Source organism: Polypterus senegalus, chromosome 14, assembly GCF_016835505.1.
Source record: "Polypterus senegalus isolate Bchr_013 chromosome 14, ASM1683550v1, whole genome shotgun sequence".
NCBI classification, from domain to species: domain Eukaryota; kingdom Metazoa; phylum Chordata; class Cladistia; order Polypteriformes; family Polypteridae; genus Polypterus; species Polypterus senegalus.
In genome coordinates, this window is record NC_053167.1 from 15703643 (window position 1) to 15847821 (window position 144179).

The following is a 144179-nucleotide window of genomic DNA, read 5'->3' on the forward strand; positions in this document are numbered from 1 at the left end:
TTTACAACTACTATATACAATAATAAGTGCACACAACCCACAACTCTCCCAAAGTCCAGGCCTCTCTATCCAGCCATCAAATGGAGGGAGGTGGCCCCTTTTATAGTCACCCAGATATGTTCCAGGTGCCTCCCGACAATCTTCTGCCGGGACTCCCCAGTGTGGTGAAAGTGCCGGCTGGGCACTCTGGGTGTCTCTGATCCTCTTCCCCACAGCATTTCGGGGTGTGGCGGCAGTGCTGTGGTCCAGGGCTCCAAAGGCATTGGGGCGCTCCCTGGCAGTGACCACGGGTCCCTATAGGGCTGAGCTTCAAAGCTTTGTACCCGTGGTCACCATAGCCACCAGGGCGGTCTCCCCCAAATAGTCTGGGGGCAGCATAAGCCCTTCTCCAATCCTCCTGGGCATTCCGGCAGGGTACCACCCCCAGCCACCTGTGACAGCGTAAAAGTTGTGGTCTGATTTTATGATCGATTTTTCGGGTTTCAAGACCCGACTTATACATGAGTACATATGGTAATTTAAAACATTCGATTTGCAATGTGGGAGGAACTCCGAAGTACCTGGAGCAAAAACCACACTAAACACAGGAGGACAGAGACGTACCAGCCTAGGAAACAAAGCCAGCCTCTTGGAACTACACCACCACACTGCCCTACACTGTCCACTACTGTGTCCACTGCTAGACCTGTTTCACTTCATTCTTGCATCAACAGCTGCCAGTCAATTATACTTGTCATGCATGTGCGTCAGAGGATTACCCTCATTCGAGGTATGTAATACCACTCCAGGATGAGAGGGGGCGCTATCGCTAATCATGTCCTCTTCCCTTCCCTCCACAGTACTGAGAAGACACCCAGTGAGTCTGCCAATTAAAAGTCTTGATGGTGCCTGAAGGAGGAGTCATTCTGTGATTAGAGTATCCCGCAGGAAGTAGCTCAATCCTAATGACTTTTGTTTAAAGAACGCTACTTTAAGGTCAAAGAGGCATCCTATTCCAAAGAATGCCTGTTTGCTTTGAATTTATATAAAGCCAATGAGAATTAAACAGAAACAGCCAGGTTGGTGCCTTACACATTGTAAAGATTCAATTTTAAACTTTTAAATGCTTGTGACCAATAAGGGGCTCACATCAAACTAAACCCCATAGCAATATAATAAGTACTGTATTTTAATTCAGACATGCTTTATTTTGTTTATTCTTTGGATATTTCAATCATTCTCTCTATAGACAAGAGGTAAGGTGTGCATGAAATGCCTGCCTGGCAGATAATTCAAATGTTCATTGAGTATCCCCAGTTGAGGTGGAGGCTCCTTTTTGTCCTCTTTTTTTTTTTTTTTATTTATTTATTAATTTTATTACAATCAATACATAGCAATCAAGTTTTACAAAAAAAAATTATGCTAAGAACAGATCGATCCCCACCCTTGAGAGAGAGAGCAAGCCAAGCGGTGTAAAATTTAAGGCTTTTAAAAATACCTAAATCAACAAATTCTCTGTGCTTTATAAAATCATTTCAAAATATTACTGATTAGATCCTGCCATGTTTTGAAAAAGTCTGCACAGATCCTCTAACTGAGTATTTGATTTTTCCAATTTTAAATAATATAACACATCAGTTTCCCACTGACTTAAAGAGGAGAGTTTGGGTTCTTCCAGTTTATCAGAATAAGTCTGCGTGCCAACAGTGTAGTGAATGCAATCACAATTTGTTTGTCTTTCTCCACTTTAAGACCCTCTGGAAGAACCCCAAACACAGCTGTTAATGGGTTAGGAGGGATTGTGAGTCCAAGACTGTCTGAGAGGTAATTAAAATTTTTGTCCAGAATAATGTTAATTTGGAGCAGGCCCAGAACATGTGACCTAGTGAGGCTGGGGCTTGGTTGCAACGTCGCAGGTTGGATCATGCCCTGGAAACATTTTGGAGAGTTTTAGTGAGACAGATGTGCTCGATATATAATTTTGAGTTGTATAATTGTATGCTTTGCATATGGAGCTTGAGTGAATTCTCTGCATTGCTACTTTCCACTCCTTTTCTGATATATTAATTGAGAGGTCATTTTCCCAGTGTCCTCTTGGATCTTTGAAAGGAAGGGATTGTAAAAGGATTTTATATATTGTAGAGATGGAGTCTAACTCCTTGAAATTGAGCAATAATTTTTCCAGCGTGGATGAGGGTGCAAGATGAGGAAAATCTGGAAGGTTCTGTTTAACAAAGTTCCTGATTTGAAGATAGTGAAAGAAATTTGTAGCTGGAATGTTAAATTTGGAATGTAATTGTTCATAGGATGCAAAGGCGTTGTCTATATAAAGATCTCTAAGCAAGTTAATTCCAAATTTTTCCAGATATTAAAAACTGCATATGTTTGTGAGGGTTGAAAGAGGTGGTTCTTTTGCAGGGTGCCACAGAAAGAAGCTTCTCCGTCTTAAAATGCTTTCTACATTGGTTCCAGATTCTAAGTGAGTGGAGCACAATTGGGTTATTAGTGTATTGCCGATAGCGTGTGTTTATTGGAGCACAAGCAAGGAATACAAAGAAGTACTGCAGGATTTTACTTCTATTGCGGTCCATGCCTGTGTATGTTCTTCTATTTGTGTCCAGGTTCTTATCGCTGTATATTTGCGCCAGTAATAAAACTGGAAGTTAGGTAGAGCCATGCCACCTTCTGCCTTTTGTCTTTGTAGGGTCGCTCTTTTGATGCGTGGATGTTTAGAATTCCAAATAAATGAGGTTATTGTTGAATCTAATTGCTTAAAGAACGATTTATTAATGTATATTGGTATGTTTTGAAATAAAAAGGAGCTTAGGAAGAATATTCATCTTAACAGTGTTAATTCTTCCAGCTAGTGTGAGATGAAGGGTTGACCATCTATGCAAGTCTTGTTTAATTTTTTCCATACAGGCGACGAAATTTTGTTGATAAAGAGCTTTATGTTTACTTGTGATGTTTACGAGGTATTTAAACTGTTCTGCAATGATAAAAGGAAGGGTGTCTAATCTAATATTATATGCTTGAATTCACGGAAAGAGTACACTTTTATTCAGATTAATTCTGAGACCAGAGAGCTTTTGAAATTCTGTGAGTGCTGCTAAGACTGCAGGCACAGAATTTTCTGATCCGATATATACAGTACCATGTCATCTGCATATAATGAGATTTTCTGTTCCAGTCCTTCTCTGCTAATCCCCTTTATCTGATCAGTATTTCGACAATGTATTGCCAGTGGTTCAATGGCAATTGCAAACAGCAGTGGTGACAAAGGGCATCCTTGTCTTGTGCCACGTTCTAGTTTAAAGTAGTCTGAGCAAATGTTATTGATGCAAACTGAAGCTTCTGGGTTAGTATACAGTAATTTAATCCATGCACAAATGTTGGGCCAAACCCAAACTTCTCCAAAATAGTAAAAGGTATTTCCATTCAATCATGTCGAATGCTTTTCTGCATCCAATGATAATAATATTTCTGGGGTGTTTGATTTAGTTGGTGAGTATATTACATTAAACAGGCGTCGAAGATTTGAAGATAAGTGTGTCGGCCCCTAATAAATCCAGTTTGGTCTTGTGATATTACTGAGGGAGCACTTTCTCCATCCTTCTAGCTATGATTTTAGAGAGTATTTTAACGTCGTTATTCAGAAGTGAAATTGGTCTGTATGATGCACATTGTAATAAGTCCTTATTTTGTTTTGGAAAGACAGTGATTAGTGCTTGGCGAAAGGTTTGTGGAAGAGATTGGTTATCTCTGGCTTCTGTAAATGTTGCTAATAGGAGGGAGCTAGCTGCGGAGAATTTCTTGTAAAACTCTGCAGGGTAGCCGTCAGGGCCTGCTGCTTTTCCACCTTGGAGTGACTTTATAGCATCCAGTAATTCTGATAATGACAGAGGTTTATCGAGCTCCTCCACACTAATAGCGTCAATTTGTGGTATCTGTAATTTATCCAGAAATGCATTAGATTGTATATTGTCTTCTTTAAACTCAGTAGTATATAGGGATTTATAGTAGTCTCTAAAAGTGTACATTATATTTTTGTGTTCGATGATTTTATCTCCGTTAGTGTTAGTAATTACGAGATTGCGTTGCACATCTTGCTTGTGAATTTGTTGCGCTAAAAGCTTATTAGCTTTCTCTCCATGTTCATAATAATGATGTCTGGATTTGTAAATTAGTTGTTCGGTTTCTTTAGTTGTCAAGAGGTTTAATTCTGAATGTAGAGCCTGCCTCCTCTTATGTAGAGTCTCGCTTGGTAGTCTGGCATGTTCTTCATCTATTTTAGTAATTTCGCTTTTTATCTCTGCTACTTTCTTAGCGGATTTATTTCTGTGGGAAAGATATGAGATAATCTGTCCTCTTAAGAAGGCCTTAAGAGTTTCCCAGAGTATTCCTGCAGAGATCTCAGGGGATGTATTTGTCTCTAGAAAGAATTCAATTTGTTTGGATATAAATTCAGTACAATTCTCGTCAGCTAATAGAAGCGGATTGAGGCGCCATCTGGGGTGAGTGTATGGGGCTTAGTAATTTCAGCTCCAAGATCATCGGAGCATGGTCTGAAATAACAATAGCATCGTATTTACAAGATTTAATCTTAGGCAAGAAGTTATTATCTATAAAAAGTAATCAATCCTTGAGTAGCAATGATGTACTGGTGAGTAGAAAGAATATGTTCTTGAATTTGGGTTTAAAACCTCCAGGGATCTGATAAGTTGTGATCAGTTATAAACTTTGTAATTATCTTTGCGGTGTTAGTTGCGTTCCCCTGTGGAGGAAGTCTTATCTAAAAGTGGATTTAGAACACAATTAAAGTCCCCAGCCATTATAAGTTTATGAGTGTTCAGATTGGGAATGGATGCAAATAAATTTTGTATAAATTCCTTATCATCAACATTAGGTGCATAAACATTTATCAAAATCATTTTACAGTTAGATAAGTCTCCCATGACCATCACATATCTCCCTTCAGGATCCAATACTACATCTGATGCTACAAATGGTACTGTTCTATGTATGAGAATTCCCACCCCTCTAGTTTTCTTTGTAAAACTAGAATGGAACATTTGGCCAGTCCAGTCTTTTGCAGCGGAACTGATCCTTACTTAGTAAGTGGGTTTCCTGTAAAAATACTATTTTAGCATTTAGACCTGTTAGGTGAGAAAGTACTTTCTTTCTCTTTAATTCGTGATTCAGGCCTTTAACATTCCAGCTTACGAAGTTAACTGTCCCATCATGGAGACACTGATTCTGAGTTTTTGGTGTCATATTATAGTCTTAACTGGAAGTGAAATAGTTTAGGTCTTAATTTCCTATTCCCCAAGAGTTGTTGCCATGCAGCTTATTATTACGTTGATAGTTATAATTATATAATAAGTACTGTATTTTAATTCAGACATGCTTTATTTTGTTTATTCTTTGGATATTTCAATCATTCTCTCTATAGACAAGAGGTAAGGTGTGCATGAAATGCCTGCCTGGCAGATAATTCAAATGTTCATTGAGTATCCCCAGTTGAGGTGGAGGCTCCTTTTTGTCCTCTTAATATAATGTCTTGAGTTTTTTTTAAGTTCGTGTTCTACTCTGTGTGGCAAAAACTGTATTTTATCATGGTCATTCGACAAGAAGACACTCTTTGTATACATATTTCTTGACGTTCTTGGGCTGATGTGACTCCTGGAGGTATTCGGACTTCCATCTGGGTTGTGTCGGGTACCACACACTACAAGTGTAGGCTTTTGGAGTTTTAACCCTTCTGTTAGTAAGAAACACCTCACACAAGCACACCTCATCACGCAGAGTGATCTGTGACTCCTTCATATTCTGGTCAGCATTGGAAATGGAGCTTTAGCCTCCTCAGGAAACAATGTCATTGGGACTTTGAGAACTGAGAACTGAAAAACTAAACCAAACTAACGGTATAGGAGGCAGCTGGCATTACGACTCATTTATAGCATATCAAGGTTAGGATTACCTACGTTTGCCACTTAGGCACTCCTGAAAATGCCTCTGAAAGAATCATCATATCTTCTGGGAGGATCAACTTTTCATTTCCATCAACTTCACTGTGGCAGACAATTAATTCATAATCCTTCATAATCAGAACCAACTGCCCTGAATGGCACCCTGCCACCCAACTCCCTTTTCCACAGTCAACACATTCATAAGCATTGGTTAAGCAAATGGATGGATGGATGGATGCATGGGGTTAAAAAATAGAGAAGAATGGAGGATGCTTTTATGCCAGGCAACGTTCACTGTGTATTAAGAAACTACATATTAGAGCACAGTCAAGTTTTATGACTTCTTTAGGGTCAAAGAGCAAGTCAAAAAACAGGATTGAATACTCACTTCGCCACATTATCTGCAAAGCCACTCAAAGGGTATGGCTTTAGTTTGTGGAAAGAAACCAGAGACCCCAGGAGAAACACTACAAAAACACAGGCTGCCACTAAAGAAGACAACAGAACCAGTGTGGTTGGTGTTAAGGTGGTAAGTTAAGTTTGGTGTCAAGGCTAAGAAAAAACTTTCTATTAGTATTCATGCCTCCTTTAACCTCAGCTCTCCATCACAATAGGGAATATGAGAGTGCTGGTAAGTAGACACAATATAGGGATATAGGGTCTTCATGTGGCTGCTGATTTTATTGAGGTTGAAGAGCTAAGATGGAGATCAACAATTAATGCAATATATTTATCTCAAGTGTGGGTCCCATACCATACTTAATACATTAATGTCATAATTAATTAATTATTATCATTCATCTATTTTCAGTTAATCCACATTTGAGTTTCTGGACATATAATCATAATGTATTTAAGGGGTCTGTAATGCAACCATTTTTCTAAACCTGCTCGATCCAATTGAGTGTGATAGATAGCATCATGGACAGCAGACGGGGGCTGACATTCCAACCGGGATGACTCAAAGTTTCTTACCCGGTGTAATAAAAGGTGCTATATTGCACTCGACCCGACACAGATTCACAATGGAGGCACGTATAAAATAAACAAGACCTTTATTTTTTTTCACCTGTGGGGCACGTCTTCCCCGTAATTCCCACAGGCACAAAACAGTCCCAAATCACAAGCACCAGTACCAAAATCACTCTCTTCTTCTCCTACTCTTCCTCCACCACTCCTCCAAGCTTTGTCCTCCTCCTTCCAACTCTGGCCACTGAGTGGTGGTTGCTGGCCCCTCTTATAGCCCACCTGGAAGTGCTCCAATTGCTTGATCACCTGTTTCCAGTTACCCCTTCTGGCGGGGCTGAAGATTTGTCCAGCCAGGCTCAGGGACCCGTAAAGCACCCCTGGCGGCCACCCCAGATCCCAAAAGTGCAGAGGATAACTCCATCTCCCATGAAGCCCTGTGGGAAACTGAGGCCCCTTTTCAGCCAGGGAGGCTACCACCAAGCATCCCGGGGGAGGTACTGAGTAGCCCATGTTTGCTCCTCCGGAACATACATTGAAGAGGTGTCCCGGCCGAGCATGGACTATAGTGCTTGTATGGATACCCACAGGGCAGGCTGGGAATTGCAGTCCCATGTGACAGTCCTGTTGGGTCCTGCAAAAGGGAAGCTGCAAGAACAGACTTTCCCCACTTTAAAGAACTTCTGCCTGAACCGGAAGCGTTTCTTGGTTCCTGGGTCCGACATAAAAGAAGCAGAGTTTCATGTATATGTAGCAAGTCTGGAGGAAAGCAGATGAAAATATGCAAAAGATGTGGAAGGAGACAAGATGATTTGTATTAGTGGTGATACAAAGATTGTGTATTGTACTATAGTTGAAAAGATTTGGAGGTACTGTAATATAAACAAACAGAAGAATTATCTTCTGTTTGAATCCAGGATTGTGTTGTGGAGATGTCTTTGGTAGTTTGTGGTGTTACATTCTCCCTATCGGTCACAAAAGCTATGGCCAATCCTGACCAAAGCAGGTACAAGGCAGGAAGCAACTCTGGATGGAACGCCTGAGCGTTGCAGGACACTTTGACTTTAGGGGTAATGTCTGTCAGTATATACAGTGTCTATAAAGGGTATTCAATCCTATGGAAGAATTAACATTTTATTGTTGTGCAGCTTGTGCTGAGTCAGTATGGTGGCCTAACCAATAGACCGAAGACAAAAGAACACTACACACAACAATAGATGAAAAGGTGAACAAAAAAACAAAGTCAGGAGATGGAGACAAGAAAATATCCAAGACACTAAACATCCATTCGAGTTCATTTAAATCAACCAAAACCAAAATGGAAAGAGAAAGAAGAGCTATAAATCTTCCTGGAGCAAGCCCTCCACAAAAACTGAGTGATCTTACAAGAAGAAGAGTAGTGAAGGAGGCCACCAGGATACCTATAAAAGCTCTGAAAGAGTTACATGCTACAGTGATTAACAAAGGAGAGACTGTGCAGACAACATCTGTTGCCCATGTGCATAATCAGTCCTAGCTTTATGGGAAAGCAGCAAAGACAAAGCTACTGTTAAAGAAAACATGCATGACATCTCAGCTAGAGATTCCCAGAAGACACACTTGGGAGACTCCAAAGTCAGCTGAAAGAAAGTTCTACAGTCTGATGAGACTACTAGCAGTCCAAGCACAAAAGCACACCATCTCCACTGTGAAGCATGGTGGTGGTAGGCTAATGCTGTAGGGATGCTTTTCAGCAGCAGGCCCTGGAAGGCATGTGAGAGTAAATTAAATGGCGACATGCATGCTGATGAAGTGTGCGCCTTTGGAAAGTGACCTTAAAACAGCCATGTTAGTGGCCTGATCTCAGTCCAATTGAGAATCTGTGAGTGGACCTGAAAAAGGCTTTTTAATGATGATCTCCATGCAGCCTGACAGAGCTGGAACAGTTTTGCAAAGAAGAATAGGGAAAACTATCAGTATCCAGATGTACAGATCTAATAGAGACCTGTCCACATAGACACAAGGCTGTCATGGCTGCCAAAGGTGCATCTACTAAACACTGACTTAATACTTATGCAATCAATTATTTTGTGCTCCATAACTGTAATTATTTTAGCTTGCTTTATAGTGATCTGTTTTGACATTAAATGGCCTGTTTTTGTTGGTCAGTCTCAGAAAATGCCTAATTATATCCTGTCAATCAGTGATATAAAACAATAAAACTTCTAAGGGAGTGAATACTTTTTATAGATGGTATACTATAAATGCATTTTAATTAAATGTTTGCAAAAAAAGATTACTTCCCTCTTGATAGACACCCTTATGTTATATATTTTTTTTTTTTAATGGATGGGGTGGCAGTCAATCAGACCAATTCAGTCAATCACATTTTATTTGCGTACAACATCCTCATCATCATAAGATGATTTACGAAACAGACCAGAATATATTCCAGATCATCCCTCCAGCTATGCTTAATCTAGTTTTTCAACTTGAAACATCAGGCACAAAAACCACCCCTGGACTGGGTGCCAATTCATAGCCAGACACTCAGTCCACATTGGAAGAGTACGCAGCACACAGTCATTTAGTACATGAAGAATGACAAGAAAAAGGTCTTTAGAGAGAAACAAATGATTTGATAGTACATGGAGGAACCATGATGAGACCAAGTAAAGAACTGAACATGCAGTGAGAGAGTCGAAGACATTTAAAAGGCAGTAAGAAATTGGATTTCATGATTTGCATGTGCTCACTGATATCACTTCACAAACTGATCCATTACTATCGATACTCTTTCTAAATCTTTATTTTATCCTAGCACTTTTTAAAAACCCGCAGTCTTGGGCCACTCTGTTTGATCTTGGTGTCTTCACGTAACATCTACACTCTGTCTTTCCAAAGCTTGTGCATGGAGTGCAATCATGAATGTCTTTCTTGAACAAATGGGTTCACCACAGTAAATGAGAATAACACTCAAGTCCATTAGAGGGTACTGCACTACTAGCTTCTTACTGCAGATCCCTGTGATATCACGCCAGCCTGATAGTTACTCCTAGTTTTGGGTCTGTGACCCTCTAACACAGTACAAGATGTCCAAACGCTGAAAGCTGCTTCACAGGAAGTGTGGCAGGCAGCAGCTGAGCTCCACCCCAGAAGAGCCAAGCAGTGCACATCTGCCTTAGTCTACGACAGAGTAACCTGAGCTCCAAGTGTGCAAGGACACAGAAAAGGCAAGGCTCCCGCCCCAATCTGTCATCACTCTGAGATATGCTGGACGGCTGAGGAGAAGGAGCGTTCATAAGGTAATAAATCGGGTCTTTAATGTTTCTACCTTTAAAGCCATGCAGCCCCCCTGTGCTTGTTGGTGGACTTGATAACAGGTGTGCAGAATCTTTAGGCTGCCCACCAGGTAGACCTTTGATGGAGAGAACCTTGCACTGCTGTAGCTTGCAGATTATTTTCCTTTAATTCTTAGTGTGTCAGTTTTCTTATACTTTTAACTTTAAAAGGTGGATAGTGTGTGGATGTGTGCAGTGCTCAGTCGGCTCTTAGCTTCAATGCTGGGAGACACATTACCAGATTTGAGGGCCGGCAATCTCTGGAATATTTAAAACATTTCATCCTCGGGGCACTTTTTGTGGTTACTCTTTTTCAGGTTGCTGCAGTATTTTACTTTTGTCAATTATTATTCCTTGCAGAGCTTTGACAAGCAATAGGAAAAAAAATGAGAGTCATTGAGACATTCCCATATTTACAAAAGGGTGTGTGCATTGGGAATGGCAAAGGCAGGATTTCATTTTAAAAATCAGTTGAATTCCTCATAAGACTGAATAGTAAATCAGCAAGGCATAAAAAAAGAGCTGACCAACTGTTTGGCAGTATTCAGAAATAAAGAAGAGCTACAGGTGGCCTGAAGGATGGAGACTTATCGTGTTCCAAAGTTCAGACCGCAGAAAGGGAAAATAATGCGAGTGCTCCAGGATCTAAGAGGTGTTTTGGTCTCAGTGGACCACTGCAAAGATTTCAGAGGGGGAGCAGCAGCTTAAAATTATGCATAAATCATCCGCATTTACATTTAAGAAAAACAATAAGGTTTCCTATTTTTTTTTTTTTTTTGTTTTGCAATTACTTGAATGAGTTTATTTTTAAAAAAACAGGTGTGACACATGGTAAGTATCACTGTCCAGGGAGCTACACTGTCAGTTTGGAGTTTGTCTGTCCTCCCATTCACCTTGGGGCTTTCCAACGTTATGCAGATTTCACTCACTTTTGCCTCTAGTTTTATTTTATGGATAATCATATTCATCAGTGTGCTCTGTAATAGTAGACTGCTTGGTTTCCACCTCATGCTTAATGCTGCAGGGAGAACGTTAGACCCTCCCCACCATGATGCTATTGAACTATAGGAGAAAATGTTTAAATTCAAACTCTATGCATGGACGATCCAGGATGCAAACCCCGGTCTCCTTATTGCAAGGCAGCAGCACTACCACTGTGCCACTGTACTGCCCATCTTTTCAACATGATACCCCAAAAAAAATATTTTCAGGAGTCTTTCTAATTTGAATATTATTTTTTTATTTATTAATAATGGTGTAATTAATGAAATATTTAGAAAATGCAAACAGCTATCAACATTGTATGACTAAATTAAAATGTGATATTTACTTTTTGGTATTGCCACTGTAGAGAAATGAAAAGGCATGAATGACACCTACATTTCTTGAAGGGCACAGAGGACCAGAGCTACTCTTCTTCTTCTTCTTCTTCTGGCTGCTCCCGTTAGAGGCGGCCACAGTGGATCATCTTCTTCCTTATCTTTCTGTCCTCTGCATCTTGTTCTGTTACACCCATCACCTGCATGTCCTCTCTCACCACATCCATAAACCTTTGCTTAGGCCTTCCTCTTTTCCTCTTCCCTGGCAGTTCTATCCTTAGCATCCTTCTCCCAATATACCCAGCATCTCTCCTCTGCACATGTCCAAACTAATGCAATCTTGCCTCTCTGTCTTCCAACCGGCCAACTTGGGCTGACCCTCTAATGCAGTGTTTCCCAAACTCGGTCCTGGGGGCCCACTGTGGCTGCAGGTTTTTGTTCCAACCAACTTCTGTTTTTAATTGAACTTCTGGGCTAATTAAATGAACGGTTATTTCCCAAGTTCTGCGTTTTGGGGACAATAAAGGAATTAGAAAACTAGTTTCTAAATTGTTTGCTAAAAAAAAATATATTAAAATGCACCAAGCAGTTATATAGGAATAATGTATTTTTTTCTTTTTAACAGTATTTTCATCTTGATTTTCATTCTACTTTTCAATGTGTTCTAATTGTTTAATTAATCGATTATTTACTAATTAGTGGGTCTGACGCTAAAGTAGTTTCAGCCTTTGATTATTCTGTGCTGTTTGCCTGTGTATCTGCTCATTTTTAATTGTCATAAATAAAATACAACAAAGGGAGAAGACTGTACAGAGAAAGGGAGAAATATAATGAAATCAACAAAAGAGAGTTAAGCATTTAAATTTATACAAAAAGCAGAAGTATTTGTAAATGTCTTAAAAATGTAAAATTCATGCTGCCATGCTTTTTTCTGAATGTCGAATGAGAGAAAAAATACCAGCTAATTAAATGAGCGCAACGTTATCAAGTGTTGTCACTGATTAGGAATCTGGTTGGAACAAAAACCTGCAGCCACAGTGGGTCCCAAGGACTGAGTTTGGGAAACACTGCTCTAATGTACTCATTTCTAATCCTAGTCTAAGCAACATAAATAGATTTCAGCACTGGACGGAGTCTCAGTTGGTTGCAAGATGAGCTTTATTTACCCTTTAGATAGACAAACAGAGCTTTATTTGCCCTCAAGGGCAAATTTTGCTTTTCACAGAAGCTCTTTAAATAAATCAATACATTGATTGATTAGATCAATACATTTATGTAACATAAACACTATGGTCTGAATAAATACCAGAATAACTAAAAAGGAAGAATTTGAAAACAAAAGAAAACCTTTGACTTGGCAGTCTCGTCACAGTGAGGCATTATGCAGGTTGTGGCAGAAGCGGTTGTTTGGCACCAACCCGACACTAACTGAAACTGGAAATACAGATGATAACGAGAATAAAGAGATTTTACAACTCTGGCACCCTGAGTAGTGGCCGCAGGCTCCATTTATAGCCCACCCGGAAGTGATATAGGTGATAATTGACCTCATTAGGATGCACCTCCGCATACGGGCTCAGGAAGCCATGCAGCTCCCCCCGGTGGTGGCCATGGAGCCCAACAGGGATGAGCTTCGGTGTTCCACAACAGTGGCCCTAATGCAACCCAGGGGGGCTGCCACCAAGTGTTCTGGGGGACGTAGTGTGCATCCCATGGCTGCATCCCCCGGATCCAGTGCCAAAGGGGTGTCTCGGCCGTCTGTCACAAGGTATAGTCACCAACCAACTGAATATGCACATCTTTATGGGGTACTGGAGTACCCATAGAAAAACCTTCACTGACCCAGTGTGAACATGAAGATTCCACACAGGAAATGACCACATACAGGGTTTGAACAAGAATGCTGGATTTGTGAGGCAGGAAGCAGTGCCAAGCACTATGCCACCCAACACCTATTCCAGCATTTGACTTTGAAGAGTTGGAAGTCTCTGATGTTTTGACTGATAAGGAGTCTAATAATGTGCATCAGATTGTTACAGACTGCTTGTTAGCAGGTGGGGCAGCTCAGTCAGTACAGGTTTTGCCAGACAGTTGGGTGAGGCGTGTAAGAAGGGATTGGATTGCCAAGACATTTGGAAAAGATCCCTAGCACCAAAACTAGAATTAATGTAAATGCTTGAGATGGGATCTTTGATTTTCTGTATAGATCACAAGGTAAAAGGAGAAACGCTCAATAATCAATAATCAAGTTTCTGGCTTTTGGTTAAAATGATGTCTAATGAGAACTACTGACTTTCACACCTTTTCGTGATAACTGTGCTTGAAGTCACATAGATGTTTGTCTTCACACTGAAATCAACCTAGTCCTCACAGACAGAACACATGCCTCCTAGTGGACTGAATGAGAATGGGCAGACTTTAATTAAACAAAATAATGGAAAGGGGAGAAGGTGCCCAGCTACTGTACTACCAGCAGGGTTAAAGCACATTAGTATGTCTCCTAATGTCATTTTGTTTTTTCCTTGGGTGTTCAAATCTTAAAAGACAAGCAGAAATTTCAAAAAGCAAATAGCAATAAAAAACAATACTAAGAGAGTAGACTATCAGGCATTTCTTCGTTACTTGTTTATGAGAAAAAAAAGTTTAGGTGTCACATATGTCCAATATATATACACCAATTAGCCACAATATTAAAACCCATGAAAGCTGAAGTAAGTAACATGATTATCTTGTTACAATGACGCCGTTCATGGGGTGGAACATATTAGGCAGCGAGTGAACAGTCAATTCTTGAAGGTGATGTGTTAAAAATGGACAAGTGTAAGGATATGAGTGGCTTTGATTGCAGCCAAATTATGATTGCTAGACAACCAGGTCAGATCATCTCCAAAACAGCAAGCGTTGTGAGGTGTTCCTGGTATGCAGTGGTTAGTACCTACCAAAAGTGGTCCAATGAAGGACAGCTGATAAACCGGAGACAGGTTCGTGGTGCCTAATGCTGATTGATGGGCACAGGGACCAGAGGCTAACCTGACTGATACGTTTCCACAATAGAGCTACTGTAGCACAAATTTCTGAAAAACATTTTACTGAACATGAGAGAAAGGTGTCAAAACACACAGTGCATTGCAGCTTGCTGTATATGAGGCTGTGTGGCCACAGACCAGTCAGAGTGCCCTTGTGGTGCCTTTCCAATGGAATAAGTGCCTACAATGGGCTGTGCCATTACTGGATGATGGAGCAATGGAAAAAGGTGACCTGGTCTGATGATTCATGTTGCCTTTTAGATGGCCACCATGTATGGATTGTTTACCTCGGAAAGAGATGACTGCAGAATGCCCTCTGACAAGAAGGCAAGCTGGCCAAGGCAGCATGATGCTTTTCGAAATGTTCTTTTTGGAAATTTTGAGTAATGGCTTTCATACAGATGTTAGTTTGACATGTACTGGACCACCTAACTAAAAATTGTTACAGGCCACATTCACCGCTTCATGGCAATGGTATTCCCTGATGACAGTGACCTCTTCCAGCTGGATAACGCACCATACACACCTCACAAATTACTAAGGAAAGGTTTCAGGAACATGACAGAAACTTCAATGTGTTGGCTTAGCCTCCAACATTTATCCCCTCACATTTCTTCCTTACCACATTTCGCCTTCCACAATTTACCCCCTGTAGATAATGAGTAGGCTACAGAAATGTAAATAATGCACCTAATTTTTTTATAACTTGCAATTTATTTTGGTTTAATAAATGCACATGTTAAAATTGCCAAAACATTAAACATGCTCTTTGCAAGTGGAACGTTTTTCACAAACCCAGATTCCATTTTGTTCATTTACCGTTATGTTTGAAAACACATAAATGTGGTTGTCATCATCTACAAATTTTCTTTAGCCTCTTATTGACAAAACTCTCTTTGCCATAGTAAATTTTTATAATATTATATGGTGCGGTGTGTATATATTGATATTGCACTGTCTGCGCTACTTGTTCTTCAGCACCATGATGCACTGCAGATAGTCATGCATCAAAAACTGCAAACTGTAACAATAGTGTGTTTGGATGCATTGAATTGTGTTACAGTGCTGATGAAAAAACTCAGCGAAATTTTGACATTTAAAATAAAATTTAAATAAAAAAAGCAATAAATTAAAGGTAATAATAATTTTAAATAAAGTTTAAATGACCAGGTAGGTGATAGGTAAAATATCTGGGGCGAAGTGTGAGGAGTAAAATGTGGGGAGCGAAAATGTATTAGGGTGAAATGTGGGGGGCAACTTTTCCAGATTCCCTCAATCTGATCTAGCATCTGTGGAATGTGCTGGAAAAAAAAGTCTGATCCATTGAGGTCCCCTCTCACAACTTGCACGACTTAAAGGACCTGCTGCTAATGTCTTGGAGTCCACTACCACAGGACACATTTATTGGTCTTGTGCAGTTCATGCCTTGAAGAAGCAGAGCTGTTTTGGTGGCACGAGGTGGGACTTACACAATATGCTTTCAATTAGGGTCAGAGGTAGCCCATGCCTATCTCAGTAGCTCTGAGAGCTAGGATTGAAAATCCATTAATTGGGTGCCATGCCAACGTAGGGTACAAACATTCACTCAAATCAGTCCCCAGGTAGCCAAACACATTTTAAAGGAACACTGCAGAACACAAATAAAAACCAGGACAGACAGAGAGAAAACATGCACACTCCACATAGTCAATGACCACACATGGAATGAACTAACTAATCACATACACTATGTGGGCCCAATTTTACTTTAAACATTGTGGTATGATAGAGAATGTCCTGCACACCCTGAAAACAACTGTTGAGACTGCTAAGGTTCCAATGAAACTTTGTTAGTCCCATTGTCTGCTTGAAAAGGGGCTTTTGCTTTCACATTATTGTTATTCCCCATTCTCCTTCTCCTTCACACTAGGGTAAATGTTATGGATAAATCAGGGAAAAAGAAAAGACATCTTATAAACGTGTAGGTTTTTTTACACTCACTAAAGGCACGTTAGATTGTCAGTTAAGATTTGTCCTTATTCTGCTGCTGGCTTCAAATCTCCTGACTGAAATGTTGAGGCTTTGTTCAAAGCTGGATCAAGGGGGACTTACTGAACATCAAAAGTGCACTCCAGAAGTACTTCCAGATAAGATGGATGAAGGTTATGAAGCCACAACCCCAGAACTCTCTCAAACAGCTCTAGAGTGCTCTGACAAGGCTGTCCCTTCTATCTCCCTCCCGGGTTCTCATAGTATTAGGGAAGGTGAGTTTATTGCGAGGTTCTTTAGCCTAATTACAGGAATGTGAATCTCCAGTTTGAGACATAAATGCTTCTGTATCATTTTAAACATTATGTGGTTTTCCTAAAAAACAGAACATGACTGCCAAACCCATAACAAAGTTCAGAAAATTCAGATTTAGTTTTCGGGCAGCAAACCTGGATGGGTCAGAAGTTCATTAGGCCACATTGTCCCTCAGAGCATGCTGCATCAGTCTTTGCCAGTTTAGCATCAATGATTAGTGTATTGTGCATATTATAAAACCACGCAAACACAGGGAGATGGTTCAGCACAACACAGACACTGACCGGGTGGGATACTGTACATGACACAAAATCAGTGAACACACCTATGCACACACTCACACATATCAGCTGAAATGGAGACCTAAAAGCGAAACTTCTGTTCATTTGAAATATATTAATGAATAAGCCCACAGCCTTACCACCCACACAGTACCAAACAATCTCAGCTTCTTTATTGTGCTACTCACTTTCTGTCTGATGGGCACACGCAATGCCTGACTGCCTGCAGGCCTTGGCAGGTCAGCATGCTCTTTTAACTCAAAACACACAAGCGTGTAGATCTAAATCAGTCTTGTAAAGGTGAAAGACCTGGACTTATTGTACAACCTCACCTAACAGAAATAAAATCAGTTCACCTACTGAAAGTCATGACTAACATAACGGGCATAACAGCTTAACCAATGGGCAGTGCAACTCCAATACAATACTATAGTAATAATGACATCTGTGATAATATTTATGTATGTGCTGCAACAGATATTATGTAAAATAATATTAAATCTTGGAAAGTATGTGACTATTGTTGCCATCTTGCAATCTATGCAATGTTTTTTTTCTGTATTGTATTTGCTTTTGTGTTTTCCTACAGTCAAAAACATGCTTTTACACAAACTAGTGACTCTAAATGAGACCACTGTGAGGCAGCATGGGTGTCTAAGGGAACCAATTCTGTGATTTGGTGGTGAATCATTAAGCACTGATTTTTAAATTGTCCTGTTGATCCCAGCTAGTCTTTTACTTCCACTTTGCACTGTAAATATCAAGTTATGAAAATACCTAGAAGGACTACTAAATCACCTTCCAAAAAGAATATTATTTTTAAGCATTGATGAACTTGGTAATAACTCAGAGATAAGTACAATCATTCACTGATTTCCATATGACTGAGTTAAGGCGATTCATACAGCTGAGAACCATAGGAAAAGAACAGGGTAATAATGATCTAGAAATTGCCAAAACCTGCAATTTCCATTATTATTATTATTATTATTATTATTATTATTATTATTATTATTATTATTATTATTATATTCACATTGTCACATCAATTTTCTGACTATTATAGGGCCCTTTAAGGTTTGTTTTGATTGGCCTTACCTTCCTTAACACCAGTGTTTCTCAACCTTTTTGGCTGCCAGTTTTGCCTTTTTAAAATTCATTGACAACCCACTAGCAGCAATTGAAAACTACCCTTTTGGTGTAACAAGCATGATTAAGGGTCATCCTTGATGAAGCAAGCTCATTTAAGAACATGGAAACAATAGCTTAGGTGACCCACTCACTATCTAACAACGTCAACCCAAGAAACACTGGCTTAGGCAACCCACTGTGATCTAATTGCAAACTAATGACAGCAACCCACAACCCACTGATAGCACAACCCAGCAGTTAAGAAACAGTTCCTCACATGGACCAGAGCATGCAGCTGGCAAAAAATGAAGATTGTTTTGTAAAGTAAACATACCGGTGACACTCACCAGACCCACAGAGCCTCAGTTGAATGATCTGTACACTTTGTGACTGACATACGGTCCTTTTGGCATTTGGTCAAATGGCTGGTTCCAAATGACGCTGTTTATCAGTGCGTGACTGTACAGAAAAGGTGTTTAAGGGAAATGTGCTGATGCAGCCTTTAGTGCTGCCTCCCCACACTTCCAATGTCATGGATTCACCTGGTCACTCTCTGTTGGGAGTTTACATTGTGAACAACACATGTATCACCTTGTCCCCTTCATATGGAGGGGCTAAACAGTGTAGCACACACACACCTCTGCCATCCCTAGCAGTCTAGCTAATGCCTCTCAAACTACCTCAGTATCTTATGCAAGACCAGAGCTACCTGTAAACCCATCCAAGAAAGTGAAATTTCCAATATTATAAAAGTTTAAAATTGGTCCACTTCCTCATAAAATGGATCTTACTTTGTGCACGAATACATATCTCTACAGAAGGTCAATATGTAACTGACAGAGCTAAATTCAACGGCCTTCACCTAACCTGATGGAATGTTAGAATGAATGGATTCTTTTGACTTTTGCTCTGTCATTATGTTTTATTTGCAATACCCGAAGTTGCCAAAGTTTGATTGTAACTGTGGAAGTTAAAATAAAGCCATAGAGTGTATTAGATAAACTAAGGTCAGTACAAAGTGTTTTAGAACCACAAGACTCACTTTACTAATGGGTCATTCTGCCTTTTTCTTTGTTTGTGTCTTTGCTGTGTTTTCTAGTTTACATCCCTCAATATAAATATATTATGGTATGTGAGTTTAAACTGGCTGTGAGGGTGAGATTATTTGTTTCTATGAGCTCTCACATTAATTGTTTCCGCTTTGTGCAGGGATGTTGTCTGGGCCGACTCTGTTCTCCATTTCTTTGAAATGAACTGACCAGCTTTCATAATGGAATGATAATTTCTTAACAAAGCAATCATTATTCTAAAATATTGCCAATTAATTTTAACAACTGCTCTAAACTTGCATTAATAGCAGCTAGCCAGTTCTCCTACCGGTTTCCTATTCAACCTCTCAGTCTTTGCAGTCCTCCCATTTGTCTCCACTGCCATTCACACTTATCTCCTCTGATCTCTCTTCCGCTTACAATTAGTGGAACTGCATAGTGCCCGACACTTAGATAGAAAAAGGTAAGGGTAGAATTTTTACCAGTCTCCACTTTACTGCTATATTTTTCTGTCCTGTTCTTTGCAGAACAATCCCTGCAGTTTCTTGGTATTCATTTCAATTAAATAAATGTTACAATTAAATATAATTATTTGAGTATCTGCATGGGATTCCTTGGATATCCCAAAGACATACAGTATGCGTCAGATTAATTGCCATTTCTAAACTGGACCTGTATGGGTTACGAGTGTGGATGTGTGGTACCTGATAGTGATGGGACGCATGTGAGACTCCCTAGGCTCCTCACTTGGATATACAGTAGCAGATTTTGGAATATTACATTCATTTGAATGAGCACAACGTTTTACTATTTTATCATTATCCTCACACATGATACAATGTGTTGGTGAGTTGTGCAGGGTGGGATATAAGTTTGAACAGGCTGGCAGCACTCAGACAACAAGTGCAAGGCAAAGGAAATGGGCAAGACCTCACAGACAAGCTAAGGCTAAGCACTTTGCCTAATGAAGCAATTAATAAAGTGAAATGCCAGACAAGAGTTCAAGTCAACATTCTTTCAGATGCTTGTATTTAATTTTTTTGCCTTTGGCACTCCTGTGCAGAATAGGCCTGCACAAAGCTACTCTGCACTTAATTCTTGTAGGTCTCTGTGCCTGAGTACAACATTCATGCAGAGGTTGCTAAGAAGATGTTAAAAGCCGTACAGTAATATGATCAGAAATCATTTATTATTGTAATTTGGCATTTTTTTATTTTATTGATTTTATTAAAATCAAATAACATTCCATACAAATAAGTCAAGCTTTACAAGATTTTATTCGAAACAAATCAACCTCCACCCATGAGAAAGAGAGCTAGGCCAGCAGAGTAAATCTTTAAGCTAGTAAAATTAGTAAGTAGAAAAAGTAATAAATGAACAAAAAATAAATTGAGTAAAAAAAAAATTGAGGAGAAAATCTGCTTCCTCAATTAAAATGGTTATTCTAATATGTTATTGATTAGATCCAGGTTTTGAAAAAGCTTTGTGAGAATCTGATTTTTTTAAATTTTAAATAATACGCGCCAGCCTCTTTGCATCTCTGCCTCTCGCATTATGAAGAGGGGGGCTGAACGCACTCCAAGGAAATGCAGTCGCTCCTCCAGAACAACCTCTTAATCGGCGATACAATGGGAAACAAATACAATTTTTTTTTACCTCCTCTATGCTCGATTAGCTGCTTGTGCCGTGCTGCGTGATCTGCATGTCGCGCTGCGCTTCGAACATTTAAAAGCCTGTACAGCAGCTGTCCTCCTTGTCTTGTGGGACGTTAATGTGTCTCTGAGAAAATCACGTCTCAACCCAAGATTTTTTTTAGATAAAAGAGAGATATAACATCAGTTACCTACTGACTTAAAAGAGGTGGGCTAGAATTCTTCCAGTTGAACATAATAAGTCTACATGCTAATAGTGAAGTAAAGGCAATTACAGTTTGTTTGTCCCTCTCCACTTTAAGCCCATCTGGAAGTACACCAAACACAGCTGTTAATGGATTAATAGAGATTGTGACACCAAGGCTGTTTGATAGGCATTTAAAACTTTTTGTCCAGAAAGATGTTAATTTGGTGCACACCCAAAACATGTGGCTCGGTGAGGCTGGAACTTGACCAACATTTTGGACAATTTTAAACTAATTTTAAGTTGAATAATTGTATGCTTTGGGCATATGGACCTCGAGTGAATTGTTGCCTTCCACTCCTTTTCTGAGATGTTGAGTGACAGATCCTTTTCCCACTGTACTCTTGGATCTTTGAAAAGGAGGGACTGTAAAATGGTTTTAAATATTAAGGAGATGCTGTCTGAATGGTCAAGACAGATCAATATTTTTTTCGGCATCGAGGTAGGTGGAAGGTGAGGAAAAGTGGGCAGGTTTTGCTTAATAAAGTTTCTAATTTGAAGGTAGTGAAAGAAATACCATCCATCCCTCCATTTTCCATCCATTTTCCAACCCGCTGAATCCAAACACAGAGTCACTGGGGTCTGCTGGAGCCAATCCCAGCCAACACAGGGCACAAGGCAGGAACCAATTCCGGGCAGGGTGCTAACCCACCACAGGACACACACAAACACACCCACACACCAAACACACACTAGGGCCAATTTACAATCGCCAATCCACCTAACCTGCATGTCTTTGGACTGTGGGAGGAAACTTGAGCGCCCAGAGAAAACCCACACAGACACGGGGAGAACATGCAAACTCCACGCAGGGAGGACCCAGGAAGCGAACCCGGGTCTCCTAACTGCGAGGAAACAGCGCTACCACTGCGCCACCGTGCCGGCCCTGTGAAAGAAATGCGTTGCAGGAAAGTTAAATTTGGAGTGTAATTGTTTGTAGGCTGTCAACACGTTGTTTATGTACAGATCTCTAAGTGATTTAATCCCAAATGTTTTCCAGACATTAAAAACTGCGTACGTTTGAGAGGGTGGAAAAAGGTGGTTCTCGTGCAGAGGTGCCACAGATAAAAGCTTCTTTATCTTAAAATGCTTCCTACATTGGTTCCATATTCTGAGCGAGTGAAGCACAATTGGGTTCTTAGTATATTGGGAATAACTTGTACTTATTGGGGTAAAAGACAAGGAATATAAAGAAGTACTGCAGGATTTTATTTCTGTTGCAGACCAAGCCTGCGTATGTTCATCTATTTGTGTCAATGTCCAGGTTTTTATAGTTTGTATGTTTGCTGCCCAGTAATAAAATTGAAAATTAGGTAGAGCCATGTCTCCTTCTGCCTTAGGTCTTTGTAGGGTCGCTGTTTGGATACGTGGATGAATTGAATTCCAAATAAATGAGGTTATTGTTGAATCTAATTCTTAAAAGATAATTTATTGATGTATATTGGAATGCTTTGAAATAGAAAAGAAGTTTCAAAGGATATCCATCTTAACAGTGTTAATTCTTCCAGCTAAAGTGAGATGAAGGGTAGACCATCTATGCAAGTCTTGCTTCATTTTTTCCATACAGACGGCAAAATTTTGTTGATAAAGAGCTTTATGTTTACTTGTGATGTTGACCCCTTGGTATTTAAACTGATCAAATTTGGCTTTTTATTTACTAAACATGCCATCTTAGCCTTAAAAACGTAGGCTAGATCTCTGTTGTGTGTTAGGGTTTGCACATTTCCTTTGGTTGTGAGTAGGCTTTCCTGGGTACTCCATTTCCTTCATTATCCTAAATAGATGCATGTTTGGGTTTTTGGTGACTTTAATGAATGAATGTGCTTGAATATAGACTGACATCTTGCTCATCTTGTATGACACATTTAGGACCTGCTCTGGCTCCCATTTAACTTGTCTCAACAAAGTGGGTTCAGCAGAGGAGTAGGTTTATAGGGTCATTACTGACCTGATTGTAGAATATAACAACATTACCTTAAAATGTCTGTCTTACTTACCTGAAAACTCATTTATCTTTGGGAAATAAACTCAAAAAGGCTTCAAAACATCTACATAAAACACAGTTTAGAACAGATATAATATCTGGGAATTTAACATTTTCACTCAGTGCGTAATTAAAGTTCTTAGTATTTCTCTGTTCTTATAGGCACTATATTATCTACTCTATATGTATAAAAATCCTAAGCCTAAAAGTGCAACGATTTTGTGCAACAATTTTATGTCACGTTTTTTGTCACACTTTAAATCAGGCTTATTTTAAAACCTACATATATATGTTTGGTATCATTCTTTTCAGAATCTATTGAACTTTAATGTGATGTTGTTAGATTTTCAGATTCTTATTCAGTTTTTAAATTATAAACTACAATATCAATAAAGTTGTGGTTTTTGTCAGTTAAAACAAATGGATTGTTTATTCAGTCTCTTATAAATACTCATCGAACATAGCGGACCTCAATTTAACAGGAATACTCCAATCGGTAAGAGAGTAAATATTTTATTCTTATTTCATGATTTTTACTTTGTTAAATAATAAATAAAGCCGTTAAATAATTATAGAATTTCATACTTCAATAAACAATCATTTTTGTTTTGTTTTGTACATTTACAGATTTTACTAATATTCTGACCACACTGGGGGTTGGGTGCCCCTAGTATGCACTATATCACATAATGTATATGCTGTCATGTTTCATACTTACTGAAATAGCATTTCAGAACTCTTCTTTCAGTTCCAAATGTTTCCTTTTTCTTTTTACTCACATACAAAGTGTTCATACCTTTCAAATCTCTCTTTTTATAAACCGTGGATAATTATTATTAACAAATTCTGAAGACTAGAAAATACTTTGCAAGACATGAAAAACCTTTATTTAGTGTGTCCCTGCACCATGTCTCCATGGTTTGAGTCCTGAAGATCATATCTCTTTAATGCGAGGTCCAGAAAAGCATGCCCTGGGTCTCCTTGTCACCACACCCATTCTGAGTAAGCACTTCTCACACAGGTCCACTATCAAACTAACATTTCTAGTTGTTTCCAGTGTCACTTCTCTACCCCAAAGCATGAGAACTAAATCAAAGATGGTGGCAAAGGCCATCACCTTGAGAGGTTAACAACCTTCAAAACCTGTCTAAAAGATATTTCCTGGGAACATTACTGAAATTGTTCTACATATCTTGCTAAGGGATTGACTGCTGAACCCAATGTATTCAGGTTTTACCAGATAAGTGGTTAGGGTGGGTAAAAATGGTTCAACATACTGAAAGTCCCTCAAGTAAGTGCATAATTTTAAGGGGAACCTGAAGAAAATGCGACAGGACAGAGGTCACACAATTTCAAAGAAAGTACTGGAATATGTTGCATTAACAAATCTGAGGAGGCTTGGCTTACCAAAAGTGTAAATCAAAACTGGTAAAGTTAGAAGAAAGATGAGCCACCCAATCCTGTTCAATCCTTGAGTTTGTAGTAATTCCATAAAATATTAGTGAAGATTCTGGAATGCTTTAATGAAAATTTCTATTATACTTTTGCCAACAGTTTTTATCACCAGTTTATTGCTTTAACATTATCAAAACAGCAATATAATTCTTATGCTTCCCCAAAATAACAATACAGCGCTTTTATTCATCACTTGTAAGTTTACACATTTTACTGCTATATAATATTCAATCACAGTGGTTTTAATTTGACTTTTTAAACACTGACTAGCAGAAAATGACTCTTTAATGTCTAACTGAAAACAGATCCCTAAGTTAATTACAAATATACAGTATAGCACAAAGCCATCAATCGCATAATTATTGCCCCCTTTAATTTGACTCACCTAAATCAACACAGGTGTGTGCAGACAATTTAATTTAGAAGTCATATAAAATCACCTTCATGTAGTCAGGGGGTTTCACTTGAATGATATAAGAGTTAATATGGTGGCCCAACCCACACAATGAAGACAAAAAGAAAACTTAGAGCAACTCTGTGAGAAGACTATTGGAAGGATACACAAACACATTCAAGTCACTACAAAATCCTTTACAATTCTGTTAAATCGGTCATTAAGAAATGGAAAATATATGGCACAGCTGTAAATCTGCCAAAAGCAGGCCATCCATAAAGATTGAGTGATTGTGCAAGAAGAGTAGCAACATAGGAGACCAAGAGACATACAAGAACTTTGAAGCTACACTGGATGAGATTGAAATCACTGTGCATACAACTGTTAGCTGGGTGCTTCACCAGTGGCAGCTTTATGGGAGACAGGCAAAGAGAAAGCCACTGTTAAAAAACACACATGACATCTCAGCAAGACTTTGCCAGAAGTCACATGGGAGACTCTGAGGTAAGAAAGAAGAATATTCTATGGTCTAATGAGACCAAAATCGAGCTTTTTAGCCATCAGACTAATTGGCTTGTTTGGTGTAAGCCAAAACACCTCACTTAATCAAAAACATCCCATCCCCACCATGATGATTGCAGCATTATGCTGTGGGGATGCTTCTCTGCAGCAGGCCCTGCAAGTTTTGTGAGTGTAAAGGTTAAAATGAATTCAGCAAAATATTGGGAGGAATACCTGATGTAGACTGAAAGACACCTGGACCATGGTAGAAGATTTGTTTTCCAGAAAGACAATGAGCCCAATCAAATAGGCAAAACTACAGAGGAATGGCCTAAAAACAACAATGTTGATGACCTGGACTGGATGAGTCAAAGTCCACTGCATTTATCAAGCTTCTCAAAATTACTCCTGGGAATTGTACCAAAAGTCTAACTAGGATCAGAATCTGTCCAACCCCAGATTCTACATAAGCTGTATCTACAAAGCATTTTACACCTGCTCCTGCTTAGAAGTATGAGTTTATGTTTGAGAAGAATGACGTCATGATATCATATCACATCAAATTGTGAAATGGCACTTATGAATGTGTTTTGTAGTTTTCTTTGGAATCATGATAATGCTTTCTAGTTTTCTGACACTAACTCCAAGACTTCACCACAAAGATAATAATAGTGATTACAATATTCAGAGTAATAGGAGGAGAAGAAGAAGAGGAAGCAGGAAAACATAATAAGCTAGGATACTGCACATAATTCTTGCCGCTTCGCAAAAAAACATCAAGAATAATACTGTAGCAAACACCAAAATGGAAAGACCAAGTTACACACACCAAATGAGAGTTACTCCCTATAACAGGCTTGTTTGCTTAGAAGATTTTCAAAAGGTAACTGTGAACCTCTTGTTTATTGGGGCAACCTACTTAAATTATGTTTATAAATAACAATGCATTCAGGAAAAGAACAAAATTAGACAAAATGCAAGATTAAAAGATGAAAAGGTGGGGTCCAGACTTACGGGGGCAGGTTAAATGGGGGGGAATAAAGAGGGTAGAGAAAGAGAGCAAGCTATATCTAATCTATCCTTTTAATCCTTATAATTATAACTACCAATGTAACAATAGGCTGCAGGGCAATAACTCGTGGGAAAATTGGAAATTAAAGCTGTCTCATTTTCAGTTCAGACTACAAAATTACATCAAAAATTCAGAATCAATGTCTCCATGATGGGACAGTTAACTTTGTGAGCTGGAATGTTAAAGGCCTGAATCATGAATTAAAGAGAAAGAAAGTATTCTCTCACCTAACAGGTTTAAACACTAAAATAGTATTTTTACAGGAGACACACTTATTAAACAAGGATCAGTTCCGGCTGCAAAAAGACTGGACTGGCCAAATGTTCCATTCTAGCTTTACAAAGAAAACTAGAGGAGTGGGAATTCTCATACATAGAACAGTCTCATTTGTGGTATCAGATGTAGTATCTGATCCTGAAGAGAGATACATGATTGTCATGGGCAATTTATTTAACTGTAAAGTGATTTTGATAAATTTATATGCACCCAATGTGGATGATAAGGAATTCATGCAAAATGTATTTGCATCCATTCCCAAAGTGAACACTCATAAATTTAAATTTAATAAAATTATAATGGCTGGGGACATTAATTGTGTTTTAAATCCACTCCTAGATTGGTCTCCTGTCATAGGGGAATGACATCTAACACTGCAAAGACAATTATACAGTTTTTAACTTACCACAACCTATCAGACCCCTGGAGGTTTCCTAACCCAAACTCAAGAACATATTCCTTCTACTCACCAGTGCATCATTGCTACTCAAGAATTGATTATTTCTTTATAGATAATAATTTCTTGCCTACGATTAAATCTTGCAAGTACAACACTATTGTTATTTCTCACCATGCCCCTCTGATCTTGGAGCTAAAGTCACTATGCCCCACACACCCATCTCGCAGATGGCATCTTAACCCACTTCTATAAGCAGATGAGAACTGTACAGAATTTATATCCAAACATATCAGTTTCTTCCTTGAGACAAATGCATCCTCAGATGTCTCTGCAGGAATACTCTGGGAAACTCTAAAGGCCTTCTTAAGAGGACAGATTATTTCATATCTTTCCCACAGAAATAAATTAGAAACCAAGAAGGTATCAAAGCTAAAAGATGAAAAGGATTTGCCTAAAATGTCAGTCCAAAGCAAGACACAATCAAGAAACTGGAGTCCAAAAGCAAAGACAAAAATCCATAAAATGCAAAGGTAATCAAATGTTTACAAAATCTCCCCACAATACTCAATGGTCCACTTCTGGAACCCTCTGTCTGACCTCAGCAAAATGGCAGTGGGAGGAGCCAGTAGCAATGACATCATGGTGGCCCCTTATAAAAAAAACAGATTACAAAAAAAGATGAGCCCGCCTCCTATGGTTCCACTCACAAAACACAAGGAGCACTTAAAGAAAACAGGACATGCAGTAAATACTAAACAATTAACACACTGTCAAAGATACATAAAAGCATAAAACTACTTTAAACAGAACAATAAACAGGAATATAAACCCAAGCCAGTGATTAAATACAAATTGTGACACAATACTGAAGTGTTGACTGAAGGGACAGACAAGATGAACTCCTTATTCCTTGGATATCCAGCAAAACAGAAATAAAACCAAAGACAACCATGAACTTTTTAAGCATTTTCCAAAACAAAAATACAAATATTTGAGTTTCTTTTACTTGTATCCTAATTTATTTTTTATGGTGCTAATCTCATTCTCAGGAGTAAATTTTCCATTATCCTTCACCTCAAAAAATTTGCTAATGGTATCCATGATGTCACATGTCAACATGTGACCAAGCTGGTGGCCAATGACCTTGTTTTCACAAGTCCTTGCCAACAGTTGCTTACCCACCATGAATGTTATTTCATAATGGCATTGAAAATGAGCCAACCTGTTTAATAGCTTAGGTAACCTAATGCCATTCAAGCATCAATCCTCCATCTCATCATTTAGTATCTGTCCCACGTGCCACTATTCCACAGCACTATATAGCAATTGTTGTCTGTAGCTATAATCAAGCCAGTGGATCCATCTCCAATGACGTTAGACATGGTTAGTGGTAAAACTGGATTAATTCAGGTAATCTATGAATCAGAGAAAAGGAATGATTGTAGACCTTTTTCATTTCCGAGCAACAAAAGAAGTAACTGTCCACTTAAGAATTTTCTCAAAGGTCACAGAGTTGCCTCTGTAGGCACAGACAACAGAAATCTAATTTCATTTATAACACATGCTCGTGTTTTCTTATATATAAGGATGCAGTTAGGATATGGCTCTACACAGAGACTTTTGCAAACATCCTTGTCAGGATATCAGGAGTTTCTGTTTACATGGATGACATTTGACTCTGTTATTTAAACACCATTGTTCCTGATGAAAGCCTGCAGGCTACATTTCTAAGTCACACTTGGGAGTCTCGGTGTAAATGTAAGCAAATGTCTGTCTGGTCTACCTTGAATCTACTTGAAAGCAGAGCCCACTCGTTGTGATCCTGCACCAACCAGACTCATTTCTTAGGATTGCAGCACATTCCCATTCCATAACTTTTAGCCATCATATGTCTGTTTTGTTATCCTCTTAAAGAAAAAAAATCTGGGTTTGAACTTCTGCAAAGTCAAAGAGCTACTGACTAGTTTCTATGTTTTGGACCATTTCTACCTGTGAAGGTTTTACGAGCTGATGAAGAAAAGACATTTACTTTTCATACAATGCGTCCCACTGATCAGAAGTTTTTAGTTGGAGAGTCAGAGACTCTGCATTGTATCTGAGCTTATAAAAAGTCACATACTCAGTTTTACTGTTAACTCCATAACTTTGTACATTGTCTACCAAGCGCTTAGAATTTTTGATTGTGCTTCTCAGGATCTAGCTGTCATTTGCTATACATATCCCTCTATGCCTTTAATATCCTGCGGCAGTTCATTCCAGAACATGACAATTTTTTTAATGGTTGATGTCACCAGAGCCCCAGCCTTATGCTAGGCTTAAAGATGACTTTTCATGCTTCAAAATGGTAAGCACTGCGCCCTCAGAGGGTGTAAACCAGTGACCCGACATTTGCGCGATAGACATATGAGCGGCGACAAAATAGCGCCCATTAAAATGCGGCGTCAAAATGGTGCCGACAAAATCGCGCCGAAAAAATCGCGAAAGTTTAATTAAATATGAATTACTAGTTTAAAGCATATAAAATAATGTTTATTATAGAAATCAATATTATGAGACACGGCACGCAGATAGTCCTTAGGATCACATCCTGCATATGTAGGAAGAATTGCAGCAAGACGTCTTGATAGTTGAGCGTATTTAGACTTGCTGGCTGCCTGACTGCTGGTAATTCCGCTTTGTATACAATTGCCTCTCAATCGGCCAACGTAATTGTCCTCCCAGTAATCATAAACATTCTAGAGATTGTCGGGTCTACTCTCGCTCAGTTCATCGAAAGAGGACCCAACATCTTCCGGAGGAACGAAACTCTGCAATTAGCATCTTTGAATACAGTTATAACCTAGCACATAATGTGTACATAATGCGCACGTACGCGTCCCACTCTCTTGGCCTTTCTCGCGATTTTGTCGCGCTCATTTGTCCGTTGAGGTTTTGTCGGGGCTCATATGTCTATCACGCTTTTGTCGGTGGACCGTGTAAACCATGATTGGGCACTATAAAAGGAAAGCAAAGCTGCACAGAACATGTTTAGTGGACTGAAACTGACTGCAGGATGGAGGAGCGTTATCTACTTACTGTAATTCATTCCAAGGTCTTAGGAACCTATCCCTGCAACATTGCATGAAAGGCTGGAATCCTACTTAGTTGGGGTGCTAATCAACTTAGGCCTGTTCACGCAGAGAAACAACAATGAATATTCACATCATGTGGATGTCAGAGAAAACAGTAGCACCCAAATAAAGCCATCAAATAATATAGGAAGAATGTGCAAATACCAAACATGCAGAGTCCAAGCTAGGAATCAGTCTCAGGCCTGTAGAGCTGCAAGTCAGAAGTACTAACCACTGTGCCACCCACTGCAAAAATAAAAAAAAAAAACATTAAGAAAATTATCAGCACTGTAAAGCACATGTTAGGTTCTTGATCACGCTGGTATCCATTCCGGTGCTAAAGCCTTACTTTCATGTGTGCTGTTTAAATAAAAGGAGAGTCTATTTACTCTGTATCAGCTGAATGTTATAAAGACAAAGAAATGCTGATAAAAATAAGTGGGCTGTGCATTTATTTTGCTTTGCTGCTGGTGATCACAGTTACGCTGAATTGAAGAAGCTTTTTATGGCTGCTTTAACTGCCACTGGTTTCCTAAAGCAACAGGATTAGTGAAGGAAAAGCTGGGTTGCTAAGTACAGAGGTCTTCATCTTTATAATGGAGAGCAGAATCTGACAAGTCAGCACTGTTTTATTGCCAAGATTAATTACACCACCCATCAATTCAGAGTATGAACTTTGCATTAATATTTACCTTTCTTTTTCAGTTTACTGATCTCTGCCAATCCTTTTTTTTAACAAAAAAAAAATTTCCTACAATTCTGAATTTGATGAATATACAGTATGAATGAAATGCACATCTCACAGCATCACAGATTACACAAACCGAATGAAAGTGCTTTCTGTTTACAAAAGTAAATTTATTCTGTAATGGAGCCTGAATTACAGCATGTGTGCAGTCAATCACGCCAATGACTTTAGGAACATCAGCTTATTGCTGAAAATTGTCTTTGGATCTTATCTTGCACACCCTGACCGTATGGAAACTGGATGTACCTAGGTAACATCTTAATTATGCTCAGAGCCTGAAGTGGGCTAGAACACCCTACTGGCATTTCATTAGTTTTGTGTGTAGAGACACATTACACCCTAACCTTGCATGTATTTAAGCAAAATTAAGCCACCCAAGGGAGACAGTTTCCATCACCCAGCCCAAGTCCACTCTTACTGTTCAAAGACAGGAGTCCCCGTGGACTATGATGTTTGCTGATGACATTGTGATCTGTAGTGAGAGTAGGGAGCAGGTTTTTTTTCTCAGATCGCTTTTCAGAAGAAAGTCAGTTTCGTAGTTTTTATGAACAGTTTGAAAGTGCCTTTCCACATTTTCCTTCTTTGGAATAGCAATGATAGATTAACAGATCAGACAAGCGCACTTTGATTGTGACATTGTGAGAGAAAAAATCCTCTTCCAATTCCACATCCAGCCCATACCCTCCCCAAACAATTTTTTTTTTAAATCACTTCTTTAGTCGATAGAAATTGGAAGGCAATCTATTTCACAGCTGGAGTTTTGCAGTAGCTCGTGCGTTTGATCGTATGTGTGGGATGACCAGTGTGTTACAGGGAAAGAAATAGACTGGCCGCCCTGTATGTCAATCAAGTGGCAAATGCCATAGGGAGGATATATGATAGACTAACGTTTAAAAATATTTTTTTTGAATGCAACGCAATCTACCTGCACTACCTTTGCGATCGACGTCTTGGGCACCCCTGGTCTACAGGATGGTAGTGAAACCAGCTTTGTTATATGGGTTAGAGACGTTGACAATGACCAGAAAGCAGGAGACAGAGCTGGAGGTGGCAGAGTTAAAGATGCTAAGATTTGGATTGGTTGTGATGAGGATGGATAGGATTAGAAATGAGTACATCAGGGTCAGCTCAAGTTTGACAGTTGGGAGAAAAAGTCATTATGGTGTGTTGTGTGTAGAATTCTGAGGAAAAAAATGAATTTAATCCATTTTGGAATAAGGCTGTAACATAACAAAATGTGGAAAAAGTGATGCGCTGTGAATACTTTCAGGATGTACTGTATTATAAGGCCATTTCTTATTAACTAAATGCTGCAGATTATATTAAAGACAAATATTAGATTATCACCACACAAACAGTACATGTACAGTATGACAATATGAGCACCATGGCAGGTGTGGGACATACACACAAAAAGCAAAGCACAATGGGAAACATGCAAACATAATAACTCACCTTACAATGGAGCACCCTCAGTAAAGCTGAGTAAAACATTTTTTTTAAGATGAACCTTAAAAACATCTATCCATAACTTCTTATGGCGTTTTTTCATTTTAATATCAGAAAAAAGGGCAGAGTCTATTCCAGTCTCATCTGATTTTCAGGTATCTAACCATTTTCTGTCTGTTCCTTCATTAACAACTTTGGACATACACACACCTAATTTAACAAGTGAATCAAAAATCACCTATTTAATTATTTGTGAATTAATAAGTACTTTTATCCAAAACAGGACTTTGTGTATTTGAAAAATGATTAATGGACAGACCTAGCAGTGTGATTGGGTGGGCATTGCCCCTGGATGCCTTCCCACATCAACAGGTCTAACTCATTAAGTGCACACATCTTTCATAAAAGAGGCCATGATGGCGCTCAGATTTAACCAACCACATTCCACATCTTGCATAGGAGTTATCTTCATTAATGAAACCTCATTGTTCAAATGACCTGATCGACTCCTTGAAGTTTTGATTTCCTTGAAGTTGTGATTACATCTTGCCTGAAGAAGGGCCCTGAGTTGCCTCGAATGCTCAAATATTGTAATCTATTTAATTAGCCAATAAAAGGTGTCATTTTGTTTGAGTTCTTACTACATTCACAATGGCTAACATGGTACAGCACACAGTGTACAGAGAACCATGGTCTACAAAGTGCTACCAAAAGATGATTAGTATTTATTGTTGAAAGGTACAGACCAGAATGGGATGCAAAAAAAAGTCACTGCTTTATATGTGTCATGGAAAACTGTGAAGACCATCATTAAAGGAATACTCCACCCAAAATCAATATTATTTTAAATGTTACTTCTTCCATGTGATTCATAGTGACGACCAAGAAACATTTTTAATCTTATGTTTGCATACAGAATGGAGGTAACGCACTTTATGATTCAAACAAACCTATGCAGGACAAAAGCAAACAATAGCAAAACATCCATGACAAAATATTTCAAATCCAAATTCTTTCTTGAAGCACAAGTCAAAAGATTTTAAAACAGTGCATTATTATTACTATACCTGACTTTAATATAGAAGATTATTTAACAAGAATTGACATAAACCAAAAAGTACAATAGAACTAAGAATGATTTAATGCAACTGCCTAACCATGTAAGTCACAAATGCCATTTCAAAGAGTGTGTAAGGCATTGTATCACCCTTAGTCAATTGACTTCCTAATTTCTACAGTACTTGAAGGGAAACAGGTCAGGTCAGCTTAGGAAGCATGCACCGGTACAGTGAGTTGCTGCACCCATTTCACGATGAAACAGCTCAGGATCCCGGTTGGCAACCCCCCAGACAGACATGGGGTCCAGTCCCACTACCCAGAATGACCATCTATCTACCCCAGCCAGGTGTTACGTGGGCATCCTCTTGGCCTGGTCCAGTCACCTGGGTCCTCAACAATGACTCTTGGGGAATTGCGCCAAATGGCCATAGTGTTGTAACTGACGGCCCTCACAAAGCAGGTAATGTGCTGCATTTGGGACTCCGTGAGCATCCACTCATTCGACACAAAGTCAAACCAGCAGTACCCAAGGATTATCTGAAGAGACACAGTACCGAAGGAGTCCAGTCTCACAACCATAAAGTCAAACAGAAAACACCAGGACGTGAAAGACTTGGACCGTCGTCCTTTTGCAATAATATCAGGAGTGCCAAACACCCCTTTCCAGCGACCTCATGACTCCCCATGCTCTCCCAATCTATCTGCTGACTTCACAGGAAGAGTCACCAGAGACATGAATGTTGTTGCCAAGGTAAGTAAACCTTTTGACAAGGTCAACATTCTCTCCGCAGAGAGACACTCTGCTGATGGCTGTGACCAAGAAGTCAGTAAAGGTCTGGATCTTAGTTTTTATCCAGGACACACGTAAGCCCAGACACTCAGACTCCTCGCTCAGTCTCTTGAGAGCCAAGCCCAACACCCAGTCCTTGCAAGCACTGAACAGAGTAGGAGCCACGGAACGCCCCTGCATTTGGCTCTGCCAGCGGTCCTCCAACTTGCAGGGAAAACATGAGGGTTGGTGCAAAGATTGGCACTCCAGCTGTAGTAAAAACTTCACACAGCTCCAAAATGACAGGCAGGACTTCTTTCTGCTCTCTGCGGGAGTAGCTCTGCTGCAGCCGCCCATAGGAAAGCTGCTCGTATTATGAAGCGGATTGGGGAAATCTGTTCAGAGCCACAGCCCTGGAAGAGATGAAACCCTTTGAGAGCAAATGGTGTCATGCCTGGTGGAACTGGTGTGGTGCTTAGGTGTCATTCGCTGCACAGCAGCACTCGGATACCAATTTGAGCCGGCCTTTCCCGGTAGACGTGTAGGATGTCTTGTTTCTTCATTTTAGGAAAACAGCTTAAAGAAATACTCCACCCAAAATTTAATTTTCTTTTAAAATGTGTTACCCTATGCAGTTTGTAGTTATAGCCCAGAAATAAATTTAATGTCATATTCTCATACAGAACAGAGATAACATAGTTTATGATAGAATAAGCATCTATGCTACCCACCACTGGACAACAGCAAACAATATTAAAAATTGGCAATGAAAACATCTTGCATTACTCATGTCACATAAGCCACATGCTTAGTCGTCCAGTCATATGCTCACAATGTCCTAAACACATGTATTTTTAATAAAATGTTGTTAAATAATCTACTTCTGGGAATGAAAATGGAATGTACTCAAGCCACCAATCAGAACTTGAATAGGAGACAAGTCTTCCCCTCATTCATCGATGAGGTGTCCAGCTCAGGAACAGATAATTCATTGGCTAACATTTTGCTTCATGTGTCACCGAGAGATGAATAAAACTAAATACTAAAAGTTAAAGAAAAGCAAGTGAAAACATCAAGTCGAAAATATGCCCTTGTCTTGTGCATTTTTGAGATGTTCAGCTCTGGGTCATGGGAGCATTATTTTACAGAGGTGGTTTATTTAAAAATATTTTAGTAAAAATACATCTGTTGGGATATTGGGAGCATATGGCAGAATGACTTGACATGTGTTATGCAACACAAGTAACGTGATATTTTTTTCCATGTATTTTTTAATATTGTTTGCTGTTGTCCAGTGTTGGTCACCATAGAGCCGATTATGTCTGAAGCTTTGTCACAAGATTCAAGCCATATTTAAAAGAAACATAATTTTGGGTGGGGTTTTCCTTTAAGTAGATGCTCAATCCCCTTAACCTCTAGCATTACAATTTTTCTCAAAAAAACAGTAACAAGTGTTGGTTTTATTGACTTGAAAAATGACATTTTTATTAAATTTCATCTTTCTACTGTAAAATGTATAAATGCTAAAAGTACAAAGTCAGAAGTGTAGAAAGTATAATAATCATAAAAATAATAATGATGATGATGACTAATAATACTATGAACAGCACATTGCACATATCTGAGTGACGTGAGTGTCACTTTTAGATTTCAGAATGACTTTTGGCTTCACGGACCATTTCAATTTCACTGCCTGAAGACAAATTCATTTTGTCTTCACTGCTGATGAGAGGCATTTCTTAGATGCCATTATGAGGCTAGGAGAAGATGTGCCTACACCGTTGGCCAGGTAATGCTCAGGCGTGACGCTCATACAAGACACACCAATACCGTTGCACGAGTAATGCACAGCACTAGCATTGTTGGCACTTTTACAGCCAGAATAATCCTCTTAAGTGAGATGTGTCGATTCTGCTGGCCGAGTGACACTTGGCAGTAACGCTTTTAGCACTTTTTTCACAGCCCAAGTGATGCTCGAGTCTAACAATAAGAAGGTTATTGATTAAACCAAATATGTGAAACAATTAAAGAATTTAATAAAGGGCAAACAAGAATGGGAAACTGGTGGGAGTAGAGGATAGGACAGTAGCAAGCTACAATTAGTTCAGATAGTGGTGTTTTTCTGAGTAAAAACCTACCTATATTTTTGTGATTCATTGTGTGTTATGTTGTTTATCATTTATTTTATACATGCAGTTTCTGGCATATAGTTATAAATTAATCTATCAGTATTTGATTCAGCACCATTATTGACTCAGTTGATCGAGCTGCCCTGTGGGACATACTAAGGGTTTGTGGGATCCGCTCGAGGTTTCTGGATACCATGGCCGGCCTATACACTGGTAACTGTGAGTGCTGTGCAGAGTGGAGGCAGAAGCTCTGTGTTTTTTCCAGTTGATTTTGGGGGGCATCAGGGGTGTGTTCTTGCTCCTACTCTGTTCAATGATTGTATGGACAGGGTGTTGGGCAAGGTCGTGGGGTCCAGCAGCTGTGAGGCATCTGTTAGTGAAGAAAGATTCATGGATCTTGACTTTGTTGACGATGTTGTGATCTTCGTGGAGTCAATGGAGGATCTGATCGGGGCGCTCAAGAGACTAAGCAAGGAGCCTGAGTGTCTGGGCTAGCAAGGAGTCTGAGTGTCTGGGCTTGCAAGTGTCCTCGAAAAAACCAAGATCCAGGCCTTAATGAGTTTTTGGGCACAGCCATCAGCAGAGTGTCTTTCTGCGGAGAGAATGTCGACCTTGTCAAGAGGTTTACTTAACTTGGCAGTGACATTCATGTCTCTGGTGACTCTTTCTATGATGTTAGTAGATGGATTGGGAGAGCATGGTGGGTCATGAGGTCGATGGAAAGGTGTGTGTGGCGCTACTGATACCTATGCAAAAGTGCGAAGGTCCAAGTTTTTAGAGTCCTGGTGCTTCCTGTCTTGCTATATGGTTGCGAGATATGGACACTATCCAATGACTTGAGATGAAGATTGGACTCTTTTGGTACTGTGTCTCTCCGGAAAATCCTTAGGTACCATTGGTTTGACTTTGTGTCGAATGACCGGTTGCTCATGGAGTCCCGAATGAGGCACATTACCTGCATTGTGAGGGAGCATCAGTTACGGCACTATAGCCATGTGGCGCGTTTCTCAGAGGGTAATCTGGCTCTTAAGATCCTCATTGTTGGGGACCTGAGTGGCTGGACCAGGCCAAGGGGTCGCCCACGTAACATCTGGCTGTGGCAGATAGAGGATCATTTCCGGAGGGTGGGACTGGACCGCTCCAGGTAGAAAGCACTATCATGGTATCAAAGACATGACTCATCAACAAATGGAATGAAAATGAAAATGTCTCCCAATCTTGGAGGATTGCCTGACAGAATTTAAAGGCAGAACTTGACACATCAAACAACTACAAACAATACTGCAGAGCTAAAGTAATATTAATAAGAGTTAATAATAGTATTAATAGGGATTAATAGTTAATTTTTTTTCTCAAGGTTTTCAAGAAACTGGAACACTATTGGGTTAACTATTAAAGAAAATTAGTGGTGTTTGCTTACTTAAATTTATTAGGATTTTAACTTACTGGGCTCCCTGGTTGATAGAGTTCATGACAACCCCTAGGTTGAGGTAGTCAAGGCTGAAGACATTTGAGGGCTTAGACTCACTCCAACACACACATTTTTTTTTTCTTTTTGCCTTTTTGCTACTGGATCTTGCATGGTTCTCAAAAGCTGCATGACAGTTTCGACTTCCTATTATTTGAAAGCCAAATTGTAATATATTTTTCCAATATCTAATTTTACTGCACAAACTTAAATTAATTTTTATTTCTATTTCTCTTTTTTGTGCATGAATTAGTTCAAAAATCATACACTTCATTGCTATGGTCTTCACTCTTCAATTATGTGAAGAAAAAACCTTACTAGGGTGGATTGGGAACAATGACAGGTTTTTAGATCTGAACACCTTTACGCTGCCAAAATCAATTTCACTTGCTGCAGCTCAGTTCAAGACAGCTTTGCTTGACTTACTTGGGTCAATGGGTGGACTTCTCTGAGATTCCCTGGTGTCATGCAATGCAAATAAAACTTTCCTATGTTGCAGAATCATCTTGAAGATGGGTAATGAAACATCATCTCCAGAAACCTCAGAAGCCAGCGATGCTGAAGATAATTCTTATGATGGCGAGGTACTAATTTACTTTATTTTTATTTCTCCAGGTTGAAATGAAAAATTTCATGTTTTCACTTTGTTGGGTTCAAATGTTGACCAAGGTGTCATCACGTCATGTATAGCGCAAGATTTATTTCTAAGCATATTCAAACAATACAAAATAGTTTTGGAGAAGGAATTCTGAAATAAACTGTCTCCCAAAAGACAAATTCTGCCTGAAATCTTCAGAACAGAATAATTGTGATGGAAGAAAAGTAAACCCTGAATGATCAAATACAGTTTAACAAACCACAAATTATACATCATATAGTATCCTCTCTGCGATGGGCTGGCACCCTGCCCGGGGTTTCTTTCCTGCCTTGCGCCCTGTGTTGGCTGGGATTGGCTCCAACAGACCCCCGTGACCCTGTGTTAGGATATAGCGGGTTGAATAATGGATGGATGGATGGATAGTATCCTCTTAATGACTTAAAAATGTTTGTTGTTATGCCTTAAGATAGTACATGTCCAGCACACAACAAGCCCATAATAAGATGTTACGACAAGTTTGTAATCAGCAGTAGTCTGTAGCAAATTTCATAATCATACATTTAAGGGGATGGGAGAATGTGAGGTTGTAAATGTAATAATTCCAAGGTCAAAATTATATTTGTGATTTTTTTAGCTGATCACTAACCTCGAGGTTGCTGGATATCATGGCTGGCCTGTACACTACTACTGTGAGTTTTGTGCAGAATGGCGGCAGGACCACTGCATTTTTCCCAGTTGATTCTGGTGTTTGTCAGAGGTGTGTTCTTGCTCCTACTCTGTTCAATGCTTGTATGGACTGGGTGTTGGGCAAGGTTGTGGGGTCCAGCAGCTCTGGGGCATCTGTTGGTGAAGAAAGATTCATGGATCTTGACTTTGCTTATGATGCTATGATCTTCATGGAGTCAATGGAGGCTCTAATCGGGGTGCTCGAGAGACTGAGCGAGGAGTCCGAGTGTCCTGGATAAAAACCAAGATCCAGGCCTTTAATGACCTCTTGGGCACAGCCATCAGCAGTGTGCCTGTTTGCGGAGAGAGTGTTGAACTTATCGAGAGGTTTACTTACCTTGGCAATGACATTCATGTCTCTGGTGACTCTTCCTGTGAAGTCAGTAGACGGATTGGGAGAGCATGGGGGGTCATGAGGTTGATGGAAAGGAGTGTGTGGCGCTCCTGATATCTATGTAAAAGGACGAAGGTCCAAGTCTTTAGAGTCCTGACACTTTCTGTCTTGCTATATGGTTGCGAGACATGGACGCTATCCAGTGACCTAAGATGAAGACTAGACTCCTTTGGTACTGTCTCTCTGGAAAATCCTTGGGTACCGTTGGTTTGACTTTGTGTCGAATGAGTGGTTGCTCATTGAGTCCCGAATGAGGCACATTACCTGCAATGTGAAAGAGCGTCAGTTACGGCACTACGGCCATGTGGCGCTTTTCCGCAAGGGTGATCCGGCTCATAAGATCCTCATTGTTGGGGACCCAAGTGGCTGGACCAGGCCAAGGGGTTGCCCACGTAACACCTGGCTGCGGCAGATAGAGGGTCATTTCCGGAGTGTAGGACTGGACCGCATGTCTGCCTGCGGGGGTTGCCAACTGGGATCCTGAGCAGTTTCGACATGTAGTGTGTGCGGCAACGCACTGTACCAGTGCATGCTCCCCAACTTGACTTGACTTGACTTGATCACTAAAGCTTTCTTTTGTTTTTCCAGTAGTTAGATTTATTATGAATTTTTCTCCTTCTTTCTTTAAAACACTTCATTTTCACTCTTTTTCTAAACTCTGGGCTATTTTTTGATTCAGAGAGGAATTTCCTAAATGGAATAATTTTATTTTATTTAGTCTTTAAGTTTTTTGACTGATAGGCAGATTAGAAGTTCTGTTTGACATCATTTTACATTTAAAGTGGTTCTTATGACATCACACTCAAAAAAGTGGACGTGGAGATGTCCTTATATCTCTGTGCTTATAGCTAAATGTGCACTGCTGCATTAGAAAAAATCTGATTAGTTAATTGTTTTAAAAAACCTGCTGAAACCCATTACTTTTTTAATACTAAAAGCTGTGGGGAACAGCCCGGACACAGACAGGTAGACATGTTTTAAAGTCACCCATCACGCGTTTATTTACAAATATATTTACAGTGAACACACACACAACCCAGTACCCCGTACCAATCAACTCTTAAGTCCTGGCCTCTCACAATGCCTTTCTCTTCTCCTGACCTCCTGACCTCCTCCACTCCTCTCCTCCGAGCTCTGTCCTCTTCCACCCGACTGCAGCCATCGAATGGAGGGAGGCGGCCCCTTATGTGCTCCAGGTGCCTCCCGACAATCTTCCGCCGGCACTCCCCAGTGTGGCAGAAGTGCTGGCTGTGCACCCGGAAGCACTCCGGGTTTCCCTGATCCTCTTCCCCCCAGCACTTCCGGTAAGCTTCCAAGCTCTGTTCCCTTGGTTCCCAAAGCCACCAGGGCGGTCGCCCCCATGTGGTCTGGGGGAGGTGTAAGCCCTCCTCTGGTCATCCTGGGCGTCCCAGCTGCATACCACCCCCAGCCACATGTGACAAAGCATTAAACAGTTTTTCCTTTTTATTAAGATGGATCTCATTTTCTGAGTTTAAAACATGGTCCCTGACATGGACCAAGCATAGGAGTAGACTGAACGCCTGTTTCCTTCATTTTTGTTATATACAGGATCCATTTATTTTCACTACTGCAAAACCTTCATTGTCCTTCAGTAACTCAGCCTAGCTGTTAAATTTTCACCTTTACTGATTGAGTACTGTGTGAAAGCAGTACTCATTTTGATTTTCTTTTTTCCTTTATATTTATTACTAGTAATGCTTTCTTATACTGTAGCCTTGGGGAGCACAATTCTGGTCCTCCAATGCCAAAAATATTGAAGATACAAAAAGAAAGTTGAAGGAAATAAAAATGGCAACAGGACTATGGAAGCAAAAACACAACAAATGAGGCTCTAAAGCAGAACACCTCCCTCTGTCTACTCATCCTCCCCTTTCTGCCATCTTGAACCTCTCTTCTCCTTTCCCCTTCCCAATGAACTGTCATTCACTTGCAACCTGATGCTCAGTTCACAGCAGCCATGGCCACTGGCCTCTTTTCTTTATACCATTTACCCGGACTATTTCAGAGGTCACTTCCAGTCTCCTCAGACACAGCCTTACAAAACTCTGGCTATCGGCCCAGGTATTCATGCCAGACTGCTGGCTCATATTTTGACAAAATGGCTAGTCAAAACTGTCGGGGCCTGAATAGCAGCTTCCCAATGGCGGCAGCAGTAACATGGCTGGGAAGTGCACTCTTTTCTTGTACATTCCTAATATCCTTCCACTACTTTTACATTCATTGAAAAATTCAAGATACGCTTTTCCTATGTCTCCATCTGGATTCCTTCCTTGGACAGGTTACTATTGACCTCCAACTGGGATGCATTCCAGCGCTTGGTGATACAGGCCCTGACCACAATCACCTTTACAATGCACTTTGCAGATTATTCTTGAGCTGTTTTTGCATTCCTTTTTCCAGCACACAATACACATTTATGGTCAATTGACAACATTATTGCATTATTATTGCCGTTTTTCTCCATTGTTCTTTTGTTTTATTTTTTGGCAATCTCCCCTATTTTGGGAATCCAAGATGGAGATCATAATGTCACTGAAAGGACATTGTCACATCGGTCAGCTTGTTAAGTCACAGTGGCTGTTTTCTCTCGGGAACTGACCTTGAAGTTATTTCTGAAAAACAGGGTTTAATAAGTTTGGCATTTTTAGGTATCTTAATTGTACTTTATTTGTGTTGTTATCCACTGGCATGATAACACATGAAAAATGTTGTTTATATGGTAATGCATGTTAGTGTCCTTTGTGCTCTTTTGGAGCTAGTTTATTTAGGCAGTTATGTCTGTTAGCTTTGTAGAACCAGATGACTAAAGCAATTCCTTGTATACTAACTAAAAAGGCCTCTATACAAATCCAACTTTTATATAAAATGTAGGTCTATTATTGAACTTTTGTACCACATGCTTGTTTGTTTCTAAGTGTTACAATCATTTTACCAACCAAGGCAACTTAGTGCTACATGAGTTCCCCTTGGAAATTCTTAATTTTTATAGTTGACAGTTGACACTAATATTTGATTATATAAAGTCAGGCAGGCAAGTGAAACAAGTTGTTGTGAGCTCTCTTGTAACACCATTGTTACTTGCTTCTCCCTCAAGCAAGTGTTTGGGCCTTTAGGCATTAATTACAATCTCAATTTAACTCTGAATTAGTCTCCTTTGTGTTGGCAATGCATGCATAGCATTATTTGTGCATCCACAATAGATATATATTTTTTATTTTGTGTACTAACTTTCTGCCTTGTGGTACATTTGTTGGGAGATATTCAATTGAAGGTTGTCAGAAGTGGTGGGAGTATAAAAGATTTAGTGGTGTAAAGGGTAATTTGCAAGTGTTGAGTACAAGCATTTTTATGTAGAATGTGTGTGAATGTTGTGCTGACTTCTGATGTAGTATGTGTCAGTTTAGATATTAACAACAGATGTGTTTTGGAGAAAGTTGTTAGAAGTTTGTTCTTTTGTTCCTATTTTTTATTGGTTTGTTAGACGTTTGCTCCTATTTTTTCAAAGTTATCTTGTACCAAATCTTGCAGTCTTACTGTTATTTTTTATGTCACTGAAGTTAATTTTTTAATGTCCAAATTTTTCTATTCCTTTTCATTATCATCATGAAACAGTTGTAGTGATTTGTATACTATTCTGTGTTTCTCAAAGCATTGTTAGGACTAACACACTGAAGTCATGACCACTGAATGCAACACAATGGGATAAAAAGTTATCCATGAAAACACATCTTTATCCAAGCTGTAAATTCATTACTCAAAACTCTAAGTGCTATACTAATTCTTCTAACTTTGTTTTTCTGGTAGTTTGACTTGACCATGAATTTGTGTCTTATTTTTGTGTTACATTTTTGCTTAAGTGGGCATTACTCAGTTTTAACCCTTTTTCTAGCTTTTGATCATGTCCTAGCTCACTCTCAAACCTTGTCAGTTCACAGACATAACAGAAATAAGGAAATTCTGTTTTCTACAATAGGTGACATGTAGATAGATATATAGGCATAGGAATGATACTTGTTGTGATATAAGATTTTGTATATAACTTGATAAATGTTTTGTATGTCTTTATTTATAATTTAGGCAAATCAATGTAATTTAGTGTTACTTTGGTGAGAGGCATTCGTGTTTTCCACCCTTTTTCAACTGAGTCTATTTGTAATTTTACGACAGGATTTGGGGGATGTGTCTTTAACCAGTTTAGCAAGTGTTTCTTTGCTAAAGACTTTCTCTCATCCCCACACAAAGCCAGGTTAGTTTAACATACAGTGTTGGGGGGTTTGCAAGTGTTAAGATGTACTATTTCCCCCCATTGGTCTGAGATATGGCTGTTTGGAATTGGCTTGTCTCAGAAGCCTTTAAGTACCATGACGTCCTATTGGCTGTAGGGGTTGGACAGAAAACCCATAAATTTGCTTGCTCAACCACATTCTCTCTCTCTAACCAACATATGATGTAGACGTATCTTTCTCTTGCTAACCTGTGATGATGTAGAAGTAACTTTCTCTTGTTAACAACTGATGAAGACCATCACACCATGAACTGACAAGAATAGCACAATGAAGAGCACAACTTCAGCCATATTGAGACAGGCTTGAGGCCTGTTCTGAAGAAAGCTGAGCACCAATAATGCCTTAACTAGAGACATTTTAAGTAACTACAAGTCTGTGTGCCACCTGAGTTACACATCACCATTTAATCAGGTTGTATGGTTGCCAATATTCAAATGTACTTTGCATTTTGTTATTATTCATGATGTGAACCTCGCCCCGGACACAGACAGGCAGACACGTTAATGTCACCCACAAACACATCTTTATTCATCTTTTTTCTCTTTTATAATTCCGCTCACCAACCCCAACTCCTTAGTCCAGGCCAATCCAATGCCTTCTCTTTTCTCCTTTTCCTTTTCTCTCTCTCTCTCTCTCTCTTTTCTTCCCACCGCCTCCTTCCTCCTCCAGACGTTGCCACTCTTCCACCCGACTCTTGTCAATGACTGGAGGGAGGCGGCCCCTTTTATAGGAACCCGGATGGGCTCCAGCTGCTTCCCGGCAATCTCCTGTGGACAAACCCCCGTGTGGCGGAAATGCCGGCTGCGCACCCGGAAGCCGTCCGGGTGTCCCCTGTCGTCTTCCCCGGCACTTCCTGGTGTGGCGGAAGTGCCGGGCCCCTGGAATAATGAGGCACTGGGGCGCCGCCTGGCGGTGGCCACGGGTCCCTACAGGGCTGGGCTTCCAAGCCCTTTACCCGAGGCCTCCTGAATAACCAGGACGGACGCCCCCTCTCGGTCTGGAGGAGGCACAAGCCCTCCTCACATCCTCCTAGGTGTCCCGGCCGGGCTCCAGCCCCGGCCGGGGACCACAATGAATATTATCAGTAATACATTATTTTATGTGTAACTTAACTCCTGCTTGTCTTTTTACTACATCTAATTGCCTGAGGTTATAGATATACGAGGGGAAGGTGGGGATAATTTATATACAGTGGTAAGTCTGTGAGATTATGCATTCTAAGCCTACATATTAATAATACAATAGGGGAAAGTAGAGCAATATATATATTACTCTACCAAGATAAAACAATACTAAAGGTAAGACATGCAAAGAATAGTTCTGTAAGCTGTCCCCATTGACTGACATCATAGGAAAATGCTTAACAAAGCTGTGTGAGGAGTGGTATATTGTACGGGAATGAGATGTGGCCGAATTGATCAGGAGAATCGGTGCAACAGTATGGGGATGGAGTAAATGAGGCCCAAAGAAGATGTGGTTTTAAAGTAGTGTTCACCAGTACGAAAAGAATGGCTCTCACCCTCTGAAGGGTACATGAAACCACCGAGAGTGTAAAAAAATTCTTGAGGGCAACCAGCTACAGTAGAAAATGTCTGTTAAACACCCATGGTTTAGACGGTGATGATAACAATGCATGTGCCAGCTGAGCTTTGACATTGAGCAGCTTAGTTATAGAAAATTAAGTTAAATGAGTTCAAGTCCAACTGTAAATAAATGATTAGTCTATAAAAGCAAACATATTTCTACATGTAGAACCTCGAGCTTTCAGGCAGCAGGAATAACCACCACCCTTTACATAGTCATATCATTCTTAATTTAAAAGGGAAAAGAGACAAACATAGTTAGTGGGCTGACAGACAGATCAATTTAAAATCTGAAGTATAATTTTTGCATGGCAATTATTCAAAATTTAAGTCAGTATTTCAAAATCTCTAGAAAGATAACATTTGAAACGTGTGGAAAAATTGTAAAAAGTATAACAATTACAAAACAAAATCATATACATAAGTTCTTATCACTTCTATGTTAGAATGTAAGACCTTTCATAAATAACAGAGGACTTACCTTAGGCACCTTAGGCAAATTGTGCAGTGCCATTCTGTTGTGTTGATTATCTAGCAGGTTACTCTTGGCATTCAAAAGAAAACAATAAAGCAGGCCATAAGGAGCATTTAAAAGGAAGGGACAGACAAGGCTGTCTTTCATTCATGATTGTGGCTGCACAGGCTATTTTCATGGGAGCTGAGATAAGTCCTGGGCTGAGCAAAACCATATACTAACAGAAAACTGGCCCAGACTGCACTAGTGCTTTGAATAAACAGTTGTCATGTACTGAGATGAACTCTCTTGTTAATCTACTAGTTTATGGCTTGCCATTCATAATGATATAGGAGGTTAATTATGTGATATGTAAATTAATAGCTCAGAACAATTCTGTCTCTTTAAAGGGTTCATCATATAATGCTGTGTGTCTTGTGACAATGACTGTGGTCTTTGCACTTTTAATAATTTGAATCAAAACATGTTCATTTTTGCAGAATTGAAGTTTAAAGGGGAAACTGCTTATTTGAGCTAATATTGAGTTAATTTCCAAGTTCATATTTTAACCCATTGTTTTATCAAAGTGGCATACTTTTGAATATGATAAATTGTGTGCTGCTAAAAACAAATCAGTTTAATATAATTCCCAGGTGATGTACCTCATAAATACATGTTTACCTGCACATATGGCAGATACTTAAAAAAAATGTATTATTGACATTACATATATTGCTTGTAGCATGGATAAAGAAAGCAAATCAAAAATAAGCAGTTTGAATGAAAAACATAAATTATGTAAAGTCCAGACACAAAAATGGTTTGGTGTGCTGACACCATTAAGTATTATAATAACCTTGTATGTCAAAATGGGAGGACTATATCTTTAAACTGGAATGTTCCTCATCTAGTAAAAACAGAAAATTGTGGACTGGTTTTAGCACCTTAACAGCTGAACTTGTAATCACATCGCAGGAGATATAAAAGAGTCTCAATCTCAGTTAATAAGTAAAAACTCTCTGTCTCTTTATGTTTTAGCTGATGCCTGAAAATTTTCAGAATGATGGTCCAGATGTCCAGCCTGTGCATGTCACTGATGGCAACTGTGGTACGTAAGGAATAAAAGAGGCTCTCAATGTTTTGGCTCTGTCAAGTCTAATAACTTTTAGAATTTATTTCTTTCCAGTCTGTTGTTATTATCATTGTTAATAAAGTAGCAAGGCAGTGATAGTGGTTAGTGTGGTTGCCTAATAGATCTAGCACATACATTTTGAAACCCAAGCCCAGTCATTGCTAGTGCAGACTTCATAAGTGGATGTTTGTCCAGATACTTTGTTTTTCCACCTGCATCCCCAAAGATGTGTGTTAGGCTATCTGGAAATTCAAAATTGACCTTGTGTGTGTGTGTGTGTGTGTGTGTGAGTGGGCATTGTCATGAATAAAATTCCACAAAAGAAGTACAGTTTCCCACACATTCAACATGAGTTCTCATATTTCACTTGTAGTGCAGGAGGTATTTTCCTTTTACAATTTTGGTCCACCAATATCCCAACAGGACAAGGCATATGCTGATAAACAGAAAGCATTTTTAAAACTCTGTGATTTTTATAGTCAAACATTTTTGTCGTAATGTTAGGGGACTCTTCCAGGGCAACAGTGCTACTTTTGATGCATTCACTTTTGGAGCATCTTGTAGCTTATGAACAGAGATGGACCAGTGGCAAGTGACGAGACATGAACAACTGCTTACAGTCCAGACTTAATTTTTTATTAAAGTGTAATGTAACAAATACTCAAGTTATTCTGAAATCATAAATATTTAAATTTTCATTAGATAACAATCATAATGACAGTATCACCAAGAGTCACCACCTGGGGACTTTTCATTTAAAAATCAGTGCATTATAGAGGGTTAAACCAGACAATGGTTATACCCATAACATCCACACACACATTTATCTATTCGGCCCTGTGCTCCATGGGATAGTGGGCAAATACCCCAACAGCTTCTGCACACAGCTCTGTTGTACGGCATTACTTTCATATCACATTCCTTCCCAACAAAGTCTTTCTTTCCAGCTATCCATCCTTCACTGCTTCTCAGAAACAAGCCCTTGCTGTATACATCAGGACACCAGCTCTGTCTCTTGTGCTCACACTCAACCTTTCACCCTCTGTGCTCTCCTAATGATTACCGCTCAACCCGTTCCTCCCCTCTGCGAGTATTCAGCCTAACATTTAAACCTAACAGCTAATTAGCACTTACCTCTCCATCAATTGCTCAGACGCACAAGGTTGTGCACTAACTAGCCCTAGTGAAACAGGTGCAGCTGAATAACCTTAATTAGCCCCAAGCATTGGGGTATCACATCAAGGAGCACCTTTGGTCATGAATGACTAGAGGAGTATTACAATAATGTGACATGGCTGCTCCATTTATAAGATCTCAACATAGCTGAGCATGAGTGTTTATGCTGCGTCTTGGACTGTGTTTCCCCCCCATTTTTCTCAAAATAATCAGACTTAGACTGGATCCTTTAAGGAAAGTTCTTGATACTTGTTGAATCCATGCTAAGGCTAACTATATTGGTTATGGTGGCTTGTGGTAGCCCAAGGCCATAATATTTTATCTCATAAATTTGTGTTGCCCTTTGTATGCTGCATCATATTTTTGTATTTTACCTTTTTATACTTCGTTTTTTTGGATCCTGTGCTGTTATTTTTTGTTGCATCAATACAAATGCAACAAAATACAGATTTCTACCACACGTAAGTGTACTTGGTTTAATAAAATTAATTCAGTTTTTTATTCTAAGAAAATGTATGTAGGTGCTGCTCTTATTTTGTCACTTACCTGTGGAATGGATACCCATAATCATTCTAGTCAAATATTGCTTGTTCACCAACCATCTAAGTGTTTGCTTTAGAGTGTATATCCACCATTATTTGTAATGTTTGCACTCCATCTTGGTCAGCGGAAAGTAAGGTAAACTTAGCCAGCCATATCTATGAATGAGCGTTAAGACAGTTGGGACGTCAAGCTGGAACTGTTTACTGTTGAGGTTTACTGGCTATTTCTCACAGAGGTATTCTACTACTGTCTAATAATATTATCAAAACACCCTGTTTAATACCATCTGGGGAATAAGACATTTTTTATGATTTTTTTTTTTTTTATCTATAAAGGAACTAATGGCATGGAATGCTATTGAGTTAAAATATGGCCTTTGAAGTAATGTTGAGGTCTGTAAATACAATTTCATTGCCAAAAGTGCTTCATAGATACCTTCATGAGTGTATGATTTTTTTATATGGAATAACAATTGATATTTTACATAAATCCTGTAGAATGTTCTTTTGTTAATAAACATAATGTTAACCACAGTGTTCATTCAATATCTGAGAAAACAAGAGCATCAGTGGCTAACTGAACAGTAAAAAATGTGGTTAGATGGGTCTTATTTAAGCTGCTTTCAGTCAATGGCATGTTCTCTTCAAGCATGTTCAAAAGAAAAGGTTATACTTTAAAGTTTTGGCTAAAAAAATAAAACAGTTGTGGACAGGTACAAGAAACTGACTCTACACGGAGGGAGCTTGGACCGCCCATTACAGCTATCTCAAAGCTCTTAAAAACTGAGTCACTAGCCATTTGACTATATACTGTAGTCTTGAAGCAAAAGAAACAACATCCCTACCATAGCTCCAATTTTCTATTGAAGACTGAATCCCTTTCAACCATTTTTGCCATCCTAGAGAGACACAAGCCTATGCCAGGCCTCATAGAACACAAGGTAGGAATTACCCTAGGATGAGTTACCAGACCATCACCCTGCACATAAGCTCATGCTATGCCAGTTAAGTTAACTCTGAAATATTTGGGATATGAGGAAAACCAGATGACTGGAGCATCTAAACAGACATTCTTCACACAGACAGTGACCAGGCCAAGATTTGGAGACAGTCTCCTGCAGCTGTGAGGAAACATCATTTATCTAAGTTCAGAGCTTGCTCAAATGTAAGTAACTATGCAATCAGCAAATTGTCAGATGGCGTTAAACATAAATAAATCGTCAGAGACTCTACAGTCAACCTCCCCTCTACATATTCCACTCAAGCACAAACCAGATAAAGGTTCAACATCCAAATTAAAAATTAAACGTACCATGTTTTCATTATGTAAAGAAGCTGCTTCTACTTTTATCTTGCACCATGCTGGTGTCTATAGTGAATTAAAATATGGAAAAAGAGCTTCCTCGGGCAGGCTGTAGTAATGTTTGCTTTATACTGTATGTAGTACTAGGGTGTTGTACCGTATTAGCCATTATGAATGTAGAGAAAAGCCAAGCAAAATAACACCTTTTATTGGTTAACTAAAAAGATTACAATATGCAATATGACTTGCCTGAAGAAGGGGCCTGAGTTGCCTCGAAAGCTTGCATATTGTAATCTTTTTAGTTAGCCAAAAAAAGGTGTAATTTTGCTTGGCTTTTCTCTTTATACTTTATGTACATCCCCACCAGTATAAACTGAAGTTAAAAAGTTAATGATTATCACACACACAAACAGATACACACACAAATATACTGTTCAAAAAATTAAAGGAACACTTTTTAATCCGAGTATAGCATCAAGTCAATGAAACTTATGGGATATTAATCTGGCCAGTTAAGTAGCACAGGGGGTTGTTAATCAGTTTCAGCTTCTTTGGTGTTAATGAAATTAACAACAGGTGCACTAGAGGGGCAACAATGAGACGACCCCCAAAACAGGAATGGTTTAACAGGTGGAGGCCACTGACATTTTTCCCTCCTCATCTTTGACTGTTTTTTCACTAGTTTTGCATTTGGCTACAGTCAGTGTCGCTACTGGTGATACCTGAACCCTACAGAGGATGCACAGGTAGTCCAACTTCTCCAGGATGGCACATCAATATGTACCACTGCCAGAAGGTTTGCTGTGTCTCCCAGTGCAGTCTCAAGGGCATGGAGGAGATTCCAGGAGACAGGCAGTTACTCTAGGAGATCTAGACAGGGTTGTAGAAGGTCCTTACCCCATCAGCAGGACTGGTATCTGCTCCTCTGGGCAAGGAAGAACAGGATGATCACTGCCAGAGCCCTACAAAGTGACCTCCAGTAGGCCACTGGTGTGAATGTCTCTGACAAAAAAAATCAGAAACAGACTTCATGAGGGTGGCCTGAGGGCCTGAGGGCCTGACGTCCTCTAGTGGGCCCTGTGCTCACTGCCTGGCACCATGGAGCTCCATAGGCGTTTGCCATAGAATACGTGAATTGGCAAGTCCACCACTGGCACCTGGTGCTTTTCAGAGATGAGAGAAGGTTCAACCTGAGCACATGTGACAGACATGAAATAGTCTGGAGAAGCTGTGTAGAATGCTATGCTGCCTGTAACATTGTTCAGCATGACTGGTTTGGTGGTGGGTCAGTGATGGCCTGGGGAGGCATATCCATGGAGGGACGCACAGACCTCTACAGGCTAGACAACGGCACCTTGACTGCCATTAGGTATCATAATGAAATCCTTGGACTCATTGTCAGACCCTATGCTGGTGCAGTGGGTCCTGGGTTCCTCCTGGTGCACAACAATGCCCAGCCTCATGTGGCAAGAGTATGCAGACAGTTCCTGGAAGATGAAGGAATTGATACCACTGACCACTGGCCATCACACTCACTCGCTTTACCTCAATCCAATAGAACACCTCTGGGACATTATGTTTGGGTCTGTCTGACACTGCCAGGTTGCACCTCAAGACTGTCCAGGAGCTCAGTGATGCCCTGGTCCAGATCTAGGAGGAGATTTCCCAGGTCACCATCTGTTGTCTCATTAGGAGCATCCCCACTCCTTACCCCCCGATGTTGTCAGGCATGCATTCAAGCAGGTGGAGGCCTTACAAACTACTGAGTGTGATTTGGAGTTGCTGCAATGAAATTTCGGCAAAATAGACTAACCTGCCGCTTCATTTTTTCACTTTGATTTTCAGGGTGTCTTTGAATTTAGACCCCTGTAGGTTGATAATTTTCATTTCCATCAAACGATGTGGCATCCTTTCATTTCTAACACATTACCCAGTCCATATCAGTATAGATATCTAGCATGATATTTTTTCCCTTTGAAATCTGAAGTGTTTTCAAAGTGTTCCTTTAATTTTTTTGAGCATTTTATATATCTATGCAATATAGATAGATAGATAGATAGATAGATAGATAGATAGATAGATAGATAGATAGATAGATAGATAGATAGATAGATAGATAGAAACCGGGTTAGAGGCTGTGTTAGAGTTCTTCCCTTATATTGGTTACCGTAAGGCACTCACCAAGCTCAGGTGTTTGTCTATATAAAAACTTTTATTTTTTTATAATCCAGGTACTAATGTAGTTTTTGTTTGTCTTTTGAACCTTTTAATTACCAGTCTCTACTGGTTTCTACTATGATTGGTTCTTCAAGACCAATCTGTTGGAAGACAAATCTCTACTTTTGAGCACATTTTACTTTTTCAACAAAGAGCCTTAGGCATGAATTCTAAAAATAACCCTCTCCTTGAAAGGGGACAAAAGGCAAATAAAATAATACTATTTAAGTAAGTTCTCTGGAAAGTATTCTGTTTGAGGTGCCACCAAATGAGCAAAACCAGCCCCTCCCTTTTCAGTCCTGGTATTTTAACAATTTTGTTTCTGAGATAAGCAAAATGCTTAGCATCCTGTTCAAGATCAAGATTTCTGAGGGGAGGTATAGTGGTGCAGTGGTTACAACTGCTGTTGCCTAACAGCACCAGAGTACTGGCTATCTCAGTATCTGTGTGCTGTTTGTATGGATTTTTTTCTGAGTAGTTCATTGTTCATTTCTCATGCCATAAATAAACATGTTAGATCAACTGATAATTCTATTTTGATATATCTTGAGTCAGTACGGGGGCTTCTGTAAGTAGAATCCTGCAATGGGCTGATGCTGTGCCCTTAATACTGACAGTGAAAGCTCCAGTCTCTTGATCCTATGCTTCAACAGGCAAGATGAACATTTAAATTTTCTTCTTTCGGCTTCTCCCGTTAGGGGTTGCCACAGCAGATCATCTTCTTCCAGATCTTTCTGTCCTCTGTATCTTGTTCTGTTACACCCATTGCCTGCATATCCTCTCTCACCACATCCATAAACCTTCTCTCAGGCCTTCCTCTTTTCCTCTTCCCTGGCAGCTCTATCCTTAGCATCCTTCTCCCAATACAGTATACCCAAATTCTCTCCTCTGCACGTGTCCAAACCAATGCAATCTCACCTCTCTGACTTTGTCTCCTACCCGTCCAACTTGAGCTGACCCTCTAATGTACTCTTTTCTAATCCTGTCCATCCTCGTCACACCCAATGCAAATCTTAGCATCTTTAACTCTGCTACCTCCACCTCTGTCTCCTGCTTTCTGGTCAGTGCCACCGTCTTCAACCCATATAACATAGCTGGTCTCACTACCGTCCTGTAGACTTTCCCTTTCACTCCTGCTGATACCCGTCTGCCCTGCGGTGGGTTGGCACCCTGCCCGGGGTTTGTTTCCTGCCTTGCACCCTGTGTTGGCTGGGATTGACTCTGTTAGACCCCCATGACCCTATAGTTAGGATAAAGCGGGTTGGATAATGGATCGATGGATGGATAATACCTGTCTGTCACAAATTACTCCTGACACTCTTCTCCACCCATTCCACCCTTCAAGCACTCTCTTCTACTCCTCTCTTCCACAATCTCCATTACTCTGTACTGTTGATCCCAAGTATTTAAACTCATCCACCTTCGCCAACTCTACTCCTTGCATCCTCACCATTCCACTGACCTCCCTCTCATTTACACGCATGTATTTTGTCTTGTTCCTACTGACCTTCATAACTCTCCTCTCTAGAGCATATCTTCACCTCTCCAGAGTCTCCTCAACCTGCTCCCTACTATCGTTACAGATCACAATGTAAACATCATAGTCCACGGGGACTCCTGTCTAATTTCATCTGTCAACCTGTCCATCACCATTGCAAATAAGAAAGGGCTGAGAGCTGATCCCTGATGTAATCCCACCTCCAAGTTGAATGCATCCATCACTCCTACCGCAGACCTCACCACGGTCACACTTCCCTCGTACATATCCTGTACAACTCTTATATACTTCTCTGCCACTCCCGACTTCCTCATACAATACCACAGCTCCTCTTGAGGCACCCTGTCATATGCTTTCTCCAGGTCCACAAAGACGCAATGCAACTATTTCTGGCTTTCTCTAAACTTCTCCATCAACATCCTCAGAGCAAACGTTGCATCTGCTCACCCTCCCCATTTTTCCGGGCTTGGGACCGGCATCAAGAAAAACACTGGTTTGTGCATCCCCTGTGGCTTGGTTCTAGATGAACATTTCAAATGAAATGATGAAAACATTGTGCTAACATTGAACCACGGTTGTCAGCTACCTGACCTGAGAAAGGGAACATGTACTGTTGTCTCAGTTGCTCTTGATGTTTTCATTTAATAAACCTATCCAAGTTATATCTCTTGTTACCAGAGCTGAAATGGAAATGCTTATCCATGTTTTCATCTCATAACGTATGGATTATTGCAATTCTCTTTTTACCTGTCTGAGTAAAGCTGGTTTGTCTCATCTTCAGGCTATTCAAAATGCAGCTACTAGACTTTTAACACTATCGCAAAGATGAACCCACATCTCAAATGGAATTTTGGATCTATTTCAAAATTCTGGTATTCACTTACGGTCAAGTCAAACTTCCGAATATATCACGAACATCCTTCAGCACCATACCTCGGGCCGTGCTCTGAGATCTGCTCAGATAGATCTCTTTTTGGCTCCTCATACTGGACTAAAGAAATGGAATCATACATTCCCGTCCATTCCTCCAAGGTTATGTAACAGTTTTCTTCTGATGTTGAGATCAGCAGAAATTATTGAACTGTTTAAGTGGCAACTTTAGACGCATCTGTTCAGGCAGGCATTTCGGTAGCTTTGATGTCTGTGGGTGACTGTTATATTGTTGTTGTATATTATGTTGTTTTGATATTTCTTTTTATTTTGTGTTATGTTGTTCAGTACTTTGAGACTTTTGTCTATGATAGGTATTTTATAAATAGACTTTCACATACTTTCTTTACCTTTTTACTTACTTTTTTGAACTCCTGTTCTAAATAATTGAAAAGCTCTCCTAAAGCTTATTAGTCCATGTTCCGGCTTGCATGCTGAACCCTAGTTAAGGGTGAACCCAGTCTTCATTACAAGAGTGGGATAAGTGGGATTCATTTCTCAGAGCCAATGAATTTTTCACCATACAAGTCTGGAACAATGCAGGCCCACCACTGTCCCACAACGTAATAGAAATTCTTGTCTAGTTCTACAGTTGAGCTGTAAACACGAGCTACCAGGGTTCAATGCAAGGTGATGGTCAAGTCAGAACAGGCACAAACTTTTTGTTAAATACTTTTTAACAGTAATACTTGATTTTTTGTAACAAATTCTGACCATATATCTATTATTGCAAAACTATCCTTATGGTGATATAATAGTTCAGTCTGCTCTGTTTTGTCTGTTCTTCACCTCGTGCTTTAGAAACTGTGAAAGCACTCTAATAAGTAAACAAAGTTAAGTTTGGAATTTTGGCTAAATGATTAAACAAAATGTTTTGTTGTTCTCCTTGTAAAACCTGTTTAGAAAGTTATTCCTTTGCACAGTGTCTGTTGATTTACAGCTAAACGTGATTAATATTTTTAAAAAGCTGTGCATTCGCAATCTATTGTTCTGTCACGTCAGCTCTTCCACTCCTCAGACAGGTTCTCGAAAATTCCTGCAGAGCAACAGCAACATAAGGAAGAATTGTTTTACTTTTATTTACAAAGAGTTGGGAGCAAATGCAGCTTAATCACCGAGTAAGCTGCATCCTGCATTCAGACACCAAAACAGCACTGCCTTGTCGACACACCCCATCACAGAATGTTGAATGACTCACGCCAGATTTTTAAAGTAAGGACTAAGCACCTGCGGCACCATAAATGTCACATGCCTTTGCTCACTTGGGGGTCAAAGGACACCTTTAATTATTTAGACTGGTGGATTTCAAAACAGCAGAATTGGATAAGAATTTGTCTCATTCTGTCAGTCTTTTCATAGCAAGCACAAATACAAGGTGCTTAAAAAGCAATCCAGAATATAATATGCATTCATTAGAGTTCTATTGATGCTCATTCAAACTCACAACTGAAGTTTATAAAATGTTCCTTTTTTGCTTGCCTCTGCTTTGTCTTTCAGCAAACTCTTGTGTTTTATTGTGGCCTAACAAAGCAGTGATCCATTGATATCACCCATACAGTAAAATTACTATGAAGAAGTTTAATGAGGTACCAAACAGGGCCTCAGTATTTTCTCCCAGTCATGATGAACCTCTTCTCTGTTGCAGTTCAAAGCAAAGCAGATGTTCAGCTAAACACTGAGGCTCCCTCATCTCGCCAGACAATGGAGATCAGCACCAGCACTGGGCTGCAGGAGGACAAAGCAGGGAAGGATGCCAATAATGCCCCTCCAGCTGCCAAGTCCCTTTTTTCCATGTCCTTTTCCCGGTCAGTGCCATCCCGTACTGAGCCCTCATCTGTTGTTGATTCATCATCAGTCGCCTCAATAAGCAGCCCAGAAAACCACACAGCAAACCGTTACACAGCTGAAAAGACTGTTACTTTTCAGACATCCAGCCCTGGACAGCAATCAGCACCGAAGGAGGAGCGACGTGCCGGTGAAGCCACACGGAGTGAAGAAAGATCAGAAGCACCTCAGACAGGCCCACGTGTGGAACCCAAACCCAATCAAAAGGAAAAAAGCTTTTTTGATAATTTTTTTAAATCTTCAGTTTCAGAAACAGAAACTGATAAACCCAATGATAAGATTAATTTAGAGCAGAATCAAGTCAACCATACTTGTTTGCCTGCCCAGGAAGAGCTCCTGGCCCAAGTGAGCAATGTGCAGCATGTGGTAAGTGCAGTGGTTTTCACTGGCAAGTCTACTAATGCTACCTACCTGCTGGCCTTTTTGCCTTTTTATTTTAGAAATTATTCCCTATGGGCACTGTGATTATGTGATTTTGCATGTGTGTAATGCTATGTACTGGTATCCTGTGCAGAGATGGCTCATACTTGCTCTTGATGCTGCTAGAATAGGCTCTAGTCTAATGAATTACTTTAGCTGATTGGAAAATGGATTGGTTGGATGGAATATATATTGATAGGAAGTGCCTCATCTAATGATTTCTGATTTCTAGTGGAAATCTTCAAATTAATTTAGTACAAATCAATTGAAAGGGCAACTATAATCTGTTCTTATAAACTGAAATCCATATTGTTATTTCTTTTCTAGTACGCCCATGTCAGGTGCAGTCTTCCAATGCCTGGTGATAACCATGCATGTTATACTCATGAAAGGTCCTTTAAACTTATTATAACTGTAATCCCACTTGTATTTATCCCTTCATTTTTAACTTGCTTATCTGCTTCTTATTTTTCAGTCAGTCTGGCATTTTTGTGCTACTTTTCCCTGATCTTAATGTTATGATTCATTTTAATGCTGTCATTTGCTATGACATTTCACCTGTTTGACGTCTCTGTTTTCAGATCTTTTTTAACCATAAAGCAATTGTCCAACCTATTGGTCATTTCTGTAATTCAGTGCATTCTCAGAGTGTCTTATTAGATGAAGTGAAGATGAAATGCAAGACTTAACAGGCACTAAACTAGCCTTCATTGCAGCCATGTCAATGCAATTAGGATTGGTCACTTCTTACAATAAGTCTGGTGATGTCAGCACAATACATTACAATACATTTACTAACCCTCAAAGAAACATACAGAAGCTTAAAAAATATTTTTTCTCCATTATTTCTCAAAAGTGCAGGATTGCTTTGCAAAATTATTGTATTGTTTCACGAACAGAATTGTATTATTTTCCTATAATTACTGTTATTTCTCAAAAGTATTGCATCATTTCACAACGATATTGCCTACTGCAGTTGGTAGCATTGTGCACACACATGCTTCAGTCATCTAGTCACAGCTAGTGAGAAAGAGGTTAAGCATGTGTATAGTCTGCAATTAGGTGACAGGAACTGAGCAGACATTACAGGTATATACTTAAACTGTACATGAACTAAAAGGGTATATTTAATCCACTCAGTTTAGGGTCACAGAGAGCCAGTGATTATTGCAGCAGCACAGATATGTAGAACAAACATTTTGTTATTTTGCAAACTGATCATGCTGTTTTACAATAATTATTGCATTATTTTGCAAAAGTGTTTGCATTATTTCACAAATATATTGCCAGCTGCTGTTGCTGGTGACAACATACACGTGATAGCTATTTAGGGAACATGTAGCCTGCAATCAAGTGATAAGAACTGAACAAATGTTGTTATGGGCGTACATTTAGTTTTAATCAAATTAATGTTTAGAAAGTTTAATACAGGCATTTTAAAACAGGTAGCGCAGAGCTAGCATTCCCATTTCACAGTGCCAGGGCTTGCATGACTTTTCCATGTTATCTCCATGCATTTGTGGATTGAATGGTACTAGTGAGTGACATCAACAACTGATGATTGCCAGTGTTAACAGTGAATACTGAAAATGTGTCAATAATACTTCTCAAATAACAAAATATGGCTAGTCCTTCATGTCCTGTCAAGTAAACAACATTAATCTCCTCTTTCCATCCCCAAAAAAGAGCAAAAGAAGATTCAAGTTATAAACAGTGGTTCTGCCACCAGATCACACTGTTTCAAAATATCAATAGTAAATAACTGTTAAAATGAAAAGATACTTTATTTATAGGTTTCTGTTAATGAATTGCTTACTATTTTCTCATTGGTTGTGTAACCGTGCCCTGAAAAGCACCAGCAGAGTGTTCCCCACTCTTGCTTCTTCCCTTACACCAATCCTAGTCTGATAATCACTGACTCTCTTTATCCCTATACTGGGTATATTAAACATACTGCTCAGCATATGCACATTAAATGTACACCTCAATCATGTTATCAGTTCTTATCACTTAATTGTACAGTATGCACATGCTTAACCTCTTTCTAGCTAACTGTCATAAGACAATCAAATCACATCCTTGCATGTTGTTCCACCGACAACAGGCAATATCTTTATGAAATTACACAACACTTTTGCAAAGGTCAGGTCAGATTGGGGAGCAAGCACTGGTACAGTGTGTTGACGCACCCACCACACGCTGAAACAGCTCGGGATCCTGGTTGACAACCCTCCAGGAAGACGTGCGGTCCATTCTCACTCTCCAGAAAAGACCATCTACAGTATCTGCCACAGCCAGGTGTTTAAGCGGGCATCCCCTTGGCCTCCTCCAGCCATTCGGGTCCTCAACAGTGAGGATTGTGCAAGGTGGATCACCCTCAGGGAAACACGCTACATGGTCATAGTGCTGTAACTGACACTCCCTCACAATGTATGTAATGTGCCTCATTCAGGACTCCTTGAGCAACTGCTCATTCAACACAAAATCAAACCAAAGCTACCCAAGGATTCTCCAAAGAGACACACTACCAAAGGAGTCCAGTTTTCGTCTCAGGTCACTAAACAGTGTCTATGTCTGATAACTATATAGCAAAACAGGAAGCACTGGGACTCTAACAACTTGGACCTTTGTCCTTTTGCAAAGTTTTCGGGAGTGCAACTCACTCCTTTCCAGCGACTTTGTCACCCCCATGCTCTTCCAATCTGTCTGCTGACTTCATAAGAAGAGTCACCAGAAACATGAATGTTGCTGCCGAGGTACGTAAACCTCTCGACAAGTTCGACACTCTCTCCACAAACAGACACACTACTGATGGCTGTGCCCAAGAGCTCATTAAACAAGGTCATCTTGGTTTTTATCCAGGACATTCCCAAGCCCAGATGCTCAGACTCCTCACCCAGTCTCTCAAGAGCCCTGATCCGAGCCTCCATTGACTCCGCAAAGATCACAGCATCATAGGCAAAGTCAAGATCTGACAATTTCTCTTCACCAACAGATGCCCCATAGCCGCTGGACCCCACAACCCTCCCTAACACCAAGTCCATGCAAAGCTTTGAACAATGTAGGAGCAAGACACAATCCTGACAAACCCCAGAATCAACTGGGAAAAACACAGAGGTTCTGCCTCCATGCTGCACAGCACTCACAGTACCAGTGTATCCAGTAACTTTGATGACATCCCACGAAGCCTCAGGATGTCCCATAGGGCAACTCGATCAACTGAGTGGAACGCTATATGAAAATCAATAAAGGCTGCAAAGAAACTCTGCCGATATTCGCCTTTGCAAACTTTTTAAAAAAAAATGCAATAACTGTAAAAAAAAGAGAACAGTTTTGCAAAATAACACAATTATTTTGTAGAATAACACTTTTTTTTTGAAAGTCAGGAATGTTTCCGTACAAACATGCAACTTATATTTGAAATATGTAAAGAAATTAACTTACTAAACTGAAAAAAGCAAACATTACACAAAGGAATTTGCCCATTTTAACATTAGGTAAGTAACAGAGACAGTGACTGCGTGAATGCAATCATAGGCTGACTTTGCAATGAAACCCTTGACTGCTTTAAAATATTTTGTGGAGTTCTTTCTGACGCTGACATTTCTGGAAAGTACCTTATAATGTAAGTTAACTGAAGGGCATTTAATAAGTACCTGAGGTTCCCACTGATTAATTGCATGGCATACTTTTGGCACTTTTCTGATACAATCTGGGAGGAATCGCAATTATTATAGTAAGGATGGTTGGCCTAATGTACTAATTTGCATTATTATAATGAACATACCAATAGCAAAATGTTGCATTTAACTTTAGTTAAAGCCACTGACCTTAAAAAAGGACCACATTTCTTCTCACCCCACTGTAACTAAGGTCAGACATTTCTTCAACACCCTTCATGAAGACAGTGCTTAAAGTGTTGCCTTTGACTTGACATGACAGATGCTTCATCAGGCATAAGGACTTATGTAGCCCAGAAGAACAGAAGCAGGGGGTAATATTGCAGTCAACTAACTAGTCAGCTACTATGGGGATATTACAAGATATGAAGACCACATACTGTATGTGATAACTGAAAATATATTCAGCGGCCATATCATTAGGAACGGCTATCTATTTTTTTTTTTATTTTGATTGGAATCAAACAACAATCTATACAAGTAAGTCAAGGTTAACAAAAGTAGGTTCAAAACGAATCAACAAATTAATAGGGATGCTAATGTAGAACAGTGTAGGAGCCATGTTGTCTCCAGAATAGCCAGTCCTGTTTGAAACTGGTCTTCCTAAAAGTTCCTGAAAACATTCCTTAAGAAAGTTTGCTCACGCTGCCTTAATAACATCATATTGTTGCAGAAAATTTTATCGGACACGCACTCATGCTGTGAACCTTATATTTTACCTCAGTCAAATGTGCTATAGTTAAAAAAAATAAACAAATAAATTAATAATAATAATGCATTTTATTTATATAGTGCCTTTGACAGAGACAAGGAGTTTGTGAGGACCATTATAGTAAGATGAAGTTATGCCTATGCTTATGGAATGAGGATGTGATGATTGATGCTTTGTGACATGACACATTACCCTCCTGGAAATATCCATTACAGAAAGGAGTATTTGTGTCTTTTCTGTCAGCTTGAATGAGTCTGGCTATTTACCTCTGCCCTTTCTTTTATTAGCAAGGTAATTTTTTCCCACAAAACTGCCACTCATATTTTGTTTATCACATCATTCTCTGTGGACTTTGGAGACAAATGATGCTGCAAAACTTCTCTAACACCTCCACCAAAAGTGATCTACTGGACTGAAATAAATGGATTACCTTGGGTCATTTTAATAAAGTAATGATGTTTAGGTGTACTATATACAGTACTTAAAACAAGGATCATCATATAATAAGAGCCTTAATTGTGAGCCAATACAACATTTCTAACATCATTACACTACCATCTCCAGCCTACACTGTTGACAAAAGTGTGGGTCCATGGTTTTATCCTGTTTATGCCCAACTCTGATCTTCCCAGTTAAAATCTGAAGCATAAACTAAGATTTGTTACACAAGGCAACATTTTTCAATTCTTCAGGTGTTCAGTTTAGCGGATCTCAAAATGGTATTTGGCCACTGTAGCCCTTCTGCTTTAATTTCAAAGACAATGTGTGTTCATAGATGCCTTTCGTTGCACACACACACACACACACTGCTGTAATGGGCAATAATTTGACTATTCCTAGCCTATCTTTTAACTTGAATGAGTCTAGCTATTTCCCTCTAATTTCTTGTATTAAAAAGGTGTTTTCTGTCACAGAATTGTTAACTCTTTAAGTTACATAAATAACCTGTGTTGTCCATTCTGTAGCAGAACAACAACTAAACCTTCTGGGTCTGTCTGTATGCTAAGTATATTGAGTTGTGGCCTCCTGATTGGATCGTTGGGGTCACAGGTTAATTGCATTAAGGTGTAGGTCTCCCTAATAAAGTGTAAATGTCCACACTTCTATTTTAGTTTGCAAACAAAAAAAAAACAAAATAGCCATGCTTGTCCAAACTTGGAAGCCAAAAATAAAAATTATAGATCTGAACAATTAATTTGTGTTTAATTGATATTTTAAATGCCTTAAATGAAGAAAGTCTGATGACATAATATAAGTATGTTCAGAATATGTTGCATGTTTTCGTTAGGTAACTTCTGTATATAATAAAGTGAAAGCAAGGGCACAGTTTTTTACAGTACTGCCTCTACTAACAGTCGATGAGCCTCTCTTGTTACATCTCATATCAGGAAAAAAAATCCTAAAAAAATGCATTTCTCTATGAATTATATGACATCTGACATATTTTTACACAAAACAAAAATGAATAGAAGTAAATTATCCAGGGACATTTAGTTAATAAGTTGGAAATATAAAGCAAAAATGGAACATTTTTCCATTTCCAAACAATCATTTTCCTGGGTTTTCATAGAGTTTGTTTTAGGAGTACACTCAACTAAAGGATTACTAGGAACACCATACTAATACGGTGTTTGACCCCCTTTCGCCTTCAGAACTGCCTTAATTCTACGTGGCATTGATTCAACAAGGTGCTGAAAGCATTCTTTAGAAATGTTGGCCTATATTGATAGGATAGCATCTTGCAGTTGATGGAGATTTGTGGGATGCACATCCAGGGCACGAAGCTCCCGTTCCACCACATCCCAAAGATGCTCTATTGGGTTGAGATCTGGTGACTGTGGGGGCCATTTTAGTACAGTGAACTCATTGTCATGTTCAAGAAACCAATTTGAAATGATTCGAGCTTTGTGACATGGTGCATTATCCTGCTGGAAGTCGCCATCAGAGGATGGGTACATGGTGGTCATGAAGGGATGGACATGGTCAGAAACAATGCTCAGGTAGCCCGAGGCATTTAAATGATGCCCAATTGGCACTAAGGGGCCTAAAGAGTGCCAAGAAAACATCCCCCACACCATTACACCACCACCACCAGCCTGCACAGTGGTAACAAGGCATGATGGATCCATGTTCTCATTCTGTTTACGCCAAATTCTGACTCTACCATTTGAATGTCTCAACAGAAATCGAGACTCATCAGACCAGGCAACATTTTTCCAGTCTTCAACTGTCCAATTTTGGTGAGCTCGTGCAAATTGTAGCCTCTTTTTCCTATTTGTAGTGGAGATGAGTGGTACCCGGTGGGGTCTTCTGCTGTTGTAGCCCATCCGCCTCAAGGTTGTGCGTGTTGTGGCTTCACAAATGCTTTGCTGCATACCTCGGTTGTAACGAGTGGTTATTTCAGTCAAAGTTGCTCTTCTATCAGCTTGAATCAGTCGGCCCATTCTCCTCTGACCTTTAGCATCAACAAGGCATTTTCGCCCACAGGACGGCCGCATACTGGATGTTTTTCCCTTTTCACACCATTCTGTGTAAACCCTAGAAATGGTTGTGTGTGAAAATCCCAGTAACTGAGCAGATTGTGAAATACTCAGACCGGTCCGTCTGGCACCAACAACCATGCCACTCTCAAAATTGCTTAAATCACCTTTCTTTCCCATTCTGACATTCAGTTTGGAGTTCAGGAGATTGTCTTGACCAGGACCACACCCCTAAATGCATTGAAGCAACTGCCATGTGATTGGTTGATTAGATAATTGCATTAATGAGAAATTGAACAGGTGTTCCTAATAATCCTTTAGGTGAGTGTATAAATATATGTGTTGCCAAACCCATAAAATGGTTGCATTATGAAATCCTAAAAAGTCTGAAGCATCAAATAATTGCATTTGTTCATTTACTAATTCATTCTAGGTGTCCATTGGCCAATCAGCTAACAACTGGAAAAAGCAACTGGCATTCTTACACGTCACCATTCTTGTTGGTATACCATGATTTGCAATTTTAACTGAATAGAACATTCTGAGAAGTTGATGTCATTTACTTTAAATATCTTGGCCCACCTTAGTGTAGAGTGTTTTTAAGGCTCCATTTCTATCAGCCAGCTGCTTCACCAGTATTTTCATATTAATTAATGTTTGCAATTACATGTAATCTCTTTTTAATAAGGGAATTTAAGCAAAAAGTTTAACCATTCATAGGTGAGCACTCAGACAAAAGTAAAGAGTAGCATTTGGGTGCAGGACAGCAGCTGCTAAAAATAAATTACTTCAGGGAATCTGAAAGTACAAAACATGGAGAAAAGACAGAAAACAGACTATGGAGGGAGAGACACAGGAATGAAACAGCTGACATTAAATAAGATGCCCAATTGAAAAGGAGCAGTTCAGAGCTCCAATGCGTAAGCTACTATGCAAAATCAAATAGATAGATAGATAGATAGATAGATAGATAGATAGATAGATAGATAGATAGATAGATAGATAGATAGATAACTTCATTTGTCCCCAAAGGGAAATTAAACCTTCACAGAAGCTCAAGAAAACTAGAAATATTGTAAAAAACCACAACTCTCCTAACAAACACAAGAACGCCTGTTTATGATCACAAGAGAGTACAGGCTTGTAAGGTGGCGGGAATATGTGATCAGATCTGGCCAGTTATGCCACAGGTTTACATTTAAAGGCAGGTCCTGCTTGCTGAGTCCACACATAGAACATGCTGATCGACGTTTGCTCCTTTCACAGATCTCCTGGTTGAAGTCACCAGATTTCGAGGGTCAGAATGATTCCTCATTAGATTGTTGGTTACAGAGTGAATGATTTCTGTGGCCAAGGTTAATAAACATTAACAAGGATGATATAACTTATCTCCCTAGGCAGTAACATGAATTCAGTCAATATTTCAATGACTGGATTATACATTTTAGTTCTAATTGCAATGGGTTTGCTTTTTAGAATAGCTCATTCAAATAGATGTCCAGTCCCCCTCCTGCCTTTTCTAATCTCTTTGATCGCATCAGATAAACTCAGTCCAGCATTAAAAGAGCTCCTGAAATTAAATGTTTAAACTGGTTCTCTGCAGTACCATAAATGCCACGACACCTGAACTGGCCATGACTCAGGTGTAACAGTTCCTTCAACTTATTTAAAAGCAATCAGACATTCCACATCATATGTAGGTAGGTCAAATTTGAAACCTTTTCACCTTACTTTTACTCCCTCTCCAACTATGGCAGTACATTGGCTACCACAGCTGTATTTGAACTTTACGTCTGCACATTTTCTGTGCAAGTGTGTTTGAGTTTTCCTCTGGGTGTTCTGGTTTTCTCCCTGACATCCACAAAGATATGAAAGTCAGGTGAATTGGCCCAAGAGTGGTAACTGTGACAGTCAGATGTCCTTTCCAGGGCTTTTTTTCTGCCAGAATTCAATATGGCATATATAAAAATGTATTTCACAAAAATTTCACAGAATTTTTCAAAAAAACTGAGAACTGAAACTAGAAAATTCATAAGACGTCAATGCAGTTAACATTTTCTGCAAGTGCTGCAGAGGTAAGTCCACAACACTGATCCCAAAGGACACGTGGATTAGGCTGATTGTGTAGACAGTATGCCTTATAGTAGGCAAGCACCCTATTAAAGATTGACTCCTTCTTGTCACTTACTATCACTGTTGTTAAGAAACTGTAAGCATGATCAGAAAAAAAAAATCTAATTCCAATCCATAATAAATGTATGCAGAATAACATTAGTAACAAGCACTTTTATTAAAACTACTGTAGTTTACTGGATATCATTTACTAAACATAGTTTCGTTCAGCTTAGATGTTATTGGATATAAACTTAATGTGTAAATTGTCTCTTACTTTTTAAATATTATTAAGCTTTTTGAGCACTTTGAGCTACTGTTTGTATGAAAATGTGCTATATAAATAAATGTTGTTGTTGTTTAAATCAATTTTTTTAAATTATATTTAAAAGGCTTAAAATATAATGAAGAATGTAAATCTTTCATATTTTGCTGCCGTTTACAGATGTCGTCAATGTGGTTACCATTATAGAACCTGCATGTTCCCTGTAGACCCCATTTCTGTGTATGCTTTCTTCCCACATTTCCTAAAACATATAAGTCAGGCTTATTCCATTCACCTGACTTCTAGTCTGTTTATCCAGTTCAGAGTCATAGGACGCTGGTGTCTATTTCAGCGATGGCCGATCTGAGAGTGAGTATTGGCTTGTGTGTGAGTGTGCACAGAGTGTGCACAGGGATGCATTGCTGTCCTACAGTATCTATTCCTGATTCCTGTCTTGTGGCATATTCTACTGGGGCCAGCTTCGGCTTTCAAGACTCTGATTTGGATTAGGCAAGTTTAATAGTGGGTCTATGTAAGAAGTGTTCAAGTGGACTAAGCTTCTGAATGTATTGTATTTTCTTTGATGGTGAGATGACAGAGAGGTCTGTTCTAGCATTTTCGCCAGCAATCTGTAGATAATAAATTTCTCAGTATATTCCGGAGAAAGAAGAAGTTAAAAAAATTCTAATTAACATAATTATGGTCATTCAAAAACACAAAACAGCTGAAGAAAAATAAGGTCTGTAAAATGCAGAGTTATAGTAGGGATATAATGCATTTACAGACCTTCTTTGTCAGCCAAATGGTTCACCTACCACAGGTGGGCCAGTATCAATCAGAAAAAAAATCAGAAAGCTGATTTATATGCAGAATCAAAAAAGTCATTTTAAATGCATTGAAGTTACAAAGAAGTCTCTTAGCTGAAAGCAACTTGAATAATAAACACGAGGGTGAAAAAGAGACTATCCAGTACAACAGAACAGAAGGCCCTTTAACAGTCCATTATTCAGTTAATAAAATAATTATTCCAGTACATTAACAGAAAGCTGCCAAAGAAAAGAGAACATTATATGGACTGTGATAATGACATGTTTGTTTGCACACGTACCCACAGAAGAAAGGCAGCAAACTGCGTTTATTGCCATAAATGCTTATTTTATTAGGCGAGCTGGTAAATGTGTCTCGAATAAGAGCAGGAAGGCTCTTGGACACACCAAAATGACAAATGAGCTGAGTTTTGCTAACTGAAACATATCCAACTGAATAAGCTAATCACAAGACCTATTTTTTATTTTATGCATTTTACTTAGTATTTACTAATCACTGAAAATTCAAGTTGGTTTATCTCCCTAGCATTATTGCCTTTTCTTTGCTTTATAACTAAATGTGACAAATCTCTAAGAAGAGTAACTAAGGAAAAAATGAGTTTTTGAATCAGTTCATGTGAGCATGCTGTATATTACGTCTTATAATAATTTGCTCTTTCCCACACTTGAACGATTTGTGTGAAAATAAGGGGCCAAAGCTTTCTCCAGAATTTCCCAATACCTCCCTTTCTTTAATGAAATGTACTGCATAATGAAACAAATAGCTGACATACCACACGTGCCAGGCCAGTGAGTTTCATATTCAATGTAAACCCTCAAATTAATGGGGTATATCTTTCCGTGGACACATGGTAATTGAATGACCCCAGATTAATAAGGAGTAGTGCACTAAAGAAACTAAATGTGCACAGAAAGAAATTGATTACATTTGATTTGAAGTCTTGGATGTACACAAATGAAACTCAAGATAAGAACTATATTAACCTCTGCTGAATACCCAATTGACAGAGCCTGACCCAAGTAGCTGTAAATGGACGATTGTTGGGACATTTGTGTAGGCTGCAGTATGAATGCAGTTTCTGAGCATTGAATTCTACTCTTGAAGTCTCAGACGAGTAGCTGGCTGCCTGCCTTTCCAGCTACTTAGCTATTTTGTTGTTTTTCTCCTGCTACCTTGTAGAGTTCTGCAGACAACAACAACCTTTCCGTAAAACTGGGGAACTCAACGAACAAAGCTGCCAGGAGTGCCGCAGTGCCTCCAATCAATGCTGAATTAAGGAGTGGTGCCGAGGGAAACATCAAAGAGGAAGCTCCAGCCGAGGACAGTTCAGTCATGAACTTCTTTAAAACCTTTGTAAGTATTTGTTCTTTTTGACTGCTTTTTGACAAAATTGTTTCATTATAAAAATGTGAAGTGATAATGGAAAAAACCTTGTGTGGAGTCTATATATCTTGACACAGCAAGAATGAGTACAGCACTCAAGATGTCAAAATGCGTAATAGAAAAGAATAAGCAGACCAGTATTATTTTGCATCTTGCAATAGCACCACCATATGCATGATTTGAGCTACAACTTACTGATTCATTTTGGATGTGGTATAGAATGATCCACGAACATGGTTTAATGTCTATAATAATTCAGTGTACAATTATAAATAGAAACACATAGATTCCAAGTGCACATTTAGACAGCTTTTTAGCCTTCACTGTGATTTCAAGAGTGAACAGAACAATTAATACTGTAACTATGCATTTGCACTTTCTGAATCTCATTTGCTCCCACGTGCACCAGTCAATCTGACTACATTCTCTTTGTAGAATAGCTTATGATGCTTTTTTAATTCAGGGAAATTCTTTTTAGTAAAAGCATATAATTGGGACTCAGTGAAATAAGCTTTAAAAGAATCTGAAAAATTCCATTATCTTCTCATGAAGCATTTTCATTGTTAAAAGAACTGAGATGAATTCTACAAAATGAAATGTAGGTAAAAGTTGTGAAGGTTCTTATACATTAATCATTGTAGCAACTGGTTTGATTGATTTTTGCATTCTTTTTTTTTGTTTTATAATTTTGTAATGTTTCTAGCATTTCACATTATATCTGTCTACCATGTTGGGTTTAAGGGATGTCACCATGTTGTTTTGGCTACTAAGAACCATTCGCATCTTGTGCACTTCCAGTATCCCTTTGTGGATTAAAGAACAATTTAAACACAATGTTAATGCTAGTGAGGCAGAATAAATTTAATTAGAAAAGGCTCTTTGTAGTTTGATGTTCATACAGGTTTACAAGGTAATTTCAGAGTACAGTGAAATTCTTACTACATGTTCGAATTAGCATGCACGTTGTAAGGTTCTGGTGCAATGATTACTAAGTACAACTACCTTACCATAAAACTTCTGTCTTCCTTATCTGAAAAGCCTAAGAACACATTGATCATTTCTGTAATGGATTTTGACGTAGATTTTATTTATTAATTAATTTTTTCTTGTTATTTTAAATTGTATTCTGATCTTTATCTCATGACCATGAAACTTGCCAATTAGTCAAAGGAAGGCTACTGAAATGATAAAAAAAATGTTTTTCAGTATAAAACATTTATTACAATAGCAACTAATGACTGTCAAGTCACTGTAGGCCAAAATGCATCTCAATTAGATTATGTTGATCTGGGATATCAGTAATTTTATTATAAGGGTCTATGGAATCGCTGAGCTTTTAAGCCTATAATAAAGAGTGACCTTCTCAGTTCTGCTGATGATCCAGGTTTTTTCAATTTGTTTATGACATCTCATTCTTTTGACCATTACGGAACATTATATATATACAGAGAGAGAGTCACAGGCTCACACCGGAGGCATATTTTTTTCACCTGTGGGGCATGTCTTCCCGGTGACCCCTACAGAGCAGGCACAACACAGTCCCAAGTACACAAAACACCTAAATGAAAGTCACCACAACACACTCCTTTGCACCACCACTCCTCCCGGCAAGCGTAGTCCTCTTCCTCCTGATTTAGGCTCCTTGAGTGGTGGCTGCTGGCCCCTTTTATAGTCCACCTGGAAATGCTCCAGGCGGTTGACTGCACTTCCGGGTGTGGCGATACACTGGCCATAAGGGATCAGGAGTCCCAGCTGCCTCTATTGCCTCTGGTCTCAGCGTGGCTTTTATGCCTTTACTTCACCTCATGCGTCTCACACTCACACTTCATCTTTTCATCATGTCCCCAAAGCATACTGACCAATCAGCTTTCTCCAAGGGACCAGACACACAGAAAAATGTTAGCATTTTATTACATAGCAGACATATATACATTATATATATTATATTTATGTATGTATGTTCTAACCTCAAGTTTGTGCATTTTATTAAATAGTAGATATATAGTATATACAGTATAGTAGATATATATATATATATATATATTGTAGAAAGAAAAGACTTGGTTTGGGGCAGCCACCCATTTAATCCGGTTTCCTGGCTGCGAACGTAATTGATTCATTCAGAGTCAAGTTTACTCAACAGAGTCCAAAACAGAACTGCCTGCCAGAGCAAAGGCAGGAGGCTTTATAGGACGGAGGGCGGAAGTGATGTCGTCCTCTGTGCCAGAACCGGAAGTGAGGTCGTCTTCGGGGCCGGGACCGAAAGTGATGTGTCCCGCTTTGAGGTGTCGGCTCCTGGTGGGATTTCCCAGGAAAGACCTGTAGAGAACTCAGAAATAGCGTTAGCGTACCCCGTCCCCCCCTGGGCAGATGTATCATCAGTCCTCTTTAAGCCCTTTAGCTGCCTCCTGATGTTATTATATATATATATATGATACAGTATCTGACAAATAATAAAAGGAATTTTTCACCCTTATTTGACTTCAGCAGGTGCATGCATTTGTGCATCCCCTTACTGTGATCAAACCTTGGACGTCAGCTCCCAGTAAGGGCGAAACACTGCTCACATTCGCACTTTATCCTTTGATCAGATCTCCAAAGGTATACTGACAAATCAGATTGCTCTGAGAGACCAGAAACACACAGAGATGTTAGTGTTTTATTATATAGCACATATATATATAGATTATATACAGTATATATATTATATTTATGTATATTATAACCTCAAGTTTGTGCATTTAATTATATAGTAGATAAATAGTATATTGAGTATAGTAGATATATGTGCAGCACCGTTGTTCCAACCTGGCACAGACAGATGCAGAGGCACAACTCTAAAGCATACAGGGCTTTTTATTTTCTCTTTCCCTTGTGGAAAACACCTTCTCCATTCCCCATAAGTATAACACAGTCTCAAGCACAGCAAAATATACAATTCTTTTCCTTTTCACTCTTTTTTCTAATTCACTCCTCCAGTTAAGCTTTGTCTCCCACCTTCCAACTACTCTATGAGTAGTGTCTGCTGGCTCCTTTTATAAGGCACACAGAAGTGCTCCAGGTTCTTGTTGACATACTTCTGGCAGCACTGCCGGGTGTGGTGGAAGAACTGTTCCCCAGGGCTCAGCAGCAGCCCTGGCACCCCCTTGGGAGCGGCCATGGATCCCCACAGGGCTGTATCCAACTCTAACTCCAATGGAGCCATGCGGGAGTCCGAGGCACTGCTGTAACCCAGGGGGACTACCACCTCGCGCTCCAGGATAGGTAAAGCTTTGGCCATGCTTCCTCCCCTGGTCCTTCAAGTGTGGAGGCACCCAGCCAGGCAAGGGCCCTGGCCATCTGCCACTATATATGTATATTTATTGTCACAAGAATGAGTCAAAGACATCATGAAGGTATGAAGGTTTGGGGCAGTTACCCATATATTGTTCCATGGCTGCAAAATAGGTTAGAATTTGAACAGAGATGTTCACAGATCTGAGTCCAAAACAGAACTGCCAGTAAGGAGATAAGATGGCACTTTTAAAGGCCAGTAAAGGAAATGACATTATCGGGACCAGCACCATAAGTGACGTCATCGGTGGCGTAGAAAACGTGTAGGATTTCCTGTGAACGGTCTGCAAGAGATTGAGAGATACAGTCAGTGCTCCCCGTCACCCCCTGGTCTGATGTGGAATTACTATCATTTAGTCCCTTCAGCTGTCTCCCAATTGCATTTCCTCATAAACAACTTGTGATTGGATTTATGTTTTGTTTATTGCCAGTTTCATAAAGAATTTGACCTTGCTAAGAAAGAAAGAAAAAGTAAGTCTTACTTCCTTCTCTCTCAGTGTTTCCCTCAGTCTCCTTACTTTTTTATTCATTAACGTCACAGGTTATATTACTTTAAAATGATTTAAGAGTTGTGTTAATAATGTACATTATCAGGAGCTCAGAATGTTCTATTATTTTACAAAAGCAATGTGAATATACTATTGTGACACTTCACATTACACATTATTATAAAAAAAATAATAAGAAGAAAGTATTTCCCTATGATATTTTGACAGTGGGCCAAAATTGTTTCATTAGTGATTTAGGATCAATCCTGTAATTAATGAGTAAAAGTAAATTAAACTGGAAAAATATGCATAATTTAGACATTTAGGTCAAATTCCATGAAAGACTTGTCAACTTGTAGAATGGACAGGAACTCAGATCAAATGTTGCGTTGCTAACCTGGCCACACTATTTACTCAAAAAGGGTTTTAATGAAAAGAACAAACCCTCAATGGTACCGAAACATATCTAGTCTTATCTAGCCATTGGCTCAAATCAAGGATGCTTGTATATAGCAGTCAGGATTGTGATTCAGAGCTCCATCTTGTTGGCTGCTCATTTCTGAAATGAGACGCCTTTTTCCAGGATCCCATTGTTTTTATAGCTCATGAATGGAGGGGCAGAGTCAGTAATCCTCATTAGTAATCACCACCCTGGTGTCCTGGGGTGGTAGTGCTTACCGTTGACAAGCCCAATATGATAATTCATTTCAGTTTGGTTTATACTTTTACATCATCCCTTATTTAATACAATCTCACAGTACTTGAGCTTATTTACAGATATAATACAAACTCAGTAAATTATTAATCCATATAACATTTAAACTATACTAACAAAAGAACATTTTCTGATTGGATTTGTTTAATAGTAAGAAATGTGATTTTAGAAAGACACACATTCAACACAAAAAAAAAACAGAGAATTGATTAAACTTTTCATCATATGTGTCAACTTAAAACTTATTGCCAAAAAATCACATCAATTAAAACTTTTGACTGATAAACAGATCAGAGATCTGATGGTATGTACTGCCATTCAATATGATGAGATGTGTGCACATGCTTGTACAGAGAGAAGGACTTGACACTGGAATCAACTTAACTATTTAAATGTTGCAAGAGAAATTTGAAGGGGTGCAACAAAGAACAAAAAAAGGAGGCAGAGGTCTGTGCATTGCAGTATTCTGTGTATTTTAACAACTGCATTATCCATTGTCATGAAGTAACTGGCTGGCTTTAAATTAACATTGCATTATACTGTATGTGGAGAGAGGAATCACATCTCCAAGTGCTGCAGACTAAAATCACCCATTTCAAACAAACAAAACATTGGCCCTTAACTCCTGTTTATGCAAGGATGGATTAATCTACAGCCTAAATGAAACTGAGAAGAATACTCTGTTGCAACAGATAATTAACACCAGAAGCATCTAATATTTAAAATTTATTCTGGGATCAGGTGTAATGTACTGGCGTATGGTCGTTAGGCCAGGTGGACCCCAATACTATAACTGACCACTTTGATGTAGTCAACCTTTTGTGAAGCCATAGTTGGTCTTTCCTTAAGGTATTAGATCATCCCTGGTTTATCTTGGATCTGAATTTCATGTCATTCCTCAAGGAGATCATAGCTCTGTGATCACAAAGACTTCATTGACTTCAACCCACTGCCTATAGTATACCACAATTGCAACCCACTTACAATATGCACACCCCTATGAGAAGCACAAGCATTTTCTGAAGCTGATTGGACTGATTCCATCATTCAGGTTTTAGCTAGGTTTTGCAGCTGGATGCCTTCCTGACACTTACAATGTCTATATTTTTGCCCTTGGGACCTGCAAAAAGTTGGGCTGGTTTGACACCCTGGTTGCTAGATTAAGGTTAGGTTAAGCGTAAGGTTTTTAAATCAGTGGTAAGACCAGCAATGATATTTGAAACCGAGACATGGGCAGTGAAGGGAGTGCAGGAGAAGAAGGTGTAGCAGAAATGAGAAGGTTGAAATGGATGTGTGTAGTTACAAAAATTAACAGAATAAGAAATGAGAGAATCAGAGGTACAACACAAGTAGGAGAGATATCTAAAAAAGTACAGGAAAGTAGCTTGAATTATTACTGACATGTAATGAGAACAGACAATGAATATGTGGACAAAAAAGTGATGGGAATGGAAGTACAGGAGAAAAGACGGTGAGAGAGGTCAAAGCGGAGGCAGCTGGACAAAGTAAAAAAAATCTGAAGAAAAAGGGCTTCACTGAGGAGAAGGTGCAGGACCGAGATGTATGGAAAAGGGAGATCAAGCACATTGACCCCATATAGAAGTAGGAAATGACGAAGAGGAATAAATTTGAATGCAAGAAGAATTATGCTTACAATTCAATTCATTTTAGCAGTAGTTGGGGTTAGTTAAGACTAGTAAATTACTTCAATGAATTAGGCTTTCTACATTTGAAGGAAAATGGTCTGTTTAGGGAGGTGGTGCGGGACCAAGCTGTACGGACAAGGTTGATTAACACTAGAATTCCTGAAGCCTATGAAAAAACTTGCAATCCCGGCCCACCTTAAATCCCTTCGCACCTCTCCATCAGCGTCTTTTGTTTTGTAAAAGCATGAATCAGCACAAGCAGCAAGCAGCCTGCTGTCCAATCCCCCAACTTGACGGAACTCAGCTTGCGGGCAAAATGCTTTGCCAGCTCAAGCCAAGGCTCCTTATCTGCATGTAAGGTGCTTGGAGTTGTACAGGGTAAATAATACAGTATCGTTATTTGGGATACATATATTTCACATGTGTCTACAAAGATCTTGGTAAGTGTAGGATGTGAACACTTTAGTCCAAATATCAAACAAACATGTGCACTTTTAATCAAGAATATAACCAAAGAAAAAAACAAGGCAAGCATTTCTTGTTGCTGTCAACGAGTTAAAAACCCAAGCTCAAATGTCAATCAACAGGAAGTTTATATGTCTTCTTGAATGGTGTAGAAGTAAAAACAGCTGACTTATAACCCGGAGGTCCTGTGTTCTTGACCAGGTGCTCCACATTTTGAGTAATGAGCTGTTATTATTACTATAATATAATAAAAACACATTTGATTTGAGTCTGTAACATCTGGTATAAATTTTGGCTACTTGTAAAAGTTAGCGCTTGTTTTATTATTGTTCAGGTTTATTCTCTCAGTGACGTTCACGTGGTATATCGAACTTTCCTCTCCCTCTTTGAGTTGATGGCATTTATCTCCATTCTTTTCACAAGAGCAGGGCTGTGGCCTTCTCAGAACTATTTGTTGTACTGGCAATCAAAGATACAATGACCCGTGACTGCTGTCAGACTGGACAAAGGCATGACCGTAGCAACAGACAGCTTCTTCACAGTGCTTTTCACTGGCTAATAGACTGCTGCACTCTGCTTGGCACCACAGAGGGACCTCCTGCAGCTAAAGTCACTTCAGTGCCCAAGCAATTTGCCACGCTGCTGTGTAGATCTGGCAGTGTCATGATGACGGTGTATGCACCCAAAAAGAAGTCTGTCTGCATTAAGCACATTGAGCTCACACAAAAGTGAAAGAAGATGAAGAAAAAGAATATGAGAAGAAGAAGCAATTATCAAGAACTGAGCTAAATGACCCATTGAAGAGAACACAAAGTGGGTGTAAGCAATAGTTGTTGCACAAAAGAAAGATGCAAGTGCCACATATTGTCGTGTAGTGGTTAACTTCAAACCCTGTGGTATGGGGTTCATATTCCACTACTGACGCTGTATGGCCACGAACAAGTCACTCCATCTGCCTGTGCGCAAATTGGAAAAAATAAAAGAAATGTAATCAATTCTATTTCAAATGTTGCAAGTCACTTTGGATAAAGGTAATGGCCAAACAGTAAAAAATAATAAATAATCTGATAAATCTTAAAAATGCACTCCATAGGTCCCACCATCATTCAAAACAATTGAGCAAATAACTGCTGTCATGCCATTTTAGATCCAAACCATGAATTCTGGCAAATCCCACTTGATAAAGAATACTTTCATCACTACAGTTGGAGGATATGCCTTTTTTAACATTCCTGATTGATATATATTTGGATTAGCTTTTTGTAGGACAGCTCGGTAAAATTATTGCAGATGATACTGAATATGGACAGAACACATGATCTGTGCTTATGCCAAAAAATGGACAGAATCAGGGTCACCGATTTTTAGATGAAATTAGAAATGTTATATACTGTATAGTACACTTAATATTGCTTCAAAGTATCTGATCATGTCATATATATGCCAGTTACTCATAGATCATGGTGTCAAATTAAAGTCAGGAGCAGTACCAGAAGACAAACATAGATCAGATTAGATTAGATTAGATTAGATTAAGTGACAGCAGTTCCCTCGAATGACAAACTACTTCATGGTCGGTTATGGTAACATAACAGCATCTCTGTGCCAACTTATATACTAGGATGAGGAATGGATTTGGCAGAAACATCACTCTGCAGCACAGGGAAGACTTTCTGAGAAACTTAATGCTTGAGTAAACTTATTTAGTTCAGAATCTGGTGTTGTATTACTTTGAATTTTTTTTTTTTTATCTTTAGTTGGCAGCCACAGCTTATTGTATTAAAGACTGTTTCTCCAATTATACCATGATATGTCATAAAAAACAAATAGAATCTCGTTCACTTTCCTTAAAAGCAATCTGTAAGGTCTTCTATGGGCAGCTTCCTTTGGTCATATTTCATCTTATCTGAAGAAAATGATGATCATACTTCCTGGTCAGAGCTTGAATGTGATCTATAAGTAAGGCAGAAAGCTATGTATTACAGAAATTCTCCTTCTCTAGTGCACACCTGCCTACCAATGAATAGCAAGACACCACTGATGGATATGATATGATAAGAGGAGAGTTGTTCTCATCTCAAAGATTGAAGAGGTGAGAAAGGAGACAACTTCAGAACCCACATGCAAGAGATCATGATGTCCTCACCATGAGGGATGAGCTCATCACTGATGATGGTCTATTGCTTAGTGTTCAATGAGTCATCAGTGCACACTTACTATATGACATAATTTTATTAGGACCTCCATAACACTGAGTACAACTGAAGAGACAGATAAACCATGCACTGATCAGCTATTTACTCTGATACTGAAAACAAGTTCTCTAGATATACTGTACATTATTTCTTTCACTTAAGCAATACTAAACTAAAGAATCTGTCTGCCTTCATGGAATTCTAGACTTGCCCTAGTCTTCCACTGCATCAGAGTGGCATGCAGAATAGAATAACTGGTCCTGAGTGACACATGTTCTGACTGGCATGATACCGACTCTCTCCCTGCCATGACAAGCAATACAGTAATTACAAAGCTTAGATGTCACTTTGCCAATCATAGTGTCCCTCAGCAACCTTCAGTCCTGACTATTCAGAGTCAAATGGACTGTGTGTTCAGCTAAACACCTGTTGGAAAAATGTGCATGAAACAGCATAGATGTACAGGCAGTTCTATTCAATTCAAGAGATGAATAACCATCCTTGGCCAGATGCCTGCCCTCAGGTGTAATAAAAAATAAAAAAAAAAGCTCTAAAAGTGGAAAACATTATTTAATTGCTGTTGGATAAGAAGGAAATTGAAAAATTCTGGATGGCATTGGTGTTTTGTCAATGTGTTGGTTCTTCAAATGATGACTGCTTTCTGTTCTTCTAAATATTGAGAAAGTCTAAGAGTTTCAGAAGAAGCAAAGAATGTTCTTCTGCAATGTTTTCTTTTACTTGGCAGGTGGAAGTGATCAGTAACTGGGCAGCATCAATTCCCCTCCCCAATTCTCCCATTAATTGTTCCCCTTAAGGGTCTCACTAAGCCCATACATTTCACACAAACTGTACAAAACATTCTTTAACATGGTCATATTAGAGATCCATGCAAAATTGACAAAATCTAGAGAGAACAAGAGAAGAATATAATGACTGGTTTGCCAAGAAACCTCCATTCCAAAGGGACCTGTCAATTAAACTGCAAACACCACACCACAAAAAAACCTCACAATGTTCCAGTGTGGTGCTGAGGTCTTACCAGTGGCATTCCGCTCCCAACCCAGGAAGTGCTATCAGCGCTTGTTTCCTCTCTCTCTTTTTCTGTGGTTGTTGTAAAATGGCTGCAATGATTGTGATACCCCGTGTCTGTGTGGGTTTCCTCCGGGTGCTCCAGGATCCTCCCACAGTCCAAAGACATGCAGGTTAGGTGGATTGGTGATCCTAAATTGTCCCTAGTGTGTGCTTGGTATGTGGGTGTGTGTGCCCCATGGTGGCTGGGACTGGTTCCTGCCTTGCGCCCTGTGTTGACTGGGATTGGTTCCAGCAGACCCCCCGTGACCCTGTGTTCGGATTCAGCGGTTTGGAAAATGGGTGGATGGATGGATGATTGTGATAGTTCAACAGCTATGAATTCTTGACAGGGGATGCAAGGAAGGCGGCATGATGGCGCAGTGGAAGCGCTGCTGCCTTGCAGTTAGGAGACCCTGGTTTGCTTCCCTAGTCCTCCTTGCGTGGAGTTTGCATGTTCTCCCCGTGTCTGCGTGGGTTTCCTCTGGGTGCTTCAGTTTCCTCCCACAGTCCAAAGACATGCAGGTTAGGTGTATTGGCGATCCTAAATTGTCCCTAGTGTGTGCTTGATGTGTGGGTGGGTGTGTGTACCCTGCAGTGGACTGGCACCCTGCCCGGGGTTTGTTTCCTGCCTTGAACTCTGTGTTGGCTGTGATTGGCTCCAGCATAACCCCGTGACCCTGTAGTTAGGATATAATGGATGGATGGACACAAGGAAGCTTTATTGCTATGCAGCCTCAACCCCAGCATTAATACAGATAGATGGCAAGCAGTCCTGTAGTTCCACATTCTTTGAACTGCCAATGACAGACACTCCACATGTAGAAACAATAGTTGCAATAAACTCGAAACAGCAGACTCAGGGGCATCCACTTAAAGTAACCTACTCTGGGAGGATTTCCAAGCCAAAGTAATGATACAATGATTTGATTTGAATTTTTGATTTAATGTATCTTCCTTTGGTGGTAAAGTTTCATAAACATTTAGCTAAGCAATTATGCTTTTTCTCTTTTAAAAATCTGCCTGCAAGCATTCCCAAAAGCACAGACCAAATTAACCTCTACTACCATAAAAAATACATGAATTCTTCATTTGAAATGCTGTATAGTCATTTTATAATATCTCTGTCAATTAACTCCTTGGCACTCCCACAAAAATCCTTAAATGTTTGGCACTAGTGAGGCATTTCAAGAGTAGCTAATTAAGCTATTGTGCTTTACATTTAATATACTATATGTGATGATATTTCTGTCCCCATGTTTATCGGTAACATGTTGCAAAAATACAACATTTAATTTAAGGCTGCGAGCTACTTCAACAGATATAATGTGTACACACCTACACATACATGTAAAGTCGATGGTTGACCTTTCTTTATGTGTTTTCAAACCTAGGGTGACAGCATTGTTTGCACATGTTTGCTTCTGTATAAGTGGCATGTGAATCTGTTTCACAAATATTTCAATTTGCTTTGTCTCTCGGGCAGGCACGGTGACGCAATGGTAGTGCTGCTGCCTTGCAGTTTGGAGACCCCGTGTTCTCCCCGTGTCTTTGTGAATTTCCTCCGGGTCCTCTGGTTTCCTCCCACAGTCCAAAGACATGCAGGTTAGGTGCATTGGTGATTGTCCCTAGTGTGGGTGTGTATGCGTCCTGCGGTGGGCTGCCCAGGGTTTGTTTCCTGTCTTGCGCCCTGGGTTGGCTGGGATTGGCTCCAGTAGACCCCCGTGACCCTGTAGTTAGGATATAGCGGGTTGGATAATGGATGGATGCTTTGTCTCTCAGATTCCTCTCTACAATGTTTCTGCACTTTCTTCTTCAACAAATTATTCGACAAGTAAGCATCTTTATAATCTTTACAAACAGAACTGTGAAGATGCCAATAACGAAAAACGTACTTTCACGACTGCTCCTAAAATACATCCATGTTTGTATGTATGCACAGACATTTGGAGAAACATGAAAAGCTCTCCGGATAATGGCATTCATCTGGACTGATGTACTCAGAAAGTATGAATTGGTCTTTATACGGCAACATCTACAGACACAAAGTGACATTCAGAGATGCTTACAAACAACAAACAATTAAAGGCAACATCACATTACACAACCTCTGCTCATAGGGTATGTCTGTTTTGCCAACAGCAGTTGCTGATCTTGTTGCTGGACCATGTCAGTTTAAGTGACTGAAAACTGCTGAGCATGACTAATTTCCTGGCTAACTGTCGACCTTCTGGAGAAGTCTTCCTCACCTCTTGTTGTAACAGTCAATAACGTGCTCCCTGACAGAGACAACAGTATGACAAATTCAACCACAGACTCAGCGCTTTTTCTGTTTCCAGATGACCCTCTCTCGTGTTGAATTCTTTATTCCTCAACACTGCATTCAATTCATTGTACTTCTGGATGAGCATTCATTGGATCTCAACTTGTGAGCCCTTTCAACTAAAGATAAAATAAAACAGATTTTTTTAACGGAGTCATGGACTAATTGGAGTGAGTCACTGGCAACATTACAGCAGGCGACTGATTTCCTCCAACTCACTGAGATTATGTTAATGGACGGTTAATGGTGTTAATTTAAAGAAAAAATCAGAACCTGCTTAATTGTCCTGCCAGATTTCACTCATTTTAACAGAGTGACCCTTGTAGATAGAGAATTGTACAGAGCTTTCTTTGTCTACATATAAAGCAGCTTAACACAATTTTTTGTTAGCTAATTTTAATTAAATAAAACTCTTCTTTGTTCTTTGTGCAACACTGTCCATCATAGCTAATCTGTCATATCCATTTTGTTTTGATGCATTGTCTGGCCCTGGGCCATCCATATTTTGGACACAATCTTTCTATTATGTTTTTTGTCAGGTCTGTCAGCAAGCATTGTGGTGCTTGAAGCAATTAAACAGAAATATATTTTTTATTTTACCAGTGGAATTTGTTAGTTTTTGAAGACTGATTGATTGATTATAAAAAGTGTTTGTGTTACCCTGCAAAATTAATGAATCACTTTGTAAATACAACATCATGCAGGCTAATGTTGTCTTCTCTGTATTCTAGGTTTCTCCAAGTAAAACATCTAAATCAGACAATGAAGCCCTGGACACTTCAAAGGAAAAGGTTAGTTTTTTTTGTTTGTTTTGATCCCGGAGCGTAATTGCTAGGACATTTTGAAGAAGTTCTTCATTGGCAAATTAAAGTGACTAAAAGATTCTGTTATCATAGGTCATGGTTTCTATGCAAATATGTCTTGTCACACTTCTTTGCTCACCATGCTCATATCTAAGTATGTCAACAGAGTAATAGAAAGGGGACTAAAGCTTACAATAATTGTGTGCCATTTGACAAATAAACAAAAGGGAGATGTAAATGTAAAGCATGGTCTCTCTGGGTCTTCTCTTTTCTGGGTTCAAGAACTTCCTCTGGAATTTCTGAGGTCCTTTTCCCAGAGCTACCTTTGATGGTAATGGGTTTCTCTTCAATCCCAAGCTTCAGTTTCCACTTATGCAACGTGGTCCAAATATAATTTATAGCAACCGCCCTATGTCACCTGGCTACCTGGGGGTCTTCTTTTAAAATGCCTTCCGTTCCCTAATGTTTTACTTCCATGCTGATAGAATAATTATTTCTGAGGTACTTCCTCCCCAGGCATAGACTTTAAAAGCAAATGTTAATCATCATATGCACAAACTGCACTTGTCACAAGCATATCTTCAGGGTCAATAAAATTCTATTTAATTAATTTCCAGAATGTCAGTTCCAGGCATTAAACAGGTTGAAATCTAAGTAATCAACATAGACCTCAGCGTTAACATTTACAGTGCACCATGCAATGCATATGTTTCTGTTATATGCCATTTGTTATGGGAATCGTAAAAGCAGTGTTAAGTGTTGTTGATGGACCATCTATTGGCATGACAGACACTCAGACACAGGCATTTATCCTTTTATTAAAGTGGATAACACAGTGAAAGTAGTTTGGTTAAGTGGATTTTGAATGTTCTCATATATAACTCGAATAAGATAACCACATTTTATTTTATTTGTCCTTACTTAAAAATTATTACTTAAAATAGTTGATGTAGCCTCCTTAGCATTACATTTTTTCTCAAAACACATAATGAAAGCATTGTATTTTTTGGTTTGAAAAATCTTTGTACCATAAAACGTGCAAAACACGAAGTCAGAAGTGTAGAAAGTATAATAATGATACAAATAATAGTAATATCCATCCATTATCCAACCTGCTATATCCTAACTACAGGGTCACAGGAGTCTGCTGGAGCCAATCCCAGCCAACACAGGGAGCAAGGCAGGAAACAAACCCTGGGCAGGGCGCCAGCCCACCGCATATAATAGTAATAATGATGAGCAATTATAATAAAGGGAAGAACAACACACTGCATATGTTTCGAGTGAGGCAAGTGTCACATATGAATTCCCAGAATCACATTCGGTTTCACTGGATTTCACTGCATGAAAACAGATTCACTTTGTCTTCGCTGCTGATGAGAGGCATTTCTTACGAGATGCCATTAGGCTAGGAGAAGATGCGTCTACACCATTGCCCAGGTAACACTTAGGCCTGACACGTACACAAGATATGCCTATATCATTGCCTGAGTAACACTTGGCACTAATGCTGTTGGCACTTTTACAGTCCAAGTAAACTTTGGGTCTTACGTGAGATGTGTCTATACCGCTGACCTGTTTTTACAGCCCAAGTGATGCTCGGGTATAACACTAAGGAGGTTAAGCAGAACCAGATTACTCTTTTTAGTCGTCTTGGTAAAAGTAACCACTACAATTGGTCCTGACTTAATATGCAATGCCTATAAAAAGTAATTCACCTCTTGGAACTTTTCACATTTTATTGTTATACAATATTTAGTCCACTTTGGATTTAAATGATTTTTTTCCACATTGACCAGCTGAAAAAGACACTTTAATGTCAAAATGAAAATAGATCTCTCCAAAGTGAACTAAAATATTTATACATGTAAAATATAAACACTACATAAGTGTTTTCCATTTTTAATATGACATACCTAAATCATCACTGGGGCAGCTAATTGGTTTTGGAAGTTACAGAATTAGTTCAATGGAGATCATCTGTCTGTAGTCAAAGGGGTTTCAATTGGCTGGAGTTTAAGTGCACCTCTATGTGGAAGGTCGAGTTTGTGGTGAGACAGTATGGTGGCATAACCTACACAATAAAGACAGAAGAACACTCAGAGCAGCTCCGTGAATAGGTAATTGAAAAGAACACATCAGGGGATGGAGACATGAAAATGTTCAAGTCATTAAATATCCCTTAGGGTCCAGAAAAATCAGTTATTTAAGAAATGTAAAGGGTATGGCACAGCAGTATGTCTGCTACAGCAGGCCAGCCTCAAAAACGGAATGATAGTGCAAGAGGAAGGCTAGTAAGGGAGGACACCAAAAGACCTCTGAGAAGGAGTTACAAGCTCTAGTACATATGACTGGAGAGACTGTTCACATGACCATGTACTTCACCAGTCACAGTGTTATGGGAAAGTATGCCCAAGAAAGACATTTCAGCTATGTTTGTCAAAGGCACATTGGGGACTCCAACGTCAGCTGGAAGAAAGTTCTGTGGTCTGATTAGAAAAAAATTAAACGTTTTGGCCATCAGACCAAACACCATGTTTGAACAGTGCAGATTATCAAAAACACGCCATCCCCACCATTGAATTATGGAGGTGGCAGCATTATGCTGCAGGCTCTGGAAGGCTTGTGAGGTTAGAGAATAAAATAAATGCAACAAGATATAGGGAAATACCTAATGTAGTTTGCAAGAAACCTGTGCCTTGGAAGAAGATTTATTTTACAGCAAGACCATGAGCCCAAGCAAATAGGCAAAGCTACACAGGACTGACTTATAAACAACAATGTTAGTCTTGGAGTTCAACTGAAAATTGTGGGCAGACTTGAAGAAAGGTGTTCTCTTATGTTTCCTGTGCAACCTGACAGAGCTTGAGCAGTTTTGAAAAGAAGAATAAGGAAAAAAGGAAATGTGCAGATGTGCAAAGTTTATGATGACCTGTATACAAAGACTCGAGATTGTCATGGCTGTCAAAGGAGCATCTACTAAATACTGACTTGAAGATGGTGAATACTTAAGTGATCAATCAGTTGGTGCTTTGTGTTAGTAATGAATTTAGACCAATTAGCAGAAATCTGGTTTAGAGTTCTGTTCTGTCAATCAGTGTCAAAATATCAGATTAGAGAGAGAGAGAGATTCAGAGTGACACCCAGTTTTGTTTGATTGAGACATGATTCTGGCTCTTTATTTTATAAGGTGACTATCCTGATATTACACACCATACTCACAGAAATGATAAAAAAATAAAACCATCATGTAGTATGAACACATCAAAATAAAGCAAAAATACTAACACTTCCTTACTGGTACACCACACCTTAAAGGTAATTATAAATTAACACATAAGTTGAAATGTATGTCAGAATTAGCATTTTAAAATACTTTTCATCAATATGTGACATCCTTAACCATTTCATGAACTACATTAGCTTGACCTCTTATCTATAATCAAACCTCATCTAAAAATCACATGCTTATGGTGCTACTGGAAAACCATACATGGTGTGCTATAACAGGTGTAAAAACATCCAGAGGGCTCCAAAACGTAGTCCTGTCTGATTATAGCCATTTAATTGTAAATATGACAACTAATGGTTGCTGTGAATGTAGCATGCCAGAAAATCTAATTAACTCAATAGATAGCCATGTTGATTCTTATTCAGGCTGGCCGCATTGCATATGGGTGCAGACTCTTCTTTATCACAAAGAATACATTGTACATTTGGAGGAGTAGCTCACCGAGGTAGACAAGCCGATTCAGTCCTCCCGGTAAAGAGCAGAGGTGCGATGTTCGAGCACCGTCCACTCCAGCCGTGATAAGAGGCCAAACCATTTCTTAGGGCAGAGTTTTGGCTCTGAGGCTAAGGATCTATGCTGGTATCCAGAAGGTTGCTGGTTCAAATCCCCGTCACTGCCAAAGAGATCCTACTCTGCTGGGCCCTTGAGCAAGACCCTTAACCTGTAATTGTTCCGGGGTGCTGTACAATGGCTGACCCTGTGCTCTGACCCCAAGGTGTATGCAAAAAACTAGTAAATTCCTAATACAAGAAATTGTGTAAGGCGAAATAAAAAACAAAAACCTTTCTTCCATTGTTTTCAGCTTCTGTGTTTTGTGTTTTTGTTCTATAGCTATCCTTTCCATGTTGAGTAATTGTGTTTTATCTTACCATTATAGTTAGGTAAAAAAATATAACATTTGTTATTGAAGAGGTTTTTTGTAAATCTTATCAGTGGAATCCATCAGTTTATACTGGGGAGACAACACACTCAGATCAGTTCTCTCTTTTGACTGTGTTATAAAACATTAATGAAGTCTGAAGTGGCTTGCAATGTCACTCTGTCTTGTTTGTCACCTTTATACTCTCCAAGGGAATTTATTTCTGTATTGATAGATATGGCATGTATGGAACACAATTTCAGGAAAGTCAGGAAGCAAAATAATGTAATATAGTTTAATCCATGAAATGTCGAAATGATACAAAATCAGTGAATTCTAGACATTTTCAAATGAAAAGTTATAAAATGTTTCTATGTATTCAGCCACTGCATTCACTCTCTCTTTCTCTTTATTTATATATTGTATATGTACTGTAAATACTGTATACAGATACTAGCCAGGTATATTTGTAGAATGGGTTAAGGAAAGAAAGGAAGAGTGCATGTGTTTTTTAAATGGTGATGTAGTTTTTGGTCATCCACACTATCTCTCTATCATTGTCTCTGCTCTCATGACAGAAGCAGCATGCCACATTGCCTGGGTAAGCAATATTAGGCTGATACCCCAAGGGTCAAAATTTTGGGTTCCAAAGTAGTCTGTTTGTCCATGTGGCACTAAAGAACAACTATGCAAAATTTTGTCTAAATTTGTGAAATGGTGTAGGGCTCTAGCACTTGCTGTAAACCAGAAGATGGCACTGGTGTGCAAACTGAAGCACACAGGAAAAAAAAATCCATTGGGACCACCAGGGTCAATTTTTTGGGTTCCAATGTAGTTTAATTTGTTGTATGATCCTAGAGAGCACCTATGGAAAATTTGGTCCAGAATGGACAAAGGATGTAGAGTTGTATAGGGAGTATACCGATGAACAGACAAACTATTTTTTACATTTACTAGGGGGCTCTGCCTCCTGCTCGCTTCGCTTGCTAAACCCCTGGGCCGGCACTACACGCACGCAACTTTGAGGTTTAGCCGCTTGCATAATTTAAAAAAGTTGTTATTTTCATGGGAATTGTTACATATGCAAAATAAAACAAGCTATTTTACATTACAGCAATTAATTAACCATATTAAAAAATAGTAAAATGTAATAATTTGAAAGTAAATTATGTTTCATGTTGCATTTGAGTTTTTCGTTGCGTCATACAATTTTGTTCTGTTTGGCTTTAAAATTAACACACAAATATTTTTTAAACTACACTTTTTCAGTAAAAAAATGTTTTTATTAAATTTTCGTCAATATCGCATTGAATTTTAATTCTGTGGTTGGACTTACATTGTGACAACGCAACATATAACTGCCTGTGAGAGAATTTTGTTTCTTTTTCTCTAATAAATAAACCGACTTTTTCGAATGTTTGTCTCTGTGATTTGTTAATTGTCTTTGCAAAATCTTTTCTAATGGGAAACAGTTAACATTTTTAATAGGAATGACATATCAAGATCTCCTTTGTTGTCTAATCTTATCCGGGGAAGATGTACTACATTACCTTTCTTGGATACATCCTTCTTTCAACAGTAATTCCGGCATGGAAGTTGTAGTTATTCTTCAAAATATTGTAAGTTGATGCCTTCCGCACGATCACCACCAACTGTTTCAGCATAGTCTATTGATACGCATTTAACCAATTTGCCATGTAACCGATTGACAATTTTTGTGTTAATTCATTTGACTTCATTTTTTCTCAGTGCTAAGATTGCCTATGTACTCATTTCTTCTGTTGATATCAGAATATAATTCATCAATAAGATTTGGGCATAATAAGCCTTCTTTAATTGAAAACTTAAAGTGAGGAAAATGTAAAAATGTATAAGAGCTCATGTCAAAAATCTTATTACAGGATTTTTTTATATAATAGAGAAATTTATATAAATATATAAATGAAATGTTATATATATAGCTCAGTGCATTGCAGGGTCTGTTAATGCACAGACACAAACCCTTGGAATTGTTAGTTATCCCAAGATGCAGATATTTCAGAATTTTAAAGAAAAAAAATAGGAGAATCCACACAGACACAAAGAAGAAGGTGAAAACAGCAACCAAATGTAGAATTTGGAGCAGCACTATTATTATTTTTTGGCTGATGTGTTTATCCAAAGATGCTCACAACATCTGAAATACATTTGGTTACATTTCTTGTTTGGTTTGCCAACTAACTACTGCCTGTGATAAGAAAAAATGTCTCTAAGCTTTTAAACCCATGTCATAAATCCAATGTAGAGCTGCAAAACAATACAATGCATGCAAATATTGATAAAAAGTGAGAAACTCTTAATTGAACACATGTTATTAATTTTATTTTTTTCTTGGGAGAAAAAATCAAGAGCATTCTTCTTTCGTTTCAATGAAGCAAAAATAATTCAGAGATAAGCACTTGCAATTTCTTCTTCCTCAATGAGTATCGGAGGAGCAATTAATTATTTAATGCAACCACAAATCATACACTAGAAGAACTAGCAGTAATGAAAGCAGTAGAAAAGATAGTGTTGATTGTGCATATGAAAAAAACAAAACAAAAGAAAAACAAATGAACTCTTTATTTTTCAAGTCATAAATGGCCACATTCAGCACACTGCAGGATTAAAGACAATGCTTAATTAAACATTCAGACAGCACAATTTTCTCTTTTTGCCTGTCAAGACAAGTAAGGGAATGGTGTGGTCAACATAGTCATCCTCCATTACATTTCACAGCAGTAAAGAAGCATCTGAGGCAGAGCAGCCACTTGTTCCTGGACTGCAATTTTTATATTTCTGGTCTTCCACAAATTGATTAAATGTAAAGGTAACTAAAATGCCTTATTTTTTGTATAACATTTTGCAATCTTAAAAGAACACACCACAAAGTGCTCAGAACAAAAACAAACAGGACCTAATTTATTAAATAATAGTAGTATTGTCAGTCTAATGTCTTCACTGGCAAGTAGCAGGTGTAGTTTCAAAGATCAGCCTGCTCGCTGTCTATATAGAGTCTGAGATCTTCTGGTGAGGACAATTGATGACTCTAAAGTGTTCTGGTGGTGTGGATTGTGCAGGCATGTTTTGGCCCACCATTTAATGTTGACTCGTAACTTCAGCCAATTCTGTTGGAATAAATTCTAGCCCTGCATAGTCATAACTTGGGGAAGAAAATTAAATTAACAAATTCCAAAATAAGAAGTCACATTATAGAACCCACTATGCAGAAATCTAAAATTTGTAAGGCCTTCATTTATCTGTCTTTTTAAAATTCTGACACATGTGCAATACCAACGTAGCATTACAGCAGCATCATCAGATTTGTGGATGATACCACCGTGGTGTTTCTCATCTCTTGGGGTAATAAGTCTGCTTATTGGGACAAAATGGAATGATTGTCTTGGTGGTGCAGTGACGACAATCTGGTTCTCAACACCACCAAAACCAAGGAGCTGATCATCGACTTTAAGAGGAAGAAAACAAATATTCAGCCACTTTTCAATGGGCATTGTGTTGAGAGGGTCTCAAACTTCCGGTTTCTGGGTGTGCACATAGAGGAGGACCTGAATTGGAACACTAACACCACAGATCTGGTAAAGAAATGACAGCAGAGAGTTTATTCCCTGAGGATCCTCAGGAAGAACCATTTTACCTAAAAACTGTGCAAGTCCTTCTACTGTTGCTCCATAGAGAGATGCGTGGTTTGCCAGCTGCACAGCATCAGAGAAGAAAGTGCTCCAGACGGTCATCACCTCAGAGGGTCACCCTGAAGATCTTTGGATGATCTCTCCCATTCTTGGAAGATCTTTGCAGTTCCTGCTGCCTGAAAAAGGCCCAGAGCATAATTAAAGATCCATCATTAGCCAATGAATGTGAATGTCTAGAATGTGAAAGATATATTGTTATGTAGCATAATGTTTGTTTTGCTTTTCCACCTTTTGAATCCCTTCTATAAATTTTCATATTTATGTTTCTGTAGTTTTATCATTTCTTGTTGTTTTACATTAATATGATGGCATCCAATTTTGTTGTACTTGTGCAATGACAATAAAGATATTCATTCATTCATCCATTCATTCAATGCATTCTTAGATGTGTGATACTAAAAGAGAAAGACTTCATAAATCATGGATGAAAACAATAGGAAAATTATTATCAAAAATTAAATTAATTACAGTGTGTGTTTACTAAAGCCAATCAAACAGCAGGTCAAATAAAACATGGAGTTTCAACACACCTTAAAATTTACAGTGTCCCCTTATGAAATGCCTGACATGTTGTCACATGCAGTGCTAAATTATGGAAAAATATTAGGTGAACAGAAACTGTTTAAAGAAGAACAGCAGCTAAAACAAATAGGAAAGATTTGTTATATTTGCATATCCTGCAGGATGCTTCCTTTAAAAGAATATTTACTTTATTTGGTCTACAAAGTCTTAGTCACTTTTGTGTGTCAAAATCCACTCCCAAAATCAGTCTGCACATTGAGCGCCTCAGACAGAGTTCAGCTTTGAATTCTCTCATTCCTTGTTATATCAGTAAAAGTGACTTATCTGGAACGTCTTCCTTTTTCTTCAGAAACGAGTGGAGGTATCAGCTGAGGCAACAACCAAACCTGAGAAGGAGCAAAAGCCAACAAAAATTGAAAAAGCTCAAGGAAGTCAGCCAAGTACTCAGAAATCAGGTAAACCTGAAGCCATGTCTGAAAGTGCTGCAGTAAAGGAACCTGATGTCCTGGCAAAGCAGAAAGGGGACAAGGAGCCCACCTCTAGTCCATTCATCAAGCTCTTCAGACAAAAGGTATTCAAATTTATCTATCTATCTATCTATCTATCTATCTATCTATCTATCTATCTATCTATCTATCTATCTATCTATCTATCTATCTATCTATCTATCTATCTATCTACTCCTTTAGTATTGATCCACATTTAACTTGGTTTATTCATCCATCAATTTGTCCATCCATTTATTAAAACTTTTTTTTCAGGGCAGGGTCACGAGGCAGCTGGAGCCTATTGTTATTATTATATTATATGATTATTTTTTTAGAAGTAGTAGTATTGTCACATGTACAAAATACAAATACAAAATACATACAATACACATTGCTACATTCTGGTGCCTTGATAATAATGAAGGTATTAAAATACTTTATAATTAGTATTATGATTTATTAGAATAAAGTAATAGCAATAAAAACAATGATGGTGATAAACAAATTAAGAAAATGGATGGCTGTTTGGTTGATTGATCTCTGGGATTACACACACACCTGTATTTGTTAGTGTTTTGCAGTGATCTTCTATCTTTATAAGTTCTGTACTTTGCATCTTATGCATCTTAGATTGCTCAATCATCCTAATCATCTTATTGTGGAAAATGCACTACATTACTAATAAAATAATGAATTTAAAAATAAAAAGGTACTAGATGTGTACCTGTGTAGATGTGTGCATGTACAACAGCACTATCAATGTGAGCTCAGGCAGTGCAGCAAAGTGTGCAGGTTCAACCGCTCTGACTCACTTTATGAAATCTAACCAAATTGATTAGCTTTCCTCAGCTCCATTGGTAGAACGATACTGCATATAAACAATTAAAGCTGTTTTCGTGCTGTAAGGTTCCTTTGGGTGATAGTTGTCTTAGAAAGCTAAAATATACAGTAAATTAATGTTGTATTATTTGACAAGAGCTGATTTTTTTCCTGACAAACAAAATTAAAGTAAACATATACTGAACCTGACTAAAATAAAGAAAAACAAACAAGGTGCTTTATCTTCTTCAAAATATTTGCAAAGTAGGAAATACTACAGTGACTTCAATAAACTCTACATGACTTGGACAAAAAAGTTATCCAGAGCCTGGCTCAGAACAAAGCTTATCCATCATGGCGAGCCCAGGCAATGAAGCTCCTGACAGGACATGAGAATTTCAAAAGAAAGAAAGAAGGAAGGAAGGAAGGAAAGAAAGAAAATTAATATCCATATGCTTTCATCATCTCTTTTATTGTCTCTACATCATCTGTCTCTCTTCTAACTTCTAACGTCATATGGCAACTTAAACAAATGCATGATGAAGACTGTAAAATTTAAAAAACATTGTGTCACATGTACTTTATTGGTATTTCATCATGCTTGCATCTTGTGTGCAGTTTAAAGAAATATTTGAGAAGATAAACTGAACTTAAGTTGTGATCTCCATCCTTTATAAAAATTGCAAAGCACACCAGGTTGTCATTTTGAGTTGCCCAGCTGCCTCTCTTTGTCCTACAACATTGATTAAACTCAAAAACCCTATATTTATCACTGTTTTTGGTTCCTCCTATGCTTTCTAATGTTGCAGAAGTCTGCAAAGTTCTATGTAAAAATACCAATACAGATGTACTTGATAGCCATTTTTAGCATATTCTAAAATTTTCTAAGATTAGCTTGTACCACAGTTGCTCGTGTTGATCAGGAGACAGGAAAATGGAGAAAAGATGGTGCGAGGCAGTCAAAAGACCTTCATAGTCTTGTCCAGAAGTGGGTCACCTCATGTCAGCAAGACCTACAGCTGATACCTGAAGTCTGTGGCCTACACAGGCCTAAAAAATGTGGAAGTGCCTTTATAAGTTCACAATATATAATAAAGTCCCAAACTTAACAAAAACGCCTTACAAAAGAGAGAAAATGTAAAAACTCAGGCTTGTATGCAAAATTCATATTGGGATCTTTATTAAGGATGGATTTATATAAAAAATAAGAAAACAGGGAAAATATAAGGCAAACATGGATTTGCCTAAAACGCAGTTTGTAGAAGAAGTCCTAATATACTTAACAGGATCAGAATCTACTAAAAACAAGCACAAAAAGATCCATGTGAACAAAATCAAGAAACAACAATAATTCCTTTAAATTCTAAACACAAAGCCAGTGCTTCACTGCTGGGCCTCTCTTCTGAATATAAAGGCAAAGGAAGAACCCAGTAGTAGTGACATCAGGATGGTCCCACCTACTGTGGCTCCACCCACAACTCACATGAAATGGCATACATTTAACGATGCAGAACATAAATAACAAATAAATCTAACAGAAGAGACATTAAAATATGAAAAATGATCCAAAATTAATAAAAACAATCATATAAAACATAATTATACATGGGGAAAGAAACCGTAGCTGTAGCACAGCCGTTCAGTTTTATTCACCCAGTTACAGAACCACTTTGTAATATCATCAAGAATCCTGTTACGTATGTGACAGTTGTCTGGTCACACTTGCAGGTAATCTACAACAACGACAACATTTATTTATATAGCACATTTTCATACAAAAAGTAGCTCAAAGTGCTTTACATAATAAAGAATAGAAAAATAAAAGACACAATAAGAAAACAAAATAAGTCAACATTAATTAACATTGAATAAGAGTAAGGTCCAATGGCAAGGGGGGACAGAAAAAACAAAAAAAAAACTCCAGACGGCTGGACAAAAAAATAAAATCTGCAGGGATTCCAGACCATGAGACCACCCAGTCCCCTCTGGGCATTCTACCTAACATAAGTGAAACAGTCCTCTTTGGATTTGAAGGACTTGATGATGCAGACACCAGTAAAATATCTGACTATGCCACCCAATTTTATTAAGAGACTGGGAACTTTTGAAATTTACCGATAATAGCACAAAGGTTTCTTTAAATTGGGCAGTGAGTGAACACACAATGAAACACACAGCAGCAATTTCAGGAAAAGAAACAGTAACGTCTATTACACAAGACAATATAAAGTACATTAAAAAGATAAACATAAAAATCTAACAATATCAGGGTAAAAACCCTTTTTTCAAAAAGCAAAGCACACAGTCTACACTCTAAAAGTCTCTAAATTAAAAACATGAAGTGGAGGATACAACCTTTAGTGGTGCAGAGTACAGTTTGTGCACTCTGTTACCTCAAACAAGTAATCGTCCAACTGTCCACCAGGCACTTGTTTCCCAACAGACGTTTTGTCATATCATTGAATCCCTGTCAGCATCTCTTCATTGTTCTCTTTTTCCGACTTTGGGCTCCTTGTATTGACCTATCCAAAGCCAGCCTTGATCGGTCCTTCCATGTGGTTTCCCTCTCTCACTGAACCCACAACCGGAGTCTTCTTGTGGAACTGTCTCTTCCGTCCTGGAGGTAAATGTTGCCGTCCTTGTGCCTCACGTCATACCAGCCACGTACCCTTGTCTGCCAGTGAGCCCCTGTGCTCTAGTGAGTGGTCTTGACAGCGTTCTCAGCAGACCGTCCCACATTCCAGTGCCTTCTCCTGCCCAGAAGTTTAAATCTGCTTCAGTCCCTGCCTAGATCAACAATGGCACATACCAAATTCCTGGGCTTAACAAATAATGTAAACACAGGTTAACAAAAAGTATTGTTGCCAACTATCAATGAGTACACATGCGCTGATTAGAAACCAATATCCCCAGCCATGTTAATTTCCAAGTCAGGTAAATACAAACATTTGCCAAGGATGGAACAGATCTGTTATTACAATTTTTTATCGTTTGTATGTTTAAGCAGTTCAAACTTCAAAGTGGGCGACTGTTTTGCAAAACAGCAAATACCAAATATCCTGTAGACAACCATCAGAATAATCAGTAACAGGATTATTCAAGAAATTTGCCTTTCAACTTATCACCCCAGTCCCAACAATGGGTGCCTATTGCCGCTTCATCTACTGATTTTTACATTTAATATTTACATGTTTCCTTGCCTAAGGGGGAAAAAAATCACCCAGTGTACAGAAAAAAATGTTCCCCTCTGAAACTTCAAATTCTGACACTTCTAATTTTCTTCAAAAGTTACTGAATTAAAATTTGTTTGAAAATTCATACAAAATTATACATAGGACTAGATTGTTACCTAGGAATCATAAGAATATGAAAATTTTTTTGCAAAAGGGAGAAGGCCTTGGCTAATAGCTTATCCTAATATCTTCTAATATCCCACCCAACTACTTTTTTAAAAGGTCTCATGGTCTCCATTTTAATATATGACTCATTAGTTTGATCCAGATTCCCATTAACCTTTATGTAAAGACGTGATTCCTGGTTTCTACCTTTAATGCACTTCTCTTTAATTTCCTCTGGTGTCCTTTAGATTCACTACAGCATATAACAACAAGTAATCTTTTTGATCTGTATTGATATCAAATTATAATACTGAAGACCTAGATCAAGTCCTAATTCACTCTTCTCTGTTCAAAACTACACAGGTTAACATATTATTAATGTAGAACAAGCAACTCAGACCCAGGATACTCTTGATTGCTCTTATCTGTTCAGTGTCTAGTTCTGCCAAGTCTGTTGTATCCAGAACTGCACATAATACTTCCTTTCTGATGTGGTCTAACAAGCCCATTGTATACTATGAGCATAATGTCCTGTAATTAATATTCAGACATTTTTGAAATATAAGTGAACATTTTACTTGCCCTTTATTTGCTTCTACACACTGACCGCAAGCTTGAAATATTGCATTCAAAGTCATATGACTTTCTTTTGTCTAGCACACTAGTTGATTGTTCAAAAATGTCTAGGCAATATTTTCCTAATTTTTAATATTGTTACGTATGATAGTTTGCATAATCTTATACAGGATGAAGTTGATCAGAAAGTTGTTATATTTGCCTTCTGATATAAGATTCTCAAACACACTTAACCCAGTTTAGGATTGTAGGGGGGCCAGAGCCTCACCAGCTACAGCAACATTGGAAAAAACGGAGGAATTGGCCTAGAATGGAAGGCAATCTAACACAAGACACACTCACACATTTACTTACACTTGCACAATGTATAGTTATTAATTTTCCCAAGCAAAACCCAAATTCACTTAGAATGAGTCCATGCAGATATTGACTAGGTAAAGGACTTAACTCTAAAAAACTAAAAATAACGATAATCACTGAACCTATCTGACATATTTGACATAGGCTTATTGCTCTGCAATTGCTAGGATATCATAGCTTTCTTTTCTTTTATTCATCTCATCTCGCAGATAATGGCTGCATCCATATTACTATGTTTTAATTTTTTTTTAGTTTTTAAACTAAAATAGCAATTTCAAATCGCTTTTGAAGTATCTTCATCCATACTAAAACAGCTAAAAACATATATGATGTAGAAGGTCACATGTACTATGTGTGCCGGTAGAAAATTCATTGAAAGGGATGGCAACACTGCCAACCAGGGGATAAGTGAAAAACTGCAGCGACCATTAGATGATTTACCTTTTGTGCATGTATGCAATATAATGCAGCATTCAAGCTGAACAAAACATCATTTTGATGTATACATATAAGCAACACAACCATGAAAGTGCCATGCAATGCAACACTTCTCTGTCTGCTTTAATGAAACATGTTTTTCTTCCATGAAGGGTGACTAATCAAGGAATGAGACGTTGTCATGAGCAGGATCTAATCATGGAAGGACTACATAATAAGTTTGATAAGAGTGTGCATTTTCAAAAGTCTACATTTTCACCAGTCTACATTGCAACGTTAAGCTGGCATTTTCAGAAGTATATGGCTCTGGAGTGTGTTTTGAAAAGTCTCCATTTCTGGGTTTTAAAAATGTCATGGTAGTGTGAACAAAGCCAGAATGTCTTAACCGTGTCTTTTCACTTCTGCCTTAGGTGTTCCATTTATTTATATATTTAATTGAAAACCATTTTTAGAAATATGTATTTAATTCCTGACAGTTTTTATCGAGGATGTTTAAATTGTCATTTAATGCTTATATACGGCAGGAGTATAGATTTTTATTTTATAACTATTTATTGATTTAGCCTCCACTACTATTTTTTTCTCACTTTCTCTCATCGAATTCTTCCTCCTTACGCCACACTCAATGACCCAATCGCCAGAAGTGACTTTTAAGCTCAGCCAGGAAGTACTTGCACAAGAAACCCCAGGAATCAGTTCTGGGGTCAGGAAAGGCATACGGATCTCCCAAGGCTATGCCTTTAGGACTCCCCCACATGGCTTAATTTAAACCAATAATTCTAGGTTATAGTCGTCTGATTATATGTCAATTGTCCACTTTCACTGGCATTAAGCTGCCATAAAAGTAACATAATGGGTTTCCCCTCTGTCACCTACTGCATTGGGGTACATTTGCCTCTCTGTATTTTCATGATATACCTTCCCTAATCTAGCACTTTACAGACGGCTGATTGAGTGGAACCAATGCATGCAAGTTTTTAGCCCTGTTTTCAAAGATTCTCAGTTAGTACACCACATCAAGATCAGAGTGAACCCTGCATCACTGTGCCCTCATGCGGCTAGAATATACTGTGTATCATGTTTATTATATTACTTAGTCTAGCAGGAGGAAGCATTCACTACATAGATAAGCAGGAAAAGTCTCCTTCCTTCTGCATGTGTATGGCTAATTGAAAAGATAAGCTTCACTATCACAATAATATTCTTCTTCCATATACATTAGTCACTGTAACTTGAAACAAAGCCCCTATTCTTGCTACTGAGGGGCTTGTATTACATTCAATTATTCATTCATCTGTTTACTAAGTTTGCTTATTCAAGAAGTGAGTCAAAGTAGATCAAAGTCAGTAGTGTCAGTACTGGGTGCAAACCTGAATTTGAAGTTGAACTTAAATGGTGTTGTCGACTGTGGGAACTCACTGTCCACAAAGAAATGATGGGATACCAACTGGGCCGCCCCTTTAAATATTTTCAGAGTGCCAAAATAAACAGGTGCTCGGATTAAGTGTAAAACTACAACAAAATATAAAAAGCTGGTCAAAATAAGGCAAAACTCAGGATGGTGCAATGCTCTGTAGAAGGTCGTAATTAGGATATGAGAGTCATTCTGTTGTCTGCTCTCTCTGGAATAAGACGACTCCTGCCGGGAGTTCCTCGACTTAATGTTGGAGGAGGCAGAGTTAGTTGCCAGTTAATTAGGCAGTTAGTCAGTTGCTCTCCTTGGGTAGTGTCTCCATACTGTGGGAGAAAGAAGAGATGACCCTGTCAGCGACATCGCTCCCTCGTGTCCCAGTGTAGAATTGTTTACTACTGATGAGTTCGGAAAGGCAAGCCTTATGTGCTCACACGTGACAACAGGTTACATTCCAGTACAGCACACTCAGCCATCATAATGCACATTACAAGATAGAAACACAATATAAAACATTTAAAAAAAAAATTCATTTGTTAATTTCTTACTCTGGGTATCTATTTGTAAAGGAAAGTATTTCTCCCTATTCTGTATATTTTTAATAATTTCATTCCTATTCCTTTTCCCAAAATATTGTAGGCCAATAAAAGGTCATGGGTAGAAAAGAAACCAGCCAGGCAACATTAAGAACAAACTTGTGTGGGATGTCGTGTCATCACATAGTCAACTCAAACATACGCCCCCACACTAAAGTCTATCAGGCAATTGTACAGAAACCAGTCAGTTAAGGAGGTATACTTGCCATGCCAGGTACCAATAGGTCATATAGGCTATATGCATACCGTACAGCTGACGTACTTCCAATCAAATCTCAGCCAGCTCAGTCACTTTCATTGTCCATACTGCAGTCGTGATTTTTGTTCAGTGGTGAAAATGTCAAAGAAAAAGAAGTGTAAGTTACAGCATACAGATAGTTCTACAGATGAACATTGTTGTGTCCCTTTTCAGGTTTCAGTAAGGACAACAAGATACTTAGTTTTCATATATTTCCCTCTGAAGCGAAAACCTGATATAATTGTATTGTTGCTATCTGCAGAGAGATTTACATTTTAGTCCCCATTCTCAAGTTTGTGGCTGGCATTTTAAAAAAGAGAATTTTCGTTAGCCAAGGTCTGAGATGGGGCAGCAACTGTTGAAAAAGGGAGCAACTCCTGCATTGTTTTTGTAGACGAATTGCTCCATTCCACTTTCAACCCCAGGGGTTTAGGAGAGTAGAAAGCAACTGATAGAGGATGACACACTAGGCGAGGAAGAGGATGGTAAAATCCACAAGGTCCATGACTATGCTTTGGCTCCTGCAGTTGTCCACCTAATGCTTGATGAAAATATGTCCCTCAAAGAGGAGATTCTCCAGCTGAGCAAACAAAGCAGTGTTTTGGAATTCACCGTTTTGTTTTCTCAGACAGAGACATTTGCTTTTTTACGAGGTAAGATGTCCAGAACACTCATGTTAATACACCCTGACAAAAGTCTTGTCGCTTCTCTATTTTGTAGAAACTCCTGCTATTAACCTGACTTTTAATTAATCAACTGGTGTTAGAAATAGCTCATATGAAAATCTAAAGCCCTCCCAAATGATGTTTAATGCACTGAAATAAATTAGTTTCACTGAAAAAAGATTTATCATTTAATGAAGACAGAAAGGTCAAATTTGGGCAAGACAAAAGTTTTGTCGCCTATACAGAAAATGAACAACTTTACTGCAAATCCAAAAATATGTCAGCAAATTAAGTAGTGGTGCTGTGAGATCCAAATTTATATATATTGAATGACTTCCATGCGCTTTAAGGACAGCATCCATGCGGTTTGGCTAGGATTCATACAATTTATTGATGAAGTCATCAGGAATAGCAAAGTCTTGCATGCCTCCTAGAGTTCATCAATATTCTTAGGTTTCGTCTTCCATGCTTTCTCTTTCATCCTACCCCACATATGCTTAATGATGTTCATGTCTGGTGACTGGGCTGGCCAATCCTGGAGTATCTTGATCTTCTTCGCTTTAAGGAACTTTGATGTGGAGATGGAAGTATGCGATGGAGCACCATCCTGCTGCAGAATTTGGCCTTTTTTATGGTTGGGAATATAAGAGGTAGCTAAGATTTCTTGGTATTTTAGACTATTAATGTTGCCTTCCACCCGGCAGATCCCTCGCATACCCCCATACTGGATGTAACCCCAGACCATGATTTTGCCTCCACCAAACTTCACTGTTTTCTGGGTAAATCTCCGCTCCATGCGGGTTCCGGTAGGTCTCCAGCAATATTTGCGGTGACTGTGGTGTAATTCAACAGAAGATTCATCTGAAAAATCCACCTTCTGCCACTTTTCCAGCGTCCATCCTTTTAGCAGGCCGTGCACCTTGGCAAATGCCACACGGTTTTTCAATTGTCTTTTGTTTAGTGCTGGCTTACGGGCACTGATTCGACCATGGAGGCCATTTCGAGACAGAATCTGACAAACTGTTCTGGTTGACACAGGGACTTCAGGTGACCAGGTCTCGTGGAACTCTGCTGCAGTGGAAAATGGGCTGGCCTTGAATTTTTGAGCCAAAAAACAGTCCTCTCGAGCAGTTGTCTTGCGGGGTCTTCCTGACCTGGGCTTGTCAAAAATGTTTCCAGTCTCTTCAAATCTTTTTTTATCCTCTGAACTTGACGTTGAGACACACTGAAGGTGTTTGCCACATCAGCAGTGGATTTGGTCTTCAGCCTCTTGATAATCAACATTTTAGTCTCAGGGTGAATCTTACGCATGTTTGCAGAGGTCTAGTTGCAGTTGATGTGAAGGTCTAGTGTACTGGGGTTCTTTTTATACACACCTGAGACCTAATTGATCCATTATTAGTCACAGGTGAAGCTCATATGACAAGGCGACAACACTTATGTCTTGCCAAAAACTGACTCAATGGGCTTTACCAAGCTGTGAATATTAGAATACTTTTTGTCAGTTTCGTTTTGCACTGAAACATTATTACAAAAGCTGAAGGGATTAAAATGACCCATTTCTTGTAACAAAATCTTGATTAGAAATATATTTTAGTGGCACTTCAGGTCAATTTTTACACAAACGACAAGACTTTTGTCAGGGACTGTATAGCATCGGCACCCCAATTGATAGATTCTCTGCTCTTTACATGGTTCTTTTCCTTAAAAAGACAAGTTACCTTTTGCTGCACTGCTTGGAAAAGCATGTGCGACTGTGCAGAACTGCCATTTTTATTAGTGCTCCTGTAATTGAAGATGTAATGCCAGCTCATTCTTTTGGTGATTCATTCCTGGCTAATATTACATGTCTTGTGCCATTGCAGTATTAAGCTTACATACATATTCACCTGTCACTGAATAAAGTATAATAACTAATACCTGAAATTATGTTTTTTTTAAAGAAGCTTAATGTAATAACATATCTATCCCATGTCAGTTCATAGTAAACACAAGCTTTTAATACATCCGGATCTTACCTTCATAATTGGGATGTAGCTTGAGACATGTAGCTTGAAGCCCTTCTCCTTTTTAGTTCCTGACGTTTGGCACAATGTTGAAATAATGTGACTAACATCATTTACTGTTAACTCTTGGCACGTCCTGAAGCGATTGGGTGAAACATGCTACATCTAGATCATTTTGATATCAGCACCTGAAGTCATGAAGCTCCAGAAGAGGTTGTGTATATAGCCTATTGTAGCCCATGAAAAGGGTCATTTCTGAAATGCTGGTAATATTTTAAAGACGGACACTGCACGTGTTTGCTGTAATCCTAGGCCTTTAACTAGTTTATCTTTGTATTTTCTGATACCAAGAATTAAAAAATAATGACAGTCTTCTATCATGTTTTACAGTCATCAAAGGATGGGTCACAAGCAGATGATACAAGATCAAATGTAAGTAAAATTGTTTTTCAGATCAGCCATCTTCTGGTTGTGAGTGTGTGTATGGCTTTCCTAAAAATGCTCCAAAACAGAACTGAACTAATATGCATTAAAAAGATTCAAAATACAGTGTACACATACAGTGTGTGATATAAAGAAAACAAAAACGTAGAATGCTTTATACAAAACTCCACTCTAGCCTGGAGTAGTTCTACTTGCTATTCATCACAATTTCTCACTAATAATTAAGTGTGGAATAACATATCAAGTTGAAAATGTAATAGATACATCAGGACAATCTCACCCGAATCTCATCTGTGGGGATGAAGTTCGCATTATCTGATATGACAAACTGTGTGATTCTCTTGGACTGGAGTCAAGAACACTTGCTTCCTTTTACTTTTCTACCGAGAATATGTCTCCTTTAAGGCTCTTGCTTTGTGCACACTGCTGCAGGAAACTACTTTGGTGAGCAAAGACTCTTTTGGAAGAATGAGTATATTAACCAGTAGATCTATTTTCTGACTTCTCTTCAGGATTTAATAGAAGTGGAGCCTATGTAATACCAGTCTATCGTAGTGTCTATGAATGGTCACACTGCCTCTTATAGTTGCACAACCTAATATGCACATCTTAGGGATGTGGGTGGAAAGATACAGCACCCATCTTTATATATAATACGCTACAGTGGATGTCCGTTTATCTGTTCAGGATTTTAAATCACCTGTAGTTTGCAAACCGTTTGAACTATTGACCTGAAATTTGGTACAAATATACCACGTGATGTCTACTATCTACTTTTGAGGTGATAATTGACCTCCAAATTTATTTTTATTTTATTTTATTGTAGAATGAACTTTAGGCAGCGGGCATCAGGGCGGCCATGTGCCACATGCATACGAGCGCCATTCTCATCCCTACCACCTTCGCCACCACTTCCCTACCTCTTCATATCTTAAATCATTCTTGAGGTAGATTGAAGGCTTAAGTGCCAGCTTAAGTGAAAAATTAAACAAAACATACTAAGTAATTGCACCACAAAAACTGACTTAATCAGTTTTAACCTGAAAAAATGCCAATGAAAGAAGAGTAGAAGTGGGCCGCTAGGTTGGAGAAAAGAAGAGCTGCTCAGGAAGCAACAAGCGCATCAACCTCTGACCAGACGAATGCTAAATGTACAGAGAAAGAGTCTGAAAACTAGGAATGCTCAAGTCAAGTGTATTCACTGCACGTTATTCAAACATAATACAGTCATGCAAACAGCATACAGGCAGTGACTGTGATAGACTTTGAATGTGTCCATCACTTCCTAAACCCTTCGATTTTTGTCCTTGAAGCATCAAGCAAATCACAAAACACAAAGCTCTAGACACGCTTGAAAACTGTCAATACACATAGTCATGCTTAATTCAGAATCATCAATTTAATTTATCTATCTTTCCTAATGTGGAAGTTATCTGATTACTTGTAAAAAAAAATAAAATGAACACAAGGAGAACCTACAGAATTCTTGCAGATAGGGATTAGGCAGCAACCTGGATCTATGGGCAGTTTTAAAATTGAACTATTTAGTATTGTCATGGGCCTCACAAGAATTAGCTTTGTAGAGCAAATAACAGATATTAGTAGAGGTAAAAATTAAACAGAATATTTTTAGTATTACTATTTTCAGTGACATCCACTCTTTGCTGTTTCTGTAATTTATCTCTCATTTTGGTGTACACTGCAAATTAGTGTGGTGTGGATGATAAATCTAAGTCCATCCATTTTCTAACCCGCTGAATCCGAATAGGGTCACGGGGGTCTGCTGGAGCCAATCCCAGCCAACACAGGGCACAAGGCAGGAACCAAATTTGGGGAGGGTGCCAACCAACCGCAGGACACACACCAACACACCCACACACCAAACACACACTAGGGCCAATTCAGAATCGCCAATCCACCTAACCTGCATGTCTTTGGATCGTGGGAGGAAACCCATGCAGACACGGGGAGAACATGCAAACTCCACGCAGGGAGGACCCGGGAAGCAAACCCGGGTCTCCTAACTGCGAGGCAGCAGCGCTACCACTGCGCCACCATGCCGCCTTAAATCTAAGTCAGAATAGCATAATTCAAAGTTCAGTTCTGTTCCCTTATGTTAAGTATAAGTGTGAGCTTGAGTTCCTCCATGATGTTTCTTTACATTTGTACGACTCAGTCGCTTTAAATTAATTACAGTGTCTTTTTTGGACTAAAATGTTTATTCCCCAGTGAACATCTTTATTATGAAACAATAAAAATGTGCGTATTGACTTTACATGTTTTTATCCAGAATAGAATTGCTCACTAAGAAAACTGCCCTGGCCTGTAATACTCCTTAATGTTTTTGTCAAATCAATATTGCTGTAAAATTCACTGGAGTTTCCAACAGGGGACTCAAGAAGTTGATGCAGCTCCCACATCTGTGCAAGAAGCCAGTAAGGTGGAAAACAAAAATGTTGAAGTCCAACCCAAACAGAAAGGTACCCTAGTGGACCCACAGAAGGAGACACCCAATGAGCTGGAAAGCCAGGTGAAGCAGAAGCCAGCTAAAGAGAGCTCTCCAAATCCCTTCAGTAAACTCTTCAAACAAAAGGTTTGTCTCATCCTTAGTAAAGTGCAAGCATTTTATATTAAGTACACAACAAATAATCATGAGGAACAGCCCGTCTAACTAAAGAGGAACACAAGATGGCTTATTAATGACTGCCACTTAAATTCTCCCAAGGTGAACAAACAAATAATAATCATTTTTCTGGTTCACCATGAATTAGAAAGCTTCTGTGCTCATAAAAGTGCTTTAAAATGGTGACAGTTTTTCATATTCATTTGTTGCTGAACTGCTGATTAACATTTTTCATTGCTTTTAGCTGAGAACAGCACTGCCACATTATTGATTACAAACCATGATGGTAAACAGGAGAGAAGGATGCTGTGTGTGTGGTTATGTTTGGAGTCTGGTGTATTAAGTGTTGCATGATGGTTAATAGAATCTAATTTTATAATAGATTAAATTTAAGCAAATTAAAGATTGAATGAAAAAAACTTTGGGCTATAATTATTAAACACATTTTATTTAAACACATTAATATATAAATATCCTTGGCTTTACTCATTTGTTGTATTGCTTAATAATGTGTTTCTCCTGACATGATGGTACACCCTGGGTGATTCTGAGCACTGAATGACATATGCATATGATTATTAGAACCCACAGAGCCAAAATATTATTGGGAAAGTTTAGTTTTCAAAAAAATAAATAAATAAATAACAGAGAAGTAATGTGCCTTTACTGGATTTTCAAGCAAAGCAATCCATTCAAATGCTTTTGTTGTCTGCTTCTCTCCAGACAGAAGTATCAGAGACTCAAGATGCAAAGGTACAAGAAAGTCCAGAACGTCTCTGAGCTTGCTTTGGGAGTGGTGTGCTTTGCATGGGTGACTCTTGGGGTGTAGCTGTGACTTAAGGTGGAAACGCCAAAGCATTTTTGGATCAGGAGGATGACTTTTAAAAGTTGTTTAGCTAGTCTCATGGAGCTTTGGGAGAGTCTAGGTTTGTCTTAATTGAAGCAAATCAAACTGGAAGGTCTCAAGTGCCTGCTACTCATTCTACTCATTCAATCCTGAATGGTACATTAGTGAAGTGTAGTGGCTAAGAGACTGAACCGGAAACTACCAGCTCAAAAGCTAACCGATAATTACTTACTGACCCTGAGTAATTCATGTAATCTGCCATGTAATTCCATTTGTGTAAAAAATATCTCTCTATTATATAAAAAAAAATCTTTCGACGCAACTTGTCTTTTTAGGAGACGAGACTTTTTAGAAAAGATTTTTTCAAGTCCCACAAGATGAGAATATTGCCATGAGATTCTTTCAAGTCACACCCTCCTATCAACCATTTTCTAATAAGACCACAGTCCTCTCACCTCTCTGTCTTCTAAATGCTTTTGTCAGACACACTTCCTGCTCTCTCAGCTCTTATAAATTTTAACATTTTCCTCACTATAAGTTCTTAATTAAAGAAGACATATTATGTCTAAATCTTATTGAAGAATTTCATTATGAAGGGTTATCAGCAGAAAAAATGAGTACACGGACAATCCTAGCACCTAGAAATGAGGAAGTCAAATGAATTTACGCCAAAAATGTCAATCGGTAACATGGAAAAATGGTTAAATGAGTATCAATAGACTATGCTGGAACAGTTGGTGGTGATGGTGTGGAAGATAAAAACAACAACTTTCAATATCACAAAGAATATCTACAACCGTTAACACCGTCCAGTCTTCCAGCGCACAAATTACTGTAGAAAGAAAGATGTATCCAAGTAAGGTAATGTAGTACGCCTTTAGGGGATAACATTATACAACAAAAGAGATCTTGATATGCCATTCACATTAAAACTTTAGTTTTACATTACAGTTACTATTAACTATTACAGTTTCCTAATAGAATAGCTTTTGCAAAGACAATTAACAAATCTCAGAGCCTAACATTTGAAAAAGTAGTTTTATTTAATAGAGAGAGAGGAACAAAATTCAGTCATGGGCAGTTATACAGCACATTGATGCAAAGTGTTCTTCAAATGAAAATTAAAATATGTTTAAATTGTACATCCGCATCCCCATACATAAGCGGCAGGACTGTAAAGAGGCTAGCACGTACAGTTGGACCAGAGGTAAGCTATGGCAATGTATCCTAATCTTGAATCCTTTGATAAAGGCATCAGACAAAAATGTAACAATGATCTCCATTAGTTTTTCTGAAATTAAGTTTTATCCTAATTTCTACATCATCTGCTCACAACCACTCACCTTCACTGTTAGAGTACAGTAGTCTAGTTGATATACTGAAGAGAATCAGAGTGTGGTGAGTTTTGGACAGTCCTCTTTTTAAAGTCAAGGGAATACTAAATTGTGTCAGGCCAGCTCATGCATTGTAGCTTTGGATAGATAGGTAGGTACATGCATACATATATGCATGCATATAGTACTTACTTACTTATTTACTTTATTGATCTCAAGGGTAGTTTTCAGGTTATAGGTGTTCTTGTACTTGACATATTTTAATTCATGTTTGCATTGCTATGAGTCACACATGCCCAGGCTTAAGACAGGCTTAGTACACAGAATTATATGTGAAGAATAATTTAAAAGGCATTTAAATAAGTAACTGAATAATGTAGTGATGCCTAACTTCCCATTGCTACTGATTAGCTAATCAGGAGTCATCATGGCAAATGATCAAAAGAGCACTCTACATGCTCACAAATCCAAAGACAGTATTTGTAACTCTTATGCCTAACAGCTGGTAGTCATTGTGAGCTCAGCTTTTATCTACTTGTTTCTGTGTTACTGATGCATTTACCAAAAAAGCTGCTTATCACTGGAAAAAGCAAATTCAGTGCTGGGTGTTGTGTAACCATTTCAATGGTTATATGTGTGTCTCCTGTGTTATCAATACATATTTTCAGTGTTAGGAGAATTGACTGCAATCACTGTAACACCTTACACAAATAAGGCAGTATAGCCTAGCAGTGAAGACCTGGGGCCTCATGTATAAACAGTTGCGTACTCCTGTTTCCACGCTCAAATCGCGATGTATAAAACATAAACTTGACGTAAAGCCATGCACATTTTCACGGTAGCTCAAACCGTGGCATACGCTCAGTTTTGCAAACTGGTGGCACTCAGAGTCAAAGCAGTGCTTTTGTTTCAGTGTGGTTTCCTTTTCTTTTTTAGATACACCATCACTGATGCGGCTTTATCATATCCACTGAAATTAATCACATATTATTTATTAGTTTAAGGCATCTGATTGTAATTAACCTCTAACAATATAATGGTCCACGGAATAGCCAAACTATTCCAAATACCATAGCTGCTTTAGCATTGTTACTCTTACTGCATCTTCTTCTTTTAGCTGCTCCTGTTAAGGGTTGCCACAGTGGATCATCTTTTTCCATATTACTCTCACTGCACCACTCAGAGTATTTATATCACTGTATCTGAGTGTGAATCACAGCTGTACAGCAGCTGATTGGAAAGAGAATTATCGTTATACAGCATCGAGCACACACTGCTTCAGCCATGCTGTCTATTGAACTGCTCTCATATGACAAACGCTTCAGAGCCTTTCCTGTATGGACCTCGCAGTTCAGAAACAGTTTCATCCCAAGAACTATAAACACACTCAATCAGTCCATCAAGAGCTCCTTGTAGAATTGTTTGTACTTATTAGTACCATTACCTCACTGTAAACTTGTGATAGAGTTATAATATTGCACAACCTGAGCCACTTTATAAATCACGTATTTACATATAATGACAATATCATTTTTTAGATGAAATGCAGCAAAATATGTTTATTATATTATACTGATAAAACTTTAACTTCATTTAAATATAATCAATATTTTTAATAATTAACATGTGAGGACACGGTGTCGCTGCGCTAGCAAGGATCTGGCACTCCGTTCAAGGATTGTTCCTGCCTCGAACTGTATTCTTGCTGGGGCTAGCGTGACACTGGAAGGATAGATGGATTGAATAATTAAACATGTACTACAAAGATATTTCAATGTTCCTTAAAAGTTTCAAAGAATCGGCATTCTCAGCTTACAGATGGCTTAACGTCTATTACAGAGCTGATTGTGTGGCGATTGGGTATTTGGGGAAAGAAAAGGAAGGACAGGAATTGGGGGTTAGTATGTTTGAAAGAGACAGTACTGCTGCAATAAATTATTTCATCAAAGGTAGCGCACAGCGCAGCAAGCATCTTGCGGGAGGCAGGAACAATCTCTGGACAGGTCGCTGGCTTGTCACTATCACTGTGCCACCGTGTTCCCATGTTTAATACATGCTTTAATTCCTATCATCATGAAAATGATATCAAGTATACATCTCAGTATTTTAATTATTTAGAGAGCTGTAATATCACGAATGTAATGGATTCTGTGTCCAGTCGGCGGAAGAGGATTCACCCACAAAGAGTACATAGAAGAACAAATACAAAACAAAGCATTTAACGTGCTACTTTAGTTACGATGGGATTTCAGAAACTAATAAATTAAATGATTTTAAGATGAAGTTTATGATGTTCTACTTTAATGACAAAATAAACTATGTGATTAAAGTGGAAATTTCGAGATTAAAGTTGGCATTTCAAGCTTTTTTCTTACTGTGTCCCTATTTTTTTTTTCTTTTCTCTGTGCCCTGATAAGCTTTCATATGACAACTTCTTTATTATTTCGGGCACTATGCAACTTTGTGAACTTGAGCTTTCGAGTTTCTCCGACACTCTATGTCACTCGATCAACTTCCTTTTGTTGTTTATACCACTGTTTAAACCAACAAATAGTACGTTTTTCCTTGCCTCCACTTGGTATTCGCTGAAATTCTTCTATTTCCCCCGTGCTTTTGCCATTGCCTTTTCACAGAACGCTGAGCTTAAGGGCTATTTATATTGATTTGCATATTTAAAGAGGCGTGATTCTGGGAGGAGTTTGGGAGTGGCAGCAGGTGCGTGCACATGCGTTACTTTCATGTCGATCGGGATTTATGGAGCGGAAGAACATGGAAGTTGGTGTTCGCACAGATTTATGCATCTGGATTTTTTTATGCATATAAACATTTCCGCTTTTGTCTGTATGCCATGTTTTAGTGTGAATTCTACACATGGCGTTATCTATGAGGCTCCTGGTCTATAAGCCACAAGGATGTCAGTTCAGTCTTTAACATTAACTCTTTAATGACCCTGAGCAAATCATTTAACCTGTCTGTAGAAAAAGGGTTGTTTGTTACAATCCCCGGTTTCTACTTCTTGGTAATACATCCATAATGTGTGCACTGCCTAGCATGTCATGGGTTCTATACCCACATAATGTCAGGTTGAAAAACTAAATATGTCATTACCAGCAAAAGGAATAGGATGGGATCAAAACATCTTAAGTTCATATAATGCATATGTTTCCGAAATGTAACACTTTAAGCCACATTTGAGCATTGCAAGCTCTTTATTCATGACGATCAAAAATTATTTCATCAAATTAAATTTGCAGTGAAATCTAGTATTTTGCTTCATAAAGAAATTATGATAGAAGTTGTGTTTCACTTACATTCACACAAAAAGAAAATCATTTACAAGTAGTGCTGTCTGGAAATGTTTTCATGCACTAATTCTTCATGCAGCTGCTTGTCATTTAGTATTTAAATTAAGATAACCAGTGAAACCACAGTCACCAGAAGTGGGCATATACTCAACTATATTAGGGAAATTACTAGATAATGGCATGGGGGAAGGTGATTTATACTGGCAACTTTCTGTGTGGTGAAAGCACAGTAATGTACTCTAAAAAAGGAAAATGTATTATTATTATTATTATTATTATTATTATTATTATTATTATTATTATGTGAATGATAGGCCTAAGTAGAATTGATTTTACAAGGCTCTACGCAGCAGGAGAAAAGAACACAGATAAACATGGGAGTGTAAATGAGGCTTTAGGGAGAAGTTCCTACTGAAAAAATACAAAACTTTAAAACTCCAAAAAAAGTCTTTAGTGAGCCTTTTGTTTTGCAATTACAATATCTCCTGCAAAAAGAGTTTTAGTGTCAGTTTCACAACACTTGCCTGTTTCTATCATTACTACTCTTTATCTAACAGTTTCAATGTAAATATGAAGAATAGTCCTAATGAGCAATATCGATATTTGAAAATTTCTGTGAAAGACTATTTCTACTTTGGATATAGGATGATATCATTTTAAGTTAACAACTACTATACTCTCATATTCTTACACAAAATACATATTTACACTTTGTACAGTTACATCAAGAGAGGCTGCCTCTGTTTATCAAATTGTAGCATATGAAATAATTGGTGGAAAAAAAGCTTTTGTCTTCAAGAAGATAGAGAAGTTGTATTTTAGAAACACCTTTGCTCAAGTTTTCAAAAAATGGAGCTCATGCAGATTATGTGTCTTTCTCAATGTCAGTGACTGGGCTGGCAACCTTGTGGTTTAATGTTCAGTCCCTGCAACACAATATCTACTGCAATTGCTTGATTGACTAATTGATTGACTTTGGCTAGCCGACATCTATCAAGTTGTGTTATGTTTCCTTGTCGATTATAACATTGTATTATGCTTGGAAAAATGTTACAAAAATATCGCATAAAATGAAGATGCTGTGAAAATATTGATTGATTAAATAAAAATGAAAACAAAAATATTTTCATATGTGTGGAGTTTTAGTACTTTGTGAAAAATTCCAGAGCACTCCTTTATCAGTGATTCCATATGCCATGTGTTTCTTTTTACTTTTCCGGCAGGACCAAGTTGACAGTCCACAGGTAGGAACAATTCAAAAAGATTTGTAGCTTGAAATGGACATGTGCCCTATCTAGCCTGCCATTTCATATTCAACTCTGTGGTGGTGGAATAGGTTAATACTGCCTCTTCATACTTCTTCTTATGACTTTCAATGTGGGGGACCTCTTTCATAATGTCCACACTGGTGTGAGATTTCTAAAGAGTTTCTCTTGAGATTTTGTGTGTAAACTTTTCTGGGGTCTGCGTTCAGTGTTGTCACACCTATAATGATAATTGTGCTGCACAAGTGGTTTTTGGAGATTTTTGAGGGAAAAGGGCATGATGGACATTCACTGAGAATACCAGTCATGAATTTGGGTACACTTTAACAGTTTTTCTCCAAGGAATGTTAAGTAACTACATCATTATTGCATGTGTGAGAAGATAACTCCTAAGTTAGCAGGGTAGCATCATCAGACACCTTTTTGCAACAACAATGGAATTGCTCATCATCAGGTTTAGAGCTTTGGTGCGGAATGATGTAAAGTGCTACTATAATGATAAAGGGTGGAAACCTATTTTTTGTGGAGAAATCAAATTGTAGATGAGATATCTTTAAACAATCATGAACAGTTTGAAGAAGGCCATCTTAATTTTACTTTCGGTAGCCAATATACAGCCATGCTCTGCTGACAAGTGATCCAGTACCATCAAAACCCCCGGTACTCACATACTGTTACTTTTGTCTTGGTGTTTGCAGCTTGCATCACTATTCTCATTTACATCATGTGTTATGACAAGGTTTTTCAAATGACAAATGGTATATGTTTATTGGTGTTGACGTTCCATACCCCCAGCACAGGTTGATCTTTGGAGAAAATCTTGCATTAACATGCTTTGTGGAAAGAGTAATGCCATGTTTTAAGTTAAGAATATTTATTTCCTTTCTTTGAGTCATAGGATGTTTCTCTATTATACTACTGAAGAACAAATCTATATTAAATCAGAAATTCTGTGGGCTCAGTTCTGTGTGCTTTCCCCTTTTACAGCAGTAACAGCCATAGGATGGAATTGTTGCTACACTTGAGTTTTAATCTATTTTTATATACTCTTTTATTCTTTCCAGGTTGAGGTACAGATCCCGTCTATCTTGAGCCAGCCTATAGAATCTAAACCCCCAGAAGCAAAACCAGCAGAAGAGACCAAACCTGCAAAGTCAACATTTGTGTCCTTCTTCAAACAACTGGTGAGTTACTGTCAGATACTTCATTGTCATTAAGGTCCTGTTGTCCTTTTCAAATCAGACGTACAAACTCTTCCCTGTGAATGAAATGGTAAAACACGTCTTACTGTAATGTGAATAAGGCAAGAGGAGCACTGGAAATAATTTTAAACATTTTGGGTAGTCTTCTACAACCACAGACCAAAGAAAATGCACCTCCATGACTTAATGTGTGTGTTAGTTCTCTGTGGCCTATTTAGGAGACCAGGAGGCATTGTCCTTGCCAAAAGAAACAGGATTTCTTTTTTAATCCATCAGCTGAAGTTTAAGTTGCACAGGATTAATTTAACATTAAAAATATTCAATATTTAATATGTTTAGAGTTTATTTTAGAAATGCCTTAAACAAAAAAGAAGACATTTTTAAAAGATATCTGAGTATTAATTCCTAGTAAATTCATCTTATCTTACGACTTATAAGGCTTGTAAACAGAAAGGAAAGTTGTGGCACAAACAGGATTATCCCCTTTTATTATAGAAGGTGTAGGTTGAAAGTCTGGAATGGTACATGAGCACGATACCAGTGATGACAATTTCCCAACACGTCAAATGGAGGAGTCATTTCCATCCAATCATACTGGTAAAATGAACCTGGAGGTCCAGGTCTGGATCATTTATCTTTAGCCAGGCTCGCGAATTCCAGACTGGGAGGGAACAGAAACATATGTCACTCTACCAGTATTTGCTACAAACTCATGAATGTGTCTCCCTTAATTTAGTTTTCTCAAGGTTCACCTCAATGGCCCTGTTTACAACACAGTCCAGCCATAGATTAACTGTATGCAGGTTTTGCCATTTCATGATTTACCATGGGGTCACCAGTTACAGCCAATGAATGAGGAGTTCTTGATATTTTTTTTAATATATTAGACTGTCAAAGAGGAAGAACCAGTTGCAAATTCTTTGCAAGCAAATGGGAAAGATTCACCTGTGACCGTAAGTGTGTTTTCCTGATAATGTAGAGGTGTTGGTTCCCACCTTCATTTTATTACAGTGGAAATTCAAGAATCTGTCACTGGTTCTATTAATATAAACCTTCCTTTAATCTCTCTTGGTTTCTGGGTCCAGTGGCTGGGACTTTCAGTTGCTTTCTTAGCTTTTGTTTTCTTAGCTTTTCTTATGCAACTTTATGCTTGTACTGAAAAGATGGCAAGAATTCTTCAGAAAACTCTGCTATGAGCCAAAGGCTGATATATACATTTATTATAAATTCTGCAATGTGGTGTGTATGCAGTATTTCTAGTATGTAGCTGTTTGAAGTGAATAGTCACAAAGAAAGCTGAATGGCGCAAACTCTGCTGACAAAAATCAGAAGTGCTACATATTTCCAAAAGATGAATGATACAAGGAGTTAAACAAGAACACAAAGTGAGCAGATGAAATTGGCAAGGGCAGCATATGTATTGGAATTTGGAAAAAGAAGGGGAAAGATTTCTGCATAGGATAACAAATAGCAGAAAACAACAAACACAAGATATGGAAAATGTCAGCGAAATGGGAAATATCCTACATATAAAATAAGATAGAGAGGGATATTAAAAGAAGATAGAGGGAGTTCTAGAGGCAACTGTTAAATGTAGAAAATGATACGGGCATCTTGAAATAGTGGGGGAGATTGAAGGAACATTGGTGAAAATACAAGAATTTTAAATTAAGAAGGCATTAAGTAACATGAAGGCAGGAAAAATCATTTGGATCTTCATGGGTACAGACCAAAATGTCAAAAGCACCGGGTAGTGAGGAAGAACTGACTGCTGGAACTGATGAAACTGGTGAAGAATGAAGAATAGATCCCAGATGATGGGAGTATAAGTGAATTGGTCCATTTGTTTCAAACAAAGCAGATGTGGTAACTATCGTGGGGTAAACTTAATGACAGACAGAGTAAGAGAACACATAAGGATAGGTGATAAACAGCATGGATTTATTAAAAGATGTTGACTGGTAGATGTGATGGTAACCCTAGGTGAGAAGTTTAGATGAAATAAAAATCTGTATTATGTATTTGCACATCTGGAAAAGACCAAAGGGATGCAGTGCTTTGAGATCTAAGAAGAGTTAAGCTCTGAAAATTTATAAAGTCTGGTAAAGGTCTATTTAGCATTTATAAGGGCAGTGATGATGTATGGAGGCAGGCCATTAAAGAAAGAGACGGAGGAGAAGAAGAGAAACTTGAAAGAACTGCAGTGAGAATGCTGAAGTGGTCACAGTTTTTATGCATCTCACTGAAGGAGAAATTGGTTAATAAAGAGGATAGAGGGGTCAGTAAATGTGATAAAAACCAGCGAGAAAATTAGAGAAGCTAGATTTAGATGGTGTGGGCAGAGGGTAGGAGAAATAACAGAGAGTTAAATGAGATAATCTGGAGAAGGCCTGTAACAAGTAGAAAATGATGAAGAGGGGGCAGAGGCTCAGATGATGGGGGATGTGTGGGGAGAAATATGAGGGAAAGAGGGATGAGGAAGTGGGAAGTATAGTAGAGGAAAAGATAGAGGAGAGTCATCAAAGCAGCCAACCTCTAACAGAAGGACAGTGTTAGAGAAGAAGAAGATAAATGAGCTAAACATACCTGAAAGATCCTTTGATCAATCATCTTTAGCTCCTGTTGAATCAATTTCTGCAATCATTGTCCTCAGTAATGGTGGAAAATAGGGAGTAATCTCAACTCAGGTACATATCAACTACACATCGCAGCAGAGACATGGAGGCAATAGAATTTGAAGTTAACCCGAACAATATAGTTAGATGGTGTAGGCCAACAAGTTTATTCAAGATGCTAATGAAAGAGAAATTATATTACATGACTGGCTAGATAAAAGACAGTATGAAGGAAAAGAAGGGTCAACTGACTGGGTAAAGCAGGCAGAGAACACACAAAGGAGACAGCTCTAAAACTTTGCTCAGGCAGAACAAAAAGGCTAAATGCCACGAAGAATGTAAGGAATAATGAAAATCATCAGGCAAGGCAGGTCAAGCATGGTGAAAAACAAGAACATCTCAAAATCATTCTTTAAGCATGCCGTGAAGGTCAAATAAAGTGAAAAATTTACTAGTTGCATGGCAAACTAACTGATCTGATAGAGTATAATGAGGAAAAGAAGATGGAATTACCTCCCAAATGAACCTTAAGCAGACCAAATAGTTTAAACTCCATGAAGTATCAGAGAGAGCGCCTCCAGATGAACATCAGTCAGCGTAATGGCAATAAATAATAGAAAGAATATCTTCAAGTCACACCTCAAGCATTGCAGACAGGTGAACTAAAGAGAATCAGTTAAAGGTGCAATCCTGTTGGAGACAGTAGAAATTAGAGGAGAAAAGCTCTGTAGCTGCACACACTCAGTGCTGAAAAAGGGCAGAGACGTCCAGAATAGAGAGGAGGGGTAAGAACGACAGGTGTTTGAGTTCCTTTGGTGCAAAGGACAAGGGTGGAAGTGGGTTTAACTTCTCTTTAAATCATGCTGCAGACTTTAGATCCCAAAAATAAAAGTGAAGCAAAAGAAACGCCTGTTCCACTATCTACTGTAAAAGAAGATGACAAGTCTCTGCAAGAAATGAAGAAGAAGAATGGCAGAAAAGAGGATGTCTTTGAGGCTCCCTCACCAACTGAAGAGGTCATGAAGGAATCACCAAAAAGACTAGAGAAGAGACCCTCGATTGGAGGCTTCTTCAAAGGCCTGGTATGTGCCTTCAAAAGCAAAAATTATATGATATGCAGTACATGGTAATATTGCAACAACTGTTTGATATATGTGATATGGCTGAGTTTGATACAAAATGTCAGAAAGTGGTGAATCTAATCAATCTTTTTCTGAATTTAGTTATATCAACATTAGGGAGAAGGTGGGCCATGAACTGGACACGCACAAGCACACCTCCACACTCACTTACGTCAGGCAAGTTTAGCACCACTAGTCAACCTTAAATATACATAATAATTACAAAGGAACTGGAAAATCCAGGGAAGAACACACTTAGATGATGGAGACTGGAAAACTACACACAGGCAGTGCTTGTAATATTTGAATTCAGGGCTCTGGAGGTGTGAGGCTGAAAGTGGCCTAAATTAACTGCAAATATGAAATATAAAATAACTGATTGCATATGTATTTCACTCCTTTTAATATAACACTTCTAAATCATCACTTGGTCCAGCCAGTTGGTTTTAGAAGTTACAGCAGTAATTTCATTGAGATAATCTGTCTGAGGTCTCAAATGATTGTGGTATAAATGCACCTTATCTGGAAGATCCAACTTGTGACAAGTCAGTATGGCTGCCTAACCTACACAATAAAGACAAAAGAATATTGTAAGCAACTCTGTGAAAAGCTGATTTAAAAGAACACGTCAGAGGATGGAGACATGAAAACATTCAACTCAGCAAATATCCTTTAGAGTTCAGTTATTAAGACATGAAAAGAGTATGGAATAGCTTTGAATCTGCCTAGAGCAGGTGGTCCACAAAAAACAGTCAACTTGTAAGAACAAGACTAGTGACAGGGGCTACCAAGAGACCTATAAGAGCTCTGAAGGAGTTACAAGCTACAGTGAGAAACATTGTCTGTGTGTTTCACTAGTCACAGCTTTATGGAAGAGTGGCAAAGAGAAAGCCACTGTTAAACAAAATTACACATGACTTCTCAGAGTTTACCAGAAGGCACATGGGAGACCAAAGTCAGCTGGATGAGTGTCCTGTGATCAGGTGAAATCAAAATTGAGCTTTTTGGCAATCAAATTAAACACCACGTATGTCCACTGCACATTATCAAAGACACACACTGTGAATCATGGTGGAGGAAGCATCATGCTGTTGGAGATGCTCCTCTGCAACAGACCTTGGAAGGCTTGTGAGGATGGAGAGTAATATGAATACAGAAAAAACACTGGAAGGAAAAACTGATGGAGTCTGCAAAAAAACTGTACCTTGGGAGAAGGTTTGTTTTCCAGAAAGACAACAAACCCAAGCACAACGCAGGAATGGCGTCAAAACAATGTTAATGTCCTGGAGTGGATGGGTCAGAGTGCAAATCTCAATCCAATTGATCATTTGTGGATGGAATTGAAAAAGACTGTTCACTCATGTGCAACCTGACAGTTCATAAGCAGAAATGCAAAGCTGATAGATAGAGAGCGAGGGAGAGAGAGACCTGTGTAAAAAAACTCAGGATTGTTATGGCCGTCAAAGGTGCATCCAGTATATACTGACATAAAGGGGGGAATCCTTACACGATCAGTTATTTTGCTTTTAATATCTGTAAGACATTTAGACCACTTGGCAGACACCTATTTTCACTTTGACATTAAACAGTCTTTTTCTGTCGCTCAATGTCAAAAACGCCGGATTACTTTCAATTTGATTCAAAGTTGCTTATCCATATGAGGTGAATACTTTTTTCAGTCAATGTATATATCTTATATTTTATGTAGTTTTAGCGGCAATGACACTGTGGGAACATAAAGGGACTGAAAAATTGGCACACGCCAATAATGAAACACTAAATATCATGGAGAAAATAGTGTAATGTACATGTGTTTGAAAGGGCTACAATAAACTTTAAATTTAGAAGCACAAATTAAATCAGATGTATGTGACATGAATCACTGTCACTTGCTTAAACCAAATTTAGATTTGTTGGGTGGTGGAATTAATGACACAACCTAAGATTTACTCTGAAATGATTGAAATCACCATTCAATGTTGCATGCTTATCTTTGCCCTGAAGAAAGCCCACAGGTAGAGCATGCGCACAGGCAGTGTGCAAACCTCACAGCTCCAGGCATTTCAGTTTGATTTGCAACTCCATCAAGGTTTGTGCTGACTGTCCATTTCCTTCCTGTAATCTCACAACATTCATACATCTCATTGAAGCAAATATTAGGTTAACTAGGTCAGGCTGGTGTGGATGTGTTTGTCCTGCAATGGCCTAGCATCCTAGCCAAAATCTCCTTTTGCCTCACTGCTAATGCTGTCCAGATTGGTCCCAGTTCATCATAACATTCCAATGGATAAAGCAAGTTGGGAATTGCACACTATTAATAATAGAATGAATTAGCCTTTCAGTTCTTTAAGTGGGGTGTAATCTTAGGAAATTATAGCCAATAATATCATTGTCAGTTTTGCGAATGAAACAGCAATTTAAATGATATTTTCTGTTCACAGGGATCAAAAAGGATGTCTGATGCTGAGGTGCAGACAGATCCCGTCTCTATTCTCCCTTTGGAGAAGGCAAAATAAGGAGAAATTATTCAAATATGTTAAAAATCAGAAATTGGACTCATCTTTGAAATGGCTGACTTTTTCATCTCCTTCTCAAAAATGCTGAGGATGTGTGAGACATCTGTGGAACTAATAACAGGGGGCTTGGGTATGTGATTCATGGAGAAATGAGTGGGAAGCGGAGAGCTGATGCCTTTCATTTTTTTCAGCTTAACTGTAAATCAGTCTGGTGGAGTCACGAGAATGGCACATGATCATGTGAGATATTGGTGGAAACGATGAAAGATTTGAAATGACCTGGTAATCTGTTAATGCCTGACACTGATTTTTGCTTATGTAACATTTGTTCAAATAGTTATTTCAAATGTTCACAGATTTGGTTTATTTGTCATGAATATAAAATACACTAATCTTGTTATTAAAACTTTTGTAATATACAAATATATCTTTATTGGGCAGATCTTGGTTAATTTTTTAGATTCAGAAATGTAACAGATTTTGAATGAAATATGTTTCTTGAGTCATTGTAATAAAAGGAAAATGCTGGGTCAGCTTGCTGCCATTGTTGTCTGTCTCTGTGGACTAGGGTGTCCTTTAACATTATTGTACAGTCAACTTTGTTTCGCTGATGAGCTTCAGTTTGTCTGCATTAGGAGAGAATAATCAGCCTTTTGTCATTGAATATTTAGCAGTCAGTTTACACAGGGTCTTTGAAGTAAGGCTGACAACTGATAACTTCCACATTGTGATCCTTAAAATAGCTGAACTGTGAGAATTGTGATCCATCATATATGCAGAACTGACAGGACTGGAGACATTCTACATCACAGTCCCGGCAGTAGTGAGTGAGTCAAAGAAAGAGAGATGGGCAACAATAAAGAAGAAAATTAACAATTAGCTGGAAAGTGGACACATTAGACTCGGTTTATTTCAAAATTATGCATATTACTGTTGATGATCCATTTTGCCACAGTCCAAAAGCTGGATTCATTTTGTTCAGTCAATGGGCAGTGTCCATCCATCCATCCATCCTCTTCTGCTTATCCAAGATAGGGCCGCGGGGGCAGCAGCTTAAGCAGAGATGCTCAGACTTCCCTCTCCCTAGCCACTTCTTCTAGCTCTTCTGGGGGAATCCCGAGGTGTTCCCAGGCCAGCCAGGAAACATAGTCCCTCCAGCATGTCCTGGATCTTCCCTGGGGCCTCCTCCCGGTTGGACGTGCCCGGAACACCTCACCAGGGATGCGTCCAGGAGGCATTCTGATCAGATGCCCAAGCCTCCTCATCTGACTCCTCTTAATGCGGAGGAGCAGCGGCTCTACTCTGAGCCCCTCCCGGATGACTGAGCTTCTCACCCTATCTTTAAGGAAAGCCCAGACACCCTGCGGACGAAACTCATTTCAGCCGCTTGTATTCATGATCTCGTTATTTCGGTCACTACCTATAGGTTATGACCATAGGTGAGGGTAGGAAGGTAGATCGACTGGTAAATTGAGAGCTTTGCCTTATGGCTCAGCTCCTTTTTCACCACAACAGACCGATGCAGAGCCCGGATGCCACACCAATCCACCTGTCTTTCTCACGCACCATTCTTCCCTCACTCATGGACAAGACCCCAAGATACTTGAACTCTTTCACTTGGGGCAAGATCTCACTTCCCACCCCGAGAGGGCACTCCACCCTTTTCCGGCTGAGGACCACAGTCTCGGATTTAGAGTTGCTGATTTCCATCCCAGCCACTTCATACTCATCTGCGAACCGATCCAGAAAGAGCTGAAGATCATGGCCTGATGAAGCAAACAGGACAATATCATCTGCAAAAAGCAGTGTCCCAATTCTGAGTCTACCAAACATGAACCCCTCAACGCCCTGGCTGCGCCTAGAAATTTTGTCCATAAAAGTTATGAACAGAATCGGTGACAAAGGGCAGCCCTGGCGGAGTCCAACTCTCACTGGAAACGTGTTCGAAATACTGCCAGCAATGCGGACCAAGCTCTGACACCGGTTATACAGGGACCGAACAGCCCTTACCAGGGGGTCCAGTATCCCATACTCCCAGAGCACCCTCCACAGGATTCCTCGAGGGACATGGTCAAACGCCTTTTCCAAGTCCACAAAACACATATAGACTGGTTGGGCAAACTCCCATGCACCCTCCAGGACCTTGCTAAGGGTGCAGAGTTGGTCCACTGTTCCAAGACCAGGACGAAAACCACACTGTTCCTCTTGAATACGAGGTTCAACTATCTGACGAACCCTCCTCTCCATGACCCCCGAATAGACTTTTCCAGGGAGGCTGAGGAGTGTGATCCCTCTGTAGTTGGAACACACACTCCTGTCTCCCTTCTTAAAGAGGGTGATCACCACCCTGGTCTGCCAATCCAAAGGCACTGTCCCCGATGTCCATGCGATGTTGCAGAGGCGTGTCAACCAGGACAGTCCTACAACATCCAGAGCCTTGAGGAACTCCGGGCGTATCTCATCCACCCCCGGGGCCTAGCCACCAAGGAGTTTTTTGACCACCTCGGTGACCTTAGTCCCAGAGATGGGGGAGCCCACCTCTGAGTCCCCAGGCTCTGCTTCCTCATTGGAAGGCATGTTAGTGTGATTGAGGGGGTCTTCAAAGTACTCCCCCCATTACCCACAACGTCCCGAGTTGAGGTTAGCAGCGCACCATCCCCACCATATACAGTGTTGACACTGCACTGCTTCCACCTCCTGAGACGCCAGATGGTGGACCAGAATCTCCTCAAAGCCATCCAAAAGTCATTCTCCATGGCCTCCCCAAACTCCTCCCACGCCCATGTTTTTGCCTCAGCCACCACTGAAGCCACATTCTGCTTGGCCTGCCGGTACCTATCAGCTGCCTCCAGAGTCCCACAGGACAAAAGGGTCCGGTAGGACTCCTTCTTCAGCTTGACGGCATCCCTCACCACCAGTGTCCACCAACGGGTTTGGGGATTTCTGCCACAACAGGCACCAACCACCTTACGGCCACAGCTCTGGTCAGCCACCTCAATAATAGAGACACGGAACATGGCCCATTCAGACTCAATGTCCCCCACCTCCCTCGGGACATGGTCGAAGTTCTGCCGGAGGTGGGAGTTGAAGTTACTTCTGACAGGGGACTCTGCCAGACCTTCCCAGCTGACCCTCACAACATGTTTGGGCTGACCAGGCCTGACCGGCATCCTCCCCCACCATCGAAGCTTACTCACCACCAGGTGGTGATCAGTTGACAGCTCCGCCCCTCTCTTTACCCGAGTGTCTAAGACATGTGGCCGCAGGTCCAACGACATGACCACAAAGTCGATCATCAAACTGAGGCCTTGTCCTCAGGTTCTTGTGCCAGGTGCACATATGAACACTCCTATGCTTCAACATGTTGTTCGTTATGGACAATCCGTGACAAGCATAGAAGGCCAATAACAAAACACTGCTCGGGTTCAAATCGGGGAAGCCAATCCTCCCAATCACGCCCTTCCAGGTCTCACTTTCATTGCCCACGTGAGCATTGAAGTCTCCTAGCAGTATGAGGGAGTCCCCAGAAGGTATGCCCTCTAGCACCCCCTCCAAGGGACTCCAAAAAGGGTACTTTAAACTGCTGTTCAGTGCATACACACAAAAAACAATGGGCAGTGTTTATATATATATATATATATATATAAATAAATATATAGCAAAATACCAGCGCTTCGCTGCGGCGAAGTACTGCATTAAAATTTTTATTAAGAAGAAAATTAAACCTTTTTAAACTGAGGGAAAATATGTCAATAATTATTTGTTAAGGATCTCTTTGTATATCATGTTGTCAGTTCGGCCCTCCGGTTGTAACATGACCAAGCTGTGCGCTGAGCTTACTCTTTAATCGGTTTCAGTTTCATGGTTTGTTTCAATTACGACATTATTTGCAGGATTTGTTGTGTTGAAGTGACATTCGGCATCTGTCAAGGGTTGTAAGCACACAACCGGTTTCATCGATAAAATCACATCCAGCTTTTGAGAGTTTAAACATTCATAAACATCAAAGTGTCCACTACTGAAATCGTCACCTGTCAATCTAAGATGTTTAAGAGGCATTGGCGGTTGTTGAAAGGTGTAAAATATTTGGCCATTTCGGTACACTTGAAAGCGACAACCGAACAATTCAGCGGCAGCCATCAACTCACATGCAGAACCATAGGTGAAGGGTTTAAGCATTTCACTCTTCTAGTGCTCCTATGTAGTAAAATTATCTCCTGTACCGTCATCAGTCCACACCTTGAACCTGTTCCAGTCGTTCAATACATAAGACACAATGCTCCTCCGGATATCAAGAGTGAGTGTGATACGGCCGTGCAATATGTAACACAGAGAATGGAAAAGGCAAGTGCCATCTCCGGGCATGGAAACCACTCGGTAAGTGACAGTTCTTTGATCGATAGTGATCACCTCGATGGTAATGGGGGTTGGAATGATAAAGGAAATAGGTACCTGAGAAATGTAAAGTAAGTCTAAAATACCTATACAATAACTATAATTGTAATAAACAAACAATAAAACAGCAGAGAAGCCGTGGATTAAACAAAAAGGCTGTAGTTATCAGTAGGGAGACGGGAATCCCCTGGCGAAGCAAGGAAGGGAATGTAGAGACCGGAGCGACGGACGGTCTTATATAGGCGGCAGCCAACAACGTGGGAGGCGTTGAGATGGGGGACCCAATGTCACCTCACACGGTGGCCGAGCTGCAGGCTATGGACGTATGTATGTACGTAAGTAGGATTCAGTTAGCGTTGGGAACCCGTGTACCAAATTTCTTGAAGATGGGCCCATAAGTAACAAAGACTGTTGAAAAGTTCAATATGGCGGCCAACAGTGGCATCATACCACCGAAATAAGTACGTACATTGGTTTCAGTTAGTGCAGGGAAGCCGCCTACCAAATTTCGAGAAGTATGGGGTAATAAATAAGAAAGTTCAACATGGCGGACGTTGTTGACCGTTATGACCATTACGCGTAGAATTTTGAAATGAAACCTGCTTAACTTTTGTAAGTAAGCTGTAAGGAATGAGCCTGCCAAATTTCAGCCTTCTACCTACACGGGAAGTTGGAGAATTAGTGACGTTGGAAAGTTCAATATGGCGGCCGACAGTGGTGTCATACCAACGAAATAAGTACGTACATCGGTTTCCATTAAAAGTTCAATATGGCGGCCGACAGTGGCATCATACCACCAAAATAAGTACCAAATTTCAGCCTTCTACCTACACAGGAAGTTGGAGAATTAGTGACGTTGGAAAGTTCAATATGGTGGCTGACAGTGGCGTCATACCACCGAAATTAGTATGTACATTGGTTTCAGTTAGCGCAGGGAAGCCGCCTACCAAATTTCGTGAAGAGGGGGCCATGAATAAGAAAGTTCAATATGGCGGACGTTGATAACCGTTATGCGTAGAATTGTGAAATGAAACCTGCTTAACTTTTGTAAGTAAGCTGTAAGAAATGGGCCTGCCAAATTTCAGCCTTTTACCTACACGGGAAGTTGGAGAATTAGTGACGTTTGGAAAATTCAATATGGCAGCCGACAGTGGTGTCATACCATCGAAATAAGTAAGTACCTCGGTTTCGGTTAGCGCAGGGAAGCCACCTACCAAATTTCGTGAAGATGGAGCCATAAATAAGAAAGTTCAACATGGCAGACGTTGTCGACCGTTATGACCGTTCAAAATGAAACCTGCTTAACTTTTGTAAGTAAGCTGTAAGGAATATGCCTGCCAAATTTCAGCTTTCTACCTACATGGGAAGTTGGAGAATTAGTGATGAGTCAGTGAGTGAGTGAGTGAGTGAGTGAGTCATTCAGTCAGTCAGTCAGTGTGGGCTTTGCCTTTTATTAGTATATATATATAAATATATATATATATACATATATATATATACATACATATATATATATACATATATATATATATATACAGTGGAACCTCGGTTTGCGAGCATAATTTGTTCCGGAAACTTGTTCGCAATCCAAACCACTCGTATATCAAAGCGAATTTCCCCATAAGAAATAATGGAAACTCAGATGATTCGTTCCACAACCCAAAACTATTCATATAAAATGATTAATACAAAATCTAAAGTAAAATACATAATACAAATTAACCTGCACTTTACCTTTAAAAGAATCATGGCTGGTGTGAGTTTCTAAACTCATGTGGGATTCCACCCAATGGGACGACACGCAGAAGAGCGTCCCAAAGCAATCGCAGTCTCCCAGCGCTGTAGCAGTTCGCCGTATAAGCGCTTCCAAAAAGATTGCACGACATGCTATAAGCGCCTGTCGTTAATGGGTCATACAAGGAACATTATAAAGATCCCGCTACAATAAATAACAGCGCTGTTGCTGTTTCAAGCTGAATGAAGCTGGTGTTAAAGTACTGAGACTCAGCTTCGTGTTTTGGGGAGCAAGATGGGGACTCGCACTTCACAGCGTGCACACACACACAGTCATAATGCAGTAGTAAACAGTATACGCTCGTACGGATGTTGACTATATGAGTGAGGCACACAGACTCAGACGGAGAATAGGAGACGATTGCCAGAGAGAGAGAGAGAGAGAGGCAGGCAAGCAAGCGAGCGAGATAAGGAGAGAGAGAGAGAGAGAGACGCGCTGGCCGAGCGAGCGAGCTAGATAAGGAGAGAGAGAGAGAGACGCTGGGCGAGCGAGCGAGCTAGATAAGGAGAGAGAGAGAGACACGCTGGGCAAGCGAGATAAGGAGAGAGAGAGAGAGACGCGCTGGGCGAGCGAGATAAGGAGAGAGAGAAGAACCATCAGCTCAGTTGTGATCACATGACGCTCAGCAGACAAAGTGTATCCATACTACTCGTATTGCAAGACATCGCTCATTTATCAAGTCAAAATTTATTAAAGATTTTTGCTCGTCTTGCAAAACACTCGCAAACCAAGTTACTTGTAAACCGAGGTTCCACTGTATATATCTTATCTCTATTATAAAAAAAAAGAGAGATGTGATCTTCTCGGAAGGCAATTTGTCGTCCCGTGATAGACACTTAAATGTTATGTGAGACAAGGCAGTGAGACAACATTTAAAACAAGTTCACGGACATCTAATCTAACAGTTGTTGGAATGTTTTTGGCAGAGATGCTGCTCTTAAAACAACAAGAATCAACAAACAGAACCCGCAGCTTACCAGCAATCTACTGCAAAACTTCAGTAAAAACAATATTTGGAATTCAATTTTCATCAATATCACATTGAATTTTGATTCTGTGTTTGGATTTTCATCGTGACAACACAACATATAACTGCCCATGAATTTTGTTTCTTTCTATCTATTAAACAAAATGACTTTATCAAATGTTTGGCTCTGAGATGTGTTAATTGTCTATGTAAAAACTCCTTTGGTGTCTAATGTTATGCTCAGAAGATGTACTACAATACCTTTCTTGGATACATCCTTCTTTCTACAGTATTTTGTGCAGTGGAAGTGTTAACAGTTATCTTCAGGATATTGTAAGTTGATGATCCGCACCATCACCAACTGTTTCAGCATAGTCTATTGATACGCTTTTAACCAATTTGCTGTGTAACCGATCAACATTTTTGGTGTTAATTTGTATGACTTAATCATTTCTCTGTGCTAGGATTGCCCATTTACTAAGTTTTTTCTATGATGAAATTCTTCAATAAGATTTGGGCATAATACATCTTCTTTAATTGGGAATTTAAAGTGAGGAAAATGTTAAAATTTATAAGAGCTGAGAGAGCAGAATCTGTGTCTGACAAAAGCATTCACATGAATGAGAGGTGAGAGTACCGTATGCATGGTTGAAAATGATTGAGAGGAGGGCGTGACTTTAAAAAATCTCATGGCCAAAGTCTCACAGGACTTGAAAGAATCTCTTCAAAAAAGTCTCATCTCGTCACAGGATTTTTTTATATAATAAATAATAATATAATAGTGATTACATCGTGCCTGAAGAAGGGGACTGAGTTGCCTCGAAAGCTTGCATATTGTAATCTTTTTAGTTAGCCAATAAAAGGTGACATTTTGCTTGACTTTTCACTTTATATAATAGATAAATATATATATTTACCACAATACTAATCTTGATTCAACAGTATTTCTCCCATCAGACCTCAAATACAATTATTTGACACAATGTAAAATCATTTATTCTTTAAAAATTGTAGCACCCTTCCAAGTAAATTCTTGGAGGTTTATATACTTCAAATTATAAGAAAAGGGAGAATTAAAATGAAAAAGGTACAATAATTCAAGAATTATTTAAAAAACCAATTCAGCATAACACAATTACAGAGCTGGTGTTATACTCATAAGTGCCCTGTGCTGAATGCTGAGGAAAATCTACAACATTAATAAAAATTAATTCATCAGACAAATGCAACTTAAGAGATAGCCAAGAACACAAAGTATATGCTGATATGTAGGATGGCTTCCATTTGCAATGGAAAAAATGAGCTTTGCGTGGAATCCTCACTGTCACATTTGTACTCAAAAACCTAAGAAAGGAGCCCAGATTAGAAAGAACAACATGTGAAGGAGTCTGATGCAAAATAGATGTTTGAAAATTTTACAGTTTCAATGAGGGGATTCGATAGTGGCAACGTCTGTCTATAAGACTCAGTAAAATACATACTTAAGGGGCAACATTTTGTAAAATATATAGTAATTCAGCTAAATGGGCGGGCTTTTTTATTTTTATATTTTTTTGCAAAAAATATCAACTGAAATTGTAGTATAAACAAACATTTGTAACCATAACTGTCTATTCAACCCACCAGCCTCAAAGGTAAGTTTATGGTAATAGTGACAGTACAATTAAAATCTTACTGAGGCAGCTCCATAAATCATATCTTATACATTAAATTTAAGACCCTGAGATAAATGGACAAGTCAAACACAATCACAAAATTCAATTAAATATTTACCTGTGAATGTATATTATTTTATTTTCACCCACGTAAGGTAATATCCCTATCCAATCAATATACAACAACAGAGTGTTTTCAGTGACAGACCAGTTATGAAGAACCTTTTATAGCAAACCAGGAGCAAATATGAAGAGTGTGTCCAACAAGTTATAGACAGTGGTGAACAGTAAAGGACATGAGTCAAAGAGTTTTAAGGCACATGTTAATGTAAGGCTGCCTGAGTGATGCTTATACAGTCATGGCCGAAATTATCGGCACCCCTGGAATTTTCCCAGAAAATGCACCATTTCTCCCAGAAAATTCTTGCAATTACAAATGTTATGGTATACACATGTTTATTTCCTTTATGTGCATTGGAACATCACAAAAAACAGAGAAAAAAAGCCAAATCTGACATCATTTCACACAAAACTCAAAAACCGGGCTGGACAAAATTATTGGCACCCTCAACTTAATATTTAGTTGCACGCCCTTTGGAAAAAATAACTGAAATCAAGCGCTTCCTATAACCATCAAAAAGCTTGTTACACCTCTCAAATGGAATTTCTGACCACTCTTCTTTTGCAAACTGCTCAAGGTCTCTCAGATTTGAAGGGCGCCTTCTCCCAACAGCATTTTTGAGATCTCTCCATTAGTGTTCAGATTTAGATCCGGCTCATTGCTGGCCACTTCAGAACTCTCCAGCACTTTGTCTTCAACCATTTCTGGGTGCTTTTAGAGGTATGTTTGGGGTCATTGTCCTGCTGGAACATCCATGACCTCTGACGCAGACCCAGCTTTCTGACACTGGGCCCTACATTGCACCCAAATATTTTTGGTAGTCTTCAGATTTCATGATGCCTTGCACACAGTCAAGGCATCCAGTGCCAGAGGCAGCAAAACATCCCCAAAACATCTTAGAACCTCCACCATGTTTGACTGTAGGTACTGTGTTCTTTTCTTCGTAGGCCTCATTCCGTTTTCTGTAAACAGTAGAATGATGAGCTTTACCAAAAACCTCTACCTTGGTCTCATCTGTCCACAAGACGTTTGCCCAGAATGATTTTGGCTTCCTCAAGTACATTTTGGCAAACTCCAGTCTGTTTTTTTGATGTTTCTGTGTCAGCAGTGCGGTCCTCCTGGCTCTCTTACCATAGCGTTTCATTTCGTTCAGATGTCGACAGATAGTTTGAGCTGACACTGTTGCACCCTGAGTCTACAGAGCAGCTTGAATATGTTTTGAAGTTGATTGGGGCTGTTTGTCCACCCTTTGGACTGTCCTTCGTTGCAATCTTTTATCAATTTTTCTCTTCCATCCACGTCCAGGGAGATTAGCTACAGTGCCATGTGTTGTGAACTTCTTGATTATGTTGCGCACAGTGGACAAAAGGAACATGAAGATCTCTGGAGATGGCCTTGTAGCCTTGAGATTGTTGATATTTTTCCACAATTCTTTGTTGTCAAGTCCTCAGACAATTCTCTGCTCTTCTTTCTGTTCTCCATGCTTAGTGTGGCACACTCAGACACACAACAGAAAGGTTGAGTCAACTTTTCTCCATTTTAGCTGGCTTCAGGTGTGATTGTTATATTGCCAGCACCTGTTTCTTACCACAGGTGAGTTCAAATGAGCATCATATGGTTGAAATAAAACGATTTACCACAATTTTGAAAAGGTGCCAATAATTTTGTCCGGCTCATTTTTGGAGTTCTGTGTGACATGATGTCAGATTTGGCTTTTTTCTCTGTTTTTTTGTGTTGTTTCACTGCACATGAAGGAAATAAACATGTGTATACCAAAACATTTGTAATTGCAACAATTTTCTAGGGTAAATGGTGCATTTTCTGGGTAATACTTTCTAAGCCTAGATTTGCACTCCAGTTCTCATATTGATCTCCAACATGGAGCTCTAATTGAAAGACAGATTTGGGCTTTATTGTGAGAATAATAATTCATTACATTTATACAGTATTTTTCTCACTACTTAAAGCGCTTTACATAGAGTGAGGAGAGCAATTTTAAACACCAACAATGAGCAGCATTCACCTGTATGATGTGATTATTGCCATTATTGCGCCAGTATGCTCACCACACATTAGATGCTAAATGGTAGAGGGGTGAGAGATAGCCAGTTAGAGGCAGGGAATGATTAGGGTGCTACAATGGACAAGGCCACGATGGGAAATTTAGCTAGGACATTGGGATAAACCCTACTCTTTACAAAGGATGCCCAGGTTTCTTTTATGAGCACAGAGTCAGGTTACCTTGATTTTATGTTGGAAAATGATCCAGACAACACAGGAAAGAGGTTTTGGGGCAGCGGCCCTTATACTTGAAATTGGCTGCCAAAATTGTAGCAAAACATGTGGTTCAAGTGGTACAGATGAGTCCATAACCAAGAACAAAACAGACAGGCAAACAAGGCAGTTATATAGAGAGAAGCGGGAAATTATGTCATCAGAGATGAATCAGATTAGGGGCTGGGGTTGGACCCAGAAATTACGTCCTTGGGGGCCGGAACTGGAGGTGTCGTGGCCGGAATTGGAAGTGACATCCTCAGACCCGGAACCATAAGTGACTGCTTGGGACCAGAACCGGAAGTGTCGTCATTGGGCCCAGGCGGAATTTCCCATGATTGGTCTGTCAATGGAAAGGAACAAGGATTAGTGCATTCTACTATGCCCTGGTTTGGTGAGGAATTACCATCTTTTGAGCCTTTTAGCTGCCTTCCATGTGCATGTGTGTGACAATGTCTCATTCTAAGAACAGCACCATTTTTACTGGCACAGTGATCCTGGCACTAAACTGGGGAATTGGGATTCACACTCAGACCACAGGGTAAGGGCCCACTGCTTGCCTCACTAACACCTCTTCCTTCAGCAATCCAAGCTTTCCTAGATGGTCTCCCATCCAAGTACTGGCCAGGCCCAGATATGCTTAGCTTCAGGTGGAGGACCTGTTCTGAAGTGAAGGTGAAATATACTTTTAACGTTACCTGTGTGTTCAAGGTTCTATAATTCAATTCAATACAAAACTGTACACACAACGACCAAGCAAAGAAATCCAAAACTACAAATAAATTATTATACATTGTAGTTTCAGTCAGCTTCTTGGACAGAGTGTATCCTTTAGAACACTATGTAGATTTTCAAGCACAAATCTGTATAGACATTATTTGTAAGATTAAAAAGAGTTATCAATTATACAGCCTGCACAACTTTGGTGAAGTGATATGACTAACAGACATATGGGGAAACAGGCAAACTCCACACAAACAAAAGGACAAAAATGTCCAGTGTGGTGTGAATTTTTGAAAGAATTAAACCTCTAGGGACTTATTACTTCCTTTAAAATTATCTTGTTAGTTACAATGAGCCTTAGTTGTCCTATGGTGTTAGTGCCTCAGCTTTAGAGTACATTTATTTATTTATTTTTCTGCACAAACATTATCACAGAAAAAGCCTTTTACTGCCATCTAGTGGAAAACAAATGAATGAACATCATTCTCAGAGCTATGAAGATGTAAATCTGGCTAATTTTTGGCTCTAAATCAGCCTGGAGTGTTAAGAATGTGTGTGTTTGAGTGAGAATGCTGGTGATCTGGCCAATGCTTGTATGTCTAGTGTCCAAATCTAAGTAAACGAATGAAAGCAGTTTTCATTTTTTATGTCTTATTTGCTATCCTGTATCAAACCTTTTTTCACTCTGATGTAGGACTTCACATGAACATCAGAAACAGACTAAATAATAACATAAGCAAGTTTTTCAGACTTTATTTTATATTGCAATGACAAGATATTTTACTGAATTCATTTTAAAATAACAAAGTTGACAGAAACAAAGAAATAATAAAGAGAGAAGCCACTCTTTATTATAAAATTAACTTTTATTTACAGCAGAAACTTCAGAATTTTGCAAGTGACCATTCTGAGCAGCAAATATTATTACAATAAAGAGCAGATGTCATTGTTAACACATTTTTTAAAAAAAATTAACAGCAATTAACATTCAAATAGGAGCAGGCAGGTTCTCAAGCTTGATTTGATTGTCAAGAGAGATTAAGATTCACAAACAGATATGGTTACAGAATATCATGCTGAATGAGCATTTCCAGAGAGCAACATGACAGCTTTAAAGGGTCGCAGCTCAGTTTAAACTGCAGAAGCAGTGTGGTCAGATGTTGTGCCAAACAAGATGTCAGTTAGTTGATTGGTGTTGGAGATGATTTCATGACAGACAGTGAGCTAATGAAAATGAAACAACTGAAGATGGTGTGGGTATCTGTAGTGTACATTGAGACTCTGGCAGCTGCATTCTGGGCTTTTAATAAAATGTTCATATAATGTGTAAGAAAATTGCTGAAAATGAAAAGGCAGCAATTCAAACATCCATCCATCATCCAAACCGCTATATCCTAACTATAGGGTCAAAGGGGTCTGCTGGAGCCAATCACAGCCAACACAGGGTGCAAGGCAGGCGCCAGATAGCCGTTGCGACGTTTAACCTCCATTTGCAACTTCTGGATGCATACTGCCTGTACCCCTTCACTCAGTCACTCGACTTCTCATCAGGATGGTGGTGTACAGTATTGAGAAGTGCGTCTTCATGGAGCGAACCTATTCGGACACCAATTCGTTTAAATGATGTTAGAATCAAGTGGATGATCGTGAGTTAATGGAAGGTTACTTCCAGCAAGATGGACCAATGTGTCACACATCAGCAAGGAGCATGGCAGAAATTGAGTCTTCTTCGGCAACAGGGTGATTTCAAAGGGGCTTTGGCCACCACGGTCGCTGGATCTGACACCACCTGACTTCCTCCTTTGGGGTATGCTCAAAGGAAAAGCCTATCGGAACAAGCCTCGCACTATGGAAGATTTGAAGGAAAACATCCAATATGAAATTGCTGCTACCCCCTCCTGAGACGTTCAGGAGCATGGAGCGCCACATCAAAATGTGTCTAGCAAAAAACGGAAATCCACTTCCAGTATTGCATGTAATGCAATCGAATTACACATACGCCAAGGTATATAGCGTATTTTTGGTTCAGATTGCTTCATCCTAACGGGAGTTATGAACAAAATATCCGGGGCCTCTATCAAGTGAATCTCCCTGTACATATAACAGCCAAATAAATCCCTTTGGGAAGATGTCTGTCAGAAAACTAATGTCACCTTGCTTGAAATTTGTACTAATCTCACATATTTGTAGCGTTTATGAGTGTTTGGATTTAACATAAAACAAGGACTCTTCTAAAGATCAAGAATAACTTCTCACACATGAGCTTGAAAAACTGCCATGCATATCACAATGGTAGATCCCAGTTGATGCTTTCAATGAAGTTCTTCAGCAAGAACATGGAGACATATATGTAAGATTAAAGTATTCTTCAAATAGTGAAAATAAAGATACTTGGAAGAAGATACACAAAGTACAGTAGATGGAATTTCCTAAAAGGCCTTCAAATGTTAATGTTATGATTTTCCTGAGAGTGTTAGGCCAGGCTGGACTGAATGGTATGTTTTCCTCAAACATTTTCTTATGTTCTTAAATTCTTATTTGCATAAAGCGGCTGGTGCATTTAGTCAAGGACATCAATGTATTCTTTGAATTTGCAGAAAAGATTAATTTAATGTCAAGATTAAGGTTACTTGAAAGGTTAGAAATCCACACACAAATACAAAAGCATGCTTAAAATCATTTAAAATTGCAGTTTTCCTTTAAATTGGAATGTAACAGAAAGTAGAATGTAGCTAAAGAATAATGCTGCTTTGTTTCTGTAAATGAGGTAGAGGCCCTTTTCAGTATGCCACAATTCTTTCATAATATAAAAGCATCAGACACTGGATTCATGTCAGGTTTTCACATTAGAATTACAACTAACTAAGCTGACTTTAGTTTCCTTAAAGGTCCTTAAAGATAGTAGATGATTTTTTTCGTACTCTATAAATATTGTGTAATCTCTGCGGTGGGTTGGCGCCCTGCTCGGGATTGGTTCCTGCCTTGCACCCTGTGTTGGCTGGGATTGGCACAAGCAGACCCCCGTGACCCTGTGTCCGGATTCAACGGGTTGGAAAATGGATGGATGGATGGATATTGTGTAATCTTTATACTATGAAATGAATACTTTATTGGTATTCTCTGTAACTGACCACTTAAACAATAGTGCATAGGAAAGTGATCAACAACTGTGTGAAATTCAGAGGAATAAAGGGTTTAAGTGAACATGGCAAGGCATTGTGGCGACTTAAATGCAGGCTCCTTTGGAGCTCATTATGAATCTAGGAATGCTTTCTTTATAACTTGACGTTACTTTTGCCTGCCATGTTTTCTTGTCCAGTATGCAATAATCCCATCATTTAGTACTCAGGTATATGTTGGGTAATGTAGCTGTGTTGTGAGCTTCAAATGACCTTGCAGGTTAAATTTTTTGTCCTTTGTAGTTGTAGAGCCCCTTTGATCGAAAGAATACAAATGGAGTTATTTCATTTTCATTTTCATTTTTTCAGCATTTTTGCCTGCAGACATTGAACATGAAATTGCAAAAGAAAGATTGCATTTTTATTTTATACTTTTAATTTCCATTTTCATTTTTGCAGAAAATACCTCCTATAAGCTGGGCCTAACCAGAATAGAAAAAGTAGGGGAAGGCCCAGATGAAAAACTGCATAAGGTAATGTAGTTTTTTAGAGAAAACATGACAGTGTGTGGTGTGAGAAACAAATGCCTTACAGGTCCTCTGATGGCTTCTCCCTTAAATGCACACCAAATAAGAGTGCCATCTGCAACCGAGAGAAAAATGACTCCAGGATGCTGGCCTTAGAGACAGAGTTTTAAGAAAATTCATATCTAAAACTGGCAAACAAAAAAAAAAAAAGGATAAATAGGCAAAAAAAAAAAACCACAGAAATTGGACAGAAGGTTGACTGGAAAGGCATATTATGCTTCTTCATTTTGACCAGTTTTTGAACCCAGAATTGAACTTTAGGAATGCCAGTACCTTGCAACCCAAGTGAACAGACTAACAGGTTTCAACAGTGCTAATGTAATTACAACTGTTTCTCTAATAACTAATCAGCATTTACACATGACTAATTAAGAATGAGCTAAGGGAGTTTACCATTAGTACAAAGAAGAAATGGCTGCTGAAAATGGGGCTTTGCAGTCATATGTGAATGATAATTTAAGAATCAGTCATTTCAAGCTTAGCCATTATCAAAGTTAACAGTGTCTTAACTGTATTTTTAAATCAATCGAATGATATCTTGATAAAAAAAAAGGTATCAAGTTGTATGTTTTGAATTTTTTTAAGTAAGGAAGACAGCAACCTAGCAGAAGGACTGGTATCTGTTCTTTTCTGCCAAAGCCCTTCAAAATGACCTCCAGCTAGCTGCTGTCAGAAACAGACTCCAAGTCTGTTAGTGAAACCTGTGCTCACAGCCCATCACCATGCAGCTCGAATGACATTCACCAGAGACTCACTCACAGATGAGAGCAGGTTCACAGTTTGCACAAGTCTGGAGACACCATGGTAAACATTATGGTGCAGCATGACTGGTCTGGCAGTGGGTCAGTGTTGGTCTGGGGAGACATACCTCGGAGGGCCGCACAGACTTCCACGTGCTAGGCTACAGTACCTTGACCTCTGTTAAGTACCGGGGAAGAAATCCTCAGAGCCACTATCCTTACACTGGTGTAGTGAGACCTGGATTCCTCCTGGTGCCAGACAATGCCCGGCCTCATGTAGCCGGAGTGTTAAGGCAGTTCCTGGAAGACGAAGGAATTGATGTCATTGACTGGCCCACACATTCCCCAGACTTGAATCCAATTGTGAACCTCTGGGATGTTATGTATTGGTGCATCCAATGCCTCCAAGTAGTGATGCAGACTGTTCAGGAGCTCATTGATTCCATGCTAGTCTGCTGGTCTGTCTGCTGGTAGTCATGACATTTATCTTTCTTATGGAAAACAGCATAGGCAAACTGATCATGAAAGTGACATAGCAGAGAAAGAAAAGGAGAATGGAGACTTTGCTGATCAAGAAGCAAATCACAGAAGCCAATTACATGATAGGAAGAAAATTAATGAAATCCTGGCATATGCTGCATTCAACATGCTACTACCTGCAAACTACTGTGCCTGAAACCTCAAACGTGGGAGGATTAGTGGTCTACATGTTTTCCATTTTAAGGGTTCTGAGGTCTCCATCCCAGAATCCTTCCAAAACTGGGTGTAATGAAGTTCAGTTATTACTTGGGTTTGCAATGGGCACTACAAAGATGTGATGGATTGCTCAAGCATTTTTGCCTTATGGCATTTTGCTAAGGAATCCTTTCAGAAGTCAATGTTTAATGTTGATCTTGGGTTTTATTTTTTTATTTTTTCACCTTAGGGACTTCATTTTGTAGTACTTTGTTTAGGTATTTGGATGAATTTGTAATATTGCATTGTTTTTAAATACTGAAGCAGAGAAGATTAAACTGTTGATTCAGAGTCCTGCACAGCAGAAAGTCAATAATACTTATCTCTCAGCACTATAACAAGGGCAGGATTAGCAGATCTCTGTCTCTAATCTGTACATTTATACTACAATAAATTAAAAACTGTTTTCAACATGTGTCCATGATACATTCAAGTGGGAAAAAGTTTATTTTTTATTCATATTGTAAATCAGTACAAATAATTAAATATTGTTGCAAAAGTATATTCTTAACAACAACTATGGTGCCACTGAATGTGCTCTTACACAATCTACAGAAAGACGTTTACAGCAAGAGGAGTATTTTGTAAGACCCAAGGTGAATATGCTGTAAGACCCAAGGCTGTTTGGGGGCCAAGACTTGGGACAGATCCCAGGGGGGATGCAAGCTCCAGGCATTCAATTGTATTTTTTTTTATATCTGGCTTGAGGTGTTGTGATCCACAACCAGGCACATCTCCCATAAATTATAAATTGGGCTTTGGATGTGAATTCTTCAAGGATTTAGATTTAAAGCATAGGTATACCAGCCTGACCCATTAAAGATCAAGAGAAAACCTCTCTTTCATCTTTACCCACAAGCATGTAGAGAGTAGGTATGTTTTGCCTAGAAAAGTCAAGGTTGCAGCTATTTTTATGGATTTAGATAGCCTTTGCCTTCTCTTCCTCATCAGAGAGAGAAGTTAAATCTATTAGGAAGCTCCATAGATCCTGATTGCTATAAGAAAGGACAAAAAAGAAGAAAAGAGAAGAAGGACATTTTGGATTTGAAATAGCCACTCAGCTTAACATACTGTGCTTGTTCAGTTCCTACTCACATGATACTTTCAAAAAGACACTGAGTTCAGATTAGGAGGTCTCAAGGTACTATTTTCTGTGACTCTTACTACTTTTATATATGTCTTCTTGAAACACGCTTTATAGACCTCTCCATCCATCCATCCAATTTCCTTTCCATCACTGTTGCAGTCTATTGGTAACCATCTTTTATTTGATCCAGAGTCTTCTATTTAAGTAGCTTATTTTCGAGTAACAACTGGCATTAATATGACTCATTCTGTTAATAAAAACACCTTGTGACTCTTCTTTATCTCTGTTTATTTACTCTTAACTATATTATCCATATGAGATATCGCCTTCATTAAATTATCTTTAGCATTTGTGGCATATTTTTTGCCCTTCCATTTTTTGGCAGTTGTTCACCACCTAGAGGAAAAACTAGAGGATGAAATAATAGAAGGTTATGTAAACTTGACTCAAAATGGTGGAGAGTGTGTGAAAGAAGGAGAGCCATTCTAAGCTTCAGAGTGAAAGAACTTCAATGTGCAAAAAAGAAGATTCAGCAGCTCCTTGTACACCAAAAGAAATAGACAGAAGAGGGAGAACATTTGCAGACAGCATAAAGCAATTCTGCCACCTCAACTTTTTTCATGTCTGTGAGCCCATGACAATGTGTCATCAGCTAGGTTTTGTTTGTTTCATTTTAAAGTAGAATGACCACAACAGCACCAGGGAAAAAACATTTCCAGTTCACCTGCATTTTGCTAGCATGTTATGTGTGATTAATTCAACTATCTACCATTCTTGTTAATTATCAAGATGTACACATTATTCATGATTCTAATGTTCGGAATTTTGGACTTTCTGTCTAATAATCTGTAGATGTTTGTATTCTATTTCCCTGGTTTCCATGATATGAACATTAAAAAAATGTTTTCTTCAGTTTTTGAGAAGCATTGGACCAGAGAAAATAGGAACTGTGGTGCTACATGCTGGAATAAATGACAGCTGATATCGCCAGTCTGAAGTGCTGAAGAAGACTTCATGTCACTTGTTCAATCTGTTAAAGAGAGGACCCCCACCATTAAAGTCTTCATCTCCAGACCACTGTAGATGGCAAGGGTTACTGCAGACTTCTATGCTGGAATGACTGGCTGAGATACTTCTTTGAGGGACATGATGTCATCTTCATCAATAACTGGGACCTCTACTAGGAAAGAAAATGTTTCTACAGATACTTCTAGATTCTTCTCCATAAACATTACAAAGGTAATACAACATTTCTGACTACCTTCTACTATTTGTAACAATAACAGCCATGACCTTGAAGTAAAATGAAATGAATATGCAATGGGTTTACCTAAAGAGATGCATAATATTGCTCTTATAATTAGGAACTATAGATTGACTAAAGATAGAAAAAGGTTCATTGTTAATGTCAATAACTTATTATGTATCACTAGTTGTTGTTATTATTAACATTATTATTATTATTATTATTATTATAGAATTGTATTCAACTTTTCCTCCCTGTTTGTGTTGGTCAAATTTCGCATTCAAATTTTACCCACTTTTACAGAACTGATTTCCTTCATACTGAGCATGCTGATAACAATGCAATATTCCATCAGTTTTGACCCAGGATCTGTATGTTAATTATGTCAAATTTAAATTTCTCATTTCTTCTACTTTTAGTGATTACATATATAGATAGTGCTTTTAGCCAACATACATATACTGTATATGAAAAATTATTGGAGTTGGATCAAGTGGTGAGCATGTTGGACTTTTGATCAATCGATCAAAGGTTCAAGATCAATTTTGACAAATTAATAAAAAAAATCATATTGATTAATTGCTATTGAAGTTTTTTCAAATTACTTCAATATGACTGTTAAGCAGCATAGAGAATATATCTAATTATTACTTTAGTAAGTAGCAATGCCATTTATCATGACTAAAGAAAAGTGCATTTTTAAGAGGTGCTTTTGTGATGCCATTTCTACATCTTCCATTTATAATAGTATAAATAATCAGTCTTACTCTAGATGCTAGTCTAATACTAATTTTAATGTCAAACTGAAGGCAGTGACCAACACTGTAGCCCCTAAAATTAAATTTTAATTAAATCTTAGATTTCCCTTGGGATTAATAAAGTATCTATCTATCTATCTATCTATCTATCTATCTATCTATCTATCTATCTATCTATCTATCTATCTATCTGTATCTAAAAACCTTATAAAATTGGCCACAGCTATAATGCCCTACAAGATAGAGGCAGTTTGTAAACTTTAAAGAGAATGCCTCAATTCTCAGCATAAATGAAAAAAAGCTAAAGAATCACATATTAACAAATGCAATGTACTACTTTGACCTAAGAGATGTTCCAAAATTGTAAACAACTAGCTGAAACACCCGGCGTTGCCCAGAAGGAAAATAAAGTGTTTTTTTTTTTTAATGAGAAAAATATAATTACAAAAAAGACACGTTTAAAAATAAAAATAAATTAACAAACAATGAAGACTCACTGATGTGGTTGTCTTGTGGTCTTGTATGTATGTTATCATCCAGTTGACTCTATTTAATTTGAAAAGCAACAGGCGTGTGGTGCTGCTCAAACATAAAGAATGCTGGCAGTCATCTTCAGTTCGCCCTCTGGTGGTCGTTCCGAGTGTCAACTGGATGATAACATGCATACGAGACCATAAGATTACCCCCCACCCTACCCTACAGTATTTTTAGTTGACGAATAAGAAACATGTGTACCAAGTTTTATGAAAATCGCTCCAGCCGTTCAGAAGTGATGCTGGAACACACAGTACATACTTACACACACATACATTGACTTTTAAATAAATAGATACAGCAGGAAATCCAAGAATCTTATTTATAACTATTGACCATCTTTTGCACCTGGCTCATGATGTGGAAAGGGTGTGTAAACCATTGTGGCAGAAGCATTCTTTTCATATAAAGCATAAAATATAAGACATATTTTACCATAGTAGACCTCAAGCACAAACCTAGCTGAGCCTGAATGTGGTGAACACAATCAATTAAACTCATTAACTAAAATAAGCCGGCTGATCTTCGTAGGATTAATTACTTAGTGAACATCTTTCACATGTGTTCTTGATCCTGTCCATACAGGCTTTTTTAAACACATTTCTGATTTGCTGCTTGACGGTGTATTTCATATAGTTAGTTGTTCATTGAATGCAGTCATTTTTTCCTGATTCTCTAAAAACTGCAGAAGTTGAGCAATTACTTCACAAAAATAACCTTGACATTTCTGTCATATTTTCTAACCTGCTTTTTGAAAAATTAAGTGACTACTTCAATAAAAATTCTATTCTGTATAAGTATCAAGATCCAGACCAAATCATAGTATAGAAACTGCTTTGGTTAAAGTAGTCAATAATTTGTGACTTAATGCAGATTCAAATAATCAATCAGTCGTTGTTCTATTAGACTTGAATGGAGCATTTGACACCATTGATCATAGCATTCTTATTGACCGTCTTAGGCAGTGGGCTAGCCTTGAGTTGGTTTTCCTCTTATATCTCAGGAAGTAAATTCTTTCTCATTTGTTTCGATTATATTTTAGAGATCCACGATACTGAGTCCTATTTTGGTTCACTTATTGCTCTCAATCTACATGCTCCAATTTGTCCTGATCATTATCAAAACATTAAGTGAATTATTATAGCAATGCGGACAATACACAAGTTTGTTAACAGCAACTGATAACCTTGAGGCTCTGAATCCTCTAACCCAGTGTCTTACTAGAATCATTGAAGAGATCAGTAACAATTTCCTTCAACTTTACAAGGAAAAAAGAGAAATTTAAATTATTGGTGGCAAAGAAAAAAATTGTCCTTAGTTTAAAAATAATAATACATTTTATTTATATTGAACCTTTCCCATGCTCAACGCACTTCACAGAGTCTCAGAAAGAAACAGCAGCTACACGTAAATAAACTAAAGCTTCTGGCTTAACGGACAAGGCCAGAAGTAAAGAATCTAGACATCATTTCAAATTCTTAGCTAAACTTTCAATTACACTTTAGCATATTACTAAGTCTGTGCACTTTCAATTACATTGCAAGAGTGCTTTTGACTTTATTCATTTAGATCGGTGGTTCTTAAACTTTTTTTCTTGTGACTCAATTTGGCCTTCTTTGTTTCTTTGTGACCCAAAGGTGTGGTGGAGTGTCATCCCATGGGAATGAAGAATCTCTGAAGACTATCTTCCCTCTGATCCCTTGATTATCAACCCAGGCTTGCAGGGGTTCCCTTGGAGAATCACAGACATGGGTCCTAGCGAACCAATGAGGACAATACTCAAACTGTTCATGACACTTTCCCATTCAGTATTATTGTGATTCATGACTCTGCTGACCCAAATTCAACCAACAAGTGATCCAAAATGGGTTACAACCCACAGTTTAAGAACCTATGGTCTAGATTATTGAAATGCACTCCAATCAGTTTTAATAAAAAAGACCAAACCTAGTTGCAATTAGTCCAAAATTTGGCCACAAGAATTTTAACTAAATAGATAAAACTGTGTATATCTCACCAGTCTTTACAGCACCACACTGGCTGCAAATGTTCTTTAGGACTGATTGTAACATAATTTTAATTGTATATAGGACTCTAAACAACAATTTCTTATATTTAGGAGTACTCATTCCCTTGCATTAGTATTCTTAGATCCTCTGGCCTGCTCAATATTACAAATATGATAAGAGTAAAGCATAAATTAACTGGTGAGGGGAGCTTTCTGTTTCTATGCAACAAAAATCTGGAATACTTTATCATTATAAATATGCCAGTACAGTTGAACACATCAAAAAACTACTAATATCACATTTCTTTAATGTGACTTTATCTTGATCACTTATGAACTTCACTAGCATTCCTTCATTCTAAGAGGAGGGGGAATTTGTTTCTTTTCATTAAATGCAGTTCTGTTTGATTCGGTGCAGCCTGGTCACTAATTGCTACTCTTGTGTGTTTTCTATTTTTCCTGGTAGTCAATGGTGGTGCTAAGCGCCACTGTTCCCTGGCTTAAGTATACTGCAGCTACCCAAAATGCTCTGAAGATGAAGGCACTCCATAAGAGTATCCTGTTATTGGTGACACATTAATGGACTGTGGAATCTCCAAGGGGTTCTTGGTGGTACTTTGACCTTGAAACCCCTGCAGGTTTATTTCCTCCATAACCCCACAAAGTGGAGTTTTTATTTTCCTGTCCTACCTAGCCATCTGACCATATGTTTTATAATTATGTTAGAAATTGTAATTTCTCTATACTGTTATAATTGTTTTTTAAATTTGTCTTACTTTTGTAACTATTTTTAGATATTATTAATGTAAAGCACTTTAACCTACTTTAATTTATGAAAATGTGCTATGTTAATAAATGTTGTTTTTATTTTAACCCCTGATTTGCAAATGTTTATGACTTGCTGTAAGCATCTTAAATTTTGACTCTGATTTTCATTTTGGAGTAGACAGCAATTATGTTGTTATGGATAATGTTGTTGACATTCTGTCCTGTAGAAATTTAACTAAAGCACTCGCTTCTAAGTCTGACTTTCCTTATGAAGAACTAAAGGCCAGTAGCATTGTTTCAGGCCATAGACAATTTTGACTTTTAGCCCTGAGGTAGAAATGCTATTTATTCTTAGGTTGGGTACCATGTGCAAACTGTTTGTTCTCCCCCCAAATGATTTAACATTTACTGCTGCTTCATGGCATGCGAAAACGTGAATGATTAGTACATGCTGACCAAGACCTTTGTGATTCATTTATCTGTTCTTATAATCACCACATCGACTTAGGAAAACTAACTTTTATACAATCTGATATGATGAAAATAAACTCTATGGTACAAACATAAATGTTTCTTTGCTTCAGCACACTGTGCACATACCCAGTAGCAACCACTTTTACAGCAACTGCTGAACTGTGTATTTCACAGAGGGACAGTATTCCACAAATCCCTACATACATATTTACAATCAAAACACAATGCTGATCTTGTCGAAATCTGGAGATGGTTCCATAAAACAGTGTTACACTAAGAGTGGTTCTGTTTTATTATACTTTTCTTTATTAATATCTGACATGTCCTCTAATTTAATAATTTGTCTTCTTCTTTCTGCTGCTCCTGTTTGGGATTGCCACAGCAGATCATCTTTTTCTATATCATCCTGTCTTCTGCATCTTGCTCTGTCACACCCACCACCTACATGTCCTCTCTCACCACATCTGTAAACCTTCTCTTTGGCCTTCCTCTTTTCCTCTTGCGCGGCAGCTCTATCTTTAACATTCTTTTCCCAATATACTCAGTATCTCTCCTCTGCACATGTCCAAACCAACACAATCTTGCCTCTCTGACTTCATCTCCCAACTGTCCAACCTGAGCTGACCCTCTAATGTACTCATTTCTAATCCTATCCATCCTCGTCACACCCAATGCAAATCTTAGCATCTTTAACTCTGCTACCTCCAGATCTGTCTCCTGCTTTCTGGTCAGTGCCACCGTCTCCAACATATATAACATAGCTGGTCTCACTACTGTCCTGTAGACCTTCCCTTTCACTCTTGCTGATACCCGTGTGTCACAAATCACTCCTGACACTCTTCTCCACCCATTCCACCCTGCCTGCACTCTCTTCTTCACCTCTCTTCCACAATCCTTGTTACTCTGTCCTATTGATCCCAAGTATTTAAACTCATCCACCTTCGCCAACTCTACTCCTTGCATCCTCACCATTCCACTGACCTCCCTCTCGTTTACACACATGTATTCTGTTTTGTTCATACTGACCTTCATTCCTCTCCCCTTTAGAGCATATCTCCACCTCTCCAGGGTCTCCTCAACCTGCTCTCTACTCTCACTACAGAGTAGCAAACATTATAGTCCACGGGGACTCCTGTCTAATCTCATCTGTCAACCTGTCCATCACCATTGCAAATAAGAAAGGGCTTAGAGCCGATCCCTGATGTAATCCCACCTCCACCTTGAAAGCATCCGTCACTCCCATCGCAGACCTTACCATTGTCACATTTCCCTCGTACATATCCTGTACAACTCTTACATACTTCTCTGCCACTCCTGACTTCCTCACAATTCCTGACAATACCAAGCTCCTCTCGTGGCACCCTGTCATATGCTTTCTTCAGGTCCACAAAGACGCAATGTAACTCCTTCCGGCCTTCTCTATACTTCTCCATCAACACCCTCAGAGCAAACATCTCATCTGTGGTGCTCTTTCCTGGCATGAAATCGTACTGCTGCTCACTAATCATCATCTCCTTTCTTAACCTAGCTTCTACTACTCTTTCCCATAACTTCATACTGTGGCTCATCGATTTTATCCCCCTGTAGTTACTACAGTTTTGCACATTCCCCCTTATTCTTAAAAATCTGCACCAGTAAACTTCTTCTCCACTCCTCAGGCATCCTCTCACTTCCCAAGATTCCATTAAACAATTTCGTTAAAAATTCCACTGCTCTCCTAAACACCTCCATGCTTCCACAGGTATGTCATCTTGACCAACAGCCTTTCCATTGTTCATCCTGTTCAAACTGTCCTTACTTCCTCCTTGCTAATCCGTTGCACTTCCTGATAAGCTATAGCCACATAATACACGTTCCATCGGCTCAACACACTCTTCTCGCTTGTGAGTACGTTTCCATCTTTATCCTTTATCACCCTAACCTGCTGCACA

General features: G+C 38.9%; 1 protein-coding gene across 5 annotated transcripts; it reads left to right on the forward strand.

Annotated features, from left to right (window-relative positions):
* The first annotated feature begins 10097 nt into the window (after positions 1-10097).
* Positions 10098-118795, forward strand: bcas1 (brain enriched myelin associated protein 1). 5 transcript variants are annotated; one of them, XM_039734470.1, is made up of 15 exons: positions 10098-10198; positions 38533-38617; positions 47134-47203; positions 56539-57104; positions 68415-68588; positions 81583-81642; positions 90405-90626; positions 101381-101422; positions 103824-104027; positions 104781-104810; positions 110764-110787; positions 111873-111992; positions 112898-112963; positions 115495-115707; positions 118188-118795. In XM_039734470.1, the coding sequence occupies exons 2-15, from the start codon at positions 38546-38548 to the stop codon at positions 118260-118262; spliced, it is 1938 nt and encodes a 645-aa protein (XP_039590404.1). In that variant the 5' UTR covers positions 10098-10198; positions 38533-38545; the 3' UTR covers positions 118263-118795. The 5 variants fall into 5 exon arrangements, with proteins under 5 accessions (XP_039590404.1, XP_039590405.1, XP_039590408.1 ...); XM_039734471.1 differs by having other exon boundaries at positions 110767-110787; XM_039734474.1 differs by lacking the exon at positions 112898-112963.
* Positions 118796-144179: the final 25384 nt, after the last annotated feature.

What these genes read in the sequence shown, in the direction of transcription:
- bcas1 (XM_039734470.1), top strand. Translation starts at nt 38,546, where the DNA reads ATGGGTAATGAAACATCATCTCCAGAAACCTCAGAAGCCAGCGATGCT. An exon ending in TGTCACTGATGGCAACTGTG is followed by an intron (nt 47,204 to 56,538) that starts GTACGTAAGGAA and finishes TCTCTGTTGCAG; the next exon opens with TTCAAAGCAAAGCAGATGTT. An exon ending in CAGATGATACAAGATCAAAT is followed by an intron (nt 101,423 to 103,823) that starts GTAAGTAAAATT and finishes AGTTTCCAACAG; the next exon opens with GGGACTCAAGAAGTTGATGC.